Raw genomic sequence first — 144,179 nt, forward strand, 5'->3', positions numbered from 1 at the left:
CTAACACTCACCTATGAGGGACTGATAGGGTTAAGTATTGTGCCCAACTGTCTCCATATGTTTTTTGTTTGTCACTAACCAATTGTCCTCTCCCTGTTAAACATCTGGAGTGATACTACATCCTATTCATCTAATAGGTAAGAAAGTTTGCAATACTCTTACCTTAAATTATTGTATCACCTGGTTGCCTTATTTTGTGAGGAGGATGTTATTTGATAGGGGGCTCCTCTCTTTCTTTGTTTGTTTTGTGGGGCTATGTTTTTTATAAAATATTTATTAAAAGTCAAGTTTTAGATTGTAGTATATACCCCTTCTGTGATTTTTTTGCTATTAGTGAGGTATAATATATATGTCAGCGATCATTTGCAGACGTATTTCTGTGATTTTGTTACTTTCACAAAAACAATGCAAAATGTGACCAGCGGTTGAAGGTTAGAGTGGTCATCTATAGTCATGGCTGAAATATAGAAATGGGGAAAGGAAAAAACTTTTGGGAACTTCTTTACCCAGCAAGACTTTTTTGTGAACCTCAACTATAAAGACCGATATGGCAAACCCCCACATCATTTTGAATCACAATGAAATTATTTGGATGCACCACAGTAGATGGTTGAGATAATGGTGAGTCTCACGTGCTGCAGTCAGACTCCGGCCTAACCACTAGACATCTTCACCATTTACGCCCTTTTATCTTCCAAAAGGGAGAGCCTTCCGACACTAATCTTTAGCAAATGTTATTCTTAGATTTTGAAAATATCACCCCTAGTAGTATTAACATTATGATAATGATAAACGTTGTTATGTTGCATCCATAGGAGAAGACCTTATATTTTTTGCCCAGGAGCCTCCACAGGTCTTAATCTGGTAATCTGGTTTTACTTCCTTGACCACTGTAGGTCAGGTAGACATCACTTTGAGGAGAGTCTGAAATAGCTCACCAGGAATATTAGGAATCACTGTTGGCATAGACTGTTTTCCTAATATAGCCTAGGACATGAATCAACAACAAAGTGTTTATGCTCCACGTTTATAAAAACATTTACATTCATTGTCTCTAATGAAATGGTAAGAAAATAAAATACACTTTTCAAATTTTTGTCAAGTTAAAAAAAAAAATTATGCAGAATCCAGAGTATCATCGGTGGGAATACATGATCATGAATCCCCATCTAAGATAATATTGGTAGAGTCTGTGTTGGAAACTCAAAAAGAAGGGTTCATGATGAGGAACCCTTAGACAACTTTAGTACGGTTCAACCTGGTGGAACACTTATCTAAAATAAATAAATTAATTTGCCATTTGCCACATCTGAAGAGTTCATCTAACAGAATTGACTACACTTCTTTGAGCACTGGGGGACCAAAGCTATGGATGATCATTAATGGTGGAACTACAGTAGTGTGGGCCAGTAGAACCTGTGTCACGCTTGAAGAGTTCCTGTCTCAGAATTGACATTGAACAACATTGATCATATTACTATGGACCAGTAGAACTTCAATAGAACAATTACAACACAAGAATACGTCTGGCCTCATTGTTTAGATATGTTGATGGCAGAGATTAAAGAACTTCTCTAAACTATAAAAGAGTTATCATCTCCTTAGTTATATATCATTCTTTCTGGCCTCGTTGAGATGTACCGTCGCATATTCAACGTCACAGTTATCGTCAAAATGAAAACCTGTCTGTTTGGCATTGTAGTTTAGATCAGCATAGACAATGGAGTCTTCTTCTGGATCAGACGCTTTCTGGGTGGTGGCTTTGAAGCCCATATGGGCATTGTCATATGTGACCTCAGCAGTTACCGAGATCAAATTTGTGTCCATTTGGGTCAGCGTGGCCCCTTGCATGTTGTTCTTTGCGCTTCCTGGTACAGGCACAAATTGAAGCTGATGAAATAAGAACATTTATCAATATTTAGGACTAGATTTAGGGAGCAGTACAACACAATCAAATTAATTCCTACAAACAAGCAGGACCTGGGCAGCAGGGCATGACTTTTTTTTAATTTCTTGCTCTTCCTCCTCAGTCCATGAACGTGGTACAATGTATCACTTTTGCCTAGAATGCTCCTTTATATCAAACGTTCCACTACTATCATTTAACCCAGATAACAATGCAACAGAATCACTGAAGATTTTTTTTTTATCACTGGCCTCCATTACTGAAGCTTCCATTACTATCATAGTTACTTATTTGTCTGACATATTCCTTCCTAAAAGTCATCTGTATTCAATATAACATGAGACAACCCCTATGAGGTCTGTGGTACATTATACTGTATGTACAATGACTGTCACTCACCTCTTCAGTAGGTGCAGGATCCTGAGGGGATGACCTGTGATTTACTATAGGGATAGAGAGAAAGACAGTTTTGTAAGATAGCATTACCTTTAACCTTTAACTTTTTAATGGATTATAGCAACAACATTTCAAAATACTCTATTGTATACACGTTTGCTTTGTTTGTTGCAGTTTTTGGATGTGATTAATAATAAAACATGAAATTATAACACACTGACACTTGGGGTACAGGATAATGATATGCTGACACTTGGGGTACAGGATAATGATATGCTGACACTTGGGGTACAGAATAGTGACACACTGACACTTGTGGTACAGGATAATGACACACTGACACTTGGGGTACAGAATAGTGACACACTGACACTTGGGGTACAGGATAATGACACTTGGGGTACAGGATAATGACACTTGGGGTACAGGCTAGTGACACACTGACACTTGGGGTACAGGATAATGACACTTGGGGTACAGGATAATGACACTTGGGGTACAGGCTAGTGACACACTGACACTTGGGGTACAGGATAATGACACTCTGACACTTGGGGTACAGAATAGTGACACACTGACACTTGGGGTACAGGATAATGACACTCTGACACTTGGGGTACAGAATAGTGATATGCTGACACTTGGGGTACAGAATAGTGACACACTGACACTTGTGGTACAGGATAATGACACACTGACACTTGGGGTACAGGATAATGATATGCTGACACTTGGGGTACAGAATAGTGACACACTGACACTTGGGGTACAGGATAATGACACTGACACTTGGGGTACAGGATAATGACACTGACACTTGGGGTACAGGCTAGTGACACACTGACACTTGGGGTACAGGATAATGACACACTGACACTTGGGGTACAGGATAATGACACTCTGACACTTGGGGTACAGGATAATGATATGCTGACACTTGGGGTACAGAATAGTGACACACTGACACTTGTGGTACAGGATAATGACACACTGACACTTGGGGTACAGGATAATGACACACTGACACTTGGGGTACAGGATAATGACACTGACCCTTGGGTACAGGATAATGACACTGACACTTGGGGTACAGGATAATGACACTGACACTTGGGGTACAGGATAATGACATTTGGGGTACAGGATAATGACACTTGGGGTACAGGATAATGACACTTGGGCTACAGGATAATGACACTTGGGGTACAGGATAATGACACTTGGGGTACAGGATAATGACACTTGGGGTACAGGATAATGACACTTGGGGTACAGGATAATGACACTTGGGGTACAGGCTAGTGACACACTGACACTTGGGCTACAGGATAATGACACGCTGATACTTGGGGTATAGGATAATGACACTTAAAAATCCAAACAACACAAGCATCCTACCCTTTAAATGTCTTTGACAGTAAATAATCAGGGAGATGATGATAATAAGAACACAGACTCCTCCCAGCAATGGTATAATATATAACAGCATTGTAAAAGTCTGAATCTTGTCAGTAGAACCTGTAATGTATAAAAGTATAAAAGGTGTCACCAAATATTAATAAAAACAACGTTAACTACATTATCCCGACACCTGCAGTTAGGATGCCTGGCCCTGCTTCTGGGCAAACTGTGCTCCCGCCTCTGTATCACTAAGCCATCAAATAATGCAAGTCTATGGGACCAACCTTATCCCACCAACAGATAGCAGAAGGTGAAGGGTTCTCTCGGGTTCAACCAACCAGTCAGGGAATACTTGGAACCTGACCAATTAAAATTAACATGTCTCTAGGATATGTCAAAAGTTTCTTAAAATTTCATTAAAAACTTTTGACATGTCAGAGAGTTTTAATTGGTCCAGGTTTAAATGAAAGGACCACACTAAGCTTGATCATCTCCTTGCTCTGTGTCATGTGATCAGCGGGGCTCCGACTGATAGTCAATGTAAGTCTATGGAGCCGTTACCATATTGCATTCTTTTTTACGATTTCACCAATTTATATCTTCATAAATAATATATTTGGGATTCCGTCATACATGTTATGGTAGAATGAAAAACGCCATTACAAAGTACAACTATTCGTGTAAAAAACAAGCCCTTACATGGCCTTGTAGATAGAAAACTGAGAGTGCTAGAGCTCTTAGAAGAGGTGGAGGGAAAAACGAAAACACTAAGATCAAAATTTGCGTGGTCCAGTGGGTCATTTTGGGCCTGCTCCTCAAAGGGTTAAGCATTGATATTGACCCGGACCAGGCAGATAAAAGAGGACTTCCTCATAAAATGAAAACCCAATTAGCCAAAAATGTAAAATAGAAATGCGCGTATGCCACTTAATGTGAATAGGACATAAACATGCGTGGCATAAAAATTACCTGATGAAGGCTCTATGAGATAACACTGAACCGAAACGCGTTGTTTATTAAATTTAATTTTATGCTATGCATGTTTATGTCCTATTCACATTCAGTGGCATACGCACGTTTTTATTTTACATTTTTGGCTGGTTGCGCTTTCTTTTTATGAGGAAGTCCTCTTTTCTCTGACTGGCCTGGGTCAATGTCCCTGCTTGATTTGCACACACTCTGGTGACTGGATTGTTGGTAGTCGTCCTCATAGAGCTGTGCCGCACTTTATCCATGTACTTTGTGCCTATGACATTGCCCAACCACATCAGATGAGTGGGATCGTTCACTACTCTGCATGAGCACATCCATTTGTCTGATATACCACACCAGGAAGCGCCCGTCCACTTTCTATTTTCACAGGAACACACCATTAGGAGTCACAAACTTTCAAGCAGTTTACAATACCAATAATATCTTTACCTATAAGTTGAGAAGTTCCTTATTTTATTTTTATTTTTTACTTAAATATAATATTCCCATGAGGGAATTTCTGAAGACAATAACAAAAATCACCAAACCTTTTCTGTAGACATTTCTCTTAGAAAAACTAATTTACCTGTCTCGGTGATGTTTACAGCGGTGTTATTCTCAACCACATGTTCTCCTGAAAGTGAAGTGAAACACAATTAATCTGTACCAAAAAGGAGAAGTATCACTGACATCCTCATTACTAGGATAAACTTTTTTTTCAATATGTTTATCTTTTTTTGTTTTGAATGTCTATTTAAGGTATAAAAACTATCCGTGGCAAAACAATTGTACAAGATTAAGAGTCATATAAAATATATTTTAATTTTGCATAAAAAATTTTTTTTCACTTTAAAGTTACTTTTAAAAGTTTTTTTCCTTTTAATTTGATAAAATTAATTTAACATATTTTATACTGTAGGTGACATACAGTAGATTTTTTTTACTTTGATATTGTATTAAACAAAAACTAAAATAATTGTTATAATAGTTAAATAATATTTAAAGATAAGCAAACTTTTTGAAAGTTTGGCTCGCCCGGTTCACTAAACTTAAAAAAATTTCTTCGGACTGGTCTAGTTCCCAAATCTAAACTTCACCAATAGTTTTAAAATTTGTGTGTAATACCCTGTATTATACTGTTAAGTCTCTTAGCCTGAGAAAGCATTATGGGCCAACCACCTGAGGTCATGTGTTCCTTCTTCCCCTTTCTGCCATGTGACCAATGGTAATTTAGCAGGTTTTACCAATATAAACCACCCAAGCGTCAAGCTTGTGATTAACAGAACTTTTGCTAAATTTTGTACTGAATGTTGTAAACTAATATATATCTATCAGGGGCGGACACAGAGTGCAAAGAGCCCCTGTGCAAAAAATGTGTTTGGGCCTCCATAACCCATTTGTTTCTTCACTTTTCTGCCTTGAAGGTGCACACATATGTATGCCCTGGTATCCGGTACATGTGTCCAGGTTTCTTGGGGGGGACCTACAGAGCAGTACAGATGCCAGGGCCCACTAAAGAACTGTACTGTCTGTGCAGGACCCAGTGTAGGACTAGGGTACCTGTGGTCCACCAATAGAACTGATCACGGGGGGCACCCAAATAAAGAACCCGACAGAAGCGACATGCTGACCTTGTCCCATCTTGGACTGATGTATCTGTGACCACAACTCCCAGAATAACAATAACTACAACTCTTAGAATGCCTTACACATACAAAGCTATCAGAGAATGCTGGGAGTTGTATTTTCCGAGAAGACAACCACTTGAGTTGTCTGCTCATTTGTACTTCAAATCCCAGTACATCCTGAGGACTGCAGACTGCAGTAAATGCTGGGAGTTGTAGTGTTTGCAGCTGTTGTACTGGGAGGGTCCTAGGTGCATTGTACACTGGAGGCTTTGTGGGAGATTAGAGTATATAACTCAGAGTGTGGAAGTGTCCCCAGAACAGCACTAATAGGGGATAGAAAAAAGGGGCCCTTAATCACTGTTGGGGCACAGGTGGGGTACATATTGGCTAAAAGGCATAAATGTACAATAAAACTTACAGTAGTCCATCCTCTATCTTACAACTTCCAGCAGCCTGACAGACACACAGACAATAATCGCTCACTGTCAGAGCTGCTGCTGATCTATTTTAATGTATTTTTGTCCATTTTAAATATTTTGTCAAATATACAATACATAAAGATTTTGGAAGTGAACAGGGGGTGCACATATTTTTGCCAACAGACAACTTATATATAGTAATAAAAATACATAATAAAAAAGAAATGTTTTAAAGCGAATCTGTACTAAGTACCCTCTTCCCTCAGACCACCAGTACCATTATGTAGCTTTAATAAATCCCTATACTAAAGAGTACACACAGTTAAGTAAAACCACACATCTTTAGAAAAAAAAAGACAAAAATTCACAACAAGAAACTTTTGATCCATATGAAAGCCAATGGGACTCACCAGATACATCAGATACGGCAATTTGTACTGTGCTGCCCACTATCTGTGTCTGGTCCTTAAAGATGGCTTTACATCGATAATATCCAGTATCATTCATCTGCACCGACTCAAACTTCAGAATATAAACAGCACTGTCTTCTCTGTGGTCCTCCACACCAGAAGAGATTCCTTCTCCGGATCTCACAGGATCACATGGATCTCCACTTATTTTACACCAAGTAACATTGGGTAATTCCAGGTGGCAGAGGAGAATCGGACACTTCAGGATGACAGACTGTCCTAATGCTTGACCAAAGTTTTGGTGTCCTGCCATGTTTATTCCTGGTATACACTGTAAACTGGCATCTAGGGGGAAAAAAACAAATATGACATCAGTTACCGCACTAGGGAGAAGAAGCCACTTTCATGGACATTTTATTTACCAAAATTAGAAAGCTTCATCCCTTCGGTAAACCCCTAAAATGAAGAGCAATGCCCCCTAAGTAATCTTATTTTAGAAAGGTTTGAATAAAAAAAAATAACAATGAAAAATCAATATTTAATTATAGGAAAGAAGTAAATAAAAAAAAAAAATTGCATATTTTATTGCTGCCCATTATAGTGTAAAGGTGAACCTCGGATTGTCTGTATATTGTGGGGTCTCTGTATTGAATGGTAGACAGTACCGTAGAATGTGTGTACCTTATGGCTAGTGATGAACGAACAGTAAAATGTTAGAGTTCGAGTTGAACCTTGAACAGTAGTGGTGTTCAGTTTGACTCAAACCCCATTAAAGTCAATGGGAGATGTTCGGGTTAATTTTGAGACCTATACAGGTGAGGAAAACCTGTAATTACAATCCAGAAGAGTAAACTGGATACATGGAAAAACTTAGTGAAGAAAATTTGGCTCTATAAATGACAGATAGAAAAAATTAAGAGGGTAAAACACTTTATTCCTTTCAATGGATAGTAAGGTAGTGATGTAGCAGAGTTGAGGTAGTAAGTTAGTGATGTAGCAGAGTTGAAGTAGCAGAGTTGAGGTGGCAGTGATGTAGCAGAGTTGAGGCGGCAGTGACGTAGCACAGTTGAGGTAGTAAGGTATTGACATAGCAGAGTTGAGGTAATAAAGGTAGTGATGTAGCAGAGATGAGGCGGCAGTGACGTAGCATAGTTGAGGTGGTAGTGGCGTAGCAGAGTTAAGGTGGCAGTGACGCCACTTGTAAGTCACCCAGCTTTCCTAGCATGTTGTATAGTAGTCAGTATAATGGAGGTCACTCAGCTTTCCTGGCATCTGGTATAATAGTCAGTATAATGGAGGTCTCTCAGCTTTCCCAACATCTTCTATAGTAGTCAGTATAATGGAGGTCACTAAGCTTTTCTAGCATCTTTTAAAGTAGTCAGTATAATGGCGGTCTTTCAGCTTTCCTAGCATCTTGCATAATGGCAGTCACCCAGCTTTGCTAGCATCTTGTATAGTAGTCAGTAAAATGGCGGTCTGCCAGCTTTCCTAGCATCTTGTATAATGGCAGTCACCCAGCTTTGCTAGCATCTTGTATAGTAGTCAGTATAATGAAGGTCACCAAGCTTTCAAAGTAGTCAGTATAATGGCGGTCTTTTAGCTTTCCTAGCATCTTGTATAATGGCAGTCACCCAGCTTTGCTAGCAACTTGTATAGTAGTCAATATAATGGCGGTCATCCAGCTTTCCTAGCATCTTGTATAATGGCAGTCACCCAGCTTTGCTAGCATCTTGTATAGTAGTCAGTATATGGAAGTCACCCAGCTTTCCTAGCATCTTGTATAGTAGTCAGTATAATGGTGGTCACCCAGCTTTCCTAGCACCTTGTATAGTTGTCAGTATAATGGCGGTCACCCAGCTTTGCTAGCATCTTGTATAGTAGTCAGTATATGGAGGTCACCCAGCTTTCCCAGCATCTTGTATAGTAGTCAGTATAATGGCGGTCACCAAGCTTTCCTAGCATCTTATATAGTAGTATAATGGAGGTCACCTAGCTTTCCTAGCATCTTGTATAGTAGTCAGTATAATGGCAGTCACCTAGCTTTCCGAGCATCTTGTACAATGGGGGTCACCCAGCTTTCCTAGCATCTTGTATAGTAGTCAGTATAATGGCGGTCACCCATCTTTCCTAGCATCTTGTATAGTAGTAAGTATAATGGCGGTCACCCAGCTTTCCCAGCATCTTGTATATTAGTCAGTATAATGGAGGTCACCCAGCTTTGATATTGGAAAGGTGGAAAGCTATGGGTGGACTATTTATTAATGCAAAAAAATTATTTTGGGGGAGATACCCCTGTGAAAATTACACTTTTCTCCATTGAGAAAGATTTAGCAACAGAGAGACTTCTATTCCTGGATATATATCTGTATGACAATAACACACAGTATATTTTAACAGTATTTCACCCCCAAAACTAACAGAAATTAGTTTTTACAAACTCAGGATAAATGTAACTAAGCATCTCCTATGTATGATTGATTGATGAGTATGACAGATGGGAAGACATTTTTTATACTATTATTCAGCAATGAAAACTGACAAAAGTGGACTTTTGGGCACTGAGTGTGAATAAGAAAATAATGGAGGTCACCCTGCTTTAAAAACCCAAGTATTGCTGTCTATGGAGAGGAAAATGCTATCTAAATAAGTCCACGCTTGTCCCTAAGTCCCTGAGCTTGTCCCCAAGTCCCTGAGCTTGTCCCTAAGTCCCTAAGCTTGTCCCCAAGTCCCTGAGCTTGCTAAACACCCCACTAACTAACTAAGCTAAATAGCAGCATGCAAGCAGACAGACAGACAGACAGAGAGCACTCTGTACAGCACAGTGAGTGAGCAGAAAATGGCGCCCAGAACACATCACAGTAATATATATATGAGATGGTCATGTGATTTTAGCAGCCAATGAGACCCCTACACCTCAGCAATGACATTTCTGACACTTCTATGTGCTCTGCACTGATTGGCTGGCAGAAAGGCGCTCGATCTCGAACACTAACTCGAACGAACAGTAAAATGTTCAGTTCGAGTAAATCAAGATGTTCGACTCAAACGTAACTTTTCTCGAACAGTTCACTCAACACTGCTTATGGCATAGAGGTACATGAACAAAGTTACAGCCCCAATTTCATAGATCAGGGAAAGATTGCGGAGCTTTATACACAACCTTGTCTTGTCTATAGTGTTAATATTTTGCTTTGTCTAGGCCTCAAGTAGTACAATAGAGCTGTAACATAGGTAATAAGGTTGAAAGAAGTCAAAACTCCATCAGGTTCAACCTAGAGAAACTCTGTGTTGATCCAGGGGAAAACCCCTATGAGGCAGATGACAATTGCCCCATTACAGGGAGAAAATTCCTTTCCGACTCCAATGGCAATCAGAATGATCCCTGGATCAATGTATCACCAGAGATCTAATGCCCATAACTTTTAATATTATATTTTTCAAGAAAAGAATCCAGGCCAGTGGCACAGCTACCATAAAGGCAGACCCCGCCACTGCTACAGGCCTGTGCGCTAAGGGGGGCTGGCAGGCCCCTGTCCCTTTAACTGTGAGCATATAGGGTTTATGGAGCCCTGTATTTTTTTTTGCTATGGGGCCCCATGAATCCTAGCTACTCCCCTGATCCAGGCCTCCCTTGAACTTATTAATGAATCAGCCATGACAACATCATGTGGCAGAGAGTTTAACAGTCTCAATGCTCGGACAGTAAAGAACCCGCGTCTGTGCTGATGGTGAAACCTGCTTTCCTCTAGACGTAGAGGATGCCCCCTTGTTACAGACCTAGGAGTAAAAAGATCACTACAAAGATCTCTGTGCTGTCCATTCATATATTTGTACATTGTGATCAGATCGCCCCTAAGACGTCTTTTTACTAAACTAAATAAACCCAAGCTTGATAACCTGTCTTGGTCCTGTAACCCACCCATTCACTTAATGATCTTGGTCGCCCTCCTCTGCACCCGCTCCAGTTCAGCTGTGTCCTTCTTATATACCGGTGCCCAAAACTGTACACAGTATTCCATGTGTGGTCGAATCAGTGATTTATAAAGAGGCAAAACTATGTTCTCATCTTTAGCATCTCGGCCTCTTTTGATGCATCCCATTATTTTATTAGCCTTGGCAGCTGCTGCTTGGCACTGATTACTAAAGTTGAGTTTACTTTTCACCAATACTGTCAGGACAGGGAGGTACGGACAAAACAAGACAAGGGGCCCTGAGTCTGAACCCACCCATTGCCCTACCTACTTGCCTCAGCCGGCCCTAGGCGGCCGTGGACAACCACGAAGGCGTTCCCTATGCTGTATAAGTGGAACACACAACAGGACAGACAAACAAACACAATAGCGGATGGTGAACAAGCCAAGTCAAAACCACACGGACAATGCAGTACAAAATCAGCAATACAATCGGATAGTCAAAGGTCAGGCGGTAGGTCGGATAACAAGTCGAGCTGTCAGAGGGAATAAGGAAGGGAATAACAGGAGTATACACAGGGACGCTGGGATCCAGGTATGAACTGAAATAGCCAGCATAGAAGTGAGCAGCTAGCTGTTATTTATCCAGGATCAGAGGCTAGGTCCAGCAGCTGATTGGACCAGCCCTGACCCCAGCATCAAATTCAGCTGAAGCATAAATCTTGCAGAGCTCAGGTTAACTCCTGCATTGCTGGATGAAAAGCAATCCGGTGTGTCACAACAAACCAGGCACAGTTCACACAAGGCTCCTGCTATTCCTGAAAAATACCCTCAGGTCCTTTTTCGTAAGCTGCTTTACCCAGTGTTTTATTATTTAGCACATAACTATACTTATTATTTCTATAGCCCAAATGCATAACCTTACATTTAACCACATTAAACTTCATTTGCCATTTCTCTGTCCAAGCCTCCAGCTTCTCCAAATCCCTCTTTAATATATCATCCTTTTCTGTGGTGATGACTTTAACCAATTTAGTATCATCTGTAAAAATAGTGATTCTACTCTGTACCCCCTCTACAAGGTCATTAATAAACAAATTAAAAAGAAATGGACCCAATACTGACCCCCACGTTACCCCACTCAACCAGTTATCCATTTACATATATTTTCACCAAGTCCCACCATCCTCATTTTATAGACCAACCTTTCATGTGGCACAGTATCAAATGCCTTTGAAAGTCCAGATACACAACATACACAGCCTCCCCCAGGTCCAGTCTATAACTGACCTCCTCATAGAAGCCGATCAGATTAGTCTGATAGAACCGATCCTTCATAAATCCATGCTGGTGCTGTGTTATAAGGTTATTTTCATTAAAATACTCCAGTATAGCATGTCTTACAAACCCCTCAAATACTTTGCCCACTATAGATGTTAGACTTACAGGCCTATAGTTTCCAGGATCACTCTTTGACCCCTTCTTGAATATTGGAACCACATTAGCTATGCGTCGGTCCTGTGGAACAATCCCTGTCATTATAGAATCTTAAAATATTAGAAATAAGGGTCTCTCTAACACAATACTTAATTCCTGCAAAACCCTTGAATGGATACCTTCTGGGCCTAGCAGTGTCGGACTGGGCCAGCGGAGGGCCCCTCCCCCACTCCCACTGACCGTCCAGCAGCTGGATGGGTAGTAATAAGATGGAGGGGCAGGAGGATGAAGGGGGTAGTAGTATGAGAGGGTAGGAGGATGATGGAGGGGCAGGAGGATGAATGGGTAGTAGTATGATGATAAAGGGAGTAGTATTATGAAGATGGAGGGGCAGAAGGATGAATGGGTAGTAGTATGATGATGAAGGGGTAGTAGTATTATCTTGGAGTTTCAGAAGGATGAATGGGTAGTAGTATGATGATGAATGGGTAATAGTATGATGATGGAGGTGCAGGAGGATGAAGGAGGTAGTAGTATTATGATGGAAGATTTGGTCAGTAACAGTGTGATGGTATGTTGAGAGGTACAGTATGGTGATGATAATATATATATATATATATATATATATATATATATATATATGTGTGTGTGCTGTTCTGGGGTCACTTCCACACACTAAGCCCCCACATAACTATGTATTCTGATCTCCCACAAAGCATTCAGTGTACAATGTACCTAAGACCCTCCAACTACAGCAGCTGCAGGCACTACAACTTCCAGCATTTACTGATAGTCTGAATCCCTCAGGATATGCTGGAAGTTGTAGTACATGTGAGCTGCCGCTGTAGAAAGATATAGTGCTGGACCTTCAGGGCTGATGGTTGTAACAGATTACGGCCACCAGAAGCTTCTTCACAACAATCAATTATTAAAGGTTTGCTCTCTCTGAAACTACAACTCCCAACATACCCTTCATTAAAGTTTCATAAGTGTAGAGTATTCTGAGAGTTATAGTTCGACTGAAAACATGTCATTTAGAACGGAGTTGTCGCAGATCCAGATGAATTCAGGATAGGGCTGGGTCAGTATGTCTTTGGGCCCCAAGGATCATTTCCTCTGGTGGCTCCTAGATACCTCAGTCCGACACTGGGGCCTGGTGATTTATGGATCTTAATGGTTTTAAGGCGTCGCCCCACTTCTTGTTGTGTTAGGCAGGTAAGATTTATGGGAGGATTTACATTATCCCTAGTCATATCCCTCGTAATAACCCTCTGTGATAGGGCAGCATTTCCTGAGGTAGCTCGCTCACAATTTGGCTAAACAGAAATCAGGAGAGTTTGGCAGAAAATATGCATAATCAACAGAGCGATCAGTTAACCTTTACATACTTTTTACATTCAGCCGGGCAAAGACTACAGTGACATCTAGTTGTGGGAGCAGCATTCTACAGACTTCAATCTCAGAATCAATAACACACAGTACCGATCTACGCATGCTGCTACAATAGCAGCAATAAATTACACCCCATGCCCTGTAGGCAAAAAAAAAATAGAAGCGCTATAGGAGTTACAATAGGGCCATTTGCAAAAAAAAAAAAAAGATTTAGGCTGGGTTCACACACAGTATATTTGAGGCTGTATTTGGTCCTCATGTCAGGTCCTCATGGCAACCAAAACCAGGAGTGGATTGAAAGCACAGAAAGGCTCTGTCCACATAATGTTGTAATTAAGTGGATGGCCGTCATTTAATGGCAAATATTTGGTGTTATTTTAAAACAACGGCCGTTGTATTGAAATAATGGCAGTTATTTACCGTTATATGGCGACCATCCACTCAATTTCAACATTGTGTGAACAGATCCTTTCTGTGTTTTCAATCCACTCCTGGTTTTGGTTGCTATGAGGACCTGACATGAGGAACATATCTGGAACTACAAGAAATTATAGTACCCACCAGGAGCCAACCAATACATATAAGAAAGTCACTGGCGGACTTACCGCTTGTGAAGCCAATTCGGCTGCACAGGGACTGAAATATACTGTGTGTGAACCCAGCCTTACTGTTGATAAAAATAGTAAAACATTAGAAAAGCTATGTAAACATGCATATGGCTGTGTTCAGACTGACCTATAGAATAAAGATATCATGTCAGTTTTACAGTAAAGTGCATTATGTAAACACGGACCCCCCAAAACTTTGTGGAATTACTTTTTTTGTCCCATATTCACCCTATAAATGATATTTTGGGGGTTCTGGCATTCATTTTATGGTGGATTGAAGGGCAATATTATAAAGTACACCTGTTCCTGAAAAAACAAGACCTTACATGGCCCTGTAGATGGAAAAATAAAAGAGTTATGGCTCTTAGAATGCGAGGAGGAAAAACGAAAAAGCAAAACTGAAAATTGGCCCAGTCCTTAAAGTGAACCTGTCACCCCCATGTGCCGGGGTGACAGGCTCCCGACCCCCCGTTAGAGCCCCCTATACTCACCTGATTCCGCCGGATCCCGCTTCTGGATCCGGTCGGGTGATGGAGATCTCAGCCGCTGCAGCCCGGCGCGCGCGCTGAGAGATGGGTCCAACGCTCATAGAGAATGACGGAGCGCTGGACTCTCCTGTCATTCTCTATGAGCGTTGGACTCCTCTCTCAGCGCGCGCGCCGGGCTGCAGCGGCTGAGATCTCAGTCACCCGACCGGATCCAGAAGCGGGACCCGGCGGGATCAGGTGAGTATAGGGGGCTCTAACAGGGGGTCGGGAGCCTGTCACCCCCGCACGGGGGGTGACAAGTTCCCTTTAAGGTAATTTTGGGCTCTGTCCTCATGGGGTTAAAGGGGAACTATCAGCAGGTTTGTGCAAATGAACTTGCTAATATCACCCTGCTGCTGTGTACCTGATGGTTGCTGTCAGTTCCACAGTTTATGAGAAAATTTGATTAAAGCGTAACTATAAAATATTTTGACCTTTCAGTTTTAGTTAGCTTAGGTCATGATAAGACTTTTTGCAATATACATTTCTGAGGGTGTTGTGTGTGAGGAGCAGCGCAGGGAAAGAGCTGGATGGAGGGACAAGTGTTTCCAGTGCCACCATCACTCCAATTTGCTGCATGAGGGAGAGTGGGTGAGTCACTGAGGGGAGGACTACAAGTCCCAGCACAACACAGCTGTAGTCCTTCCATAGTACATATAACACTCACTATCAGATGTCTGCAGCAGGTGCCCCCACCTCCATGGCTGACATTATCCTACAGTGTTATGAGAGCAGATGACTGTATCTAATCCCACTGTGTGTGATACCATCTGCTGGGGCTCTGTATCTAATCTTACATTGTGATACTGTATGTTGGGGCTGTATCTAATCCTGCTATGTGTGATACATCTGCTAAGGTGCTGCTGAGTGAATGGAAGGACGCAGCCAGGGAGATGAGGGATAGGCCACACCCACTTTCTCTCAGCCAGGAGAAAAATTCATTTATTCCTCTGAGCCAAACAACTGGTGATATCTCAGCGAGCGTACACACTATCAACACAGTTTAGGGCTCTTTTTAAAAGGTAACACATGGGCTTTTTATTTGAGGAATTTCATTTTTTGGCTACTGAAATTATAGTTGCGCTTTAAGAACAAATATGTTAATAAGCTCACTAGGAGAACTGGGGGCATTCCTCAGCACTACAGACCTCCCCCTCACCCCTGCCCGCAGCCTCTTTCGGCTGTGCCTACTACGTATATTTATAGTGTTCCCTGGCCCTACAGAACATAGTGGGCCTTACCCAAAGTGGCAGTGGGCAGGCCGAAGAGGCGTGCTCTGTAGTGCTGAGGAACGCCCCCAGTGCTCCTTAGAATTAGATTAGTATATTTGATCTTAAGCAAATTGTTCAAAAAGGCGGGACCGACAGAAAAAGAAAACCAGCGCCGCAAACATCAGGCACACACAGCAACTAGGCGATGCAAACAAACCTGCTATGTATTAGAGCTGAGTTACCATAGAGCACATTACATCATTCTTGCTTTTACATAGTCCTGCAGCTATACTTCCTATACATTGTGCAAACAGTAAATAGTGAAATAAAAATTTCAGGTTTTCTACAATTGTGCAGAAACTTTAGTGTGACTCACCTGCCCTTTACTGTTCATTGTCGTCTGTGCAGTATATTGTGTATGGTATCTCAGGAGCTTTACCCACCTTTGCTCCTTTTGCACAGAGTATATTTGACCCACATTTGTTTGCTTTTGTTTTAGGTGGGAAATTTTCCAACCGCAGCATCCTCCTGTTGTGGTCTTACTGTCAGGGCTGCAGAGTACCCTCATATGTATTACCATCAATGCTCAATATCAGCATGAGAAGCAATGGGTACACATCACTTAGACTTCTTTACACAAATAATTTTTCTAAAAATGTTTTAAAAAGTCTTATAAGGCCAGACAGATATGTGCCAGACCTCAAAGAGTTACTGAGCACAATGCAATGACTCTGATGAGCTGAGGGAAGTTAAGATGCCTTCACACGTATAGGATCGCAGGGGATTTCATGCTGCGAATTCGGCAGCTAAACCCGCTGCAATACTCTGTAGTGATATTTACTATGGCGCTACATCTATATCTACATTCAACTGCGAGGATGTAGCCCCTGCCCACTTAACCCACTACTTCTAGGCTAATACATTACCTGCCCGTGCTCCTGCCTACTTTCCCCTGACATCCAGTTTGACCAATCAAGGTGCTGTCCTGTTGTAGCTACTGCGAGATGTCAGGGATCCGGGAGATAGAGAAGCAGGCCGGAGCGCAGACAGGTAAGGTATTAGCCTAGCAGTGGTGGGTTAAGTAAACAGTGACTAACAATACAGAGTATTGCAGTGGATTTTACTGCAGAACTGCTATATTCTACGTGTGAAGGCACCCTAAAGGAAAAAAAACACCCATTAAAAATATGACAATGTTATGTGGCTTTTACTCTGGTTTGACTTTCAGATGAGGTACATCTCATAATACGACATCTCTGGTGCCATTAAATCAAACTTCCCAATTTTTAAAGAATGTATAAGGAAACTAATGCTGGACACAACAAGTTGTTTTTACATTAAAGTATACCTCTCCTGAGGTCAATACCACGCTGCCAGCAGAAGTTTGGGTCACCTTAGCGCCAAACACGCATGAGACCGTAATGCATGTGACCCCCATACTGTTCAAATAGAAATTGCATGCATTTTGGTCTCATGCGTATTTGTCGTCATGGACACCCACCGATTCGACCCACCACCTCATGACATGTACAATTTAAGTCATGTCTTTTTATGAAGTACCTTTGTTTTTAAAAATTCATGAATCATCACACTCATTCCCCTGGAGTAATAAAAAAAACATAAGTGGACATTTAGCCTATCCAGGCTTCCCTCAGCCTCTTCTTGACCCCGTTAACTCTCACTCTGACTCTGTGTGCCCTCTCAACATCAAGGAATTTAGACAGCTTTTCCATCCACATACGACGTCAACAATTTATTCTGAAGCAAATAGATAATTAGGCACTAGATGGAAAGGCTTTCACAAAGTGGGAAACAGACATATGGTGCGTTTACACAGACAGATTTATCTGACAGATCTTTGAAGCCAAAGCCAGGAATGGATTTGAAAAGAGGAGAAATCTCAGTCTTTACTTTATGACCTGTTCCCTGTTTATAGTCTGTTCCTGGCGTTAACTTGTCATGTTTTTTACCTGGCACAATCTATGCCCAATCGGCATGCAATTTTTTCTCTTAGATTCCACATCCAACGGAAAGAAAATGTAGTAATTTTCTGGCATACTGTCTATGTTATGATATTCTCAGCTCTCGGCACTTTTACACTGGCCAATGGGGGCTTCATATTGAGCTCTGACCTCTGTGATCACCACTTATTATCTTACTTAATTACTCTACTGAGCCTTCTCAAGGCTTGACTAATTGTGCGTCTAGGGAGTCTGAGGTGGATGCCAACATTCTGGGACTTGCAGTACCTGGAGATCTAGAAGACACTGTTATGATATATTTTGGTGTGGATATGTGATACATATATCCTGGTCCTTGTTCTTGTTCCAGGTGTTTGGCCTCCTCCCTCCATGGTCATGGTTTTGGCCCTGCATGGATAGATAACTGCCAATCAGCAGCTAGTGGGCGGAGTTTTCTGCTTCTCATGAATATCTGGGACTACTGGGCTCACACACATAATGGAGAGGACTACTTATTGTCCATGTTACTCAGGAGGAGATCTCTGGATCAGCTGCACAGAACAATGTGAGTGATACATCATTCTGTTCAGCTTCTCTGTCACTAGTTTATGCTACCCTGAGATAGGACAGAATAAACATTGCCAAAGTCTCTTTAAATTCTGTTCCAATTCTTAATGCTTAAAGGAGAAGTCCGGCCAAAATTAATTTTTGATATGTTGTTACTTATGAAAAGTTATACAAATTTCTAATGTACATTAATTATGGGAAATGCACATATAGAGCTATTTCCCTTAATTTAGTAGATCAGGAAGTGTTCGAAATATCTCTTAAGAAGTGACGTCACGACCCAGGGTGTAATTCCTATGGAGTGTCCAGCAGGGGGCGCTCTCTATATAGAAGTCTATGGGACTTTGTTTCTATGGGTTTCTATGTAATGTAATGTAATGTAATGTAGTGTACAGTGCTTTATTGAATGAATACATCTATGGAATACTTTGGGGAGCAAGTGTCCTTGCTCCCCAAAGTATTGCATAAATGTATTCATTCAATACATTCAATACACAGTAAGCCCGCCGATCCGCCGCATGTCCGCCGAATTTCCGCCGCATTCCCGCCGATCCGCCACACGCTGATCCGCCGCATTCCCGCCGATCCGGACCATATACATTGAACTACAGCTCCCATCATCTGCTTCTAGTATGAACAGGTGATGGGAGCTGTAGTTGGGTAAGGGATATCACATGCCGCCGGGCGCAGGGGGGAGCCGCTCAGTACACAGGAGCGCTCCCCCTTCCTCCTCCTCCTTCCGTGATAATTTCCGCCTATACCAATGCTGACTCCCTGCCTGGCCGCCGCTCTCCGCTCTCCCCCCCATACATACCGGCTCCCGATGCATCCTGGTGTCCGCGCTGATGCCGGGAGCCGGTATATGTGAGCGGAGAGCGGCGGCCAGGCAGGGAGTCAGCATTGGTATAGGCGGAAGTTATCCCGGAAGGAGAAGGAGGGGGGAGCGCTCCTGTGTACTGAGCGGCTCCCCCCTGTGCCCGGCGGCATGTCATATCCATTACCCAGCTACAGCTCCCATCACCTGTTCATACTAGAAGCAGATGATGGGAGCTGTAGTTCAATGTATATGGTCCGGATCGGCGGGAATGCGGCGGATCAGCGTGTGGCGGATCGGCGGGAATGCGGCGGAAATTCTGCGGAAATGCGGCGGATCGGCGGGCTTACTGTGTATTGAATGTATTGAATGAATACATTTATGCAATACTTTGGGGAGCAAGGACACTTGCTCCCCAAAGTATTCCATAGATGTATTCATTCAATAAAGCACTGTACACTACATTACATTACATTACATTACATAGAAACCCATAGAAACAATAAAGTCCCATAGACTTCTATATAGAGAGCGCCCCCTGCTGGACACTCCATAGGAATTACACCCTGGGTCGTGACGTCACTTCTTCAGAGATATTTCTAACACTTCCTGATACACTAAATTAAGGGAAATAGCAGTATATGTGCATTTCCCATAATTAATGTACATTAGAAATTTGTATAACTTTTCATAAGTAACAACATATCAAAAATTAATTTTGGCCGGACTTCTCCTTTAACAATGGAGGGGGTCGGACGGATTGGTGCTCAGGGGCTATAGCCACACCCCTAGTGCTCCTACCAGCTTACTGGGCAGAGGATTTCTGAATAAATTTGTCTAACTTGCAGATAGCTCCCCTTTAAACTATATATAATTGTGCGGATAGACTTTATGATCACTGGAATGTTCATGCGGCTCGTAAAATGATCATTTCCAGCCACACACCGCAGACGGATGACGTGCAGGTGATAATGATGATGTTCTTGGTCTCAGCAAAGATGTGATCAGCTGATCACTGGCCAACAAATTTTGAAAAGTTGTTTGGTTCCGAAATAAAATTATCCATTTCTTAATGATTTTTATGTGCTGAATTCAAATATCTTAAGGAAAAATGTGAATTGGCTTTAGTTTCTATGATATGGAAGAGTTCTCATGTTACTCTTTTGTGAATTGTATAGAATGTATAGAATACAGTATAATAGCCGACAGATTTATTACTTCTGCAATCATAAGGAAGCTCGGTTACTGTTCATAAACTTTTGAAATATATTCATAGGAAACTCAGTTCTATCTGAAATCAACTACAATTTACAGGCATATCCAAGAATTGTTACAAATTAATTATGTTTATTGAACTCTGGAATGTAGGTCCTTATTCAATGGCTTCTCAGTGCATTTACACATGTCTTTTGTATTCATACATGGGATTGTCTCTGATAACTGTCCAACAGTAATCTGCAAGCATTGATGGGTTCCATTGAGGCTAGGTCCACACTGTGTTTTTGCAATCCATTTTTTTCATCCTTTTTTTGCAAAAAAAACGGTTGAAAAAATGGATGCATTTGTGTGCATCTGTTTTGATCAATTTTTCCATTGACTTCCATTGTAAAAAAAAAAAAAAGGATCCATTTTTTTTAACGGACACAAAAACTTACCTAACACTACTTTTGTGTCAAAAAAACTGATCCGTTTTGATCCGTTTTTTTTTTTTTTTTATAATAGAAGTCAATGGAAGAACGGATGCACACAAATGCATACGTTTTTTTCATCCTTTTTTTTGCAAAAAAACAGATTTCAAAAACGCAGTGTGAACCTAGCCTAACCCTGATACCTTTTTTCCATATTGGTCATTCTAAGATGATGCAATATACCAGTTGATGATGCAATACTGATGATGCTAACTTTTCCCAGTATTGTATCACAGGCTGTGAGAAATATAGAAAGTATGTCCATATCTTGAAAATTAGAGCCAATTTCAACATTTGAACATCATTTTCGATTTCAGCACCCCAAAATTAGTTAAGATCAACGGAACCTTTTTGGCCGTTGACCAGTGAGCTGGTGGCCCCCCACTCCACCATTGTATGTGAATACAGTATTGTACATTGTACATTGTGATTATGCAGATACAATATTAGGACATTGAGCAGGCAGGCAATTCATTTAAATGGATCGATTTTTAGGGGTTGGTCAAGGAATTTAATTAAATGTGGAGATATTTTTGAGGGTCCAACTTAATTTAGGTTAGTACAGGAGTTGGCACCACTCTTAGGTAAAGACAGTCCAATGTAGCAGGTTGATTTTATTACACAGTATTAGGCTATGTTCACACATGCAAAGAACTGACATGTCAGTTTTCTGCGGCCACTATTCCGTGAATAGCGACCGTAAAAAACCATGTCAGTGCACACTGCGGAGCGAGCGGCAGCTGCAAGCTTCATAGTGTGCTGTGGAGAGTTCTGATGCAGGCGCACAGGCACGTGAAAAATCATCCGGCCGGGATGATCTTTTCAGAGACTGGCCGCTCCGTGACCTGGCCGGGCTCTTACACCATGTGAACATGGCCTAAAAGTAAATGCAAATAGTGCAAACACACATGATTAGGGAATCTGTCTGCTGTGTTTCAGCTGTAGACCCCTGGACAGCTGTGTAGGCATAAAAGCAGACTCTACCTTTCCTGGAGATGATGGTGATTACCAGATTTATAAAATTGCCCTATTATTTCTCAGCCAAGTGTCAGAGATCTGGGCGAGTGCCACAACCTGGCACATCCTCTCGCTCTTCTTCACCTCCCAACCCCTCCCTGATTTATCTACATAGTCATGTATGTCAGTCAAGGAGGTGCTGGGAGATGAGGGCAAGTGAGTACAAGTGCCAGGGTCTGGCACTTGAACAGCTCAGTTTCGCCTCTTTGACACTTCACTGAGAAATAAAAAGGCAATTGTATAGGTTTGGCAACCAATATTAACTCCAGCATAGGTACAGCATGCTATAATACCCTAGCAGCTATCCAATGGTGTCTGCAGGAAATACAGCAGACACATTTCCGTTAGACAGGTGCTTACACTACTTGCATTTTTTTTCATACTGCCTAAAAAACTCTGAATCAACCTGCAATGCTAGAATGCCATGGATATAAAGGGGTTGTCTGTGGATTAAAACATGTTTACAGAAATCTTAGGAGGAGTAAAATGAAACACTATGGGGGTATTTACAAAGAATATTGTCTCACATGGTGGGGTTAATTAGTCCCCAACCAGCACGCTATAGTTATTAGTAGCACAAAAGCCAACCAGCTACACCTGTGATGCCAGCTATGCCATTACATTCAGTGAGGATCCAACTGTTGGGGAACCCAAAGAAAAGGCCTTATAGCTGGGTTATCATCCTCCTCCCTGTACAGCAAGCAGGGCCCTGACCACTATCTGTGCAATAAACTGTAGTACTTGACCTGAATGTCACTGCTTCCTACAAAGCAAATAGCAGATGTGAAAGGGCCAGAGCCCCCTAAATTATTATATAAAGGGATATAAACTTTTGGATTTCTGATAGTTGAAAAAATTATTTTTGAATGTCCCCAAATTTCATTATTGAACCCACAGGTCTATATAGAATGATTGCACCAGGGTAAAGCTAAAGTTTCCAGCAGCTGAACCTCTGGGACACTAATCTGGATGAAGGTGTTTATGTAGCCACAGTGCCAGTAGACACATTTAGCATTTAAAAAAAAATTGGATACATGCAGTGTAAAGCATGGTGGTTCAAATGTTCTTTTTTAGGCCTGCTTTGCTACATCATGGCCTGGAATGCGAAACACGTAGTGCATGCAAGAAATCTTTAAAAAAATCGTGGAGCTAAAAAAAAATCTCTATTATTAGAAATGCCTTTTGGAGATTGTTATTGCCAAACCCCAGCCACAAAACCCTAAAAAGATAACGCGCTTGTCCTAGATGTCATTTCTGCAACTTCCACAGTATATGAAGCCGCAGAATGCCAGAAATTACTATTTTGGTGTATTGAGCTCTGGTGTTAATCTAGTGACCACATTGCTGTCCATTATTAACCCTATATTGACTGTGCCTGTGGCTAGGTAAAAAAACAAAAAAAAAATCTAAAGTCACACTTTTTTTTTTTTATCACAGTCAAAAATATCTTGGTTAGTGTTATCTGACCACGATATCAGGGCGTAGTCTGCCGAGAACCTAACCACTAGGAATATGATGCCCTTAGTAAGTGCACAGTGTTACATTAACAATGTACATGCCCACATGTGATACTCGCTACTGATTGGCTTCACTATTGATACATATGAAAAATCAGATCTGCAGACAGAATATAAGTCCGTTCACTGCCTAGTCCTGAGAAAATTTTATTAAAGTATTGTATTGCCCCTTAAAAGTTAAACAAATCACCAATATACACTTATTACAGGAAATGCTTATAAAGTACTTTTTTCCCTGCACTTACTACTGCATTAAGGCTTCACTTCCTGGATAAAATGGTGATGTCATGACCCGACTCCCAGAGCTGTGCGGGCTGTGGCTGCTGGAGAGGATGATGGCAGAGGGATGCTCAGTGTCCCTCCAGTGCCCTGTGTCCCACTGCCATCATCCTCTCCAGCGACCACAGTCTGCACAGCTCTAGGAGTCGGGTCGTGACATTGTGGTGTCCGACCACAGGTGTTACTAGTATGTTTAACCCCTCGCAAAAGCCTGTACTTCAAGTAACTGTGGTAATGAAGTACCTAAGTTTTGCCTCAAGATGTCGCTATTGTATGTAACTACTTGTATTTTGCACAACTGCAGGTAACTAAAGGGTTATTGTTTGTTGTAATCTGTACACCAATGAGGACCTTCTCTTCTTCTCCACCTATCTTTTAGCTCCTTTCTTTTCTATGCTTTCTTCTCCACCACTCACATAGGATAAGTTGACACATGGGGAGAGGAAGTATACAGTATACAGACACCAGTTTTTTTTAAAGCAACACTTCTACACACTATGTAGTGTTAAGCTACTCCAAGGAGAGGGCAAGTCAGGGAAACCCCAACTCATGTCTAGAACAAGTCTAAAAGTGCAGGACAGTATCCTGATAGCAAGAGGAACTGATCCGGATAGAGCAAAGTTGCTAGAAGCCTATGTTCTCTATCTTGCAGTGTTGGTGTAACCAGGAAATCTTGGCCATTCTGCTCAACCCAAGTAACAAAGTCTGGGGCTTGTGTCACCCTCACAGGACGGGTCACCAGACACTGGTGGGCAAAAGGTGGTATAGCGACAAAGGTTGAAACACGGGCACAAGTAAACTTCTATTTTCAAGTCTTCAGTATTCTACAATTTCTTCTTCTTCTAAAGTTCCAGCAGAGCACATTACTACTTGGGTTGGGACTTTCAAGACCTACTCCTACTACTTTAAAGCTGCAGTACCAACTTCTCTTTAAAACTCAAGACTCTCAGCACTCTCAGAACCAACTCCTTTAAACTATTCGGGACTCTCAGCACAAACTCCTCTCAACTACTCTCAGCTCTACTACTCTAAAGGTCCTCTGTACAGCTTCTGTCTTGTCCAGTCCACAGTTATTGTATAAAGTATTCTCTCAGTAAAGAAGATCTATTTTTGATAACTAGACTGGATTATTACTCAGGCACCTACACAGTAGATATGCACTTTATGTGCATTTCTCGTAATAAGTGTATATTGGTGATTTGTATAACATTTGGGGGGCAATAAAATACTTTAATAAAAATTTTCCTCGGACTTCTCATTTATTCAGTTGAAAGATCCCTACGGCAGACGAGTCGATTTCTCCAAATATTTATTTAAAGGTATATTTCATCTAGAAGCAATAGACATAGTGCCACCTCCACGGCCTGCACCCATTGGGAGAACAGAGGCCATGATACCAGGTAGCTGCCAACAAGAGGCAGAGTGTTTACAAAGCACCAACATACTATAATGGAGCTAGCAGCCCAATTTACTTGGTTTTTAACATAAACCAAGGAGCAGTCCCCACTCTCCCCATAGGTGGGGGCCTCAAAAATAAAAATTTTATCCATATCCATAGGATAGGTGGTAGATGGTGGTGCCACCTCCACGACCTGCACCCATTGGGAGAACAGAGGCCATGATGCCTGGTAGAGCAGAGTGTTTACATAACACAAGAAAATAAAGGACATAGCCGCCCACATTTACTTGGTCTCTGAAGTATCCTGGGGGCATCCAGCACTCTTCTGATAGGGGTGTCAAAGTGGATATGGCATAAATTTCTAAGGTGGGAATACCCCTTAAAATATTTTCTCCCCACCCTCTGATGCTATCCAAGCCTATTTAGATGAAGGAACTAGAACGTCTAAATTTGGCATGCACTACAGATGTAGTAGAATTTGTAATTTACTGTAGCTTTATCTTTGAGCATGGTTTGTCCTGAAATGGCCTTTTTACCAATAACTCTCTGTAGATATATCCATTGTCTCATTGAACATTATTAATTAGACATTAATACCCCAGTACATTACAAGCTCAGCCTTGCTACATCTGCTGCTTGTGCCAAGCCCAGTTCCGCATGGCGGCCGTGATGCCCTGGTGGTTTCATAGTAGTTTTCATAGAATATACAATATGTGTACTCACCGATTACCAAGCTCATCACAAGGGTTAAGGTGGTCACTATATACAACAGGACTTGGCTCTTTGGAGAAGTTGGCGCCATTGTTTCCATAGTTAAAAGGTTGCTATGTGGCGATTGTCAGCAGTGTTGTGATAGTTCATCATTTCTCCAATTATACGGTGAGGATGAGGCGTGGATCTGGGTGTAATAAAGTCGTCTTCGCGGATTGTTGGGGCTGATAGCAATGTGGTCTGCAGAGGATGAAGTTCTCACTTTCCCATGAACTGTGTTTCTTGCAGAGAGGTGTCTGCTCTACAGAAGAAGAAGACTCTTCCTCTCATGTCAGCCGCAGATCATGTTATAGGAACACGTCAGCTTATCATCATCTTCATCTCATACTCAGCTTCCTGTTCTTCTTCTGGTGCAGGTCTTGTATATTGTTCAGATATGATGAAGTGTCTCACCTGTAATATCTTACACAACCAATGAGAACAAACTATTTATTTATTACTTTTCTTTAAAAAAAACTTTAATATAGTATATTTTATTCTATTATGTTTTTACATATTTATTTTGTCTGTGTATACTTTTATATACACTTTATACTTTTATATATGTGTGTATATTTTTTACAGTTGTTTTTAAATTTGCCTTTTTTTATATTTTTCATATAGTGTCATATATACTTTTATGTTATATAAACATATTTTGATAAACATCCCTGATCATCTTATTTAAATAGTCCAAATTAAGCAAAGAATCAGTCCATTATTCTTTATTGCAGCCCCCCATAATTACCCAGGCTGATTGTATTCTCACAGCACAGCAGCACTTTTTCCACATTCTAATGATATTCAGGCCCCACTTGCACCCATGTGACCTGTCCTCTGACTGTCTCGAATCTACAGAGGCTGGGGGTCACTGTCACTGGCGGAACTACCGCCGTAGCAGCCGTAGCGGCTGCTACGGGGCCCCGCCGCATCAGGGGCCCGTGACGCGGGCCCCTGGAGCTGACATATCCTGCAGCACCCGGCGGCTGAGCATGCCTCCCGGGTGCTGTAGCCGGGGGCCGGTCCCGTGCTCCTCCCGACCCGGAGACTCCTTTCCCCAACCATAGGGAAAAGGAGTCACTGGGCCAGGAGGAGCACGGGACCGGTCCACAGCGCTCCTGTCACCCCCCGTCTGATGCGCGGCTGCCGTCTGATGCCGCCTCCTAGCCCCGGCAGCGCGCGTATCATAGAGTTCTGTGTGGGCTTGTGCTGCGGTTCGACTTCCGGCACAGAGACGTGTGCCGGAAGTCGCGGCCACAGGCCCACACAGAACTCTATGATAGGCGCGCTGCCGGGGCTAGGACGCGGCATCAGACGGCAGCCACGCATCAGACGGGGTGACAGGAAAAAGGCTCGATGGGGGAGCGTGTTGTTAGGTGAGTTTTCTTTCTTTTTTTTTAAACTTGCTTTCCTCGGACGGGGGGGACGGGGGGGGGACGGCATATATAAGGAAGGGGAGGGAGGAGAGAAGGGGGCATCTATAAGGAAGGGGGGGGGGAAGAGGAGGGGGCATCTATAAGGAAGGGGAGGGAGGAGAGAAGGGGGCATCTATAAGGAAGGGGGGGAAGAGGAGGGGGCATCTATAAGGAAGGGGGGGGGAAGAGAAGGGGGCATATATAAGGAAGGGGGGGAGAGAAGGGGGGGGGGAGAAGGGGGCATCTATAAGGAAGGGGGGGAGAAGAGGAGGGGGCATCTATAAGGAAGGGGGGAGAAGGGAAGGGGGCATCTATAAGGAAGGGGGCATCTATAAGGAAGGGGGGGAAGAAGAGGAGGGGGCATCTATAAGGAAGGGGGGGGAGAGAAGGGGGCATCTATAAGGAAGGGGGGGAGAGAAGGGGGCATCTATAAGGAAGGGGGCATCTATAAGGAAGGGGGGAGAAGAGGAGGGGGCATCTATAAAGAAGGGGGGGAGAGAAGGGGGCATCTATAAGGAAGGGGGGGAGAAGAGAAGGGGGCATCTATAAGGAAGGGGGGGGGGGAAGAGGAGGGGGCATCTATAAGGAAGGGGGGAGAAGAGAAGGGGGCATCTATAAGGAAGGGGGGGGAAGAGAGGGGGCATCTATAAGGAAGGGGGGGGAGAGAAGGGGGCATCTATATGGAAGGGGGGGAAGAGAAGGGGGCATCTATAAGGAAGGGGGGGAGAAGAGAAGGGGGCATCTATAAGGAAACGGGGGGAGAGAAGGGGGCATCTATAAGGAAGGGGGGGCAAGAGAAGGGGGCATCTATAAGGAAGGGGGGGGAAGAGAAGGGGGCATCTATAAGGAAGGGGGGGAGAAGAGAAGGGGGCATCTATAAGGAAGGGGGGAAGAGAAGGGGGCATCTATAAGGAAGGGGGGGAGAAGAGAAGGGGGCATCTATAAGGAAGGGGGGGAGAAGAGAAGGGGGCGTCTATAAGGAATGGGGGGAGAAGAGAAGGGGGCGTCTATAAGGAAGGGGGGGAGGGGGACATCTATAAGGAAGGGGGGAGAGGGGGGCATCTATAAGGGAGGGGGGAGAGGGGGACCGTCTATAAGGAAGGGGGGGAGGGGGACATCTATAAGGGGGGGGGAGAGAGGGCCATCTATAAGGGGGGGACACCATAGGGGGAGAGCAGGCCATCTATAAGGGGAGAACATAGGGGGAGAGGGGGACAACATAGGTGGAGAGGGGGATATAAACGTACAACATTGGGGGAGAGGGGAACATCTATAAGGGGACAATAAAGGGGGAAAGGGGGCCATCTATAAGGGGACAATATAGGGGAAGAGGGGGCCATCTATAGGGGGGGCAACATAGGGGACCATCTATAAGGGGACAACATGGGGGGCATCTATAAGGGGGACAGCGGGGGGGGGGCAACATAAGGAAGCTATCTATAAGGAGGGGCGACAGAGAGGAGGGCCATATACTAAAATGGGATCACATAGAGTCAGCCTGCCCACTAAATGTGGGTGTAAAGGGGCCAATACAGATGTGCAGTTGGTAGAGATGGTGATGGTGAGTGTGGAGCCTAATATGTTTGTCTGGCAGATTCTGTGGATTCGTGGCCCGGAAAGGTTCTCATAACGGCCCAGGACAGATGGAAAAGAAAATGAAAAGGGAAGAACTCCGATCAGAGAAGACGTCTCCTGTAAGTCACCTGATGTAACTGCACTGTAATTTTTATGGTGTACAGAACCTGTGTAGAGCTGAGTGTGTTGATGGCATAGTGGTCGGTCAGAGGAGGGGGGCCCCAATCAAAAGTTTGCTATGGGGCCCAGCCATTTCTAGTTACGCCCCTGGTCACTGTTTTATATGCATCTCTATAAGAGCTCTCCCAGATGGAGACACGTAACAATGAACTATCTAACCTGACAGACTGTACACTCTTTTTGCTTATATAGTGCAGCATCCAATATTATTTGAGTATAATGTAGAGGTTCTTGGTTGGTGTCTGACTGTTTAGACCATAACCAAACAGGAGAACGAGCCTGAAGAAGTCCGTGCTGAGAGCATTCTTTCCCGGCTCTGTGTCATGTGACTGTGACAGACGTTCATTCTCTTGATCAGTAGGGTCTGAACACCCAGACCTGACCTTTCAAACCATTTAAAGGTTTGCTTTATTCATTGCAGCAGCACCTGGAGTATCCACTTTAAGCAGTCTGAAGTTCAAGTGCCAGACTCACTGGCACCTAGACTATTGAGGCTGGAATCACACACAGCATTTTTTTTTAAAACTCCAACTGCAGTTTTTGTGCCAAAGCCAGAAGTGGATTGAAATGGGATGTAAACTATAAAGGGGGGACTTGTACTTCTCTCTCCTGTTGGATCCACTTTTGATTTGGCACAAAAACTGCAGTCAGAGTTTTCCAAAATAAAAAAAAAAACTGATGTGTGTTTTTCCAGCCTTAAAGTGACTCTGTACCCACAATCTGCCCACCTCAAATTGTTTGTACCTTCAGATAGCTGATTTTAATCCAAGATCTGTCCTGGGGTCCGTTCGGCAGGTGATGCAGTTATTGTCCTAAAAAACAACTTTTAAGCTTGCAGCCCTGTGTCAAACTGGCGTGGCCTAGAGTGTCTGTGCCCTAACCTTGCACCACACCGGAAAGCCACTGGCAGGATTTTTCCTATTCCTCTGCATTGAACACTGCACAGGTGCCTTAACGATCCAGCCCATGTGCCGTGTTCACACCGCTGATGAATAGGAGGCAATCTGCCTGGAGCATTCCTAATAGAGATGAGCGAACCTTGAGCATGCTCGAGTCCATCTGAACCTGAACTTTCAGCATTTTATTAGCGGTGGCTGCTGCAGTTGAATAAAGCCCTAAGGCTATGTGGAAAACATGGATACAGTCATTGTATCCATGTTTTCCAGACAACCTTAGAGCTTTATCTAAGTTCAGCAGCCCCAGCTAATCAAATGCCGATCGTTCGTCCTTCCGAACCCAAACCCGGTTCGCTCATCTCTAATTCCTAATGATGAAGAGGGCGGGGAGGAGGGACAGAGAGGTTGTGCCAGCTTAATGCACAGACACTCTAGGCCACGCCTATTTGGCACAGGGCTGCAAGTTTAAAAGTTGTTTTTTAGGACAATAACTGCATCACCTGCCGAACGGACCCCAGGACAGATCTTGGATTAAAAGCAGCTATCGGAAGGTACAAGTGGTTTGGGTGCTAATCTGTGGGTCAGGCTGATGGTCTCATGGCCCAGTTACAGTAATGAAAGGCATGGAAACAGCTGTGCTGGAAATAAACAAATGGAGCTGTGTGACTAGTGATGGTGAATGTGCATGATATAGACAAACACTTAAAAAACTGAAAAAAAAAACAAAAAACAAACTGATCCCAGTCTCACAATAGTTACCAGCCCTGTCTGCACGCAGCAGACCACCTTTCAAACGGCCATTCAACAGCTGATGCACCAGGACAAATATAGAAAACTGCTCTGAGTTCTGCATTAATTCCAAAGAATTCTACTAGACTCCAAAAATGTTTTCACTTTATTAAAGATGTAGGGAAATTCCTTGTAAGAAAGATTCTTCTTTCTTAGTAACTACCTTAAATTATTGAAGGTTTTGATTCTCCTTTTAAAGATACAGCTAGAAAATTGTCTTTAAAGTGGTCTCCTGATAAATAGCATGCTAAATAACTTTCCTCCAGAAGAAAGAGAACTGCCTCTATATCGCCACCTGTAGGTTACTAATCTGTAAGTCAATGGCCTGTACTGTATACTGCACTGAGGCATAACTGGGGAAAAGTAAGAGATCACAGGGGTTCGACCTCTGTACCCCACTGATCTCTGTATCGCGCCCTGCTGGCTCTGTTATAAACGGAGCTGTGAGTCGGGCACTGGACCCGCAGCTCTATTCATTCCTATGTAGCCGACTGAAAAAGCCATGTACAGCGCTCTTCTGGCGTACTCATCTCCTTCCTTCAGCTCAATAGGAATGAATAGAGCTGCGGGTCACGTGCCCTACTCACAGCTCCATTCATAACAGAGCCAGCGAGGCCCAATAAAGAGATTAGTGGGGGTACAGAGGTCCAACTTCCAACGATATGCTTTTTTCCCCCCTATCCTGTGGATAAGGAAAAAGTTCATTTTTTCCTGAATACTTCTTTAAGAAGGAGAGCTATCAGGCATACCCAATGTAACAAGTACCCTGTGCTGTTGTGGTGTAGCACATAATGCAAAGGAGTGGACTCAAAAAGAACCATCCAAACTCGACCGTTCGGTATTTGATTAGCGGGGGCTGCTGAAGTTGGATAAAGCTCTAAGGTTGTCTGGAAAACATGGATACAGCCAATCATCTGGTCTATGGTTGTATTGGTAATGGAACATTATTACCATCTAAACTTGAACAACAGGCTTGATGTAATTAATTCCTATGGGACAGGGAGGTGGAGATGTTGCCAGAAGCTACTGGAACCAGTTATTTCCTTAAGGGTATAAACCCACACAACGTATACGCAGCAGATATGCAACAAATACGCAGCAGATTTGTTGGTACAGATTTGATGCTGTGTTCAGTTATTTAGATCTAATCTGCTGCGAGTTTGCTGCGAGTTTGCTGCGTATCGCAGCAGTAAATACGCTGCATATACGGTGTGTGGGTTTATACCTTATGGGTTTATACCTTAAGAACAACATTCAAACTCCTGACCCTCTAGAGGCCCAGATACTAACTAAGAGGCCTACTGGTAAAACATTAACTCTAAGGGCGTTATTGAATATATTAATATCCTCCAAGAAATTAATCAGTGTGATCCTGAGAAATGAGTCATTTTTAGAACTTTTTTTTTTTTTTAAGTATGACCACCATCCTTATGACTAAAGGGGTTCTACAGAAGAACTGTAACTCCCTAAAGGGGAAATGTAGCTAATTCTGACATCATGAACATGAACAGATTTTTTATTTTCCCCCTTTGCCTTCTGGAAATCATAACTTTATTACTTTTTTTGTTCAATGTAGCTTTATGTGTTTTTGGTAGCACTAGTTGTTCTATTTGCATTCTGTATATATTAGAGTTTCGTACTGTTTATTTTTGTCTAAAAAAAGAAAAAAATTGTTTTTATTTTTGGTGCCAAATCTGGGAAATATCTAACCTGCTGATATCTCCTGGGGCGCAAGGGGCAATGAGAATGGAGGTGGAGTTCTTGCCCTCGTCCTCTGCACTGTTTCTGGGAACTTTGTAGTTTATTATCCCTCCTAATGTATATTAATCCAGCGCTCTGCAGTGGTAAACCACCTCATTTACATATCTAATAAGCTACAAAGTTTCTGGAAACAGCGCCGAGGATCAAGGTAAAAAAATTATGTTCATCCTAAGTGCCTTATGCAATGCTTTTAACCTGCTGATAGTTTCCCTTTGAAGTGTTGAAAGTTTTTTATACTTAAATTTTTTTTATCTAGTGCAATTTATTTATTTTTCCTATTAATGTAATAACATATAGCTATACACCAGTGCACGTTCCTATATTCTCATAGTCCATAGGCAGCTGGTCAGCCATTTTCCTTAACAACTGGGAATATAGCCAGACAGCACTGGGGTCCACAGATGAACGGGAAGAGAATGCTTTGGATGTCAGCACTAATTGTTTGTAAAAATAATAATAAAAGTAAGATTTTAAAGAAAGAAAACTAATAAAAAAACATAATACATGATATTATTATTATTATTATTATTATTATTAATGTACAGTGGTCCATCAGGATGGTTTCAGGATGACCATTGTATGTTGAAACTAAATCTCTATAGAAAACTGGTAATTTGTTCTGTAGTCCCCAAAATGTCATTCCTATATGAGCAAAAGAAGGAAGATTCTAGGATGGAGAGAAAGAAATGATCAAAGTCTATGAGATTCCTGACTCACTAGTCACTGATCTTGACTTTCATGTATGTTCTCAGCATTTCTTGTTTGTTTTGGAACAATAATTCTGTTTTCTTAGCCAGGAAAATAAAGTTTTTTTGTTTGTTTTTTTGCAATTTCAAAGTAAAATTAAATTCCCACTGTAAAGTTTGTCCTCAGATGCACCAGAATTGTGGTATATAGGAATAAGGACACAAAGCAGTACAACAAAAAGGAGAGAAACTGCTTCTCAACTGACAAGGGGGAGTGACTTATCAGGAAGAGGCGTGGCATGAGTGGAGTGGAGTAGACTGGAGCTGAGCTGCAGTCCCCACCATTCTTACAGATATATCCTTCTTCACCTTTTTGCTTGGTTCAACATATCCCATGATGTGTGGTGTAAAATAAAAGAAATATGATTTTGCAATGCTCTGTGTGGAGTTGTTTATGCTATATGGGTCCATTTGTGACCACCCAGTAGTTGTAATGTGAACTGAAATTTTTTCAGTTTTCAGAATAATAGATTCAACTTGCATTTAGCCCACTTCCTGATACAATGCTCTAAATACTCAGCAATAAGGGACACTTACTATTCTGATCTCCTCCCAGACTTCACCTACATGGAGGAGGCAGAGAAACTTCCCATCCTACCAGAAGGAAGAGAATACTGTGGCGATAACAGATAGAGAGAGAAGCATGATATCCTATGGTCTTCTATCCCACCCTGTGTTCCTGATCCTTCAACCCTACCCAATAATTACCTATTTAATTTGGCAATGATAAAAAGAAGCCCCGGGCCTCCTAAACAGAGGTGAATCTACAATGTGCAGCAACCATTGTTTAATCACGGGTGATGGTATCACATTAAAAAAGAATGGTGTAATACTTCATCTCTCCTGAGGAGGCACTGCAGGGAAAGTAAGCACTGGCCATGTGTCTTGCAGAATACTTCAGATTGTTTAGCTCACCACCACCACCAAGTTTTTTTTTTTTAACTATGCTTTGTTCTCAAAATGTCTGATATAATGACGCTGAGGCACGATGATAATCTTGAGATAGATATGAGAGAGAATCAGGTTTTCCGGTTCTTCTTCTGCAACTTTGCATAACACATATCCATAATATACTGTAGATGCACAAAGATGGAGGCCATCTACTTCTACTTCCCCATTCTATCTGTAGATTACACATTTCATTATTTCCTTCTGTGTTTGATACAAATACCATGACATATTTTTTCACCTTAAATAAAGTAACAGATAGGAGCCCTGCACACAGAAACAACTTTCCTAATTCACTATGTATTTCTTTGTAAAATCGAGAGTCGTCCCCCCCCCCCCCCTCCCACCCCAAATGTATAGAAGCAATGAGGCTACTGGTGCCTACTTAACATGGGGGCTGCTCCACCTGGTATTTCATCATTGTTAGTATCATTACTCCTGCAGGGGGCACCATCCCCTTTACTGTGGTTGGGATGGCAACATTTGGTCCTCAATGATTGGTCAGTTAGGGCATGGAAACCATGTTGACTTTTATAAGATCAGAACTAGTGAAATGAAGTGTTTTTTTAATCCAATATAATTTCCTGGACATGATGACAGTTCCTGCAGGGTGGACGGGAGGTGTTGGTAGTCATATTATAAAAGAATAATTCTGCAACCCCTGTGCATTAGTCTCTTCTATCAGAACCAAAGCAAGACGCAACATGCAGTAGATAGACAACAATAAGCCACATGTATGTAGCTTCCTGCCAGCAGGCAGCACATTGAGGATGTGTGTGACCAAAGAGTATATACAACTGCTGAGAAAATAAAATAAAAGCCCTAACTTAAACCATGATCACCTAAAACTTTACTACTCTACTACTACTAATATCGATCATTTTAGATTTCCTAGAAGTTTTGATATGAGGACAAGGAGACAGATGGTACCTATCATATATCAACCTGTGCTTCCAGAACATAGAAAAATGTCAGTTTACAAAGACAACTACAAGTACATAAGTGAAAAACCTGAAAAAAAAAAAAAAAAACTACCGGAAAAAATTTCATTTATTCCCCCCCCCAATGTGTGATTTTACTTTTGTACTTGGTGGAAATACTCTCTGAGGTGACACGTTGTGACATTTGGTCACCTCTCACACCTCTTTACATAAGATTGTGGTGGCCGGATAAATGCTATGTTACCTAATATCGCAAATTTTCTCAAGAGAAAAACCACAATAATACAACATTTTTTTTTCTATGTAAAAGACCCAAGTGGTTCACTAGGCGATATAACGCGTGAGTCACAAAAATAACTTGTAGTCACAAAAATGTCCACAGCCGCAAATAACCAATGTATATAGAGAAATTACAGGAGGTAATCACTATGTATAGAGCTGTTGGGAAATGACATAAGAGTATGCTGGGAATTGTAGTTCCACAATATCTTGAAGCAGGTCTGGATGCTCACCAATGGTATATTCTTCTGTCACTTACGAGAACATGTCAAAAATGTATGATGTAGTTGGATACAGCCCTAAGGCTGCCTGGGAAACATGGATACAGCCATCTATATCATAAAAATGAAAGTCTGTCTGTCTGTCCGTCCACTATAGACTTCCAAACGCCTGAAGCGTTTGACCCCAGATCTGGTGGGCAGATACATTGGGTGCCTGGGAAGGTTAGAGCGAAGGTCCCGTCCCCGCCAGATGTACAGGAGGGGAGCGGAAGGGGGAAGAACACCCCATAGAAAGGTGATATGGCAGTTGGAAGCCTTAGCAACCAATAGGATTACTACTTTCATGTTCAAAGGGAGATGGAATCTGGTTGCTAGGGCAGCTGCCTTACAACATCCACAGAAAGACCCCCTACTCCAACTATACAGTACACTGCAGGTATACAGGACCCCCAAAACTATACACTACAGGTATACAGGACCCTCAAAACTATACACTACAGGTATACAGGACCCCCAAAACGGTATACAGGACCTCCATCAACTTATACTACAGATACACAGGACCCCCAAACTATACGGTACAGGTATACAGGATCCCCCAAACTATATACTACAGGTATACTGGACCCCCAAAACTATACACTACAGGTATACAGGACCTCCACCAACTCTACACTACAGTTATACAGGACCCCCAAAACTATATACTACAGGTATACAGGACCACCAAAACTATACACTACAGGTATACAGGACTTCCAAAACTATACACTACAGGTATACAGGACCCCCAAACAAGTATACAGGACCTCCATCAACTTAAACTACATGTATACAAGACCCCGAAACTATATACTACAGGTATACAGGACCCCCCAAACTATATACTACAGGTATACAGGACCCCCCAAACTATATACTAAAGGTATACAGGACCCCCCAAACTATATACTAAAGGTATTCAGGACCCCCCAAACTATATACTACAGGTGCACAGGACCCCCAAACTATATACTACAGGTATACAGGACCCCTAAAACTATACTCTACAGGTATACAGTACCCCCAAAACTATACACTACAGGTATACAGGACACCCAAAACTATATACTACAGGTATACAAGACCTTCATAAACTTATACTAAAGGTATACAGGACCTCCAAACTATACGCTACAGGTATACAGGACCCCCAAAACTATACACTACAGGTATACAGGACCCCCAATCAGGTATACAGGACCTCCAATAACTATATACTACATGTATACAGGACCCCCCAAACTATATACTACAAGTATACAGGCCCCCCAAACTATATAGTACAGGTATACAGGACCCTCAAACTATATACTACAGGTATACAGGACCCCCAAAACTATACACTACAGGTATACAGGACCCCCAAAACTATACACTACAGGTTTACTGGACCCCCCAAACTATACACTGCATGCATACAGGACCATTACCAACTATATACTACAGGTATACAGGACCCCCAAAACTATACACTACAGGTATACTGGCCCCCCAAACTATACACTGCATGCATACAGGACCATTACCAACTATGTACTAGAGGTATATAGGACCTCCATTAACTATATACTAAAGGTATACAGGACCTCCAAACTATACGCTACAGGTATACAGGACCCCCAAAACTATACACTACAGGTATACAGGACCCCCAATCAGGTATACAGGACCTCCAATAACTATATACTACATGTATACAGGACCCCCAAACAGGTATACAGGACCTCCATTAACTATATACTACATGCATACAGGACCCCCCAAACTATATACTACAAGTATACAGGCCCCCCAAACTATATAGTACAGGTATACAGGACCCTCAAACTATATACTACAGGTATACAGGACCCCCAAAACTATACACTACAGGTTTACAGGACCCCCAAAACTGTACACTACAGGTATACTGGACCCCCCCAAACTATACACTGCCTGCATACAGGACCATTACCAACTATATACTACAGGTATACAGGACCCCCCAAACTATACACTACAGGTATACAGGACCACCAAAACTATACACTACAGGTAAACAGGACCCCAAACAGGTATACAGGACCTCCATCAACTGTATACTACAGGTAAACAGGACCCCCCAAACTATATATTACAGGTATACAGGACCCCCAAAACCCGACACTGCAGGTATACAGGACCCAAAACTGCAAAATTATGCACTACAGGTATACAGGACCCCCAAACAGGTACACAGGACCTCCATCAACTACATAGTACAGGTATACAGGACCCCCAAAACAATACACTACAGATATACAGTACCCCCAAAACTATATACTACAGGTATACAGGACCCCCCCAAACTATACACTCCAGGTAAACAAGACCCCCCAAACTATACACTACTGGTATACAGGACCCCCCAAACAGGTATACAGGACCTCCATCAACTATATACTACAGGTATACCGAACCCCTCCAACTATACACTACAGGTTTACACAAATTCCACTGAATTAACTCATATGAAACAATATCTTACTTCCCTGTTAAGCACCATTTGCAATGACAATAAACAAGGCCCAAGGATGATCATTGCAGGTGACGGCATAAATCTGGATTCTGCATTTTTTCCACATGGACAATTGTATGCAGCTGCTCCAGAGTTGTATCAGGTAAAAATCTTTATGTCAATGCACCTGGCAATAACACTGCCAATGTTGTATAAAATCAGGCTGTATATAACACTGCCAATGCTGTATATAACCAGGCTGTATATAACACTGCCAATGTTGTATATAACCACACTGTATATAGCACTGCCAATGTTGTATATAACCAGGCTGTATATTACACTGCCAATGTTGTAGATAACCAGGCTGTATATAGCACTGCCAATGTTGTATATAACCAGGCTGTATATAACACTGCCAATGTTGTATATAACCAGGCTGTAAATAACACTGCCAATGTTATATATAACCAGGCTCTGTATAACACTGCCAATGTTGCATATAACCAGGCTGTATAGTACACTGCCAATGTTGTAGATAACCAGGCTGTATATAACACTGCCAATGTTGTAGATAACCAGGCTGTATATAACACTGCCAATGTTGTAGATAACCAGGCTGTATATAACATTGTCAATGCTGAATATAACCAGGCTGTATACAACACTGCCAATGTTGTATATAACCAGGCTCTGTATAACACTGCCAGTGTTGTATATAAACAGGCTCTGTATATAACACTGCCAATGTTGTATATAAGCAGGCTTTGTATACAACACTGCCAATGTTGTATATAACCAGGCTCTGTATATAACACTGCCAATGTTGTATATAAACAAGCTCTGTATAGTCTGATCACATGAGATGTTAGTTTGGCTTTTAGGATGTTTAAAGTTTTTAGTTTATTTTTAATATGTATAAGCTTCAATTTACATAAACAGTGCAGAACTGTAGGGTATACAGAGTAAATAGGGGTATATAGGGCTTCTGGTGGTTTCCCCCTAAACAAAAAAAACAAGGGCATAGATTGGCCTCCTGGGCACCCTTGGAATAAATCTAATTAACAGACTGACACTTTACACCCGGGCAGCGCCGGGTACATTTTCTAGTAGGATATATAAATGTTTTCCAGGACTGCCTAGGGCTACATCCAACTTCTTCAGCAACCGGTAATCAAATGTTGAACGATCGGACTTGAGCATACTCCAGTTGCTCATCTCTATTATTTATTAACCAATAATGCTTTAAAGCAGAAGTCTGGCGGAATATTTTTATTAAAGTATTGCCCCCCAAAAGTTATACAAATCACCAATATACACTTATTACAGGAAATGCTAACTGGGTTGCGTGCTGAGAGGTATATAAAAGAATCAGTAGAGCAGAGAGGAGGATGTCATGAGAGTCCCAACCCAAGTAGTACTGTGCTTTGCTGGGATGTTGGAGGTAGAAATAGAAGAATACTTGAGGAGAGAGAGAATACTTGTGCCTGTGTTTTGACTCTTTGGTCTTCATACCACCTATTGCCCTACCAGTGTCGGGGGACTCATCCTAGTGGGTGACACAAGCCCCAGACCTTGTTACCTGGGATGAGCGGAATGCTGAGGGTTCCCTGCTTACACCGCGCTGCGAGATAGAGTTCATAGGCTTCTAGCAACTTTGCTCTATCCAGATCAGTTTCTTTACTTTTCTTTGTGTATACTGTCCTGCACTGTGTCTCTCCTTGTCCATAGCGTGGGTTAAAATGATCTCCGACTTGTCCTCTCTAGTGAAGGGTGTAACACTGCATAGTGTTGAGTGGAGTTACTTGAGAAGAAACTGTAGTTTGCGTCCTGTCTCTACAGAGTCTAGTGACAAAAGACACTACACTTCCTCTACTCATGTGACTTCCTATCTACAGCCCCTATAAGGTGTGCTGTGAATGGGTGAAGAGTGCATATGTGAGAAGTAAAGATAGAAATGATAGGATAGAAGATGGGTGTACTCTCATTGGCCTACAGATCCATGTGACATACAAATAAATAATAACCCTTTCAATACTACAGATGTGCAATAACTAAGTACACATACAACAGCGACAGCTAGTGGCGAAACTTTAACACTACTACATCACCACTTACATCCAAAAAGTACAGGCTTTTGCAAAGGGTGTAACCAATAGCAACACCCATGGTGGGACACCATAGATAGATAGATAGATAGATAGATAGATAGATAGATAGATAGATAGATAGACACTGTTGCTATAGACTGAAACTCTTGGTGAATATTCTCCATTAGCCGATCCTCCGTCTTCTAATCACTCGGGTTCCCGTTCATAGTCACAAGTGTCCAGATCTTCACAGATCATCTCAAAGCACTCTGTAGGTGGGTCCCTGTCCACAGACCGGTCACAGGACATCTTAGGGTGATGCTTTGTGACCGGCACTGCAGTCCTTGAAGGGGGCACATAATTTACCTGTAAGAAATGTCACAGCATTTAATCAATAGGTTGCTGTAAGCTGCTTACACTGTAGGACGTAGGAGTACAAAGCACTCTACCCTTATATACAGGCTTTAGATAACAGAAAGCACAAAGGAAGTAACTGCATGGAGTATTGTCTCCTGAGATTCCCTCTGTGTATTTTTAGCAGCAGATATATAGTATTTCTTTCTAATTTGTTACTATTTTCCTATTGTAAATTTGTTAATATCAATTTTCAGAGGGCCCAGGCCCAGGTAGAACCACTTTGGAGAGCTGGTCTGCGTCCTTCCTCCACAGAATCTCGACTAAGACTCCTCCTTCATCCAAGGGACTAACTTCCTATCCAGCGTGTAAGACGCGCTGTGGTTGGGTGGAAAGAGTGCAACAGAAGAGCAGAAGGAGAAGAGGTGATAGGACAGAAGAAAGTAAAGATCCTACTGGCTCACAGATTCTGGTACACACAAACACAATAACCCTTTGTGACACTTCAGCTGTGTAGCTTTCACACTTCAATATATAACATAGCGACATCTAGTGGTCATCTTTAAATACTACTTTGACTGCAATAAGACCACAAAAACTACAGACTCTTACGAAGGGTGTGAACAACAGTAACACCCCTAGTGGGACACCACATATGTACCTGTGTAACCTTTCACTGTAATCCTGTCTGTGGTGATACAGAAGAGACTGTTGAAATCTTTTCTCTACAGAACATAAGCTTGTTATTAGGCTTAGTGGCTACAGGAAAAACTGCAAGATTTGAGAATTGCTTTATAATAGTAAAATGTAAAAAATTGAAAAAATAGTTTAAAATATATAAATTTAACACAATAAACCTGATTTTACCCTTTCCTGACCCATTGCATACAGTTATAGCATGGGTCAAGTGAGGGAGTATAGCACGAGCTTGTGAGGTAAGCCCACACCATACTCAGCAGGTGTCATCTGCTAACTGCAGCCAAGACCCATAATGACTGACATTGAAGATGACTCTGATGCCGGTCATTTAACTCTTTAGATGCCTCAACCAAAAGAGATCACAGCATCTAAACAGTTTTGATGGCACAGTGTCTCAATTAGCTTCCCAGGTCCTAGTGTCTGCAATGACTAATCTGCTGGTATAGTCAGCATGTGTTATGGCAAGCTGTACTAGCAGAGTGCCGATCTAATAGATCAGTTTGTAATGTGTTACAAGAAGATGTGTGGCAACCTGTCCCACCCTCTGCATTTTATGCTGTTTATGTGTATACAGATAATGATCATATCGTGTACAAGCATACCTAGAAAATCATGATCAGCTATAACACAATGGGTAATATAACCCCTTACCTTTCTACGTCCTGGTTTGCAGTTGGAAATCTTGTTGCCAACTGAATGAGAGAACAAATATATGCATTAGATGGACCTACAACAATATGAATGAGGGGCAAATCTACAGTTTTAGCCTTTACTAGGTCCTGTGGCAGCATATTCCATAAAGAAATGGGATGAAGTGGGACTGGTCCTGTCCAGGGATGATAGGGTAAGGTGGCAGGAACCAGTAAGTAGACCCCATTTTGGTTTTGTTATGGGGTCCCTGTTCTGTGTGCCCACATGCTCATGAACACATCCAGGGGCATGATTTCGGTCACATACGTGCAATATGTGGTTTGAGACCCTGACCAGCTGATAAGGAGGTCCCACTGTTATTACCAAAATCATCACATGAATAATAGAGGATATGTTCTAAAACAATAGATCCAGCTGATAAGGAGATCCCACTGTTATTACCAAAATCATCACATGAATAATAGAGGATATGTTCTAAAATAATAGATCCAGCTGATAAGGAGATCCCACTGTTATTACCAAAATCATCACATGAATAATAGAGGATATGTTCTAAAATAATAGATCCAGCTGATAAGGAGGTCCCACTGTTATTACCAAAATCATCACATGAATAATAGAGGATATGTTCTAAAATAATAGATCCAGCTGATAAGGAGATCCCACTGTTATTACCAAAATCATCACATGAATGATAGAGGATATGTTCTAAAATAATAAATCTTAGCCTGGTAAATCTCCCAGTGATCTATCTCCTCTGTTCCCCACTGGTCCTTGTTACTTGCCTATGGCATAGGTAAGGAAACTGAGGCTGAGCTGCACCTATGTAAAACTGACAATGATGAAATGACAGCTCCTCACAAACAATTCCGATATCATTGTGCTGATCAACAAGATCCCTCATGACTGTGCAGCCATCAGACCACTTAAAGGCGGGCGCTAAGTGGCTGGTCCTCGCATTGACATTCATGGATTATCCACAGGATCCTAAAAAGGGGAACACATCTAAATCTATTTAGTGTAAAACAGTAAAAAAAAAAACTAAGAAAAAAATGTATAAGTTATAGTAAATCCAACTGAAACTAATGGTATAGGTGACATCCCCCAAGCCTATACTAGCAATGTTGAGGTAAATGTGCATTGACGGATTACTTGTGAATTTTACGTGCTGAAATTTACCTGGCAAGATTACAGCACCAGCAAAGTAGATGCGATTTCTGAAATCTCATCTACACACAGTGGACATTTTTATGACTGGAATTGACCTGCAGTGTGGATTTTGTCAATTTATGTTGCGGATTTGGTGCAGATTTTCTTATTGGTTTCAAGGGTAGAAATCTGCACTAAATTTCTGCAGCAAATCCACAATAAAAGATGAACCAGGGGGATTCTTCATGCAAATTTGCTTCCCCCTTTTTGTACAAGAAATTCATCTGGTGTGCATTTACCTTAAAAGGGAATGTGTCATCAGAAAATTATGATGATATGGAGGAGGTGACTGGAAAGGGCTCTGTGCAGTATTACAGTGAAACCAGGAGATAGAGGAGACAATAGATGAAGCTCACAGCTCAGCCTCCTTCTTCTTGTGGAATGACCTGTTCTAAGCTCTAGAAACATTACCCATTCATGTCAATGGGACAGCTCCTGTCTATTGCTGCTTTTATTGTAGCCTATGTCCATGGGGCTTGCTGTAAAGCATATCACTAAGTACTATTAAAAAAAAAAACAGCTCAGGCAAGATGGGACCTGGGGCTCTAGAGCTCAGTTATCAGTGATGACTACCTGTGATTTACCTGTGACTTGACGCAGCTGACAGTATATCCACATGTAAAACACAATGGTTATTGACAGCGGAATTGCTATAGAGAAGTATGCGATCCATGTTTTGCTAGTGTCCCGAATTACACACTCTGAGGGAAAGAGGAGGAAATACAGTTAGACAAATTTGTTATCTGGTTATAGTAAACAAGCAGAGGTTTAGTGTAAAGTATTGAAGAGGAGGGACAGAGCAGCAACCTGAGCCCCTGATGAGACAGGAAGCGGCTGCTCTATCTTAAAGGGGTTGTCTGGCCAAGGCAGTACATCTCAAAATTATATACATAATGGTATGGCTTGTGGAAGATGCTGCTCTGGACAGTTCCTGTCATGGACAGTGATGTCAGAAGAGAGCATTGTGTCCGACTAAAAAAGAAAACAACATTTCCTGCAGGACGCACAGCAGCTAATAGGTATGGGAAGACTTGAGAATTTTAAATAGAAGTAAATTACAAATCTATATAAATTTCTGAAACCAGTTGATTTGAAGGAAAAAGATTTTCGCTGAACAGCCCCTTTAAAGCAGCGAAGTAATTTCTATAATACAATGACCTCTAGTGGTGAAAATAAACCATTCACTTTCTTGCACAGAGTAGTTTGCATTCTGTTGTTTGTACACTCCCTTACTTCTTTCTGTAAAGAAAAGCTGATGCTAAACAGTGACCTTACTCTCTTACAACTCCGTCGGTATGGAGCGGATTTCACAGGATGGACATCGCAATGTTATTGTTTTCCAGGTGTTCTTGTCTCAGATAATTTCGGTGCACACTGCATAACCTGCATAACTTCTAATGCAATTTATACCAAAATTGAAGGGGCTGAGGGCATTTTTGCTACTGCCATACAATTAGTAGTGGTGGCACAAGGTACTATACTTCAGCATTGTCCCATTCATCTATTCATGTGGTCACATGACCCTAAGGACCTTAAATAGGTAATTACCTATAACATTAAGTTTTTATGTTAAACATATTTTTCTAATTTTCCATCATACTGTCTACATTATAAAATAATCCTGAAATTTTACAGTTTTTATTCAGGCCACTGGGATTAAAACTAAGCTGAGATTTCCTGTTCGGTGTGTGATGATAAGGAGGAAGCTACTAGGAAGTCATCTGTACAATACAACATTACAATAAAAGGTGACATCAGTGGATAGAAAAGACAACAGATGAAGCTCACAGCTCAGCCTCCCCCTCCCGGTGGATTAACCTTTGCATGGTCCCAGAGGTAAGAAAACATGCTTACAAATGTGTCCCATACAAAGACAAAATATCTGGATGTTCATTGTGTTTATGTCACCGTTGCTGGTAAAAGCAGCTCAGGCAAGATGACAGCTGCCACAAGTATGTCCAAACAATTTAAAAAAATTGCAATCAGAAAATGAAAACAAATAAAAATTATCTGCATCTAACCAATAGAAGAACATCTAGGCCATTAATCTCCTTTAAAGCACTTTAGGGTAAACCAGCCATCCCTATATACTGTATAGAACATCTTACCATGTGGACAAGTTACATTGACTCTAATGAGATTCCCGGTTATCCGCTGTTCACCAAAGTCTGCTGAGCATCTATAGTATCCGGTGTCGTTTCTATGTGCCGGTACGAACTTTAAGACATACACATCTCTTTCCCACTGAAAAAAAACTCTCGGTCCAGTTGTTAAAGCCTGGCAGACGTCTTCTGTTTGTATCCTGCACCAGGTCATGCTGGGTAATTCTTCAGAACAGGAGCGGGCCGGACATCTTAATATTAACGCTTGGCCTTCTGTGGTGCTGGGCTGCGGGTTTGGTGGAGTATGTAGGGATGGTACACAGGAAGATCTATGTCCTATACAGAAAAAAATAAAAACTCCTAGACTCTTAAAATAAAAACTAATCCCTAATAACTAATCCAGTTATAAATTGTTTAAGTTTAACTCTGTGTAAGATTGTGACGTTTCACAAGGTTTTACCCAACAACGCCTGGCAGTACATGCTGCAAGGGTATCCATCCCCACAGTCCTCTCTATGCTCTGAAAGGGAGAATTGTCTAGACAGAAAAAGGAATTGCTGTGCAAAGACTCTCCTGACAGCACTGGTCTCCCTGTAGACCTCATCCATCCATCCCAGAGACTGTATGACCTCAGTGCCTTTTGTTGTAAGGAGTTTATGTGGTATGGATTTGTACAGAAGATTTTCAGAAGTACTATCCTGTTTGCAAGTTTTCTATGTGTCTAGTTTGACTTTTTTGTACATACAGATCACCATGTAGAATATCCCTTTAAAATAAGTAAGACCAGACAATAATTAACCCTTAGACTTACGATTCCCGCGACTGGTAGTAAAGGTCAGAGGCAATAAAGCAAGAATCCCAAGAGATACCATCCACATTGCTGCAACACAAGTGTCCAGGCTGGTATGTGTTGCATCTTGAGGAGCTGGTGCAGGTTCTTGCAGCTTTCTACCGACCCCAGGTTTTGTTTTTACTGATGTGGGTCTGTAAATGTAGAATGAGCTTCTGCTTTCTCCAGCCCAGATGTGGCCTATGATCTATCTATAGAGATTCTCTGTCATCTTATTCCTGTTTGTGGAAACAACAAAAGGTGCAGTCACACAGAATATTACCAAGCAATTTTTGCAAAATGGAATATATAGGTGGAGTGCAGCAAATTTACTGTGGGTATTTTTGCATTTTTTTACTTGATGTCCAAATGTGAGCCACAGTGCCCAATAAGAGTGCCAATTACAGTGCACTAAGACAATGCTAACCATAGTGCTTTATAGGAGGTTACTATACCCTATCATTTAGAGTCCCAGTACAGGTGATCCACCACCTGGGTAAAGTATCTCTGGCAGGTATCGTACTAAGGGGATGAAGGTGTTTTTTTTTACTTTTCCCCACTAGATGTCACACTTTTCCTTTACACTGTCTGTATGAGCACAGCTTAAAGAGTCACTGTCGTATTTTTTTTTTTTGCAGAAATCAATAGTCCAGGCGATTTTAAGAAACTTTGTAATTGGGTTTATTAGCCAAATCTGCCATTATCTGCATGTAAAAAGCCTTTTCCCAGGTCCCCCCCTCCTTCCTCTTTTTCATCCACTCTGAAAAATCTGAAAATTGTGACTTGTTGCAGGAGACGTCCCCTGTCTGTTCAAGGGAGAGGGGAGGGGGGAGGAGGAAGGAGGGAGTTAGCCGGCAGCAGAAAGCAGATAACAGAGGATTACAGGCACGGAGCTGGGTGACAGCTGTAATCCGAGCTCAGACAGGTCACTGGTCCTTGTCACAAGAGATATCCTGTGAGGGATTTGTAGATTAACTCTTTGTTGTCCTGTTTTGGTCTTTTCTTTAGCTCTCTCCATAGGAGAACAATGAAGACAGGGGGGAGAGCTTCAAACTGATTTTTCATGATAAAAATGCATTTTTCGGATAATAAACCCAATTACAAAGTTTCTTAAAATCCCCTGGACTATTGATTTCTGCAAAAAAAAATTTCACGACAGTGACACTTTAAGGGAATGTGTTAACTGTTGCTGCTGTTTGTTCCCTCTTCTAGCTGTAACATCACAATGTCTCCATAAAAGAGCAATAACAGTACTCCACAGTACTGCCCAATACCAGAGCATCCCATATGTCCCCTAATAGTACAAGTTATTATGTAATATACCAATGTCAACCACAGTGCCCCAAAGTAGTGCCATTTTAAGCTCTCAAATGGCAGGTGATCTCCTATGCCCCATAAAAGTGCCAATTACTATGTAGTATACCAAAGTCAGTGCCCCATATTAGTGCTACTCTAAGTTCCCCAATTGGGGCCTGTGCACACTGAGCAAAAGAGGCAGAATTTATTAACGGTGTCCGTACAGCGGATTCCACTTGTCATTCTGCCAGTCCTATTGCTTAAATGGGATTTCTCTTGCACCTCTGCTCTCCACTTGTAAATTTTGCCTCTTTTGCTCAGTGTCCGGATTAACATTGGCCTCATAACAGTGCCAATTACTGCAAAGTAAACCACACTTTTCCCCTTTGATCTATTCCCAGTTCCCCAAAAAAAGAACATCCCCAATGGCCTATAGGATCCCTAATGCACCATAAGGCTATGTTTGAACAATGATTTTTAACAGAAACATTATTCGATACTCAAAACCACACCCATTATTTTGGGTATCAAATAACGACTGTTGTTTAACATACTATGGCGGCCATCATTACAATGACGGACGCTGGTACATTATTCTAGGTTATGTTTGATATAGTCACTTTTTCACACCCTTTTGGTTGTGGCTATTTTAAAGTTCCATTCAAAATTGTGCAAACTACAGAGAGAGGATGGGGGGGAAAAAACTATATGTAAACAGCATAAAATAACAGTCCTATCCTAGTGCTATTTCCAGTTCCCAGTAACAGAGCAAGGACAAAACTTAAAGCTTTTGGCCCCAAAAATTACCTTTGAATCATAACAAGCCCCTTATAATTCACTGTGCATATTAAGGAAGGTGCCAAGTCTTGGATGGACCTGCACTCTCTGCTCTCCCTCCAAGTAATTGTGGCAGTGAAGTAATACCTAAGTTTTGCCACATAATGTCGTTATTGTATATAACTGTACTTATGTTTTGTACAGCTGCAGGTAACCAAAGGGTTATTGTTTGTTGTGATCTGCACACCAATGAGGACCTTCTCTTCTTCTCTACCTATCTCTAAGCTTCTTTCTTTCTGAGGGGACATAACACCTCCTGTAGGAAGTTGTCACATGGGGAGAGGAAGCATAAACCCACTTTTGGTTAGTCTTAGCCTGGTCAGTACAGAGGGGATGCAAGACAAGTTGGTCCCTGCCGTCGTGCAGCTGGCCCCTGGCTCTGCCAGGTCCCCACTCCGGAGCTAGTCAGTTTTCGTCTTGTCTTGGTCTTAGGTTCCTGTGTAGAGCAGATGCTCATGGGAGACTCAGACAACAGTTTCTTAAACGCAGCACTTCTACACACCATGCAGTGCTAAACTACTCCAGGGAGAGGACAAGTCAGAGAAACCCCAACCTATGCAGAGAACAAGTCTAAAGGTGCAGGACGGTATCCTATAGCAGAGGAACTGATCCAGATAGAGCAAAGTTGCTAGAAGCCTATGTACTCTATCTCGAAGCGCAGGTGTAACCAGGTATATTGGCCACCTTGCTCAACTCAGGTAAGAAGGTCTGGGGCTTGTGTCACTCTCATAGGATGGGTCACCCAACACTGGTGGGAAAGCAGGTGGTACACGACAGTTAAGGTCGAAACACGAGCACAGGTAAACGTCTACTTTCAAGGCTTCAGTATTCTACTACTTCTTCTTCTTGTAAAGTTCTGGCAGAGTACACTTCTACCCTGGGTTGGGACTCTCAGCACACACTCCTCTCCCCTACTCTAAACTTGAAGCACAAACTGTTCTCCACTGTTCTGGACTCTCAGAGTAAACTCCTCTCTACTGTTCACACCTCTTCTACTCTGAAAGTCCTCGGTACAGCTTTTGTCTTATCAAGTCTACAGTCCGCTATCAGCTATTGTACAAATTGTTTCCTCAGTAAAGAAGATCTATTTATGCTAATGGGACTTAGTGGTTATTGTTTGATCACCTACACAACAGACACCACATCCTTGGGTCATCTCCCCTTTCTGTGGGTGACGGTACCGATAGTCTGGTAGGATCATAACTCCACTCTGGACTACCATGATAAGCACCCAAAGGACCCTCTCACAGCCCGGCAGGTCACCAACCACAGCGGAAAGGGTATAGCTAGCCACTTTAAACTAAAAGCAGGTTTGCCTCCATACCTGTATGCCCACCTGGCACTGGCATCACAACACTGTTCCATCTGGCTGAGCTGTATCTCGACCACCTACTATAGCAGTGGCGTCACACGTTACCACCTAACAAGTGACCAGTCATACACACATCAGCATAAGCCAATAGTCCACCACACAGGTATCGTGTGTATCACCTTTGCAAATCATGTCCTATCATGCAATAGTGGATACTATTGTGCAGCTCTGCATTCAAGGTTGTAATCTCGGTGTCTTAGTTATTATCGGGGGTAAAGTCTAGTACATTATGTCCTGTATTATGCTAATGAAAAACATAAACAACTTCTTATGTATATCAAAGTCTCTTCCACTGTATAACCTGAAGTATCAAACTCCCAAGTATAAGTATAATACAAGCCATCACAATGGCCTACAGAGGAGCTGCCCCTTATAGTGGTGTCTCATGTACAGTATTTCCTGTAAAGTAGCAAGTATAGCAACACTTATGTGTCCTGGTAGAAAAATCATACACTGACTGCCACAGGGATTCTGTATCAGGTCATTGGTAGAATTTCAAAAACAACTGAACCACTAGGGAAAATAAAATTCATTAGACCACCAAGTAGTAAGCAGTGGATGTACCACTGACCACCAGGGATCAGGCTCAGTATTACACAAGATTACAGAACAGGCCATCGGATCAGGAATTATATAACTAGAAAATATAATTGGGAGTCAGTCCTTAAAACCAGTCATTAAATTCTTTGGCTCATACGATGATTATAAAGTTCATTGACCCATCAAAGATTATAAAGGCCACTGACCACCAGGAGTAAACAGATGTCATACCACTAACCACGAGAAGTCATTCTAGGTATATTATCCCTAAAGTATACAGCACAGACCATAATGAAAGCATAAAGAATACAGTGACATTTACAATCTGCTGTGTATGCACGGATTCTTTATCATCCTTTGATATGAGGGTATAATACTCCAATTTTAAAGGTCAGGAATTTGTTTTTATCTGCAGAGTCTTTATCATCTGGGGATCAAGTCTTCTATACTATGACAATTATGCATGTAAATATCCAGCATACACGTACAGCACTGTAAAGTGAGTCACAACCATGACGGAGTTTGGCATTCACTTAAATCGGGTTGAGCTGTAATACCAGACACAGCCATGGATAGGAGTGGTGCTGTTTCAAGGAGTGAAAACCTAATTTTCTTATCCTAGACAAGCCCTTTAACTCAATTTCTAACACCCGAGTGTACTGGGATTTCTATACCCTTCCATGACCCTTAGGTCTATTCTCTACCACCATGTTTTTATGGTGCCCGTGAGAGGTATGGGTGGGGTCATCCAGGGCAGTAGAGGGTAGCAGTTCCTCTTAAAGGACTATACTCACCGTTAGGTGCAATAGGATTCTCTAATGCAGGTCATATGGCTAAACCACACAGCATTGACTTCAGACAGACATAAGAGTCCTTGCACAGCTATATGCCCTTCTGTATCAGAGCTGACTTAGGGCCCTATTCCACCGGACGATTATCATTTGCATAGTCGTTAACGATCTCAAACGACCGCTATTGCGAAAGACCTGAAAACGTTCACTCATTTCCATGGAACGATAATCGTTACTTATAATCGTAATTGCAATCGTTTTTTCTTCGCTATTTCTTCGCTATTGCGTTCATATCTACTGCGAACGACCGAACAACGTCTTATTCTAAGCGAACGATTTGTGAACGTTTTGCGAATGAGCAACGATAAAAATAGGTCCAGGTCTTATAAAGCGATCAACGATTTCTCGTTCGGTCATTAATCGTTAACTGCATTTCAACCGAACGATTATCGTTTAGATTCGAACGATTTAACGATAAACTGAACGATAATCGTCCGGTGGAATAGGGCCCTTAGGTTAGGTTAACAACTGGATGTAGAGTTACTGGCCGAGCCTGGGCTTGTACAAAAGTACTTGTATACACTGCAGCAATTGGTTCCAACCCAAGAAAAAGGGTGGGGCCCTGAAGATGTCTTCCTCAGAACACTCTTCCAGTAGAAGCTGGCTTGAGGGGAGGTCATGTGACCAATGTTCCATGCATCCTTTACATGTAATACACAATAAGAAAATAGACTAATGTGCTGATCTCCAGCATAGCTCATGAGTCAAATGCTGAAATGGCAGCATGACAGACAATTTTACAAATCATATGTTAGACATTACCAAGACAATTGTTCTGACAATTGGAGAGATTCCTCAGTTACACAACGACGCTAGATTACAGCAGCTGGGACATGGGTACCAGGGCACTTCATTCCTGTCCTTACCCAAGATAGAAGCCCTATATTGGTAGCAAACATACACCCATATCTCAGCTGCCTGGACCCCTGCTGATAAGCCTAGGGTTACTAGATTTAGGAGAGCCCCGGAAATGTCATTGTGTATAACATAAGTCATTGCTGTTTTTGCTGTATCAGCCGCTCTCATGTTACACAACTGTTCTGGTAGCCCTGGCCATAAAAGTGCACCTGACGCATTAATCTGTGTAACCCTGGGCAGGATGAATTATTAGGAAATAACAACTTAGGGTGTGATAAAAGAACAAGAAAGATCAGCGAGTTTTGCTTTTTCTTATCACGCATGGACACATCTATGGTATGTAAAGAATTTACAAATAACACGTACTGGGCAGAACTAAGACAAGTGCTGAAGCAAGAAACCAGAGTGTCAGTGGTCATTACCCTGTACCCCAAGTGTCAGTACATTCTGTATGCAACCAAGCCTGTGAAGGGGAGGGGGGAGCATGCATACACATATGACCCCTTGAATTTCACAGGTGCTCCACGCAGTGTGTGAACTATGTGTGGACCACACTCACATCCAATCTCATAGCTGTAGGTATGCCCCCACCCCCCATAATAGTTTTAGGTATCGCACTGTAGGTAATCCCCCTGTTCATAAGCTCTCCCCCAGTAAATAGCATATGTTAGGCATCTCCCCTAGTATCCACAATAGATCGTGCCCCCCATGGTAGGCATCTCCCCTGGTATTCCCCCCCCCCTTAGTAGATAGTGTCCCCACTCTGTGGCAGTTCTCCAGGGCTTCCCTCCTTGCTCTTGAAATGTACGACTAACATCATTTGTGTGCCGGAGCACTGTGGGGGGGTGGGAGCAGTGCTACCTGCGGCCTCAATAGTGATCAGCATGGGAGGGAGCCAGTGGCACAGTATTTAACTGCAAACGCTCGTCAGGAGATCTTGCAGTTAAAGGGACATTTGCAGCACTGAGAAGACCTGCTTTGCCACCTGGTGTTGCAAATGATAATGGCTCAGGGGTCCCAGTGAATTGCAGGGCCACCAGGCCTCCTGCTGTGACAGCCACTATGGTTGCTATGACGGTAATTATGCCCCTGCCTGTAAGTGTCAGTGTGCCATTATCCTGTCCCCCAAATGTCAGGGTTTAATAATCCTGTACCCCAAGTATCAGCATGTCATTATCCTGTACCCCAAGTATCAGCGTGTCATTATCCTGTACCCCAAGTGACAGTGTGGTGTCCCACCCCGGGTGTTGCTATTGGTTACACCCCTCACAAAAGTCTGTACTTATTGTAAGTGGTGATGTAGTAGTAATAGCGTTTCGCCACAAGATGCCGCTGTTGTAAGTCTATGCACTTAGTTGCCGCACAGCTGAAGTATGGAAAGGGATATTGTTTGCTATTATGTCACATGGATCTGTGAACTAATGAGAGTATCTTCTTCTTCTATCCTATCATCTTCTTCTTTACTTCTTCTATTTGCACTCTTCGCCCATTCACAGCGCACCTTACAGGGGCTGTAGATAGAAAATCACGTGGGTAGAGGAAGGGTAGTGGTCTTTTGATGGTGGACTTCGTAGAGGAAGGACGCAGGCTAGAACACTCCTTACAGTGGCTCAGTCGGGCCCTGGCCCTCTACAGTGGGGAAGCAAGACAAGACGCAGGTAACAGTTTCTCTTCAAGAAACTTTACACAACACTATGCAGTGTTAAGCCCTTCACAGGAGAGGACAAGTCAGAGATTATCTCAACCCACGCCGTGGACTAGGAGAATCACAGTGCAGGACATTATCCACTACAGCAGAAAGCTAGGAACTGATCCAGATAGAGGAAAGTTGCTAGAAGCCTATGAACTCTATCTCTTAGCAAGGTTGTCAGCAGGGAACCCTCAGCATTCCGCTCATCCCAGGTAACACGGTCTGGGGCTTGTGTCACCCTCTAGCACGGTTCCCCCGACACTGGTAGGGCAATAGGTGGTTCATTCCAACAAGAGTTGATGCACGGGCACAAATATTCTCTTTCAAGTATTCTTCTATTTCTACCTTATCCCCAAACATCCCGGCAGAGCACAGTACTACTTGGGTTGGGACTTTCACAACATACTCCTCTCTGCTCCTCTGATTCTCTGTATCTCTCAACACGCAACTAACTCAGCACAACTGTGCCATTCGCTATATTCTCATCACAGATCTGGATCCTGAACTGTTAAGTGTCCTATCAAGTATAAAGTACTCTGTCAATGCAAAGCTGTATGTTCTGCTGCAGACAAGTACTTTTCAGAGTAAACAAGCTTTTATTTATGGTAAAGAGACTCTGTGATTCTTCGCCCCACACCAGCACAGTACACACCAAAACCTTGGGACTTTTCCCCTTTCTGTGGGTGGCAGTACTAATAGTCCGGGTGGGTCACTACTCCACTCCAGACCACCTTGATTATAACAACACAAGGGACCCTGTAGCAGCCAGCAGGTCATTGACCACAGGGGGGAACAAGGTGTAACTGGTCCTCTAAAATAAAAGCAGATGTCCCACCATACCATCAGATGTGCCACCATAACATCTTAGGGTCCGGCTACATCTCGGTCAAACACCACAGAGGTGGCGTCACACTTCACCACCTAGCAAGTGACCAGCCGTGCCTCCACCTCACCACATCAGCTTGTCATTATCCTGTACCCCAAGTATCAGCATGTCATTATCCTGTACCCCAAGTGTCATAATGTCATTATCCTGTACCCCAAGTGTCATTGTGTCATTATCCTGTACCCCAAGTGTCAGCTTGTTGTTATCCTGTACCCCAAGTGTCAGTGTGTCATTATCTAGTACCCCGAGTGTCAGTGTGTCATTATCCTGTACCCCAAGGGTTAGTGTGTCACTATCCTGTACCCCAAGTGTCATTGTGTCATTATCCTGTACCCCAAGTGTCAGCATGTCATTATTTTGCTATTACTAATTTCCTTCTTATTTATATACTCTCTATAATATTGTCTTTGTATATTATTTGGCTTTCTCTTAGTACAGTGCTTTACCGCACAGCACTGACAGTAAAAGTCCTTCTAATAGACCTGACAGGAGATAAAGTTCCTGGTTATCCACTAATGCAGAGTTAAATAGATCATCTTTTAATTCAACCTTTGCCCAACCAAAGTCCAGCTGATGTGTGCCAACTCCAGGTAAGACTTCATCCTCAGTGAGAGGACAGCAAGCCCACCTCCCCAGCTACATCTGACAGGTAAGGCTCGCCATGTATGTGCATGCACACTATATACATACATCTTATTTACTGCCGGCTGATGAGGTTTATATGGCTCTTTATATTGAAGCACAATCTGCTCAGGGCGAAAAGTGTGAAGGAGAAACTGCCTGTAACATGGAAACTTCTATCTACTAAATACCTGCAGCAGCCTGCTGTTATTTCTTATGGGTATTTGGACTTTGCAGGCACCTTTGTGACTGCACTTTTGTGACTTTTTATTATCTTAAAGGAGAAATGTTAAAAAGAAAAAGAAATCTAAGTTGCCTTTTTAGGAGTCTAAGAAGCTGAGATATACAGTGCTTTTTGTTGCAGTCCTTACAAGACCCACTGCACCTGCCCGTGACAGTCAACAGAGGTTACATTTCACTAAGTGTTCCCAAAATGTTGATAATTTTTGTTTTTAGAATTTGCATAAAACATAGGTCACTGCAAAGATTAAAATAAGTTTCTATATATTTGGCCTTGTTTCTCATGCCCCCAGTCTCTCAATATAAATGCAATATATATTCAATAATTTTGTCCCCTCTTCTACCACAGACATGGCCCTCGACCCCAAGGCCCGTGAGTGCACTTTAACCAAACAGGATGGAAAAGGCTATGGATTTTTCTTGCGCATTGAGAAGGATGAAATCGGTCACCTTGTCCGGTCGGTGGAGAGTGGAAGCATCGCAGATAAAGTTGGGTTAAAAGACGGAGACCGAGTCTTGAAGGTCAATGGGGAATTTGTGGATGACACAGAACATGTTAAGGTAGTGAAGAGTTTTCATTTTTTATTTTTTTTTTTTGTAAAGATTTTATTAAACTTTTGCGATAACAAGGGAGAAAGGGGTACAAAAAGAAGAAGAGAGATGGGCATAGGGTAATAAGGGCATTAAACAACCCTCAAACAATCAGGATTTACAAATACTTTAGGTACAGGATATATAGGAGATATGCATTAAAAAGTTTTCATTTTTGAATCAAATTTTTAAATGGGTACTGTCTTTCATCTAGGAAGTTCTGTAGATCCTGAAGAACAAACGGGAAGGTGGGAAGGGGACATAGGGAAGGAGGTGGGTGAAGGAACCTGGGCACCCGTAAGGAATAAACTCCTGACCACGGGCATATCACTGATTTATGTTGTAGCAATGGTTATTCATGATGGATCTTCTTCAGTCCTATTTTTCTTGACTTCTTATGGGAATTCCATATAACATATTGTGGATAAGCTTAGGTCCAGTCAGGACAGTCTGGTAGCTACGGAGATGTTAGGAGAAAACAGGCTCTTGGGTCAATTGCTACTGTTTTCTTATGTTCCCATGTTTTGGGGAGTGAGTTGAGCTATCAAGTGTCAAAAGTCACAAATACTCATAGATGTTTCTTCAGCTGGTAGATTTCTCTCCTAGTTCCCCACCCCATACACAAGAACGTTCAGCTTGGCCCATCGTTCATGTGTTCTGAATAGTGAGAGGAGGGGTTAGATGCTGACAGACTCCTCTGGTGGTGGCATATCCCACTAACATCACCTGGTAGAGGTAAGCCCGATAAACATTAGACTGTTAACCGGTCACACCAAAATTAGCAGGTTCAGATGATTTCATTAATGTGTGGGGGAAACCCTTTATCCTGGGATATATAATCCTAGTAATAGAGTTTTGGTAATGTTTAGGTCATGTTTCATTATAAGGTCATATATATTTAGTCTTTCCACTCAAATGGGTGGCCAAGGAGCCAAAAACACTTTTGCCATGTCCAGTGGTCATATAAGTGGCTATAATGCATTCCTCTCTGGTGCAAGGCATTGTGGGAGTACTGGAATCAGACTAAATCTTTGGATGTGACTAGTCAGGCACTGTCACTATTCCATGGTGGTGCATCTGGTGACATGAATATGGTTTTGACCATTCACAGGTTGTGGAGATGATTCAAGCCAGTGGAAACTCTGTGACGCTGATGGTTCTGGATGAATTTTCTTATTTAAATTCCAAGAAAAATACAAAGGAATTGCCTGAGACTAAAGCTCCTGCACCTGTCGGGGAAACAGATGCTCCAAAGCCAAGACTCTGCTATCTGGTTAAAGGCAAAAGTTCATTTGGATTCTCCTTGAAGACACAAAAAAGTAAGAAGTTGCAAAGTGGTTGTACGGGACTCGATACTCCCATAAAACGCGCCACACCTGTCCACTGGTTGTGTCTCGTATTGCAGATTGACTCAAGTTATGGCGAGCTGCAAAACTAGACACAAACCATGACATGTGAGAGGGATCTTTTGTATAGCATAGAAACTTTTCTGTGTCCACTTCTATACTTTAAGGGTACATTCTGACATTTTGGTTGCTGCATGTAGACACAACACCAAAATGTGGTGGCCCTTGACTACTGCTTTATGGTTTCTCCCTTATGCAGCAACCTCAGTTGTACAACGGACCCTCAAAGCGGTCCATACTGGAAGTCAGGTAGGTGCTAATAAACCTTCACTAATATTATAGGACCAATAAAATCCTAAGTACAAAGAGACCTGGTTAGTTTAAGGGGTACACCAGATAAATTCATTTTTAAATAAACTGGTGCCAGAAAGTTATATAGATTTGTAAATTATTTTTATTTAAAAAAAAACTTAAATCTTACAGTACTTTTCAGCTGATGTATGTCATGCAAGAAGTGGTTTATTATTTCCAGTCTGACACAGTGCTTCCCACCGCCACCTCTGTCCAGAGCAGGAGTAAATTCCCATAGTAAACCTCTCCTGCTCTGGACAGTTCCTGACATGAACAGAGGTGGCAGCAGAGAGGGCTGTGTCAGACTGGAAATAATACACCACTTCCTGCAGGACATATAGCAGTTGATAAGTATTGGAAGGCTGGAGACTTTTAAATTTTACAATTCTGTGTAACTTTTTGACACCAGTTGATTAAAAAACCTTTCAGATTACCCCTTTAATAATCTTCCAATACCGTGTCTACATGTATAGGTTTTCCGCCACATTTTAATTCACCAACAGCAAGCATAGAGCAGGAATCTTGAAAATACACTGGCTAAGAGTTATCAAACATGGTGTAAAGTAAAACTGGCTCAGTTGCCCCTAGCAACCAATCAGATTCCACCTTCTATTTTCCTAAGCGTCTGTGAGGAATGAAAAGGAGAATCCGATTGGTTGCTAGGGGCAACTGAGCCAGTTTCACTTTACACCATGTTTAATACATCTCCCCCACTGTGTCCAAAATTATTGGGCAAATTAGTATTTTGATCACATCATCCTATTTATATTTTTTGTCCTACTCCAAGCTGTATAGGCTTGAAAGCCAAACACCAATTAAGTAGACCAGGTGATGTGCATCTTTGTAACGGTGTGGTCTAATGACATCATCACCCTATATAAGGTGTGCTTAATTATTAGGCAACTTCCTTTCCTTTGGCAAAATGGATCAAAAGAGAGATTTGACAGACTCTGAAAAGTCAAAAATTGTAAGATGTCTTGCAGAGGGATGCAGCAGTCTTGAAATTGCCAAACTTTTGACGTGTGCTCACCAAACAATCAAGCCTTTCATGGCAAATAGCCAACAGGGTTGCAAGAAGCGTGTTGAGAAAAAAAAGGTGCAAAATAACTGCCTGAGGCTGGATCAGTAAAGGGCAGAGTGCTCCATTCCGACTCAGACGCCAGCAAGGTGGAGATAGGGTACTGGTATGGGCTGGTATCATTAAAGATGAACCTGTGGGACCTTTTCGGCTTGAGGATGGAGTGAAGCTCAACTCCCAGACCTACTGCCAGTTTCTGGAAGACACCTTCTTCAAGCAGTGGTACAGAAACAAGTCGGTATCGTTCAAGAAAAACATGATTTTTATGCAGGACAATTCTCCATCACATGCATCCAAATACTCCACAGCTGGCCAGTAAAAGAAGAAAAGAATAATGATATGGCCCCTATGTTTACCTGATCTGAACCCCGTAGAGAACCTGTGGTGTCTGGGAGGCTGTGGTGGCTGCTGCTCACAATGCCGATCCTAAACAGATCAAGCAACCGACAGAATCTATAGACGGAAAGCTTTGAGTGTCATTGTAAAGAAAGGTGGCTATATTGGTCACCGATTTGTTTTTGGTTTTGTTTTTGAGTGTAAGAAATGTTTTTATTTCTAAATTTTAAAAATTTTTGCCTAATAATTCTGCACAGTAATAGTTATCTGCACAAACAGATAACATCCTAAGATAGCCAAATCTTAAAAAAAAAAAAAAAACATTCCAACTTTCAAAAGTCTTTTGAGTCGATTGGGAACATAGTTGTTGTTCAATAATAAAAAGAATCCTCTCAAATACAACTTTCCTAATAATTCTGCACACACTGTAGTTTGGAATCAAAGTATGATATAATAGTTAAAATTTAGTTATCAGTAATCAGAAAATATATCTTCTTTAGGCACAAAAGGATCCTTCCTGGATGCTGTGGCTTCAGATGGTGTGGCTGCCAAGGCTGGAGTCAAGCAAGGTGACCGCATTATTGAAATTAACGGAAAGAACATTGAAAAAGAGTCCTACGATGAACTTGTCAAACTGGTAAGATGGTATCCATGGGTCTAGCTATTAGGAGTGAAGAGGCGGTGGTCACTGCTAGGAGCCACAGGGAAGAGGAGGAGCTCTATGTGTAAAGACAGTGGTGCCTTAAAGGGACATTACTAAAGGGGGTACTGAGTTAGTGACACCAAGAACCTGCTGCATGAGGGGCTCAATGATGTACAGTCCCAGCAGTCCAGGACTATAAAAGCGTATAGTTGGGGGGCTCGACATAGCTTTTGAATTACACCTCTGTATTTGTCTATGAGTGTACTATGGTGGCTCTCTCATAGCTATTGCCTAGTTGTCAGCCATCATGGGGTTGAACATAGCCAAATACTCTATTAGAAGGGTAACCCAGGACTAGAAAAACATCTTCTAAGAGCAGCAATACAACTTTCTCCAGGCTGTGTGTAGTTTTACAACTTAGCTCTGTGCACTTCAATAGAACTGTGCTGCAATACCTCACACAGGAAAAAAAAAAGGACAAATTTGGTCAGCTCTCCTAGGACACCATTCATACTAGGTGCTAAGGATGAAATTGCAAACACACAAAAACCAAAAAAAATGCAACAGCTCACCGCAATGGCAAGATACAGACCCACTACAGACATGAAAATAGTTAAAAGCAGCCCCCCCCCCCAACTGCCCAAAAAAACTTCCACAAAAATAATGAGGCTCTTGGTTACCATTTGAAAATGGCGTAAACTACCCCACCACGTTACGGTGGCCTCATGCTCAGGACAGTCCTACACTGTACTATGGCCTCTCCATGGCATGAAATACGCCTATGCTGTGGGCATGCAAGATCATGCAAATACCACACACAACCTGAGGACAAGGGCAGCTAGGGTTTTTTAGGGAACTCAAAGAGCCCCTTTAACATGTTTGTTTTGTTGGATACCTGCAGATAAAGGAGTCGGGAGATTCCGTCATGTTCCTGGTCGTCAGTAAAGAAACCGATGACTATTTCCAGCAACAAAAGAAAAAAATCTCAGCGGAGGAAGCGAAACTGCATCTGCTGCCCAGTGCCCCAAGGATTGTGGAGCTCAACAAAGGGGAAGACGGCTACGGCTTTTATCTGAGGCAGGAAAAGAATCGGAAAGGTAGCGGAAAGAAGGTTCATGCTGTATAGGATCTAGGGTATAAGGTGGAAATCCTTAAAACGGTTCTCTGAGACTTTGCATAGGAAAAGTATGGTACCTCCTGAGTCTGGTATGAGAGAATAATACCCAATACATCATGAAGGCAATGGGGTGCAGAATCCCAGACTGGGATCGGGGAGTACTGGGACAAGATCCCAGGCAGGGCTAAGTGGCGCTAATGCCGCGAGGCCACGCCCACTTAATACAATCTGCAGTTGATAAAAGGACACTTTTTACTTGAACAAACACCATGACGTATGATATGAAATAAGGTATGAAAAACGCTAAATTTACCCTTTACACCTGTGTAGAGATGCCAGAATGCACAAAGGGGGTGACAGTGTCACTTTAAATCTCAGCCTCCTGGGACTCTGTATGACATGGGGAAAATATGACGGTTTACTACAGTTTTTAAGCTTTTTAGCGCTGGTCTATTCTCCATCTACTGTACTTAGAGGGATAGTATTCAGATGCGCTGGATTTCTCACAATGTATAAGGCAAATCGATAAACCACTATCTAGTCCATTCACAAGCATAATCCAAGCCAAACTTTTGTTTTATACAGAAAAGGAGTTTCTGCTCTACAGCATTTCTCACTTGTATCATATGTATCAATGCCAGGGGCCTAACTACTGCTATAGCAGCTGCTATGGGGCCCACTACATAAGCGGGCCCATCCCTGCAATACACTGGGCCTCCTGAGCTGTCATCATACTACCGAAGGAGTTGCCTGCCATGGAAGACACTATATACGGGGGGGGGGGGGGGGGGGGGGGGGGGAGATGGGGGCTTATGAGCTGAGATGTCTACCAAGGGGTACACTAAGTAAGATGCCTACCATGGGGACACTAGGGAAGATGCCTGCCATAGGGGACACTAGGGGAACCCGGGGAATATGTCTACCATGTCGGGGGCACTATCTACTGCGGGGATACCAGGGGAGATGCCTAAAATATGCTATCTACTAGGCGGAGAGCTAACAAACAGGGGGATTGCCCACAATGGGATGGGGAGAGGAGGGGGGCTCAATCAAAAGTTTGTTATGGGGCCCAGCCCTAACATATCTTTTTCTGGGGGCAAATAATCCTTTGGCTGACTTTACTAACTGGAGCCTGGGTACACAGCATCTTTTATAGCTCTGTATTGGACATCATATTTTTCACATCAAATTTTTAGCAGGGATTGTGTATTAAAGTTGCAAATTGGCAATTGTTAAGATCTCACTTTGCCAAAAGGGCTTCTAGTGTATAAGATGCCCAAGAGTAACCTCAAGGTACCCTTGACTCCTGGGCCTAGGCCACCAGAAAATTTAAAATTAACTCCATTATTGTCTTAGATTACCAAATATTTTAGATTTTAGATGTGGAAATCATGGATATAGTCATTGGCTGTATCCATGTTTTCCAGACAACCTTAGAGCTTTATCCAAGTTCAGCAGCCCCAGCTAATCAAATACCGAACGTTCGGGTTTGGATCGACACGAACCCGATTCGCTCATCTCTGTTGCTTACCCTTTGTACTTTTTAGACTTGATGTAATTGGTGTGTCCAAACTTTGAACAAGGCAAAATGTCGAATAATGATTAGTCCCATGCCAACTCCTCAAAAATATAACATTGAAATACTACAAAGAGACAATGAATGACCATATAAAAAATGGCTACCTTGTTCTTCGCAGGTCACTTTGTCGTGGAGATTGATCAGAAGAGCCCAGCACACAAGGCTGACCTGAAGGAGTATGACCGCATTGTGGCAGTAAATGGAGAATCCATGGAGAGTGCTGAACACGAACAAGTAGTGGAAGCCATCCGAAAGGGGGGAAATAAGACCAACCTACTGATATCAAACAAAGCGACAGATGAAATCTATGCCAAAGTGAGTGCCCATTGGGGACATTGTGGACAAACTACCATGAGATGTAGAACTTTTATAGGGACTATAAAGTCTATCATAAACCCATGTGCTATAGGTGGTGCCTGGAGCATGTAATAAGAGCATAATGTTCTGAATGTTTGGTTTTAGGCTGGAATTTCTCCATTTCTATATCTGAAAACATCAAAGGCTCCAACACCAGTAAAAACCGAAACTCCAAAACCAGTAGAAAAGCCACTTGTCAAGCCATCCCCTGAACCAGTGGTGCCAACTCAACCTATAGTTACAACACCAACTCCTGACCCAAAACACAAGCCCAGACTATGCCGACTCACAAAGGGCAGTTCAGGATTTGGCTTTAACCTGAATGCTATCAAAGATATCCCAGGACAGTATATTAAACAGGTAAGTCAACTGTAGCCAATGTATCCATATTGTTGACATCATAGACCATTATAGATGGTGGCAACATGAAGCTAAGATTACAGGATGGTTTGAGCTTGAGTTTTTTCTTTGTACCCCTTATGTTCCAGATTCATCATACTTTGGCAAATAATAGCTAGGAGAGTATGTCACCCAGTTTAGGAATGCTCCATTCTTGTGTTACTAAAAGACTCTCTACAGCCATAACTATACAGGCTCAATGCAACATTTTGTTACAAAAACAGCACTGTGTCTACAGCTGTAGCTCCATTCATGTGCCTATATCCAAGTTGGGGCAGCGGGTCTTACATAATATGGTTTTGTAAGATTTGGGTGTTGGATGTTCCTTCTATCTGAAATTTTATGAACCTCTCTCTGTCTTTTTTTAAGGTCACTAAGGGTGGCCCAGCAGATGTGGCTGGAATAAAAGAAGATGACTTCCTAGTGGAGGTCAATGGTGTCAACGTGGAAAAGAACGCTTATGAGGACGTAATCATGAAAATCAAAGATGCAGGAGCTAACGTTACATTACTGGTGGTCTCACCAGAGGCTTATGAGTACTTTAAGGCACAAAAAATCCAAGTTAAATCATCCATGGCAGACCCACTACCTGAAACAAATGGTCCTTCTCTTCCAAGCGCCAACCAGAAAACTCCACCCAGCAAAGCAAGAGCAGTTCCAGAACCAGTCGAAATGGTGAGTGAAAATATTAAGAATTTCTTTCTGACTCCAAATCTGGCATTCAGAATAAACCCTGGATCTATGACTTATCTCTCAGTGTATTAATGGCAATAACTCCCTCAGACAAAGAATTCCGTAATCCCACTGTTCTTACAGTACAGACTCCATAGTGTGACTGCCCTTACAGTAGACAACCCTATAGTGTGACTGCTCTTACAGTATAGCCTTTATAGTGTGACCGGTCTTACAGTAGACTCCATAGTGTGACTGCTCTTACAGTACAGACTCCATAGTGTGACCGCTCTTACAGTAGAGACTCCATAGTGTGACCGCTCTTACAGTACAGACTCCATAGTGTGACTGCTCTTACAGTACAGACTCCATAGTGTGACCGCTCTTACAGTACAGACTCCATAGTGTGACCGCTCTTACAGTACAGACTCCATAGTGTGACCGCTCTTACAGTACAGACTCCATAGTGTGACCGCTCTTACAGTACAGACTCCATAGTGTGACCGCTCTTACAGTACAGACTCCATAGTGTGACCGCTCTTACAGTACAGACTCCTTAGTGTGACCGCTCTTACAGTATAGACTCCATAGTGTGACTGCTCTTACAGTAATGACGCCATAGTGTGACCGCTCTTACAGCACAGACACCATATCATGATTAGTAATGGTGATTCATTTTAAGGTTGTCGGAATTAACTACCCTTAAATCTTTCTCTTCTAAAGTCTTTGCTAACACAGATTCCTATATCATACTTGGATAAAGGATTCTTATGCCCCAAGTGCATTATTTTACATTTGACTGCAGTTTCCATTGTTTTGATCACTTGAAATGTTAAGGATGTGATATTTTGTATATTTAGTGAAGTCATTACAATATGGCACTGACCCTCTAAACACATATAAATGTTTACATTCCTTAAAGCTTACGTAAGTAACTCTTTTCATACCTCAGCCAAATAAGTACTGACACAGGCCTTGCTGCCATCTTTACATAAAGGAGATCCATCTTGACCATCAGTGTGTTAGTGTGGTTACTCATTGCAGTAGTAGTCTGACATGATCCGCCCTCAGTAAAGCCATGCTGGTTTGGATCCATCAAATTGTTGATCTTCAGGTGATCAATTATGCTTACTAAAAGTAGATTGATGCATAACAAGTTAGCAGCGGATTTGACGCTGAGTATACTGCAGCAAATCTTCTGCCATACTTGTTACCATTAGGCTGCATTCATATGTCCCATAAAATTTTAGGGACCATTGAAGTGAATTCACTGCGAAAAAATAGGACATGTCCTATTGTGGCATGGATCATCTCCCCGTCTGCTTCTTTGGGTCCCGACTCACTCAGCCAATCGCTAGCTGTGGCGAGACAGTCAGTTCAGCCAATCACTAGCTGTGGCGGGACAGGACAGAGATTGTGGGCTGTCAGCAAGTTGGGACCCGGGGAAGCAGACGGGAGCATGCTAGAGGAACGGGGGGGAAGCATAGTGTCTTGGTATTATTGGTATTGGTATTATTATTGGCATGGTATTATTTTTACAGGGCCGGCATAGAAGTAGTTAAAGAAAGTTAGCAATCACAAATCCTCCTAGTCGGCGATCAGGGGTCCAATATAACCACTAACACCTGTCCCACAGGCTGTGAGGCCAGGGGAATAGAGCACCTTAGGGACCTGACTAAAACTTTGCTTTTGTTCAATTACCAAAATATTAAAAATACATATTCCAGTGCTCATGCACAGGTGCACCCTTTTTTTTTTATATATGTATCAATTACTGTCATTATGATGATTATGTATATAATATATCTGGAGCACTAGGGGTAGCAATTTAAAAGAAAAAAAAAAGGCATATGTTATTTTCTTTTAAATTGCTACCACTAGTGCTTCAGATATATTATATACATAATCAGTGACAATAACGAATATATATATAAAAAAAAAGTGTTTTTTTTTTTTGGTGCACCGGTGCATTAGAGTGTGTGTTTTTAATATTTTTGGTAAATTTCTCAGCAAACTTACAAGTAATTGAATAAGAGCAAAGTTTTAGTCAGGTCCCTAAGGGGGCTCTATTGCCCAGGCCTCATAGCCTGTCGGACAGGTGTTGGGCCGCAGTGGAGTCCTGTTGAGGAGTCCACTGAACGGCTGAGCTGCCTTGAGATGTCACGTCTCGTGCGGCAGCTCACACCAGGAAGCGTCCGCGGGACGTTGGTATGGGCCCCCGGCGCTGGAACCGGGGAAGTAAGTCACCTGCACCATTTATAACCACCCCCTCCCTGGTCATTGGTACAAATACCCCCTGAGCGGAGTACCCCTTTATATACCCCTTTTCCTAACATGTTTTATGCCTGACTCTGTCTATTTTTGTGGCTGTCTTTGGACCCGTTCTTTTTTATCAATATCCTTTTTAGGGGAGGCCTCCAGAACTGGACACAGTATTCCAGATGTGGCCTCACCAGAGCTCTATACAGCAGGATTACAATCTCTCTCTTCCTATTAGTTATACCTCTAGCTATACAGCCCAGCATACGATTTGCATACTAAATCGCTATCCCTAAATCCTTCTCCTCTGCAGCAACACGGAACTGCCGATATGATACTCGGATAGAGGATTCCTCCTCCCCAAGTGCATTATTTTACATTTGGAAACATTGAACTGCAGTTGCCATTGTTTGGACCACATATCTAGCAAAGCTAAATCATTTTCCATATTACTAAAACATATTAAATTTATATATATATATATATATATATATATATATATATATATATATATATATATATATATATATGTATAATATTCCTTACACTGATTTTTTTTCATTACCTCCAGATACGGCATGCCGTTAAGGCTCAGTTTGGTAGCCTTAGGCTAAATTCACACGTCCACAAATTTGCAGACCTAATGGACAGGGAAAGACTGTAATGGATTCTTTCCCCGCCTGACATGTCTCAATATCATGCCGGCAGCAGGGAAACTCTTTGAAACACCGTGACACCGTAGTAACAGAGGTTACATGACAAGTTAGGTTCAACCTCTTCAGCTATTAGCCCACAGCCACCCTTGACCACAATGTATAATACATATGGTTGTTCTCACCGTAGATCTCCACAGTTATTAGCCCATAGCGACCCTAGCCCATCATGTATATTATGTACGATTATACTCAACCTAGACCTCCAAGTGTATAAGCCATTTAACCAGAACCACCATGGATAATGTATATGCAGATTTGAGCCTATCCCTCCAGAGATATTAGATAATAATCCATACACTAATCTAGACCACCAGGGATATTGTTAATCCACAAACCACCCTAGACCACCAGGGATTTTAGATGTTAACCCGTTGCCATCTGAAACCACCAATGTTACTTGATACTGATCCATAATTAGTATTAATCCACAAATAGATCTCCAGGGATTAGATATTAATCCATAAACCAGCCGAGATCCAGAGACCATCACTAATAGTAGAAATGAATCCATAAATCCCCCTAGAGCCCCATGGAAAATGTATTTGAATATCCCCACCCTAGACCTCCAACGGTATTAGCTGTTAACCACCAAGAATGAGGTAAATGAATATTCTTACCCTAGACCACCAGGTCTATAAACTATTAACCTATAACACCCCTATACCCCCATAGATAATTTATAAATATTCTCATCCTAGCCTTCAGGGGTATCCAGTATTAACCCATAACCACCACTGATATTACGTATGAATATTTTCACCCTAGACCTCATGGGAGTATAAGCAATTAGCCCCTAACCACCCTAGATGACCACACATATATTTATTTTTTTCCCCCACCCTAGATTTTCAGTAATATAAGGTATTAGGTACTAAACCACTCTAGACTACCATCCTACCAGAGTATAATATTACACTATCGTCATGCAAAAACAACCTTATGACTTTGCAAGATCCCCTATAACAGGACTTTGCCTGTCTTTGTTCCAACACTCTTTAGAAATTCTGTATACATCAATTGTATTTCTACATCATTGTTTTGGGTAAAGATTACTTTCCAGAATGTGGCATAAAGACACTCAACAAGCAGGAGCTTAATGAATCTCAAGGTAACTAGATACAAAGAAACAGTGAAACTCAGGCCATGATAAGAAAAGGATAAGGAGAGTTATTCAACTTTATACGTAGGCATTAACTGGAAAACACGACTCAAAGGTGAATGTACAAAGTGCAGAGAGTCCAATAAAAAATGTACTACATCACTTCTTACATTAAAGCAATGCACTTTTACTATACTGTTTTTGCTCTGCAGGACCCCAAAACTCCAGAGGTGGAGTCTCCTGAAGAAGAGGATGACACTGGTCTGTAGACACCAAAAAGAGGTCTATCACCTTGGCCCAACATGAAAAACACTGAAAAAAGTAGCTGTCCTTCAGTTCGAGCTCAGTAAATGATCCTCCCAGTGTAAAGCTATTATACCCGTAATACAAGATCCAAGGTCCTATCCCGGGGGAGAGAACATGGCTAGTCGGTTCTATTATAATTCCTTGGTCTTGGGTTGAATATTTATGGTGGGTTTGTAATAATTAACTTCTGTGGAGCATTGCTGCGGTAAAATATTTAACTTAAACAACTTATTTTGCATCTTCGAGGCTTGGGAGGTAGAGATCACTCGGTCATGCATCAGTTGGTCTTGCCTCGGGGTAATGGAGTCATGTCAGATCCGGCCATAGCTACAGTCGGCCAAACCAAGATGAAACTTTTGTCCACAGTAAAAGTCGTTAATAAAAAAAAAAAAAAAAAAAAACACTATGGCAATTTTATGAATTTGTGTTGTTTTTGAAGTCTTGGAAAACAAAGTTGGACAGAGGAAGTGAGAGAAGAGTTTGCATGGGCACCCGGCCCTAGTATCGGAGGTGGGCCCTAGTGTCACATAAGACGCTAAACTACATGGTACAATAGGTGGGGGGATTTTACAGACCAGGCATGGGGAACCTACGGCACTCCAGCTGTTACCAGGCATGATGGGAACTGGAGGGCAAAAGATTCCCTGATCCTGTTATAGACTTTCCAATGGGGCCCAGAAGTTATACCTCTGCATTCAAAGGGGAACTTGTTATTAATTCATGCTGCCTGAATCACAGGCAGCATGTCACACCTAGACAGGCCTTCTTACCACAGTGATATATGGCACTTTGAATGGCGGCACTGGTTCATTTTGTCTCAGAGCAAGGCTCACAGTCATGAGGGTCACCCTGGCCCTATTTCCATATCACTCCCTATACCTTCAATATCCAGGCCAGCAGACAATAACTTTGGAGCCTCTGCCTTCATCTACATTGATCTTATGTAAAACAACTGATTTTACAATGGAGACATATTTGTAAAAACACAAAAAAATTTAATAGCAAAAATCAAATTATCTTCAAGTAACCCAGGAGGTAACCATGAGATTGCACATTCTGCCTATAGATTTTAATGAGGATGCCCCAGAAAATCAGTCATTTCTTCACTTTAAGGGGTGGCTTCACGAAGAAAACTAGGTCTATACTGATGCATTATGCTAAATTAAACATATTTAGACTACGTTCACACAACGTAGCTTTTCTATTAATCACGGCTGTTGTTGACGATTTGCAGCAACAGCCTTGATTATTAGAAAAGTTATGTTGTACTGCAGTCAAAGGGAATCCCTGCCAAAGTGTATACACATAGTATACACTTCGGCCAGGATCCCTAGTGGCCGCAGGAAAACCTGACATGTCAGTTTTGTGCGCCGGCTATTCCTTGACAACCTGACAAGTCATACAATGGAGAGTGCGGCTCTGGCAGCACTTTCCATTGTGTGCCATGGTGAATTGGGATGCGGGCGCAAACGGATTCAATAGACATTGGCCGTTCTGTGACACGGCCGGGTCACAGAACGGACGGTGTTTTATAGTGTGTGAACCCGGCCTTAAAATGTACAAGCAATTCTTAAAATGTATCATTTGAGAGATATAGACTCACTAATCCCTCCATATGCCGCTTAGTTTCACTACCAGTTGCCCCTGGTAATATTCCGCCAGGCATCCACTTTCTTGGGACAGACATGCTCCGTTCAATCGCAGTCACATGATCTGTCCAATTAGTACTTGCAGTTGGTTTTCATTTTACATGCAGCAAGGGGGATTGTGGGAAAGTGTCTGCACTGTTGCCTGGTAACAGCAGTGACCCAATCAGAGAGGAAACCAGGAAGTGATCAGATGCATAGGGAAGGAAAATGGTACCAGGATGTAAGCTACTTTACTAAAAACAGCAAATTTGTACTTCCCATCTGATTTTACCTTCTTTGCTTCATGACACAACCCCTGTTGCTAAAAAGTTTGCTCAGCGTAATTGGTCTTGCTATGCAGGGATACATGCTTGTCACTAGAGGGCTCACATTCATTTTCCTTTAAATATCAGTCCACACTGCAGCTCTGGGATTCAATTCAGAAAGTCCAATATGGGCAGAGATATAGTTTCCCTTTATGGGGGCGGCTGGAGACAGGCAAAGAAGGTGCTATTATATTGTATGTATTTGCTTACACTGATTATAGTGATCATTTTAGGTAAGTTCTGTTCCATCTGTGGCTGCAATCTATGAACAGCTCCTAGGGAAGGAAACCCAAGGTGGCCATGTTCAGATACTGTGCAATAGATGTATCTTCCAGACCAGGCTGAGATACTGACCGAGATACCACCAAGAAGTATCACAGGTAATACCATCATGATTTACCACCAGGAGACACCATACAAACCACTCTCAGTGGTTTGTACCATGGTTATGGAGCCATGTGTTTCTCTGGGGCCTGCTTGTGTGCCAGGTACAGGAAGAGGATGCTGGACAGGGCGCTGACCAAAAAGATGACATCAAACCAGCGGTGGTAGAAGTTGAACTGCAGTTCTCCTAGGACCTCGGTGATGATGGTGCGGTATTCCAGGGGCATGCTCATCCGGATCAGGAGCACTGATGAGACAAAGTACATTCCCTGGAAGGATAGAGACGGAGAAAATTGGTTATAAATCTGTGCATACTGCTAAGTAGATTCTATCTCACCCCATGTTACAATTTTAAGTAACATCATCTTAGTACCATTTTAATTATGATTCCTTCTTTGAAGATAGAAAGGAGAAAAGGTGCCACTTTATCCATGTGGTTGTGTCAGGGTTGAGCTGCAGTACCGCAAACAGCCACACAGATATAAATGGCGCTGTGTCACTGAATGCAATCACAGAACTGATCACTGCAGTGCGGTACAGAGATATAACGGATATAAACACGTACGTGGGTAATCTTTACATTACAAAAGGGACCTTTCAGGTATCTGGCTGCTCTGCACTTGTGCCGTACAGTGTCAATGTTGTTAGAACTTTCAAAATGTAAATGAACAGTAGATGTGATATAAAGCAAGTTTCATTCATTATTCTTTTTTTTTCGTTCTCATGCTGCAAAACAAAGCTATAATTATCTGAAATCCAGGTCCAGTCTCCTGAAGCTTTTTAGACTTGTACTGGTTGAAAAAAAAGAGACATAACACATGAAGTCCCGTCTCACTGTGTCCATCAATCACATGACTGCCTTTTCTGTGAGCGCAGATGACCTGGACTTCCTGTGTTCAGAAACTTTGAAAAAAATAAAAGACTAAACACAGGAAGTGCTGTGTTTTCCATGAAAATTTAAAAAAAAGAATGTAAAATGCAAACTTGCTTTATTTCACATCTACTGATAGTATTGAATTTAAGTCATTCATTAACATCAACTCTGCTGAACACACAAAAAAGTGCAGAACAGATCAGGAGTATAACACGGCAGCAGTGAAGAGGTAATACAATATTCTGCTTATAAGACTGCATGGTACTAACAGCCTGTTATGCCCTAGATGACCTCTTCAGGACAGAGTGGTTCTGGGCCCAGAAGACAGGGGGAGATTTATCAAACTGGTGTAAAGTAGAATTGTCTCAGTTGCCCCTAGCAACCAATCAGATTCCACCTTTCTTTTTTCAAAGAGCCTGTGAGGAATGAAGGTGGAATCTAAGACAATTTTACTTTACACTAGTTTGATAAATCTCCCCCATAGACTTTTTATGGGCAATTTAAACAGTTTGCAATATTTTACTACTTTTACACAAAATACTTTTACACTTACAAAAATTGTTTTTAAAATTTTGAAAACTGTTTAAAAGGAGAACCTGCTGGATGCTTTCACATGGCCTGGCAGGGGGTTTAAAGACCCTTCACGGCCACAACTTTTGATGTCTGAAACATCTGCTCATTAGTATTTTTTCTTTCAAATACAAATGAGTAGCAAGGGTTCAAGGGTGGGGGCTGATTACCTGAAGCGACCACAGAGAGGGGCCGACCACCTCAAGCTACCACAGGGAGGGGCCGATCACCTCAAGCGACCACAGGGAGGGGCCGATCACCTCAAGCGACCACAGGGAGGGGCCGATCACCTCAAGCGACCACAGGGAGGGGCCGATCACCTCAAGCGACCACAGGGAGGGGCCGATCACCTCAAGCGACCACAGGGAGGGGCCGATCACCTCAAGCGACCACAGGGAGGGGCCGATCACCTCAAGCAACCACAGGGAAGGGACGATCACCTCAAGCAACCACAGGGAGGGGCCGATCATCTCAAGCAACCACAGGGATTGGCCGATCACCTCAAGCAACCACAGGGAGGGGCCGATCACCTCAAGCAACCATGAGGAGGGACCGATCACCTTAGGCGACCACAGGGTATGGATGATAACTGCAAGGGTCCAGCATTTCTATCCCCTCTCACTCCTCATCCTCCTGCATGAAATTGGCAACCTCTGTGCAGGGGATAGAAATGCTGAGCATGTGATGTGATTGCCCCCACCCTGTGGGAACTTGAGGTGGACGACCCCACCTTGAGCATACTTGAGGTGATCAGTCTCACCCTGTGGGCAGTTGACTTTATTGTCCCAATCCTGTGGGCACGAGGTTATTGACGCCTGACTCACAAGTAAAGGTTTGCAAATCTAAAAGGCATGTCTGAAAAGATCCTTTTGCCCTTAAAGGGGTATTCTGCCTAAAGTAAACTTTTAGTGCAAAATATAACAAACAGTCAATTTTTACTTTTCCAAGCTCCCCCTATACCCCCTATGTCGTCTTCAGGTCCGCGGCTGAGAAATCCCACCTCCCTTTCAGAGATTAAAAGTCCGGTGAAAATTTTTATTAAAGTATTGTATTGCCCCCCCAAATGTTATACAAATCCCCAATATACACTTATTACGGGAAATGCACAAAGTGCTTTTTCCCTTCACTTACAACTGCATCAAGGCTTCACTTCCTGGATAAAATGGTGATGTCACGACCCGACTCCCAGAGCTGTGCGGGCTGTGGCTGCTGGAGAGGATGATGGCAGAGGGATGCTCACTGTCCTCCATCATCTTCTCCAGCAGCCACAGCCTGCACAGCTTTGGGAGTCGGGTCGTGACATCACCTTGTTATCCAGGAAGTGAAGCCTTGATGTAGTAGTAAGTGCAGGGAAAAAAGCACTTTATAAGCATTTCCTATAATAAGTGTATATTGGTGATTTGTATAACTTTTGGGGGGAAATACAATACCTTAATAAACATTTTTGACCAACTTCTCCTTTAAGTCGCCGGGGGGAATTAAATCATGCAATTGCCTGATCGCTTATGTAATGATCTGCAATACTTTTGGCGATAGGCTGACTGAGGAGACCCTCTCAATCTTTCTAACCTCTTAGACACTGCAGTTGCTGTTGAGAATAAAAAAGTTTTCAAATGAACTGATGTCACAAAGTTTTACAGATTTGTAAATTACTTCTATTAAAAAAATCTCAATATAAACAACGATCAGCGGAAGGTTTTGGGGCACCTGATCTGCGGACTTATTATATAGCCTCATTAGTTGCAACCTCGAAGAAATGGTGGAAAAATGACACTGCCACCCCAAACTCCACATTGAAAATGTGACTGTTGCCTCTTATGATTTAAATTATATTATGTTACTACCTTTCTGGTTGGGAGAGAATTTTATTTGCATGAATCCACTAATGGCCACATCTAAGGGTGCGTTCACACTACGAAACTTCCCACTGATTCCATCGCTCGCTCCCGCATGCTCCAGCTTGAATCTCCGCCCATCCCATAGATTCCATTCTATGCTCAGGCGGATTCCACCATCCGCCCAAATAATTGACATGAGCATAGAATGGAGTCTATGGGACAGATGGAGATTCAAGCGGGGACGAGCATCGGAATCCGTGGGAAGTTCTCTGTGCTAATTCCATACTGTGAACGTACCCTTGCAGAGCATGGAAGTCATGTCATGAAAGTGCAGATTCTCATAACACAGTTGGGACACGCCCCGTTGCCTAATTCTCTATTGGAGGTCCTGACTCTTTCCACGTGGAAGGAGAGAGGTATTATGACAGTTAAACATTTATATGATGGAAAGGTCCTGTATTTGTTCCAGACTCTGCAGGAACATTATAGTCTCCCTAAATCTGACTTTTATAAATGTCTACAGGTGAGACACCTACTATCTGAATTGTGGCCATACGGGATTCGGGTGGACAGTGGACAATCTCTCAGAGAGAGATTGTGATCCAAGAGAGATTGTGATCCCGCTGTATAGAGCTCTGGTGAGGCCACATCTGGAATACTGTGTCCAGTTCTGGAGACCTCATCTAAAAAAGGACATTGATAAAATAGAACAGGTCCAAAGACAGGCTACAAAAATGGTGGAGGGTGTGAGGCATAAACCATATCAGGAAAGACTTAAGGATTTGAATCTGTCTGGAGGAAAGAAGGGAAAGGGGGGACATGATTGAAACCTTTAAGTATGTTAAAGGACTAAATAGGGTTCAGGAGGGAAGTGTTTTTAGTAAAAAACTGAGCTCAAGAACAAGAGGACACAGTGAGAGGTTAGTTGGGGGAAAGATCAGAAGCAATGTGAGAAAATATTATTTTACTGAAAGAGTAGTAGATACCTGGAACAAACTTCCAGCAGAGGTGGTTGGTAAATCCACAATAACAGAATTTAAACACGCCTGGGACAAACCTATATCTATCCTAAGATAATAAGAAAGAAAATACTAAAAGGGCAGACTAGATGGACCCAGTGGTCTTCTGCTGACAGTCTTCTATGTTTCTATGACAGTTCCATTTTTGTGTTCATGCATGCCAACAATAAAGATCTTAAGAATATTTATAATTGTATGAGCCATCCTAATGATTTTGAGAAATCCTACCCTTTTAGAAGTTGGGAACCGTATCTCCAAATGCACTGATCCCTTAAAGATTGGAAAGATGCCCATATGGTAGTGCACCAGGTGTTCAGATGTAGTTTGCATATAGCAGTGGCATTAAAGACTATTATGTGATGGTACTATTACCCAACTGGATTATTTAGAATTTATGGGGATGCCTCAGATAGATGTGGGCATCAATGCGGTAGTGAGGGAACCCTGTTACATGTATTCTTTCCAGTCTGAGACAGTGCTCTCTACTGCCACCTCTGTCTGTGAAAGGAACTGTCCAGAGCAGGATAAGTTTTCTAAGGGGATTTGCTACTGCTCTGGACAGTTCCTGACATGGACACAGGTGGCAGCAGAGAGCACTGTGTCAGACTGGAAAGAATACATCACTTCCTGCAGGACATACAGCAGATGATAAGTATGGAAGACTGGAGATATTTTTAAATGGAAAACATTCACAAATCTGTATAACATTCTAATAACAGTTGGTTTTATCTGGAGTACCCCTTTAAAAGACTACTCTGCCTGCACTGATGTCATTTCCATCCCCTGCACCTATGGCAGGAGCCTGGATGGCTATCAGAAAATAGAAACAATCCTGTTAGCATTAAGAGCCTGAGAGAAGCCGCCCATAGTCTCTCTCGGGTGTTATCTAGGCCTTAATGCCCAAGTCATTTTATCATTCTTCCATGGTAACTTTATTATTTTTTCACCTACTACCACAGGAGGGCTTATTCTGTGGGGCAAGTTGTAATTTTTAAATGGTGCCATTATGGAATATGTATGACAGCAATCCTAGTAAATACAGTAGAGTATACAGAGTATATGGCCTGTAGGCAGAGTTTACTCACCATGATCTGCGCCAAGAGAAGAACAATTACGTTGGATGATTTGCTGCTGGAGATGGCGTAAAAAAACTAGAAAGGAAGACGTGTCCCATAAATCATCATAGTATCTCCTGTTATACAATGCTACAATATACAAAAATCCTTATTGTTGGAAATGTTTAAATCTAGTGACCCCCTCCCCCTTCCCTCTTATAGCAGAGACATGAGTCACAATGAGGCCTCTGGACACTGAGCAGGCGTCAGTCCCGCAGATAAGATGTTACAGACTATTAATCTGTTAGCCAGAGCGTCTGACATCACAGAAACAGATTGTACATATTAGATTCCCACAGTCCAGCTATACCGATTCCCTATCAATAACAACCATCACTGGCTGCGTCTTATCTTCTACTCCCACTATCAATCCTACGCTGATGATTTGGAATATTTTCCTAATGTCAAAGGAAACAGAGATTCATTTAATTAGTACAGACTAATGCTCCTTTGTTCCCCCAAATACATATGAACGGATACTAAGTATTGACACCACATGGCTGCAATGTGTACTCAACTGTATGTGCATGTATACATAAAAGAGAACAGGAAGACATTGCTTATTATAGGGATTTCCCATAATGACACTTTATTATATATCCATGAGACAGATGATCTAAGCCCTGCAGTGCCCAATCCCCTGCGCTTTTGTAGCACTGCAGCACTCCTGGCAGGTGATGTTTAAGGGGGAGTAGAATCAGGCATGTTAGATTTGTACTGGCTGATCCCATTGTTCTGGGAGAGATAAACTGCTCGCCATAGAGAACACAAGAGCAATGGTTACTGAGTGTATGATCACCTTTATAAGATCAGTATAGCGGCCCTTAAAGGGGTACTTTAAAGACTAAACAAAAAAACAAGTTTTGGGTTTTTTTTTTCATTTGTTTTTTTTTTTACTCTGTAATATAACTTTTTTTTTATGCAGTTTTTTACATTGACTTGCAGCAGTAAGGGGCAACATGCCTCCCTCTGCTGCCACCATCGTTTGTGTCCAGCTTCCACTGATCCCAAAGTTACTGGGGCTGGATATTCCAGATTCTACCATATAATTGTACGCTTATTGTCTCTGAGGAAAATGTAATAGCTGCATATGTTACGCAGGCACTTGTTCTATTAAAACACCAAAACAGTGTATACAGGATCTGGAAATATAAAGTACCCTTCACAACATCTGGGACCTCAGAAAATGTTTAGTGGGCTGCAAATGTATTAGCCACATATGTGACCTGGAGTCTTGTACGTATGTAGCACTGTCCACATAACAGCCCACAGAGGCAGCCTACCTTGGTGAGTGTAATGAGTAATCCTCTGATGGAAGTGACGATGATGATCCCCACCAGAATGAAGGAAATGTGCTGGGACCAGAACTTCACCTATATAGGAAAAGAAAAATGTCAAGTGAAGAAAAATTCAGGCTTCAGGATTCAGTTTCCACAATGGGATCTTATTGCGATTGTTACAGGGATCTTTCTACTTCTCTAAATAAAGTTTATTGAAGTGAAAGCTGGATGTGTTTATAGCGCATATTTTCTAGAAATAGTACACAGCACAACTGAGATCTGCCGAGTTATTGCTGATCCTTACTATGACATTTGACCAGTGTACAGCACAACAAGCTATTTTACATAATTTACACACAGTAACTGCTGCTATAGGGGTTGATGGCAGCTGTGTAAAGGGCGTAGCACTGCAAGATGTTTGGTCTCGGTGTGCTACCCCTAGTGGTGGCAGCAGGATCTGCAATTTAATCATATATTTCATATAGAAGATTTGGAGCTGTGATCCCTATAATGACATAGTATGATGTGAGTCAGGACAGAAGACAAGATACCTACACATGTACAGGATTTCTCTAGAATACAGAGTCCCTCCCATTTATTTAGTGTTATATTCTTACATCAAACTGTATGCCCAGGTAATTCACAGTGATCTCTATCCCTCTGGTGACCGGGTCTGTCTTACCAACGCGATCAAAGACGATGTTAATTGTGGCCTAAAAGAAATGAACAGGGGAAAACATTACAGATAATTTGCAGAAAACTCCATATCAGTGACCAGACCAAGGGGTGTATGAGCTGGGACATCCTAACACTATGTATATAAGTGTGCGGGGTACATACATTCACTCATTGCAATGAATTTACAAAGTTACTGGGAAGCTGGAGGCAAAACCATGAAGCGGTGCATGACAATGGGATGCAGACGTCATTATGTCCCACCCCCCTGCCTGATGCCAAATTTTAATAATCACCGGACTTCTCAGGACCATTATGGAAACTGTAAGGAGAAGAAGACACGAGTCATAGAGAATACTGCAATATATCTTACCATAAAGATTTTCCATACACAGTATATGGAGAAAAAGTAGCCCAAGAAATTGAAGTATTTTCCCTGAAAGGTTTTCGAGTATTCGATGCGCTCCTGCAGTGGAGGGAACAGATGGAGTCAGAAGAGAAGACACAAGACTTCAGCACATTCAGAAAAATTGCTCATGTCTTCTCCAATCACACATAAAGAGGCAAGTAACAGTATGGCTGTTATAACGGCAGATGGATGAGGCCTTTTATACCCCTAATATTCTCATGTGTCAGAACAGATTATACTCTATACAAACTGTACACCAGGGATGAGGAACCTGTCCCCGTCCCAAACTGAGGACAGGAGCCATGTTTTTTCTGGAAGAAAGTGGACATGTTTTTGTAAGCCTGGAGAACCTCTTTAAACAGCCAGGACCTGGAGCAGGAGCCTGTTTGTCATTAAAAAGCTGAACACCATCTCTAGGGCAGCATAGGACACTATTTCACACCATCATAAAACAAAGAGCCAAAGCATAAGACAGCTGGATAAATACACATGTTGTTAGGCAGAAGTCCATGCTGCCCAATGGCTGCCTTTCAGACCTCTAGAATGCAGAAGTAATGACGGGTCTGAGTGGAGGAACTGCACTGTGGATGACCCACCCTTTACAGGATCCTACCTTAGTGGCGTGTAGGTCTGCGGTCTCTAGAAACAGCTGACGACTCAGTTCTTCCAACGCGTCCACCTCTTGCTGGATCTGGGACAGGTCTGATACAAGTAAAGGAGAAAACTGATACCAGATACCACCACATTATATACATTCTCATATGAATCAGCAGTTTAATTAAATGCGTATACCCTATTGAAAAGATAGAGGATAAGTGAGTGATTGCATTGGTTCAACCACTAAGCCTCATTGCAATGCAGGGTCTCTTGTCTTAATGGGATAGTGCTTAGTTATATCTGGCAAATGAACTAACCCCTTCAGGACCAGTTATATCTGGAATCCCCATATCTACATACAAGCTGTGATGTTACTGTACCTTCCCTTTAAATTTCTCAGAAATAATAAAACATACTTTCGCTGCCAGGAGCTGATGAGGTCACGCTCTTGATCATCCCCCAGAATCCGGTTGGTCGGTTGTGCACTTCTCCTCGCTGGAACATATTCCTCCGGACCATGGCTATCCTGCAGGTACAACAATGGCATCCATTGTAAGGTGGTGATGTATACTACTCTATGTGCAAAAAAAAAAAGTGTCAACTTGTGGGTATTCCCAGGGCGGGGCTTAAAGGTAAACGCTGGATTAAAATAAAAAGTAAGTCATATGATACCCTGACGCTGTCATTAGAAAGATGCCTGATCACAACTTCATTGTCTCTGTGCTGTGTTGACACTAGGACATGCATGTTTAGCCTAACACTGAGGCAAGAGACAGCGCCAGATGACCATGTTGTGACCAGATACCATCAGAACATCACTGACAGAGGATCAGAATGGTAAACGTGGATTTTATTCATTTTCTCAGCCCAGTGCGAGCATTTCTAAACATTATATAATGGCTGGACAAGTCCTCTTTGGAGCTTTCCTAGTCACACTTATTTTGTCCCGGGCATGAACAGTGGAAAAAAATTTTGTCTATGGGGATGCTGAAGACTTTGCGTGCGCTAAATGAAAAAGGTACACTGTGCATTAAGAGGACAGTTTTGTCTCTGTACCCCAGGTCAGACCCCTGTCAATCAGCTTGTTATCCCCTTTCTATGAATTAAAGAAGATAGGATGACACAGGTGATTACCCATTACACTGTGAATTCACTAATACATTTAACATCAACATATCACTGCATAATAAGGCACGGTCTGGAAAATAGCTATAATGGTGGCCATATTGGTTGTCACCCAGTTTTTCTATGAACTGATATAACTAAATGATAAATGTAACACAGAATTATTACAGGTCACTCTGTGAGAAACAGGAACTAAGTAAAGGCAGTGCCGCTATAATGACAACAACCCAATAACACAACCCGATACAAACACATCAGTATTGTTATTAATGGGTATTTGTCTGTTATCCAAGATGCTGTTAATATGGCATTGCTGATAAGTCCACTGTGTTAGTGAAGGTTATATGACGGCTGTTGGTATTAATGATGTTAGTCGTAGATTACAGGGGTGATTCATGTCACCGGTTTACAGGGATCAGGATAATAAGCCGCAAAAAGTAAATTAATAATAACTTTGGCCAGAAGCCACATCAATTTACAACTTTCTTTATCCTCTCCTTACCTTCACCCCGTGAGTCCAAGGACAGGAGGATATGATAGTCCACAATAAAATATAAAACCCATATAGTGGGCAGTATTATAGTAGTTATATTCTTGTATATAGGAGGCAGTATTATAGTAGTTATATTCTTGTATATAGGAGCAGTATTATAGTAGTTATACACGAAGGAGAAAAAAAATTCCGCACTCACCGGTCAGTACCGGTCAGTCACCGGCTGTGAGCCAGACGAAGCGCCGAGTAGGCGAGAAACAATTGTAGCTGTAGAGAGCACACCTACGTAACATCTTCCCCCTCCCAGCTGAAGCCTTCGGTGTACGGATCAATAAACCACTTTTCTACTGACCGGTGAGTGCGGAATTCTCTCTCTCCTTCGTGTATTATGAATTACTTATCTGTTCCTTGCACCCCGATCTGACGAGGTTTGCCTACACTGGACATTGCTGCATATCTCCCAGTCCCTGGCCCGTTCTTCGTTCAGCTGGTGCCGGCCGATCTGTTCTCACCCATTTGATTATAGTAGTTATATTCTTGTATATAGGAGCAGTATTATAGTAGTTATAGAGCTGGAGAGTGCAGTCGGCACTGACAGCAACGCTAGCAATGAAGGACGTGTAATGGAGTGGACCAGCCTGAAGTGCTTGTACTAGAGGTGCTCCCAGACAAAAGCAAATAAAGATATGCAATGCAGTGGCGAGAGAAAGTAGAGACTGGGGCACTCACCGATGTATCCAAGCCGTAAACTTTAATGCCGATATCTACAAGTCCATGGTGGAGGGAGGACAGGTGGAATAGCGGGCGCCTATACCCCGGAACGACGTTTCACACCCACTCGGCGCTTCTTCCTGCCGGCAGGAAGAAGCGCCGAGTGGGCGTGAAACGTCGTTCCGGGGTATAGGCGCCCGCTATTCCACCTGTCCTCCCTCCACCATGGACTTGTAGATATCGGCATTAAAGTTTACGGCTTGGATACATCGGTGAGTGCCCCAGTCTCTACTTTCTCTCGCCACTGCATTATAGTAGTTATATTCTTGTATATGGGAGCAGTATTATAGTTGTTATATTCCTGTATATAGGAGCAGTATTACAGTAGTTATGCGGAAACTGGAGAGAAAGGAACGGCTGCACATCCCATCTATGGCTGATACTAATGCCGCTTGGCCTATATTTAAAAATCAACACCTATATACCAACATCCTGGAGTTGGTTTTTAAATGTAGCTGAGAAGCATTAGTATTAGCCATGGTTGTGAGGTGCAGCGCTATTTTCTCTCCTTGTCCGTATTTTACATTTCTCCCTTTTCTCAGTGTTTGCACTCCTCCTGATAAGACCCAGATGACCGCAATTAGCAGGAGACACCTGTGCACACATGACTTGTACCTCCTATCCTTCCCATTCTACCTGGAGTGTGGTGAGTGTTTTAGACCTTGTTCACACTTGTGGTGTTTGGTGACAGCTTTCTCCGCCGCGGGGCCTGCTGGGATTTACGGGGGCCTCTGGGTATTGGTCCTGTGACAGTGGGGTTGCAGGGCCGTTCTATGGCCTCCCTTCCCTGGTTGTGCACGCCTTGCGGGGATGGCGGTTGCTGACTGACATGGTGGTGAGTTAGTGTAGGGACCCATGTGAGCCAGGAGACCTGCACGCTGGTACATGGGGCAATATGGTTTGATCAAATTATATACCAACATCCTGGAGTTGGTTTTTAAATGTAGCTGAGAAGCATTAGTATCAGCCATGGGTGTGAGGTGCAGCGCTATTTTCTCTCCTTGTCCGTATATTACAGTAGTTATATTCTTGTACATAGTGGCAGTATTATAGTAGTTATATTCTTGTATATAGGTGGAAGTATTATAGTAGTTATACGGACTGGAGAGGAAGGAACGGCTGCACATCCCTGACCGACACGGTGTGGAGTTATCGTAGGGACCCGTGTGAACCAGAGGACCTGCACATTGGTACACGGGGCTATTACGGCTTGATCAAATCATATACAGACACTCTGGTGTTGATTCTTAATATAGGACTAGCGGCATTAGTGTCAGCCATAGATTGGATGTGCAGCCGTTCCTCTCTCTCCAGTCCGTGTTTTACAGTTCTCCCTCTCTGAACAGCTCGCACTCCTTTATAAGACCCACATGACCAAAATTAGCAGGATATGCCTGTGCTCACGTCAGTACCTTATGTCATTCTCATTCTGTGAGAGCAGCAGTGTTAAGTGTAATACCTTATCTATACTTGTGTCGTTTGGGGGCAGCCTTCTCTGCCGGTGGTGCTGGCCGGGCTCTGGTGGGGCTTTTTGGGTCTGGTCCGGTGACATGGGGGAGGCAGGGCCGTTCCATGGCCCCCCTTTCCTGCACGTGCACGCTTTGAGGGGGTGGCGGTCACTGACCGACACGGTGTGGAGTTAGCGTAGGGACCCGTGTGAACCAGAGGACCTGCACATTGGTACACGGGGCTATTATGGCTTGATCAAATCATATACAGACACTCTGGTGTTGATTTTTAATATAGGCCTAGCGGCATTAGTGTCAGCCATAGATGGGATATGCTGCCGTTCCTCTCTCTCCAATCCGTGATTATAGTAGTTATATTCTTGTATATACTGCAGGAGCAGTATTATAGTACTTTTATTCCTGTATATAGGAGCAGTATTACAGTAGTTATATTCTTGTACATAGTGGCAGTATTATGTACAAAGTTGTTCACTCATTAGGTGGTAACAAAGAAACTATCAATACAGTAACAAAAGTATGTAATATGTTCAATAAAGTGTTATACACCAGACTTTACATTTCACTACAATGTAAATGATTGATTATTATTGATGTTAATATCAGTAATAATAAAAACCTTGTTGAACATTGGCTGATAATTAGATACATGAACATAAAATATTACCGTAAGTAGAATTTTTTGCAGGTTGATAGAAGAGAATTTATACCTCTAGTAATAAACATAAGAGGATAACAGGATGTTGTCGCCCTCTAGTGGACCCTTTTCAACATTACCTCTTTTTCTTGCTAACTATCATATCCATGGTTTGCAGCAGTCGTCTCTCCAGTGCCTGGATATCAGCTTCTGTCACATTCCTGGAAAACACAAGACATAAATACCTAATTATTATTTGTAAAAAAAAAAAAAAAATCACAAAGGAGACATCACTACAATAAAATATTCACTCACCTTAGGAAATAGGACATATATGTGTATGGACAATTAACAGCACCAAATCCAGACAGCAAAGCCATTAGGGTCACCCCGATGACACCCACTCTGCTGATCAGCTGCTCAATGGAAAGTATCCCTGCATGAAGAAGAAGATGAGTCACATGGTTGTACATAATAAAAAGACAAAGTGATAGTAAACATATTCAATTCAGCCAGATATGTGCTCATAATAGTCACCTCCCTCCCCTGTGGTTCTCAGCAGTTCACAGAACTCACCATGTTTTGGGCTCAGTATAGGGAAGGGATCTCCCAACTTCCAGAAGAAATACATAAAGGTAAGCCAGACCACACAGGCGAAAAGGAGCCTCTGTCGGTGCACTGGGGAGATAGAAGAATTATTATTAAAGTATATGTCTGCAGGCTTTACAATAACACTGCTGTATGTGTTTATGTACCAGTATGCAGCTATAAAGGTTTCTAGTGAAAAAGGATGGTTAGATGCTTCTTCTGTCACTATTAATTTACCCTTTCTTGTCATTTAACAATTTGCTACATCAAAAGTTGTTAACCATAGTGAAGAGTCAGCGCTCCCGGACACATTATGACGATCAGCATTCGGCCACTGACATAAGATGATGTCTCTACAAGCAGAAGGGATCAATCAACCCAATCTCTATACAGTGATAGGGATGGGACTGGGGAAGCTCCCTTACTGTGATGGATGTGATGGGATAATGGTAAATCTAGGGTGGTGAAGGGGCTATTGTCAGTGTAACTGGTAGAAAAGGGAAGAGAGAGAATTGGTATTAGCATCTCTGGTGGGCTAGTGTAGCCAAATGATTAACAGAAAGACCCCTGGTGGAGGGCAGTAGAAAAGGTATTGCTGCCTACTTGGGATCCAATAGTTGGACACACCTTCAAGAATCTGCATTTTCTGGCTATAACAGGAGGATAAGCACCGATAGTTCAGCTTCCTGTTCCCTCCCTGCACTTATCATAGATGTGACAGCAGTAAGGGGATAGAGAGGTCTGTGCAGCTGTATCTGTACAATCAGACATAACCATTCAGAAGCACTTTGCCTGATCATTAAGCAGGAGCTCAGAGAGATTGCCTCAGAGCAGGCCTTCTCTGAGCTGTGCTGCACCACAACTTACATAGATGACTGGTGACCGGAAAACAGAACTGGCCAGAAATGAGAGCTAATATGGCTGAGAACGATCTGTTCCAGAAACTGCAGAAACTCATCTAATACAAGAGTAACAGATTACGTTGGAGGTTGTATTTTTGAAGTTTGGAGACTGGCACAATAGGAAGGAGGCGTCTGTCCTGTACTCACACAGTCGAATGTTGCTCACCACGAAGTATCCAATATAAAACGGGACCACAAAGACGAGGACCAGGAGGATGACGCACAGGTTCAGCTTCCAGTGGAAATACCGAGAGCTGCAACACAACAGTCACCACCATTACTCCTATAACTTTAGATACACCGCTCTTCTAGTTACAAGAAATGACACTTATTATAGAGAGGAACGATTTGATATACTTTGTGTTTCACCAATTACAAGGTCTCTGCTTGCAGTCAGTGAATGGGAACTTTTGTTATTTGGAATCAGTCCTGGACTTGTGATGGACGCCACATTTCAGTACTAAGCAGGCGATCCACATTTCCATCTCTTTCATACTGGCAATACTAGCAACACCAGATGCATTGAGCACAATTTGGAATAGATGTGAAGATATTTCACTCGCCTGCTATTGAGTAGGCCTAGGATCTCAAAGATGATGAGTTCAAACATAGTACAGGAGAAGGCGAAGGTTACTGAGAAGACGACCTGAACGACATACTGCCGCACCTGTGGGAAATAAAAAAAAAAAAGGTGTTATGTCACTTATTACATTGAAAAATTATCGGCCTAACTTGGCTGATAACCAATTGTTCAGGCCAATAATCACGCGGTGTAATAGCAGATGTTCATACATAGGCAATGATCAGCGGACATGCATGGTGTCAGCTGATTGTGGTCTTTGAACATGTTTGAAAAAAAAATCAGTTTTGACTTCAATGGGTCGCCTGAACAATCTAAGGTATGTTTGGGCCGCCCCTCCCTGCTCGCTGTCTGTGCGTATAATAGTACAGTGAGCAGGGAACGAGGGGAAAGTAAACACTGAGCTGATAGGTCAGTGCTTGCTTCCTTTTTTCAACATGCTAATCCAATGTCCTCCTGTTTCCAGGTCCCTTGCTAACCACAGTCATTTCCAAGATAAACTCATGCTGGCAGTGACAGCCCACTTAGCCAATCACTGAGACTGGATTGCTGTGCTTGGCTGAGCAGACTGTCAATACCAGGATGAGTTCTTGGCAAAAGTATCAGCGGTCAGAGAAACCCCTTAAAGAGTAAAGTGACAGGGATGGCATATATGGCATATACACATTATTTCATGAGTATCACTGATCTCCAACCAGAGACATACAAGGATGACGTAGTGTGTGATCTTCTTGGACAATCTATCCCACTTACCTCATAATCCTTAAAGAGCTGCCGCATGAAGAACAGCCATCCAAAGCCGAAGAACAGCAACTGAGGGGAGACACAATGGACAGAGCTGTGAAACACAGTCCCGATGAGCATAATGTATAATAATAGACAGTCTATAGGCAGTTAAGGGTTATGGAGGATCTATGCTTAGGACATTAAGCTGACAGTAAGCTGATGATAAAGAGTCAGGACCCCCAGCCATAAACTGTAATCTGTGGTTAGAGCACGGGTCAGCATGAAACTTTGCAGAATGAGCAGATAGCAAGTGCTCAATATCCCTGCAGCACCACCACAGGGGAAATGAAGTATTACACTGTGTCCATTTATATCAATGTGTTATCAGTATATTACAGGAAATAGAGATGCTCTCTGTAATGACTTTCTTTAGCACTACAGTATTTCTGGAAGAAAAAGGTGTGTGCTGGGTCCATCAAACACAAGGATAGACATCATGGCTAATGTCACTATTTGGCCCTCACCTGAGAGATGACCATGAAGAGGGAGTCAATAAGGAAGCTCATGGCAGCAGATGATGGGATTCCTCACAGCCTATATGATGGTAGGTCCGCTGGGTGGGAGGATGGAGGGTCTTGTGATGGGGTCAGCAATGGTTGGTCCACCACATGTCGGAGACCTTACTTTTACTGCCAAAACCAATAGGAGAAATGATTGTTCTAGTGGTGTATTGAAAGTCTCAGGGTTTTCTAAATCCCCTGCCAGTCAGTACTACAAGTCCCAGCATTCCCTGTCAGTCAGTACTACAAGTCTCAGCATTCCCTGCCAGTCAGTACTACAAGTCCCAGCACATTTCCTGTCAGTACTACAAGTCCCAGCATTCCCTGTCAGTCAGTACTACCAGTCCCAGCATTCCCTGTCAGTCAGTACTACCAGTCCAAGCATTCCCTGTCAGTCAGTACTACAAGTCTCAGCACATTTCCTGTCAGTACTACCAGTCCCAGCATTCCCTGTCAGTCAGTACTACCAGTCCCAGCATTCCCTGTCAGTCAGTACTACAAGTCTCAGCACATTTCCTGTCAGTACTACCAGTCCCAGCATTCCCTGCCAGTCAGTACTACCAGTCCCAGCATTCCCTGCCAGTCAGTACTACCAGTCCCAGCATTCCCTGTCAGTCAGTACTACAAGTCTCAGCACATTTCCTGTCAGTACTACAAGTCCCAGCATTCCCTGCCAGTCAGTACTACCAGTCCCAGCATTCCCTGCCAGTCAGTACTACCAGTCCCAGGATTCCCTGTCAGTCAGTACTACAAGTCTCAGCACATTTCCTGTCAGTACTATAAGTCCCAGCATTCCCTGTCAGTCAGTACTACCAGTCCCAGCATTCCCTGTCCGTCAGTACTACCAGTCCCAGCATTCCCTGTCAGGAAGTGAAAGTCTCAGGCTTTCCAGCTGGTCTCTGCAGTTCTCGATAACACTGATAGAATCACTAACACAACACAACGCACCCACCTCACATCCTGCACACAGCGCCCCAGCCGCACTAAGCGCTGTCACTTCCCTCACCTCCCATTGGGACCAAGGAATATTTTAATGAACAAACCAGAAAAAAAAGATTGACCCCTCCCACAGGAAGTATATAAGAAGGCTATAGCGTGACCTCAGCAGCAGTCTTTATAATTCGTCCTTAGCCCTCCTACAGTGCTATATTTTCTATTCTAATATGTTTTTCTTTTATATTTCAGGTTATTCTGACCTAGGTTCAGAGCTTCTAGGTTATCTGCCTTGCTTTATTATCTAGGACTTTGCAGCATAGCTGTATTCTCTGACCAGGCTGCGGTGCAGTCGTATGTCTCTCTCTGCAGGGCGCCGCCATCTTTGTGGAGCCTGTTCAGACAGGAAATCCTGTGCTGCTGGGGCGGGCGCTCGTCATTTGGCGTGCCTGAGGCCCATTTCTGGGCTGACTGCAGTGTGGTCCACTCTGGTAAGCGTTTTGCTGTCCCTGAAGTGTATTCCGTTTGGTGCTGCAGTGGCCTGTGCTGATTCCTGCAGCTTAGCTGTTTATCCACGCTTGTGCTGGTTCTCGGCACTTTCATCTTCCTGCAATGTAAGTCTCCATGTGTCTGCTGCCACCTGGTGGCTTGTTTTAATATTGCAGCTTGTAAAGTCCATATAGACATATATTCTATGTTTCTGTTGCCATCTAGTGGCTGTTCTTCGGTATTACAGCCTATAATTTTTTCCCTAAGCTTATGGAGTCTGTTAAACTGTACTTGATATGTATTTTAATATGCATGATTCTTGCAGATGTCTTCTATGGAAACAAGTCCTTCCGGCAGGAAAAACGCTACAAAGAGGAGGCATTTGGTTTGTGGCCAATGTGAAAATCTCCTACCTGACGGCTATGAATTTAGTACGACTTGATCTTCACAACCCTCAGGTTTTTTGTGTCCATCTATTTTCTTATACTAATATGTATATTGCAGTTTTGTGCCCATCCTGTCGGCCTAAGGATAATGAGGAACCAAACCTAAGAGATGTTATTATTTGGGTGAAGGACTTTGTGCAGAAGTCCATAGAAAACTCCCAGGACTCCCATTGCTCTAGACACAGTAAGAGAGCCAAGCGTAGCTTCTCTCCTTCTGTTTCCCATCCTGTGAGTATCATCTCTTTAGTGTAATTTTTCATCTCCTGGTTCCTAGTAGTTATACTTTGTCTTTCTGCCCTAGGGGTCAGAATTTAAGATTATTGACGAGGTGGGATCCTCTTCTGCTTCAGATTCTTCTTCTTCCCCTGATGAGAAAGAGACTGTCAAGGGATATTTCCCTATGGATAGAATAAATAAGCTACTCAAGGCTGTACAAGCAGAGATTCATCCTGAGGAATTAGAAGATGGAGCTTCTACCTCTAAAAAGCCTAGGGCTTTTAGTGTGGGCGAAACTTCCAGGGCCATGTTGCAGGCCGAATGGAAGAGACCTGAGAAGGCTCCTGTTCTCAGTAAAAAATTTAAAACCATCTATGTTCTTAAGGAGGACCAGTCTAAGGACTGGATAGCTCCTCCTAAGGTAGACACAGCTGTTGCTAAACTGTCTAAGCGTACGATTCTACCGGCAGAGGATGGTTCCAATCTCAAGGATCCAATGGACCGGAGAATTGAGATCGCCCTAAAGAGAGCCTATTCTGCTGCTTCTGCCCAAGGGGCAGTCAGCATTTCATCCTATGAGGTCTCTAGGAGCCTTAGGAGATGGTTGGCCAAGGTTCAGGAGGACCTGGAGGCAGGTGTTGACAGGGATAAGATCCTTGGGTCATTCAAAAAGATGAATATGGCCATTGATTTTTTATGTGATGCTGCTTCACAAGAGACCAGGCTAGCCTCCAGAACCATGGCCCTTACAACTGCCGGTCGGCGTGCTCTTTGGCTGAGACCTTGGTTTGGTGATAATGCTTCTAAATTTCAGCTGTGTAATCTGGAATATCAGCCTGGCAGATTGTTTGGGCCTGAGCTGGATAAGCTCATGGAAGACCTTTCAGATAAAAAAGGGAAATCTCTTCCGTTGACTTCTAAGTTTTGTCAGCCCTTTCGGAGGGGTAAGTCCCCCCAGAGAGAAAAAGGTCGTTATCAGACACGAGGAAGAGGATCAAACTATAACAGAAGAGGAAATAACAAACAGTCCAAAGACACTTCTAAAAAGCCAGACTTCTAATGCCAGAAGTGTTCCTGTAGGTGGCCGCCTAACTTTTTTCATTCATGCATGGCAAAGATTAATAAAAGATGTTTGGGTTCTGCAAATTATCAGAGATGGTTATGCTCTTTCTTTGAATCCTGTTCCTCCTCAGAGATTTTTTATTTTTTTTTGAAAAATGTATTTTTATTTTGCAAAGTCAGTGTAAATATTCAAAACACATGAATATCATATCTTCATCATACATGAAAATTGGCGTTCAACAATGCCGTACTTATGATGCACGTCTTGTAAGTGTGTAAAAGGGGAAGGAGATGGAGGAAAAATAGAAGAAGGACTATTAGCGCAGTTTTTCAAGCAGAAAAGTAAAGAGCAAGAGAGAAGGCCGTACCGTACCGTACAGTTGTGGTCAGAGATATATTACCAAGGCACGTGTGTGTCTACCGATATCCATGTATATGGAAAGTTGACATGCCCTGTATTTCTGTGACTAAACATAAAATATAGAACATAACAAATAAACAATTAAACACACAAAAAATAAAAATTTTTCTCCTGTTTAGTAGAATCCAAAGGTAGAGATAATGGAGTCTCCCATGACCAATAGTATGCTAAGGGACCATGTTAATAGTAGTGGAATACTACCACAGTCCATCCCATCTATCTAAGTAGCCTATCACTATTAGTTATATACACCGCAATTATTAGTATCATCTGATCCAGGTAATCATGTAATTTTGAGGAGGCCCAGAGTGCCTTTTAGGTCTCCCTCTAGGTACCAAGTTGTTTGGCGGAAGGGAAGTATAATATCCCTCAGGTCAGATACTGGTAAGAATTGGCATAAGAATTTTTTTCCATTTACGGAACAGGAACAGTGATCCAGTTAATTGTTCTTTATTGCGTAATGCTAGTCGCCTCTCAGTATGAAAGAGAGACCGAAGTGAGTTTAGGAAATCAGCGACCTCTGGAGGAGAGTTGGATAACCACTTTTGTAATAATTGTAGTTTGGCTGTCATTAGAACGATATGTATAATTGCTGGGAGGTGATTACATGATTCCTCTGGATCAGCGCCATCCAATGTGACATGAAAGATAACTTCCACTGGAGTCAGCGTTGTCGTAAAGTAGAGTTTTTTTGTATTATGTGAAGAATATCAGCCCAATATCGCGTTAAGCGTGGGCATTGCCAAATTCCATGCAGAAGGTCTGTCTTTGGCGCGTCGCATCAAAATCATTCTCTGATGCTTCTAAAGATATGTTAGCTAGTCTCTTAGAGAAGTATGATACAACCTGTGAGTAAGGTAAAATACCTGTAGGGGTGATTTTATGAAGGTTGACTAGCTCAGTCAGGGTCTACCACCTTTTTTCTACCGGGTGCAGGAGGTCACCCAATACAGATATCCCTGCTGTTTTCAATGTTCTAAACATAGAATTTTCACACCCAGGAGAGAAGTCTGGTACATTCCAAAGGGGGAAATGTTTGGAGCACTTCACAGACCATATTTCAAGCGTGCAGTTTTCCAAGCAAGAATGGTGTCTCTCAGGGTTAGGGAGTGTTTGATGACTGGCGGTAGAGATGATAGTGAGCCATGAACAATGGCCATAAGATCCCATGGGGCGGCTAACTGTTTATCCAGGGGAGTGTTAGAGTGGACACAAGAATTATGTTTCCAATCTAATATATGTCTGAAAAGGCACGCTACATTGTAGCCTTTAATGTCCGGGAAATTGATGCCCCCTTTTTCTTTAGGTAAGGATAATTTGGACAGAGCTATTCTCGCCTTTCCTCAGAGATTTCTTATTTCCCGCACTCTAGGTCCAGCAAAACAGCCAATTCTAGAGAGATAGATCCTTCATCTTATCTCCATCGCCGCACTGGAAGAAGTTCCCTTTGCGGAACAGGCAGAAGGAGTCTATTCGCCAGTCTTTCTCGTTCCCAAGCCATCGGGAAAGTGGAGGCTTATTATAGATCTCAGGTATCTAAACAGGTTTATGGCAAAGAAAAAGTTCCGTATGGAGACGGTAAGATCAGTAAAATCTATTCTCCAGAGGGGAGATTTCATGGTATCGCTAGATCTCCAGCACGCCTACCTCCACATTCCTATTCTTCCAGCGCACAGGAAATTCCTAAGAATTGCGATACTGATAAAGGGCGTGATAAGACACCTACAGTTCAAGGTCTTGCCCTTCGGAATAAGTTCAGCCCCCTTTGTCCATCATGGTAATCCTACGTCTCCAGGGCATAAAGGTTGTGCCCTACCTGGACGACTGGTTGATTATGGCTCCGACTCAGATTCTTCTCAAATCCCAGTTGGATTTTGTTCTGGATATTCTTCACTAGCTAGGATTGATAATCAACGAGGACAAGTCGGAGCCATCTCCATCCAGGGTAATGACTTTGTTAGGGTTTGTAATAGACTCCAACCTAATGAAGTTGTACTTGACTCCCCAGAGACTCATGCGTATCCAAAGGGGAGCTCAGTTTCTCATTCCTCCACGTCAGGTGACGTTGAGAGTATTGATGAGGTTTTTAGGGCTCCTGTCCTCGTCAGCGGAGGCTGTCCCTTGGGCCCTTTGGCACATGCGGTACCTCCAAAACGAGATCCTTACAGGCTAGAATCGCAGGTTAGAGAACCTGGATGCTGTTCACATTCTTTCTACAGAAACCAGAAGGACCTTAACATGGTACAGACAGGTCATTCACGGAGCAGACATAGAGGAGCCGCATTGGATTGCAATTACAACAGATGTGTCAGGAATGGGTTGGGGAGCCCATCTAGAAGACAGAACTGTCTCCAACATTTGGAACGACACAAAAGCAGCCCTTCCCTCCAATGTAAGGGAACTCGGAGCCATTTACCTGTCCTTGCTCCACTTTGCTCCATTCCTTCTCCAGAGAGCTGTAAGGATCAGAACGGACAATATGGCTTGTGTGGCATACTGTACATCAACAAGCAGAGAGGTACCAGATCACAGATGCTTCTCGAAGAAGTAGAGAAGATTTTCCTTTGGGCAGAGTCAAGGATAACCAGGTTATCTGCTCTTCACAACACTCTGGCAGACCGGCTGAGCAGAGGTATGACAGTTCCAGGGGAATTGTGTCTGTCCAGCAACATATTCAATCAATTGACATCCAGATGGGGAGTCCCGGAGATTGATCTTATGGCATCGAAAGGGAATGCCAAACTGAGGACTTTTTGTTCCCGCGATGTCAATTCCATGGACTTTTCAACTGGCTTATGTATTTCCGCCAATAGCCATGATTCCGAAGGTCTTGGTAAAGATCAGGCAGGACCAAGCTTCAGTCATAATGGTAACTCCTTTTTGGCCGAAGAGGTCATGGTTTACTCTGCTGATGACGATGAGCAGGGGGTAATTTTGGATGTTACCCCTAATCAAGAATCTACTGACCCAGGGCTCTCATCTGTGCCAAGATTTGAAGAGCCTCAACCTGACTGCCTGGAGACTGAGGGGACCCTTTTGGACACTGGAGTCTTTTCTGACCGGTATTGCAAACATTATCTCATGCCAGAAGCGAGGCAACTAACAAGTCATACCTGCGCATCTGGAAGATTTTTCAAAAATGCTATTCGGAGAAGCAGTTCGACGCCTCAGCTCCCTCGGTCTCTCAACTTCTCAAATTCTTCCAAGATGGGTTTGATAGAGGTCTAACTCCTAAATCCAGTTAAGGTCCAGGTTGCTGCTATCTCTGCTTTCCTAAATAGAAGACTTTTTAAAATTCTGGAAATCAAGAATTTTATAAGAGCTATTAACAGATTAAGACCTTGTGTAATCAAACCAGTTGGGAATTGGGACCTGTCTGTAGTCCTCAGGCAACTCTGTGAACCTCTAGAAGAAGTTGGTTTGAAATTTCTTACACTTAAGACTATTTTTCTTTTAGCCATTACATCTGCCAAAAGGGTAGGGGAGTTACAGGCTCTTGCGTCTGAACCTCCTTATACAGTTTTTTTTCTGAAGAGCGAGTGATCTTAAGATTTCTTCCGGTATTTCTTCCGAAATGTGCTACGTTTGAAGACATCAATCAGGCTATTGTGTTACCTGTTTTTTCTCCTGAAGATCCCAATCAGGATGACTTAGATCTTTCATCGCTAGATGTCTCCAGAGCCCTTCAGATTTATCTGCGCAGGGTCAAGGACTTTAGGAGGAGAATCTCTTTGTTCTCTTCCATGGAAAGAACAAGGGAAAGAAGGCTTCTAAACGCTCCATATCGCGTTGCATTTGTGAGTGCATCAAGCTATCCTATTCTGCTGCGGGTCTGCCGTGCCCAGACTTTACTAAAGCACGTTCCACCAGGGCTGTTGCTACCAGTTGGTCGGAACGCAGTCTGGTTCCCCTAGATCTGATTTGTCAGTCAGCTACATGGTCTTCCCATTCTACTTTTGTAAAACATTACAGGCTTAGTTCCAGTCATTCTGCCTGTACGACCTTTGCTAGGTCAGTGCTAAATGCTTCTGTGCAGGAAAGCCCTCCCATGGGGGATACTACTTGCCAATTCCCCATACATTGTGATGCCAATGGGACGTAAGGGAAGCGTACATTATAATGTTAATGTGTTTTTCCTGAGACCCATTGGCATCACAAGGCTCCCTCCCTTGTTATTTACTTTATAATTTGACTGCTGAGGTCCCGCTATAGCTTCCTTATATACTTCCTGTGGGAGGAGTCATTTTTTTTTTTTTTTTTTTTTTGTTCATTAAAATATTCCTTTGTCCCAGGGGCTCGCAGGGGCGATAATGCCCCATACATTGTGATGCCAATGGGTCTCAGGGAAAACACATTAACATTATAATGTACGCTTCTTTCACATACTCAGCAGTCGCATATTATCGTTGTCCACATTACCCGCTCCACTGTCACAAGGCAAAAACACCTGTCAAATAAACTACAACAATATCCGCATTTTGGGAGGCGAGTAGCCATGTTTACGGAGACTAATTAACATTGAGGTTAAGCCAAAATGAATTCACATGGTGCATATAATGGAGTAGTGTTACCTATTTGGGCGCTCTAGTGTTCATTTCGCTGTGACTGGATTGGATAGATATAGGTATATGTCACCTTCTGCTTGCAGGCAGCCAATGAGCAGAGGCAAGCTGCTAAGTGATTATTGATTGGGTAAAAAAAAATCGAGGCTGTAAATCGAGGCTTTGAGCGCAACCGCGTGTAGCGGAGGTCTCATGATCGTTTGGAATAACTTTATTACTTAATGGAAGCAATAGCAATATGACCTGATACTGTAGATTTGGGACACGCTTCGAAGAGGCAAGAAAACCTGTGAGTCACATCTACGGGTTTATATGAGGAAGAGCAAGGCGTTATAAAGCGGCAAATAAGTTACATGATTTTTACCTTGGAGATGTAGGGGAATGTCAGCCTCTGTATGGACCACATGGTGCACTGTTACCATGGAGATGGCACTGCATTTAGGGTTCTAAGTCACATGGCATACTTATAAACCAATGAAAATACAGCTTTCATTTCCCATGACAACCAATCAATGGCGAGCTTTGTAAAATAAAAGCACTAATGTGATTGGTTGTTATGGACTACTGCTTGTCTCCCTTTAATTATTGCATTGTTCCTTTAATCTGCCATCTATTCATTATGTCTGATAATCCATTACTGATTTTCCTGTAGGAAAGTCCATTATGATGAATAGAAGACTGAGCCAAGAGTAACTTAAAGGGACTTTGTGTTATTATTTCAGCCTTTCATGCTATTGGTTGTGTATCCTTACATATACATTGTATATTCTTTTACATAACCGTCCAGGATATGTCATACTGCACCTTTTAGTTGGTCCTACAAATGTCAGAGAGGACAAAAAGGACCGAGCAGTTGAAATCCAACATGGCCGATCCTTGGGGAAGAGTCAAGAGTCACTATAGACATAATATGGACAATAGATAGACAGTCCAGCTGAAATCTCATCTGATTATAATATCTGTGTTCAATTTAAAGGGGATAGCCTCAGTTTAAAGTTATATTCCCAACCAATGTTATCCCAAGTCCTCACAATAATGATTAACGAATGATTGGTAAGAGTCTGACCAATATTTTCCCAGTCAGTGCCAAGAATGGAGAAAAATTCACCCTCGAATAAATGGAACTATGTTTACAAACCTCATAAAGAATGAATGGAGCACTGGCCATACATGTGCACTGCGCCCCATTCACTCATAAGACAATTTCCTCCATTATTGGGGTCACTAGGGGTCCCAGCAGTTGGACCCCCACAGATCAGCTTGTTACCCACTATCCTGTGATGACTTTTGATTTTGGGATTACCCTTTTAAAATATATCCCCTATATACAGGATAAGGAATAAGTATATGATTCATGGGGATCTTACTCTTGGGACAGACAACAGTCACTAAAACAGGGGTCCCATCATGACCCCCAAGTGCAGGTTCATTCACTCTCTATGTGAGATAGTACAATACTAGACTGTCTGCAGAAAGCTTTCCTCTCCACCATTAGAAATCAATACAGTTGTCATGACTAATAAGAGTTTAGTAAGACATGAAATGGAGACTCCTTCCCTGAATCAGTTTTCTTTTATTTCAGACTACATCCTGATGAGATGAGGACCATAGTTGGCACCAGTCATCTACTTCGCACATGTCTTCCAGTATGGTGGCTACACAGGAACGCCGCAAGTTTAGCTTCTATCCAGGAAGTGATGAAGCTGCAGGAGAAGAAACGTAATAGTATCATCTTTCCCGTGAAGGAACTGGAGAAGTTACTTAGCCCTGACATTGACAAGACTGACTTTAGACTCTTTGATCCCACCGTAGAGAAAATAGCTGAGGCTGAAAGATGGTTTAGACCGTCCGGAAAACATGTGATTGATTACTATACATCAGCTGTGAGGACGGATCACACACCGGACCTGCAGCAACCTGAGGTCAGACACTGCTAAAGAGGATTCCTCACATCACTTGCAGTCAATGTGGGAAGTCTTCTATAAGTACAATAGCTATTCCTCTAGACTCATCCCGTCTTATGGAGCTGCAGGCGTTGGTCTTCCAGTCTCTCAGATTGCAAGCCTGCTTTATTACAGCAGCGTAATCCCTGGTATATAATCTCTTCCTCACCTACTGCTTCCAACTATTCCATGCAAGCAGACCCCTTTATGCAGAACTGAGAATACAAAGAATTAAAGGGGCATCCCGGCATCAAATAGATTAAAAATGCTGGAGAGGCACTTCGCATTGTTACCTACCTGTTTGGGGGTCTAAGTTCTGTATTTGTTCCTTGTTCTATTCCTTGGTTGCTCAGTAATACAATTCCCATAGTTTTCTTTAGCAACGTTGTTTTTCTCCTTGCACTGTGATCCCAGGTCACCTAACTTTGCAGTGTGGCCTTATTCAGGTTAAAAAGGGTACTCCGGCCATTTAAACTTTTTGATAAAGTGCTGAGGCCGCATAGAAAATAGTAGACATCCTATTCTTGCATAACCCTGCTCCCCGGGGTCATCCTGCCCTGCCGCAACTTTGGGTCCCCCCATTGCTACCTCCACGATGGATTTATCTCAGCAGTGACAGCCCTCTCAGCCAATCAATGACTTTTGTGTCATATCAACTACATGTGTTTTTACAGGTCTGTTTCATAGGGAGGAGTAATGTCGGGAAATCCTCGCTGATCAAAGCCCTGTTTGCTCTGGTTCCAGGAATTGAAGTCAGAGTGTCCAAGACCCCGGTGAGTCTGTGCGATGCCCTGACCCGTGAGGGTCACATCGCAGTGCAGGTGTTGAGAGCGGGCAGGAACCGTGGCAGCCGCAGGGTATAGGCTTGTCACAGTACAGGGCCTGAGGGTGGCACAGCTGAGGGATCGGTCTGCGGATACTGCGGTAGAATTGCTACTGGGCATGCGATTCTTCGCTGTACCTAGTCAGGGCACCAGTAAACGGACACCAATGCCAGGGTTCAGTAACAGCGGTGGTTACACTTTTATTGTAACTGAGGTAACTGGTAGCAACAGTCTCTTACGGATGCAACCGGGTATATAGCAGACTTATATAGACAGAGCTAAGGTGGTGCTGCATAGGCGGAGGAGAAACGTGCTGGATGATGGGAGTAGTAATGAGAGAAGAATAGAGATGATGGGTGGATTTAGAGTACTTGCGGCATGAATCTTGACTTGATGAGGAGATGAATAACAGGAACGACACCCAGATGAGAGGATACTCCAGGCACTTGAGCAGACGGACAGCCAGGATCTGTTACAGCAGAGCACCAGGTCCACTCTTCTGAAGGTGAAGAGAGACACAAACACACAACTTGTCTCCTGAAGGTGGAAGTCACATGGTACTCCTGGCCAAAGCTCGACGGCCATTGGAGGAACCATGGTTACAGGGCATGGTCACGTGATCCTCAGCCTTTGCATACCACTGCACAGAGTTAAACACACGTACAATATACATGAAGCTGAGAGTAATAGGGACTACATAGTCACAGTTGCAGTGCAAATAGTTTCCAGAACAGGCATGGCTGTAATAGCAAAAATAAACTGACAGTGAGAAACAGACAGCGTGTTCTGCACTGCACTGCATCTGTGTATCCAAAAAGATTGTGTGTGTGTGTTATACTGTGTTAGAGTATATGTGGATTGATAGATGGAGTTTCATATATATAATCCAAAGAGGAGAGCATCAACCAAGCGCAGTTTGTTCTCTGAAGGCCCCGGCGTAACTGTGCATTACACTAACAGACCATTGATTTTAATAGGAACTGTGTAATACTTCATTTCACTGTTGGGAAAGTGAACTGCTAGATTCCATTACAGATTACGGCTGATTACTGAACGTCCCTTATAACAAAGTCAGTAACTGTTCATAGAGATCAGACTGACTTAGTGTCAGTGTCCACTGTTTTTTAGTATTAAAATTACATATTGCATTCTTTCTTGTCTAAGCTTCTCTAATTTTATTTTAAGGGCCACACTAAAAAAATGAACTTTTTTAAAGTGGGAAAAGCCTTCACCCTGGTGGACATGCCGGGCTATGGGTTTAAAGCCCCCGAGGACTTTGGGGAGATGGTGGAATCTTACATACAGGAGAGACGCAAGTATGCTGTGCGCGGCCCTAGATGACAAGTCCATTGTTCTCATCTGGAATCTGTGGAGGCCGGCAATATGTAAATGTATTGTTTTTGCATTTTACAGCCTGAAAAGAACATTTTTGCTGGTGGACGGGTCAATCGGGATACAGAAAGCAGATCTGATAGCAGTGGAGATGTGTGAGGAATTAGGGATTCCTTATGCTGTAAGTCTGCTTTGGAAAAAAAACAAAAAAAACGCACCACCTCTGTACCATTCACATTACTTAAACTGAGCTGCACATACCATTTTTAAAGGGTTTATCCAGTATAAGAAAAACTTGGCCACTTTCTTCCAGAGACAGCATGACAGTCTCCAGGGTAGGTGTGGTTTGCTGTTAAGCTCCATTCACTTCAATGAAACGGAGTTGCAAAATGCCATCTAGACTAGAGACAAGAGTGGTGCTGTCTCTAGAAGAAAATTGCCCTGTTTTTTTAACACTGGTTAACTCCTTTTAAAAGCATGGCCTACCAATGAGAAACCAAAATGTTGGAAAGAAGGTGGTGGTGAGGAGAGAGGGTTGGAGTTTGACTCTGTTCTGCCTAGGCTGTACCTTTTAATAGAATACATTTGGATTCTGCAGATGGTGATGACAAAGATTGACAGATCCCGGCTCGCTGTCTTGGTCACACAGTTTATGCAGATTCAGGACTTCATCAGGTCTCAGACGCTGGGCTGCTTCCCCCAGCCCTTTTTAGTCAGGTAAAGTGGACTACAATATTATAATAGGGCTCTATGTTACATTCATATAGAGTAAGGTATGGTACTTAAAGGGGTTGTCCAAGATTAGCACAGCTACTTTCTTGCAGAAACAGCGCCACCCGTCTTAAGATTGTGTGTGGTATTAAAACTGAGCTCCATTCATGTCAGTGGAACTGCAAAACCACACCCAAACTGAGGACAAGAGTAGTGTTTTTCTAGAAGAAAGCAGCCATGTTTTCTAAGCCTGTACAACCCTTAAATTTTTCATGCAGTCTTGTATGTGAGGTCTAGGTGTGGGCATAGTCCAAGGGTGAATTGTCATATAGCATATTTGTTTCTTTAACTGGTTTTCAGACACAGAAATTTGTGTAATAAATTTACTGCATGTGAATTTACAGTTTCACCATTTTTAAGGTTAAAGCCAGATTTTTGCTGCAGCTTCCACTATGGATTCTTGTGAACATTTACCTATATTTTATCCTTCTCTCTTGCAGCTCTCTGAATTTCTCAGGGATTCACCTGCTCCGATGTTTCATTGCTCACGTTACAGGAAATCTTCCGGAAGTCAGTTGATTGCTGATTAGCATCCCATTTGGTTCTTCTCCAAGACAAGATGTTCACAGATCAGGCCTAAGCCATGAAGTCCTGTGATCTAATGGGTCCAGCATCACATCTGTCAGAATACTCACATATTGCTTTGGTTCCTTCCGGCATGGCAGTTTATGCTGTTGAGCAACCAAACTGGATCTCGGTGAAGAGACTGTATTAAAACTTTATACTGAAAGAGTCATAACCCAATAGACTTTGACAACGTCAAAGAATGGTCCTGGACACAGTATAACAGGGAGGACTGATGCTACTCACTCTGACACAATGACTGAATTTTAAGACCATTGGTTAGTGGAAACAGATGATATACTAATTGTATATACAAGTACAAAAATATAAACCAAAACTCTTCTTAAGCAGCTGGAGATTTGTATTAGATGAAAAGTAGAGATGAGCAAACCTCGAGCATGCTCGAGTCCATCCGAACTCGAACTTTCGGCATTTGATTAGCGGTGGCTGCTGAACTTGGATAAAGCCCTAAGGCTATGTGGAAATCATGGATATAGTCATTGGCTGTATCCATGTTTTCCAGACAACCTTAGAGCTTTATCCAAGTTCAGCAGCCCCAGCTAATCAAATACCGAACGCTCATCTCTAATGAAAAGTGTCTAACCGGCTGATTGTTGAACTTTTCCATCTTTTTATTAACCGCTTAAAGGCAACCAATCAGCATGATTGTGCCGATATGGTTCCCAGCTGCACAGTATAGATCTACTGTGCAGCTCCCCGAGGCTACCAGCCACAGCTGCAGTGGTAGCTTTACATGAGGGAAAAGGAAGTCTTATTCTGGCGCGCAAGGCCGGGAGATGGGCGGCAACTAGTTATTTTGGCCGGGAGCCACCAGTGACTAGTCGCAGCTCTCTGTCTGTCAGCACACTCTGCAAGGATGATTGACAGGCTGGTAGCCTCAGGGAGCTTCACAGTAGATCTATACATACTGTGCAGCTGGGAACCATATTGGCACAATTGTGCTGATTGGTTCCCTTTTAAGGTGTACCTGTCACAAAGTCTGGACCCAGCCTTTGCTGTTGGAAGTTTGGGAGACAACCACGCTAGGTCTGTTATACGCACAACCTTAATTGGACACCATGAATACCTGAACTCCCTGCAGCAAATAGATTGAATGCTACACTGGGTCCAGACTTGGTGACAGGTTTGCTTTACAGAGGTATTCTTAGAACTGAAACATTTAGTTGATCGAGAATGCAAAAGTTTTGCTTTTTGGCCCCTTTCTCTTTCCCTATCATTGACAGCTCGTTGCCCAGGTTTCCAGTCTTTGTCCTCTTTAGGCTATTTGGGACCTAATGAGCAATAAGTATACAGTTTTCCCAGTTTGTGTCTCCCTCTGAAATCTCACATCTCTAGGGTTTGCAGTTTGTCCCTGGAGGCATATGTAATGCAAGTGAGTACACAGAGATGCAGAGCCTATGCAGCTCAGCATCCTGTCCTTGCCCTCCCCCACCAAACCAGAAAGTGAGGGGAATTGCCCCAAACTGAGCAAACACTATGCGCACAAAGTTAGGGATATTTGGCTTGTGTGTGAAATTTATGCAAAACCTAAAAAGTTCTCACTCCAGTGTTATATTATGGGGAGTTAAAGTAGAAGCAGCTATGGTGATTTCCTTTTATCAAACCATTTATTAAAACAAAAATCATCCGCAGTGGTGGGTATACCCCAACAATGTGTCACTGTCCAGAGCCAATGCCAGCACAGGGTTTACCTGGGGCCCCATCGCCTCAGAGAGGGGCCGGTGTTCTAATGTTCAGCCCACTCACTGGGAGAAGATGGATCTGTTAGTGCTGTGTGTCAGTTATGTGTATGGCATTAAGTGTCTGTGTCAGTATTGTGTGTTTGTGTATGTTAGTGGTTTCTCAAGTGTTTATGCATAATGGATGCATCAATGAGGGGCCTGCCGAGGCTCAGTCGCCCAAGGGCCCACAAAAACCTGGAGCTAGCCCTGTCACTGTCTCTATAACTTGTCACGTGTCCTTGAGCATGAATTACAGCTTGACAACCACAAGTCGCCTTATTGTATGCTGAGACATGGCATCCCTTTTTTTTTTTTGTATGGCGGCCCTCAGGTGTTTTGGGGTAAAGAGTTACAAACCTCTACACGGCCACTAAGCTGATCCCATAGGTTTTCTATAGAATTCAGATTATACCGAAAGTGCAGATCGCTCCACGTGAGGTCCCCCAGTCTCTAGCAATGATGTGACCTAGATGAGCTGGAGCATCGTCTTCCATGGAGATATTAGGCCTGTGTTGTTTATCCAGAAGCACAATGACTGGATTTCTGATGATATTCAAAGAGTCACTGTCGTATTTATTTTTTTTTTTGCAGAAATCAATAGTCCAGGCGGTTTTAAGAAACTTTGTAATTGGGTTTATTAGCCAAATCTGCCATTATCTGCATGTAAAAAGCCTTTTCCCAGGTCCCCCCCTCCTTCCTCTTTTTCATCCACTCTGAAAAATCTGAAAATTGTGACTTGTTGCAGGAGTCGTCCCCTGTCTGTTCTAGGGAGAGGGGAGGGGGGAGGAGGAGGAAGGAGGGAGTTAGCCGGCAGCAGAAAGCAGATAACAGAGGATTACAGGCACGGAGCTGGGTGACAGCTGTAATCCGAGCTCAGACAGGTCACTGGTGACTGTCACAGGAGATATCCCGTGAGGGATTTGTAGATTAACTCTTTGTTGTCCTGTTTTGGTCTTTTCTTTAGCTCTCTCCATAGGAGAACAATGAAGACAGGGGGGAGAGCTTCAAACTGCTTTTTCATGATAAAAATGCATTTTTCGGATAATAAACCCAATTACAAAGTTTCTTAAAATCGCCTGGACTATTGATTTCTGCAAAAAAAAAATTCACAACAGTGACACTTTAACCTCTTAAGGACCCATGTCGTACCGGTACGTCATGGATCACTGTCACTTAAGGACCCATGACGTACCGGTACGCGGGTCCTTTAAGAAGGCGCCGCGGCCGGGTCCCGATCGGGGGGAGATACCCTGCTATAATACATAGCAGGCCATCTCTCCCTGTCGGCATGGAGGGTTGTTAACCCCCCCCCCATGCCGACGATCGCCGCTATTGGCTGATAAGCCCATATCGGCGATCGGAACCTTTCCGGGCCATCGGTGGCCCGATGACCCGGAAAAAAATGGCGGTCGGTGCTGTCCGAGGACGGCACCAACCGCCATTACTGTAAAAAGCAATGGTGGTCACGGTACCACCGTCCCGATCGCCGAGAACGGCCGGCTGGCCGTTCACGGCGATCTAAGTCCCCACAAGTAATAAATACCTGCTCCGGACCCCTCAGCTAGGTAGCTGAGGGGTCCAGAGCAGGTATTTGTACATTACTCACCTGTCCCGGGGTCCTGATCGGCGTCCTCTTCATCTTGTTGGGTCTTCGGCTTCTTCTGTGAGTCCCGATCGGCTTTTTTCGGCTCCAGCGTCGTCTTTTTTCGTATTTTTCCGGCTCCAGCGTCGTCTTTTTTCGGATCTTGCGCTCTGCTGCCCCCTAGCGGCTGATAAGTGTAATACACGTATCAGCCACTACAGGGATGTTCAGAATGTAGTAAAAAAAAAAATTTTTTTCCCAAATTTTTTTTTTTCTATTTTCCGCACCCTATCGCCGCTGAGTGTTGATCAGCATCGCACGAAAGTGCGCTGCTAATCAGCAACTCCTCCTTTTTGGCGTAGGGTGGTTTTTTTTTATATCCTACTGCCACGGTCTGCTGATAAGTGCCGAACATAAGTGCGGCATTTATCAGCAACACCATTTTTGGCGTAGGTTTTTTTTGTATACTTACTGTAAAAAACACGTAAAAAAACACTACATTACACCACACTACACTACATTGAATAAAGTTTTACACTACACCACTACATACCCCATATACCAATCCCTATATAAAAGTGTCCCCCGGCGTGTTTTCGGTATCGGACGCATACGTTATTATTGCCTCCGACACTGAAACAGCCAGTGAGGATGAATGGGGGGATCCTTCTTTCCTCCATTCATCCTCATCATCCTCATCATCCTGTGTCTGGGGTTAGCGTAGCGTACGCTGCCCCCCAGACACGTCTTTTCTGCCAGTACCGTCCCAATAAGAGATGACGGTATGGTGTGAAATTCTACACACTCTGTGAGCATACCTCAGGATACTCTTACAGATTTAGGGTACGTGCACACTGCGGAATGGCGAAGGATAACCCTTTGTGCATTCCGCAGCTGGCACCCGCCGGCGGACTGATGCAGGCGCGCGTCTCCGCCCGTCTCATAGACTCCATGTTTTGCACGGGCGGATTCCATCATCCGTCATTCCATCAACACGTTGGACGGAGAGCGGAATCCGCCCGTGCATAGAATGGAGTCTACGACACGGACGGAGACGTGCGCCTGCATCAGTCCGCCGGCGGGTGCCAGCTGCGGAATGCACAAAGGGTTATCCTTCGCGATTCCGCAGTGTGCACGTACCCTTAAGAGTGTATGAAGGAAGGAAGGGACACCCGAATCCAGCCCCCAGATGCCCCCTCCCCCCCCCCCCATCCTCGGAGTTAGTGGGAAGATCGTCCGGGAACTGATCTTCCCACTGCTGGATAAAGGTTACCACCTGTACGGGGATAACTTTTATACCAGCACCCCCTCTTCTGGTCCCTCGCTGCCCGAGCTACTGTAGCTTGCGGCACGATCTGTAAATATCAGAAGCAGTAATAAAGCCCTAATATTTAGCAGCCATGGAGCGGACCCAGCACTTCTGGATATGAGGGACCCCGTATCGCACCAGGACAACATTTTCCAGGTGACGTCCCCCACACTGGAGAAAGGGAGACCCCAGAAGAAGCGCAGAGTGTGGCGTAACAGGGGGATCAGGAAGGATGCCATTTTCCAGTGTGCCACCTGTCCTGTCCCCCCGGCCTCTGCATACTGGATCGCTTCAAGGCATACCACACGTCACTGGGGTTCTACATTATCTAAATTCTGTCCCTTATTCCTATTTCAGGGGTCACGTTGATCCAGGGATTATTCTGATCGCCATTATGGAGTAGGGAAGGAATTTTTCCCCTGTGATGAGGCTACTGTCGTCTGCCTCACAAGGGTTTTTTGCCTTCCTCTGGATCAACACAGGTTGAGTTTGATGGACACCTGTCATTTCCAACCTTATAAACTAATAATTGGCCTAATACCCCCAAATAAATTAGAATTGTCCCTTTTCCCCAGCTAAATAGGTATGGCTGCCATTCCCATTAGAGGATGCCATGATGCAATTACAAAGCCTCTGTGCGGCCAGGACAGTAGAAACCCCCCACAAGTGACCCCATTCTGGAAACTACACCCCATAAGGAATCTAACAAGTGGGGCAGCGGGTATATGGCCCCCAAGTGACGGCCACATTTGGGACGTGAAAATGAAAAAAATAGTATTTTTTATTTTCACGGCACATGTTCTACACATGTGCCCATCACTAGTGGGGTCCATATGCTCACTGCACCCCTTGTTAGATTCCTTATGGGGTGTAGTTTCTAGAATGGGGTCACTTGTGGGGGGTTTCTACTGTCCTGGCAGCACAGGAGCTTTGTAATTGCAACATGGCCTCCATCCTCCATTCCAGCCTCTAAATGGCGCTCTGTCCTTTTGGTGACTTGCCCTGTGCCCATATGGCACATTATGTCCACATGTGGGGTATTTTCGTGTAGGGGTATTTACCCTACACGTTTTTCTTTTATTTTCTTTTTTAACCCCTTGTGGAAATGGAAAAAAAATCAAGGCTAGACCAACATTTAGTGTAATTTTTTTTTAATTTTTACTCTAAATCATTGATCTTGTCTTGATTTTTTCATTTTCACAAGGGGCTAAAAGATAAAAAAAAAAAAAAAACAATAAATGTGTAGAGCAATTTCCCCTGAGTACGGAAATACCCCACATGTGGACATAAAGCGCCATGCGGGTGCAGGGTAAGCCTCCAAAGGGAAGGTGCGCCATTTGGTTTTTGAAGGCTGGATTTGGATGGAATGGATTTCGAGGGGCCATGTTGCATTCAAAAGGCCCCTGTGTTGCCAAGACAGTTAAACCCCCCCCCAAGTGACCCTATTATGGAAACTACACCCCTCAAGGAATGTAACAAGGGGTGTAGTGAGCATATGGACCCCACTGGTGACGGGCACAAATGTGGAACAATGTGGCGTGAAAATGAAATATAAAATTTTTTACACTATAATGTTGGTCTAGCCTTGAATTTATCATTTTCACAAGGGGTTAAAAGAGAAAAAAAACAACAAAATGTGTAGAGCAATTTCCCCCGAGTCCGTAAATACCCCACATGTGGACATAAAGCGCCATGTGGGTGCAGGGCAAGCCTCCGAAGGGAAGGAGCGCCATTTGGATTTTAGAGGTTGGATTTGGCTAGAATGGATGATGAACGCCATGTCGCATTTACAGAGCCCTTGTGCTGCCAAAACACTGTAAACCCCCCACAAGTGACCCCATTCTGGAAACTACACCCCTCAAGGAATCTAACAAGGGGTGCAATGAGGATATGGACCCCTGGATGACGGGCACATTTGTGCCATGAAAGTGAAAAAATGAAAATTTTCACTTTCACGTCACATTTTTCCACATTTGTGCCCGTCACCAGTGGGGTCCATATGCTCACTGCACCCCTTGTTAGATTCCTTGAGGGGTGTAGTTTCCAGAATGGGGTCACTTGTGGGGGGTTTCCAGTGTCTTGGCAGGACGAGGGCTCTGTAAATGCGACATGGCCCTTGAAATCCATTCCAGTGAAATCCAGCTTCCAAAAGCCAATTGGCGCTCCTTCCCTTTGGAGGCTCGTCCTGCGCCCGCTTGGCACTTTATGTCCACATGTGGGGTATTTCTGTACTCGGGAGAAACTGCGCTACATGTTTTGTGTTTTTTTTTTCCTTTTATCCCTTTGTGAAAATGAAAAATTGAAGGCTAGAACAACATTTTAGTGTAAAAAATACTTTAGTCTTTTTTCAAGCCATATTGTTCGGAAAATCTGTGAAGCACCTGTGGGGTCCAAATGCTCACCGCACCCCTTGTTACATTCCTTGAGGGGTGTAGTTTCCTAAATGGTGTCCCTTTAGGGGTGTTTTTTAGGTTTTGGCACCCCAGAGCCTCTGCCAACCTGAAGTGGTACAGTCAAAAATGACCAAAAATAACGGAGCCTTTGAAATTCACTAGGCGCTCCCTTATATCTGAGGCTTGTGGTTGCGTCAAATAGCGCAATAGGGCCACATATGGGGTATTTCTATAAACTGCAGAAACGGGGCAATCAATATTGGGGTGCATTTCTCTGGTAATAAGCTTATAATTATGAAAAATATTGGATTACAATAAAACCTCTGCACAGAAAATTAAAATTTTCAAATTTCTTACACACTTAGCTTTTATTTCTGTGACTCCCCTATTTCTGTGACTCCCCTAAAGGGTTAAAAAACTTTCTGGATGTGCTTTTGCAGAGTTTAGGGGGTGCAGTTTCTGAAATGGGGTGCTTCGTGGGGCTTTTTAACACACAGTCCCCTCAAATACACTTAAAGGCTGGGTTCACACTATGTATATTTCAGGCAGTATTTGGTCCTCATGTCAGGTCCTCATAGCAACCAAAACCAGGAGTGGATTGAAAACACAGAAAGGATCTGTTCACACAATGTTGAAATTGAGTGGATGGCCGCCATATAACAGTAAATAACGGCCATTATTTCAATACCACAGCCGTTGTTTTAAAATAACAGCAAATATTTGCCATTAAATGATGGCCATCCACTCAATTACAACATTATGTGAACAGAGCCTTTCTGTGTTTTCAATCCACTCCTGGTTTTGGTTGCTATACAGCCTCACAAATACAGCCTCAAATATACATAGTGTGAACCCAGCCTAAACCTGAACAGTTCCCTAAAAATATCTGATTTTGAAATTTTACTGAAAATTTTGAAATTTGCTGCTAATGTTTTAAGCTTTCTATTGTCTATAAAAAATGAAATATAGTTTAATAAAAGCCGCCAACATAAAGTAGATATGTTGCTAATGCTATTTAATATATAATTTATGGGGTATAACCATTTTCTGTATAAGCAGAAAAGTTTTAAAGTTGGAAAAATGCATTTTTTCACAATTTTTCACGCTATTTTGGGTTTTTTCATAAAGATTCGTTATAAGTATCGACTCCAATTTACAAGAAATGTGAAGTACAATATGTCACGAGAAAACACAATCTCAGAATCAGCCGGATAGGTTAAAGCATCCCGAAGTTATTAATAAATAAAGTGACACTGGTCAAATTCATAAAATTTGCTCCGGTCCTTAAGGCCATTTCAGGCCCGGTCCTTAAGGGGTTAAGTAGTGTGAGCCCTGTATACTGTAATACAACTACCACTAGACACACCTGCCCACACTAACACCACCAGCTAAGGGTGCATTTACAAAGATTTATTTGACAGATTTCTAAAGCCAGGAATGGATTTGAAAAGAGGATAGATCCCTCTTTCCTTTATGACCTGTTCTCTGTTTATAGTCTGTCCCTGGCTTTGGCTTCAAAGATTTGTCAGATAAATCTCTGTAAATGCACCATATGCAAGCTACTTGTTAGAGAACAGCAAGTTCTAAAGCCCTTAACAGTTGCTCACGTGCATTCAAAAGTTTAGAGGAGGTCAGATTAACTTCACCTGTAAAAGGTTAGAGGGCATTTTAGGTTCTTCCTAAAAATTTCACCTGCAAGCCAAAATATCCTGAACTTTTATGAGTGGTGTATGTCTCTCCCTCATATTGAAGGAGCTACAGCTGCACCCCCCTCCTTGTCTTTTTTTCTGTTCTGTATCCCAGAAGGATTTTTTGGTGACTGAGAAGGTTTCTTTACAGCGATATTCCAGGTAGGGAAGATAGGCTACTAAAAAGGAAAAGGGCTGTGCTTACAGTGTATAGATACATGAACAGTAGGTGCCCTTTATAGTGGTAGATCAGCTCTGCACTGGCTTACCCCTCCTCTACATTCCGTATACATAAACACAAGCGTTTATTTGGATGGATCCACAGGGATAGCTGAATGATCTAATGGTTGGCAGCTATTGAGGGTGTGTGGTCGGCTTTAGACTTATCTACACTGATGTCCTGTGCTAGTGTTATAAAGCCACTTCCAGAAAACTGGATCAAATCAATTTCATGTTAACTTTATTGGAAAATGACAAAATATGCTGTATATATTAAAAATAGAAACTGACATACAGTTCATGAATACAAATCTTAATTGAAATTTTAAAAATGCCATGTGTAAAAAAAAAAATTTAAATGCTGAAAAACAAACAAATGACCATTTCAATGCAACAGTTCCCAGCATTCCTGAAAGGTAAATGAGAACGCTACAGATGATATACAACCTATGCTGTGGAGTGAACCAACTCGTATTCAGGGGGGTAATGCTCCTCTTCATCTTGTTCCTCCTTCTGGCTAGGTGAATGATGGATCCCAATGAATACCTCATAAATAGTTGTCCCAATAACCCCTCCAATCATGGGGCCCAGCACTGGCACCCACCACCAGTTTCCACCAGCCCTAGAAGATAAGTCATTCATCAAAACAGACTATAAGGCAATGTTATCATATGCCTACACAGAGTCTGGTGTAAAAAAGGACACTTCCCCAAATGCAGGTTACCAGAATAAACTCTGCAGACACCAATCAAGCAGAGATACTGGATAAATTTTAGCTCTCAAGCTTTAGAATTATGATTAGTTATTAGAGGTATTCCAACATACAGTATTGTAGAAAAAAAAAATGTGGGCGCAAAAAGAAGCAAAAATAAAAACACTCACCTTTCCGTGATATCATCTCTTCTTCTCACTTCCAGGATGAGCGTTTGGTGCACGACCTGCCTGTTCAGTTAATGATTGTCTCATCCCAGCCAGCAATTAGGTGATCAGGCAGGTCCTGCACCAAGTGCTCGTCCCCCTCCAAAGCAGCATCTTTTTTTTTTCTCCCCAATAGCAGTTATACCTCTTCAATAGTATAATAAATAACATACACATCATTTCAGCCATTGTATAGAAATAGATAGAGAGACCTACTCACACATACACACTCTTAGCACTAGTAAGAACAGCCAATGTAGAAATGAGTTCAGGACGTTACCTGAAGACTTCTAGGCCCCAGCCAGCTAAGGCAGTGAACAGTCGAGGCGCCAGGTCCCGTGCTGGATTAATGGGGTATCCGCAGTTGAATCCCATAGAAAGACCAACTAATAAAACTACAAGTCCAATAACAAACGGCTGAAGACCTCGGGGGGCTGCGTTATTGTCTTCATCGATAATGGCCAGAATGCAGATCATCAAGGCAGCAGTGGCGATCACCTTAGGCACAACAGGAAAAACAATGCAGACAAATACAGGTTACAGGGCATTTCCTGTTCCCTTGGCACTTATTCTGCTGACCTTATGGCAATAGGCATGCACATTCTACTGATCCAGTAGTCATCTTTTGGACATTGGGGGCATGTCAGAAAATTGATAATTATGAAAGGTAACACCTCTATAATATAACGTTTGGGAGAGGGCATAGTCTCTATAATTGACAACAAGGCAAAGGGGACACATCTTATCACTACTCCTGCAGTGTCATCTATTTCTAGCACAGCCGCATCCATGTTCTTACTGTTAACTGGGTTATGTGACCACCAGTCTGACAACAGCAAGTGGTCTTCCCTGGGTCAGCTGACTTCCTGTCAGGCAGGGCCGTATTAACAGCTGCTGCTGCCCTAGGCACTAAACCTGAAGACGCACCATCTTGGGGAGCGTGGGGGAGAATGGTTTTGGAAGGACATTTTCATGGTTTTTAACTGCTTAAAACAAACAATTTTCCACATTGAATCAATGATTAGAGCAGTCTACATATTGTCTGAAAGAATTCTCACCACAGGATTGGTAGGTAGTAGCTCCAGGCATCACATTTAACACCACCATACTGTAACTTATAAAGACACCAGATTTACTGGCAAGTCTGACTGGAAGGTGGGAGACTAAAAAATAAATAAAAAGTTGTTTCCTTCCCTTGAAGGTGCTGCCCTAGGCACCGGACCACGGGTGCCTTGTGGTAAATACGGCCCTGCTGTCAGGTACAGGATGATATCACTCCCCAATCAGATGACTCCAGGCAGCTCACAGACCCCTCCCATCTATATGTGTATGCTGCTCTTCCTATGGAATCATTATATATTGAAGCCGTGAATTTTCTTGAAGCTTTGTTCACATTTTGCATTTTTTCAGGTTTTTATGTGATTTTTACCACAATTGATGCAAAATGGTACTATTCATGGACAGGGGTAGGTACTGGAAAATAATTTTAATGGAAAAATAGGAATAACCATAGCTGGAAACCCGTGCCTGCCACATTCACAATCTTCTCCAATATTCTCTGTAATAGTCTATACTGCACCATAGAAGCAAAAAAAAAAAAGTGTAAAGTTTTTAGCAAATTATTGTAAAATCTAGGTACACAGCATCCTCAGACCTTACCTGATCTGTGAATCCATTAATTGCACTCAGATGTTCTGACGGATAGGAGGCAAATATACCAGCAGTCGCCTGTGGTCCATATACTGTCCAGTTGCCTCCACTGTATACATGAAGGGCGTCTAGAAGACAAGGTAAAAGTTCAGAAATGATTTACTCATCAATAGTGATCTACAGGTAGGTGCAAATAACCTGGCAGTAGATGTGGAGTAAGACTACAGCACCTCCGCAGGGAAACTGGAACATTACACTAAAAATGTTTTATAACCACTCTCCACTCTGGCCACATAATGAGGACCATCCTCTTGATAGGGTTCAATTGATTCTAATGGAGTCACGTCATGGAGGGGCTGGGGTTTCTTCCCACTTAGGCTGCATACCCACGTTCCGTGATCCTGACGGATCACGGACGTGGAATGCATGTACTGGAGCCCCCCTGCGCCCGGACAGCATCTGTAATTAGATGCTGGGAGCGGGGGAGACTGTATTAATAAGTGCCGCGCTGATTCATTACAGTGCGGCGCTTATGAATACAGTCTCCCCCGCTCCCCGCATCTAATTACAGATGCTGTCCGGGCGGGGGGACTCCGGTACATGCATTCCACGTCCGTGATCCGTCAGGATCACGGAACGTGGGAATGCAGCCTAAGGGTGGGTCGGCCCCCCTCCAGTGCTTCAGCCTGGGCCTGGTGATACAGTCACTTTAAACAAGAAGTGTCCACAAACTTTATATTTCAATATATTAAAACAAATAATTGCTTGAGTACTCACCAAAATACAGGGCAAACACCAGGCAAGCACCGATAAAGGAGCCAAGGAATTGTGCCAAACAGTAGACTAGCAAAAGCCTCCCATTCATCTTCTGGAGGAGGAACATGGAGAGAGACACAGCCGGATTGAGGTGGGCACCTGGTGCATGAAAGAACAAAGAGGCAATAACCATAGTTCTAGTTAATAGAATAGTGAGTACAGCTCTGAAGAAAAATACAGGATGTAACTCAGGATCAGTACAGCATAAGTAATGTAATGTATATACACAGAGACTCCACCAACAGAATAGTGAGTGCAGCTCTGGAGTATAATACAGGATGTAACTCAGGATCAGTATAGGATAAGTAATGTAATGTATGTACACAGTGAATCCACCAACAGAATAGTGAGTGCAGCTCTGGAGTATAATACAGGATGTAACTCAGGATCAGTACAGGATAAGTAATGTAAAATGGGTAACATAAAAGATCATCATAATTCTATATTGAATTGCTCACCTGAGACCCCAGCGCACACATAGGCCCCGGCAGTGACCGCAAAGCCAAACGCCATATTAACGCTTAGGAACTGGGCTTTGGCAAAACCACTTAATTCCATCTGAGCTACAGACCCACAGCCAAATAACTGAGAGGGGGAAGAAAATTTAATGTTATGATGTATGGCATCCATTAAGTTGGAGGTTGTGGACAGAGGACGTAAGAAGTTGCATTTTACTATTAACAAACACAGATGGATCAAAATATTTTACAGAAATATTAGCAGTTATCTCGGAGGTAAGGGTAGCTTCACACACACACACTGTATCGCAGCGTATTTTATAGATCTAAATAACTGAACACGGCATCATATCTGCTGCGTATACGGGGTGTGTGTTTGTACCCTTATGGTGCGCTCACACCTACAGGATCTGCAGCTGATTTTCTGCAGCAGATTTCATTTAAATTACTGAACACAGCATCAAATCTGCTGCAGATCCTGTAGGTGTGAACGCACCCTTACAGAGGAAAGGTAGGGGAATATATATATTGCACAGAACTCTACTTACAATTAATATGAGAGTCCCCAAAAACTCCGCCATCCCGCAGCGCACATAGCGATTGCTCGTCCTACACTTTAGCTTGGACTTTTTGAGCAATTGAGAATAAGCCTCCATGTTTACTATGACACCACCGCTGCCTGTTTGTCTGATACTCAGCTCTGTCCGCTCAGCTGCCTTTCATATCCTTCTTTATTCTGCTGATTAGGATGAATAAATGGATGGGACTTGATCCATTGACCTCAGTGCTGAACCTGAGCTAAATGCAGCTGATTTTTTTTTCTTTTGCTCCATTAACCCCTTATATTAACCCCTTTCTAAAGTTGCATCAAAGTCAATGCAGAATCTATGATATGACAACAACATGTGAATAAAGCTTTAGGGCAAGAGGCAATACATATCCTCACTGTTTGATTCTATACGATTGCAATACATAGACTCCCATGTAAAAAAAAAAAAATTATACCACAAAGTATACTTCTTTTCTTACTGGATCCTTCTCTTTGGAAGTCTACGCTGTTCCATCCAGCAGAAGAAAGGAGACCCCTCCGGAAACCCCCAGAACAGAGGCTGAAATGTCACCTTTCTGGCCATCATTGGGTGATTGGGGTCAACGTCTACAGGAGATTTTGAGCAAATGGACATGACAGGGAATTTGCACGATAACGATGGCATTTGAGCAATAATCGTTCCGTGTAAACACAGCGAATGATCAAGCAAGGAGTGAGAAATCGTTCATTTTGATCTTTCAACATGTTCTCAAATCATCGTTGGTCGTTCGCAAAAAAATTGCAGATCGTTCCGTGTAAACAGTCTTTCACCGATTTAACCTATGTGTGAGATAGGCTTAAGTGATCGCAAAACGATTTTTCTGTACAATATATCGTTCCGTCTAAACGCTGATCATTATGAAAAACACATTGTTCATTCGAAATCGTTAGTCGTGCGATCGGGCGAATTATCACTCCGTGTAAAAGTACCACTAGAGTACTAGTAAACCAGATAATTATCGGCTGTACTTGGCAGATTACCAGCGTCTCATTTTTCCCTCTTGTTGCAGTGTTTTTGAGCAAAAAGAAAAAGACATATAGGGGCCGTTGTATGTTTTTTTTTGTTTTTCTTCCGCACATGCAGTTTTTTTCCTGTTCTGTGCAAAACACTCCTATCCTATCCATGGTCTGCCTGTATGTTAAGGGGTTTTTGCCTTCCTCTGGATCAACACAGTAGGGTTTCTGTAGGTTGATGTAATCCTGTCTTTTTTTTAGTTGTGCCTGGACCATATATAAAGAGCGTTTGAATTTGGCTTTAAAGTACCAAAACTGGTTTCATTTTCTTTCCCTGTCAGTATATGGATCGTTGTAAAATCTCTTCTCAATGATCACTTTGATCTTTTCAGTCAACAGTGGCCTCATTTGGAGTATTAGTATTCATATAGGAAGCTAGGATCTATCTTTTTGATGTGCAGTGTTGGGAGGCTGCACTGGTCTTACATCTGCGGTATTAGGCTCCGTTCCCACTGAGCAAAGGTAGCGGAATTCCGCGACGGAATTGTCCGCCGCGGAATGCCGTTAGCCTCCCGCTCATAATGGGACTCTATGGGAGGCGCGCGCTCCTGCCCTGTCCGCGCTGAAGAATGAACATGTTCATTCTTCAGCGCGTACAGAGCAGCAGCGCGCGCCTCCCATAGACTCCCATTATGAGCGGGAGGCTAACGGCATTCCGCGGCGGACAATTCCGTTGCGGAATTCCGCTAGCTTTGCTCAGTGGGAACGGGGCCTTACAATGCAGCTATCACCACGGCCCTTAATAGTCAGATGGGAAATGTAATAAAACTTCTGCAAATGAACAGAGGAGGAAGCAGTGGAGCAGTTGCCCATAGCAACCAATCAGATTTCACCTTTCAGAGGCCTTTTTAAAAAATTACATCTGGGATTTGATTGGTTGCTATGGGCAACTACCCCTCTGCACAAGGTTGGATAAATCTCACCCATAATGGAACATGTGCTTAGGTTTAGAGATGAGCAAACTGTTCGGACTTTTTGTCCGAAAGCAGTTCGCTCTCTCCTCATGCCTGTGATCCCGTGCGCATAGTTGCGCTCCTGGGAATATGCGGCCAGGATATTCCAGGGAATCGATGTTGAAATCCATGGAATATCCTAGCCGCATATTCGCGGGATCGCAACTATGCGGTCGGGATCACAAGCATGATTAGAGAGCACCAATGCCTTTGGACCAAAAGTCTGCTCATCTCTACTTACAGAGAGACAAATTTGGGCAGTTTTCAATGGTAGTTACTGCCCTCAAGTTTTTTTCGGATTTCAGCTGCACCCCAGTTGGACTGGGGCCATTGATTTGTCTTTATCCTTATGCAAAACTTTCTCTCTGGTCAAGGTGGTAACTAGGACGCAATCACATTGTGCCTACTGTTAGGGCTGGGCCGCCACCGCACCGATTCTCCCTGCCTCTCCTTGTCTGCGGACGCCAGAGCTCATGTGCCGGTCCTGGCGCCGCTTCATCTTTGGCCTACTTTTCCTCTAATTTCCAGCTGGCTGTCCTCCCAGCCGTCCTCCCCACCTCCTAGGGTGCGCATGCCGGCTGTCACAGATTTAAAGGGGAAGTACTCCATTAATTGGTTATATGCACCTAACACTCTCCTATAAATCCCTACACCTCCCTGACCCCTCTGTTGAAGCATCTGCATGCTTCCCATAGCATGTGGTCCCAGCTGCCCGTGATTCCTGCCCGTGGTTCCGACTGCCCTTTGTTCCTTCCGCCTATGGTTCCTGCTGTGTGTCCTGCTGTGTTCCAGCTTGCCTGATTACGTGTCTCTGGCTGCACCTCACCTGCTGCCGCTAGCAAGCCAAGCCAGGGGTAGCAACCTGGGGGTTGTCTGCTGCAGCAAGTCCATCCCACCTTGCAGTGGGCGCTGTTGGATACCAGCGACCTTTTAGAATCCGCTCCCTAGTGGATTCACGACTCCAGTTGTAATACTTACATGGCTGGCTATGTGGTCTAGGGTCTGAAGGCCAACGTGACAACGTTTCCACTGGATCAATCAGCCGTCATTGTACAGGGTGATTTGATGTATCCGTAACATTTATTTAGACACATGGTCACAGGGGCTTGGTTGTCTTGGTTGACCTCCTCATGGTATGATATTTTCAACTGTGTCCTCCCTGACATCTTCACATGGATAAACAGGCCACTGATTTCAGTGGATGAAACACACTCCTCCTCTGCTGCCATCATTATTCCCATTCCTGTGGCCAAAATCTTAGGGCATCTAAGCCAGGCCATATAGCCAGCAAGGGTTTGGCCAATAGTTTGTAGAGGTGAGCGAAGCGGTATTCGCATGGAGCTAAATGATCGGCTTTTGAATTCTAATGTTGTCCCGCTCTGTAGAAGAGCTAAAGACAGTCCAAGAACAACATAGAAAACATGGACACAGCCCTATGGCCTATGGCTGTATCCCTGTTTTCCAGGAAGTCCTCGGGCTGTCTCCTCCACGGAACGGACAGACAGCTGGATTCAAATGTGATTGTTTAGCTTTATACAAAGCTAAACGAATCCTGCTTCGCTCATCTCTAGTTGTTTCTCCTCACTCTTCTATAAAGCTACATGCTGGTCTCTAACTGTGGGCTGAACTATCATTCGGCAAACAGTTGTGTTTCCAGTGCTCCGCAAATGTATTATCGTACAGCCTGGCTGAGACTTCCTGTGTTCTCTATAGAGAGGGAGCCAACTTAAGCATGGGGACCTTTAGTGTGTATGTGTGGTATCCTACCACGGATGTAACTGCCATATACACCCTTCAGAAAAGCCTGTACTTATTGTACTTGTGTGGTGATGAAAGTAGTGATAAAGATTCGCCACTAGATGTCGCTGTATTAGTTATGTATGTCCAGAAGCTGCAGAGCTGAAGTGTGTAAAGGCTTATTGTTTCTTTATATGTCACATGGATCTGCGGACCAACAGGAATCAGTACTTCTTCTGTCCTATGACCTCTCTCTTTACTTCTTCTGTTTGCACTCTTCACCCACTCACAGCGCACCTTAGATGCTGGGAGATAGGAAGTCACATGGGTGAAGGAGGTGCAGTGTGTCTTTCGTGTTGGACATTGTAGAGGAAGGACACAAGCCAGATAGCTCTCTACAGTGGTCCTCTCTGGGCCCTGGCCCTCTGCCAGGTCCCCGTACCCTCAAGTTCAGTCTTAGCTAGAACCCCTTATAGATAGGAAGCAAGACAGTACACAGCTAGCAGTTTCTTCTTTAGTGATGCTACACAACACTATGCAGTGTTAAGCCCCTTCCAGGAGAGGACAAGTCGGAGACAACCTCAACCCACGCCATGGACAAGAAGAAGTAACAGAGCAGGACAGTATCCACAAAAGCCACAGAAGCTAGGAACTGATCCAGATAGAGCAAATTGCAGTAAGCCTAGGAACTCTATCTCACATTGCGGGTGTTAGCAGGGAACCCTCAGCATTCCGATCATCCCAGGTGACAAGGTCTGAGGCCTGTGTCACCCTCTAGGAAGGTTCAGCCAAGTCTAGTGGGCATAAGGTGGTGTGAAGACTAATCAAAGGTCAATACATGGGCACAGGTGTTCTTCTTCTTCTTCTTCTTCTAAGTATTCTACCTCATCCTCCAACATCCCCGCAGAGCACAGTACTACTTGGGTTGAGACTCTCACGACATCCTCCTCTCTGCTACTCTGCTTCTCTGCATCACTCTACAAGCTACTCAGTCAGTACAGCTATATTCAACCTTCTATTCCTGTCGCAGACTCAGTTGCTGTATTACCAAGTATCAAGTGTATTACCTAGTGCTTTATCAAGAGAAATGTGATATTCTTGTAACCTACTGCAAACAAGCACTTTCCAGTTAAGAATAGCTTTATTTATGATAAGGAGACTCTGTGATCTTTCGCCTTACACCAACACAGTACACAACTCAACCTTGGGACACTTCACCTTTCTGTGGGTGGCAGATCCAATAGTCCGGGAGGGTCATTATACCACTCAGGCCATCCGTGATTCCACTATCCCAAGGGACCCCGTAGCAGCCCAGCAGGACACTGACCACAGGGGACAAAGGTACAACCGGCCTTGTAAAATAAAAGCAGGCGTGCCCTCACACCTGTGTGCCAAACCGGCGTCATAAGTTAACACCTCAAGGTCTGGCTGTATATCGGCCAACCACCACCAGAGTACTGGCACACAGCACCCTACTGTTCAGACATTGAGAGCCTATAATTTAGATAGGCCATCAATGTTACAAACCCCGAACTTCTGGATAACCAGAGGAACTAAACGCTAATGCAGTGGTTGGCCGTCATGACAGGGACACTTTAAGACAATCATACATGTAACATGGTTGGCAGATTCTGCCAAAATCTGGGATTTGTCCAACATTTATTTAATGTGTATGAGCACCTTTAAAAGAGGATGAATGCTGAGTAGGGTTTAGGGCCCAGACCTTAGTAGGACCTCAGGGGCATTTCTCTGAACTATACAGGTATAGTATTTGCTGTACAGATGATGGGAGTTGGGGTGCAGGTAAATCAGTCTTCAACAAGGCCGGCATACTCAGTAACAATGAATTCTTTATTAATAAACATATACAAACAGAGGTTATCATTTGGTGTGTGTTCAAGTACACAAGCCTGGTCCTGAATAATCCCACAACCCCTCACAATTTCACATTCTGATACACTCCGACATTGTGTGTTATCATCAGAGCATTCACAGGGGTTACAGTATAACTGTTCACTTGGTGTACCCTAAATTTGAATAACCTTGCTTCCATATCCCAGTCTAAGGCTGATGGCTTTAAACAATGTGGTAGATGAACTATGTGGTAGTATTTCACAAACAGCGCCACCCTAACCTGTAGGCTGTGACCAGTATTGCAACTTCAATTGAAAGGGTGCAACTGCAATACATGAAACAGCCTATAGGCAGGGGTGGCACTGTTTCTAATATAAAATCCCTTAATGTATTCCATAAAATGTAATATTAGCAGTGTCTGAAAACCCAGTTAAAAAGACTTATGATCTGTCCCAAAGGAGTTTCGGTACAGAGCACCAGATGCCCTTCTTTATGGCACTACGTTTTAATTTTCCGTCTCATGAACTCTCTTCCTATCAATCTTTAACCAGTGTAACTCCTGCATATTATTCATCTTTAAACATGTAATAGTGTCCTTATTAGTTTTGTATTACACCCGCATCATGTCTTGTGTACACAGCTCTCATTGGAACCTCTTCGTTTATATGTTTACAGTCTGAATGCCAACCCTGTGTAGCCCGATGGACGAGAGTAAGGCTAGGTTAACACTGCGTTTTTGCAATCCGTTTTTTTCATCCGGATGAAAAACTGATGAAAAAAACTGATGCATTTGTGTGCATCTGTTTTGATCCGTTTTTCCATTGACTTCTATTGTAAAAAAAAAATGGATCAAAACGGATCAGTTTTTTTAACGGACACAAGAATAGTGTCAGCTATGTTTTTGTATCCGTCCAAAAAACCCGGATCCGTTTTGATCCAGTTTTTTTACAATGGAAGTCAATCGAAAAACGGATGCACACAAATGCATCAGTTTTTTTCATCCGTTTTTTGCAAAAAAACGATTGCAAAAACGCAGTGTGAACCCAGCCTAACACATGTCTGCAGGATCCGACTACAAATTGTATTTGTTTGTAGTCTGTAACCAAGGAGACGTATAAGGCCGTCGCAGGAGCTGTATACTATACTTTACACACTTTGCAAATTGCCATTTTTGTTACAATTAAGATATATTTTGAAACTATTCTTTGGTCACTGGCAGTTCAAAAAGAGATGTGCCTCCTTAAATATCTTTTGTTTAAATCACTTCAACTGTTTTCTTTACATAGTCTGGTCTAAGATGCACCAGTTTTAGTACATGTGATGTTAAAGTGACTGTACCACCAGGCCCAGGCAGAAGCACTGGAGGCGGGCCGACCTACCCCCAGTGGGAAGAAACTCCAGCCCCTCCATGACGTGACTCCATTAGAATCAATGGAACCATATCATAGAGGGGCTGGAGGGTGGGTCGGCCCGCCTCCAGTGCTTCTGCCTGGGCCTGGTGGTACAGTCACTTTAAGTCTCCTTAAAGACCGGGCCTACTTTCTACTTTTCAAAATGAGAGAACATTGAGAACATTCATATTTTTTTCAGTGCAACATCCTCAAGTTGAACCGTTGATTTTTGACCAAATAATATAAAAAGTTGCTGTTCTTTGGATGAATTTAGGTAGGAACACCCCCTATTGGCTGTGTGACATCATCACAGAAAATGGAAGGATATTACTCCATCCAAGACAGTGCAAACCAGAGACTAGATACTGAAATGTAAAAAATGGTGACACTGCCCCTAAAAATGATATGATGGGATATGAGAACAAGGTTTCACAATAGGTGTTGTGCTTAGAGCACAAGGTTTTCTATCATCCTTTTCACGGTAGATACTCAGATTTCACGGGCACCAGTCCATTTCAGATAGGATCTGGTTATCAAGTAAACAAGCCTTGCCCCTGAGGTTTTGGTGACGGTCCTAGAGAAGGACATGCACTCGAGTACCCCTGAGCAGGTTTCTCTGGGATGAAGGGCTGATGGTGGCGGCTGGGCTACAAGCAGATGTTCACTTGAGACACCTGTTCAAGAAAAGGGAAAACAATTCAATAATAAGTCAGTAAACTGTGTCATTACATTTTTATAGGTTACTAACATTAAAACTTTTTTTATATTTTTTTTATTTTTAATATATTTTTACTTTGTTATAGGGAATGTGTCATCAAAAAATGACCTATTGTTTAATGTTTTAAAGTTTTATGTTAACATATTTTTAAGAGCTTTTGAATAACCTCTTCAAAGGTTACAGGGTTCACCCAGGAATGTTTCTTATTCATATCAATTGGACAGCTCCTGTCTATTGTTTCTATATCTATGAGGCTTGTCATAAAGCTTACCACTATGTGCTGTTAAAAACAGCTCAGGAAAGATGGCTGCCCGAATAATAAAATACAAAAAAAATTATTTAAAAAATTACAGTCAGTAAGTTAAAAAAGATTATGAAAAAGGAAAATGTGTATCAGGTAATCAGTAAAATAAATCTAGGCAACGCAATGGTTTCTAGAGGTCTTGGAGGAGTTGAGGGCTGAGTTTCATAAAAGACCTGAAACCAAGGCAAATATGTGGCTTCCTTGGTCTGCTTTCCTGGACACACCTACATATAGTACCTACACTTCTCCGTAAACATCCTAAAGTGATAGGAGGTGCGCTTACGTTTAGCGCTGATCTTTCTTTCATCAGGGCCGTGCTGGCAAACCCCCTTTCTTTCTCCTTCCCACTACCCTTTTTTTACTTTTTTGTAGGTTTATCGTTAAGTGCCTTGTTGATCAAATGTATGTAAGTCTGGTTTTATATATGCTGTTCAATTTTATGAAGTTTTCATACCGTATTTTCTGACGTATAAGACGACTTTTTAACCCTGAAAAATCTTCTCTGAAGTCAGGGGTTGTCCTATACGCCGGGTATGGTCGCCACATATGGTGGGGGATCTCAAAAATGGCCATAATGCAGATGCAGAGTCTCTGCCTGTGCTGGAGGTCCCCGAAGCTCTTCCAGCAGCTGAGTGTCTCATCGGAGAAGCTCAGAGATGTTTGGCTGCCGGGAGAGCTTCGGGAGAAAGACAGTGGTGCCGGATGAGGCAGGGATTAACATTTTCCAGAGTATAAGACAAACCCCTGAAAATCTTCTTAAAAGTCATGGGTCGTTTTATACACCCAGTCGCTGGAAAATACGGTACTTGATTTTAGTATGATTATTATGAAAAAGATTGCACTGAAAAAGTTTGGCATATTGACTATCCTTTCTTCCTGTATGTCCTCTTTTATTGTTTTTTCAGTAAAAGCTTTGAACAAGAAGAATAAATCTAGGCCACACATTCCCTTTAAGACGGGCACTTGGCAGAGGTGGAACTTAAAGCCTTTGGTCCTCGAAATGGTACGGCCCCTTAGCTATAATGCTTCATTTATAGTACTGCATTCATTTGAGGATGACAGACTTTGTGGACCTACTCAGACTCCTGGCCCAAGGGGCAAAGCATACAATCATGGTATTCAAAAGAGAAGTCTGGCACAAACAAAAAATACAGTGCAGGCAGGGGGATGGGAGGAGCATTATAAAGTAAGTATACTTACCTGTCCCTGTGCCCCCTCAGCACTGTATCACTTCTCCTGGACCCCTTCCTGCATTCTCCAGCTCTCCCTTCTGCAGAGTCATAACCTGGCTGATGGATTGCCCGCTCAGCCAGTCAGCCACTGAAGCAGGACACCTCTGCAGTCACTGACTGACTGAGCAGGCAATCCATCAGTTGGGCCGAGTACTTTCCCCCAAGATGTGAAGTACCAGGATGTCTAGGGTTGGGGCAAGAAAACCCCTAATGCCTACATATATCCTCTGCAGGCTAAAATGTAACTTTTACTTCAATACCAATAAAATTTATACATATAACAATGTGCTCAAAAAACGTACAGTGAAGTGCTCGTGATTAAAATAGAGTGGGGAGTATGCTTGGTTACCTCTTTGATGAGTGGGTAGTGGTAATCAGGGATAGCGGAGGTCAGTAGAAGCACCCCGGCTGCGGGTGCTAAGCTAGTGAACTTATTGTTCTATCGACTTGACAATACGAGGTAAAGGGTGATAAACACAAAACACAAAGTACCAGGATGCGGGGAGAAAATGATTTCCATAGCTAGTCATGGTTGAAACAGCATTGTGGGGACACGTGGACTGGAAAGTATAAATTTTTTGTTGTTTTCCCCCCACCTGCCCTGCCTGCACTGTATTTTTTTGTTTTAATGAAAAATTCTGTGGCGGTGCAGGTGTTGGCAGGTTCACAGTTCTTCTAAAGGCCTCTGTGCCAGCCATGGGAAAATTTGCTAGTTCATCTTGCCTAATTTCCTAGAGAGACCTAAAAATTGTATGCATAACAAGTAAAAAAAAATATGCTTTCCATTTTTTAAATATAAAAATAAGTAAATAAACTTTAGGATTAGAAAAACATAAGTTATTTCTTCCATAAACAGCACCACCCTTGTATTATGTGTACTCAGATCCATTGAAGTGAATAGCACAAAAAGAGTTTTTGGAAGAAAGCAGCCATGTTTTCTTGGATAACCCCTTTTAAAGGGATACATTTACTCCATTATGCTGGCGAGTTTTAAAAAAAGTAATATAGTTTTAAAAAAAAAAACACTCTACAGTTTTTTTTCTATTTAAAGAGTTTAAAGGGAATTCTCAGCATTTGAGGGTGTAAGCTGGTTAGGGGCCATGTATAACTCTCGGTGTACATCAGATTTCATTGTTGTGAGCTCCAGCTGCTTTTAGGAATTTAATACACATTCCCTGGAGCAGTTTAGCTGAGATTAAAACATTTGCTGCGTTCAGAAAATCAGAAAAGGTCGAACAGCAATGTTTTTACAGAGGAGTTAATGGACGTGATGCCTAGAAAAGAGAGATTTAATGGCTGGTCCTAAGTAGAGAATCGATTACCAGGTTATAGTGCATGCAAACATATCTTAAACAGTTAAATAAGACAATAAAAAATAAATAAATAAATATATATATATATATATATATATATCTGTTATTTTAGACTAAGCTGCCATATGGGTGTGCAGTACCACTATTTTTGGCCGTAATATAATTTGTATCATTTTTCATCAGCTTTCCCTTTCATCTCTAATTTTCAATTCACTCTGTGCTAGTAGGTGGAGTCTAACATCTATGACTTCATACAAGTCACACACACAGATTCTGCTTCTTTAAATCTCAACAGCATACCCTTGGAAGCAGTAACAGCATGGAGGTCAGTATAGAGCATTATGGAACAATCTAAATCAAGCACTGGGGTAGATCTAATACAGTGAAGTGTCTTAGCAGTCTCTTTTCTGACTTTCTTAAATTATTTCTCCTCCTATATCCCTACTGGCAGCTCTCCATAGAATTTTTTTGGCAGCATATAAACTTGGGCCTCTTGCTTCCTAAATATTTGTGCCACTGTACTGTAAAGTAGTGTGAATATATAAACAGTTTTGGAGCTGCTGGCATAATCATTAATGATGCCAGGAGCTTGGAAACTGTTTAAGGCTACAAAACGAGTGAAAAACATTAAAGCAGCCATACTTACACCTCCTGATGCCTTCCTGCTCTGGTCCTGCTCAGATACTGGCTGTGGTTGGACAAGGCAGTGATTGCCTGAATGGGCTATCAGTGAGCATGGGACTGGAGACGGCACCAGAGGACATCGGGAGGAGTGCAGACAGGTAAATATGGCTACTTATTGCATTTTTCCATCCTTAGGCTGCGTTCACACTACGTATATTTCAGTCAGTATATTTCAGTCAGTATTGCAACCAAAACCAGGAGTGGATTGAAAACACAGAAAGGATCTGTTCACACAATGTTGAAATTGAGTGGATGGCCGCCATATAACAGTAAATAACTGCCATTATTTCAATATAACAGCCGTTGTTTTAAAATAACAGCAAATATTTGCCATTATATGGCGGCCATCCACTCAATTTCAACATTGTGTGAACAGATCCTTTCTGTGTTTTAATCCACTCCTGGTTTTGGTTGCAATACTGACTGAAATATACATATACTGACTGAAATATACGTAGTGTAAACGCAGCCTGTCTGCTCGCCTACAGATGAATATATGATGAAATATACAAAAATTTTAACAAAAAAGTAATTTGTTAACCAGACACCCTCTGCTCTCAGGGGGGCACCTGGTTAAATGCTTGAGTCTCCTAATGTTTTTAATAGGGCTCTTTACACAAGTTAGGCACTCGAGCATTGAAAATCTTTGCTACTCTGTATTTAAATTTTGAAAATACTTTAATAAAAACCATTGAACCAGGAAAATGCTCAGATTGAGTAACGAGCACTCGAGCATTTAAGCACTCGCTCATCACCAAATACAACATTTCAAACATAGGTTCCTGGACTGGATATTTCACAACACTGACATTACAATGTTTATCTCTGCCTTCTGTTTATGCCCTGACACACAGGAAAGGCCTTTTTAGCAATCTGTAGATGCAGCCATGACTCCCCACTTGCCAAGCAGGTATTTCCAAGCACCACTTGTGTCTCAAGATGTGACCTGGAGGTGGGGATCAGTTGTGGATTTTCTGCTTACAACAGCAGTTCACTGGTTGGGAGAGAGTGGGGGAGGGGCATGGCCTGCACAAGGTGGTCCAAAGCACTGTACTCTGACCCAGGAAGTCTCCATCGCCTTTACATTCATAGCAGATCCACTTTACGCTGGGGCTTACATCAGGGGACAGGACTGTGGAGGTAATCTCTCCATAACTGTAACCCCTCTCTCCCTGGATAGAGTGCTGCTATACTGTACCCACATTTGCCCTGCTCATTCCTTCATGCAATGTCCGCCAGCCCTTGTGTTTCCCATCCTCTCCATCCCTGCTATAATGTGCCTGCAATCACACTCAGCCATTCACACTGCTATATAGAAAGGTTTCTGACCCTGTCCTCCTGTACAGCTCTGTAATTCTCACTTCCTGATTGGTCCATGCTGAACACACACCCCTTCCCCATTGCTGTCATGTGACCACACAGACCTCTGACAGCAGCCCTGCTTCTCTATTCTAGACTTTTGTCTGTATCTACAAACTGCTGCTGTGTTATCAGGTTTATGCAGTTACTATACATTATACACCACATGCTGATTGCTGTACTGTACAGTAACCTATATTTGTTTCATTTGTTTTACCTGTTATTCAGAATAAAAAATCATTATTTTTGGGGTGTGGAACCAATTGTCTGCACTTCCATAATTTCTTATGGGAAAATTTGCTTTGGTTCAAAAGTGGATTTGGAGTACAAGCACGGTCCCGGAACGAATTATGCTCGTATGAATCAGGGTCTGTGGCATAACCTGACATGAACAGAGCCGAAAATACAAATCCTATTTATAATATAATAAAAATTTTAAAATTTAGATTTTAAGAATTAAATCGAGATCGAATACATCCTACATCACAGTTAAAAAATGATTTATTTATGCATTTTGGTCAATCAATTTCTAATACTTATGATAATACTTTGGAAAATATAACACACAATAACATAATAAAATATTTGCATAGTTCTTTATATTATAAATTAAAGGCTAAATTTACACAATGTCAAAATGAGGGCCGTTTTCATTGGAAGGCCGTCAGTTAACAACAAACAGCAGCCGTTATTTCATAATGGCTGTTATTATCTGAATACCAGACGTTATAAATTAACAACCATTGTTTGTCGTTAAATGGCAGCTATCCGGTAAAAACGTCTGTCAGTGACAGTGTGTGAACATAGCCATAAAATGAGAAGTGGTACTCACCTAAGGAAAAAGCTCACAGCCATCCACAGGGAAGGACGAGATAATTCGCCAGGAGTAGCATTGAGACAATGGAAAACAGAGAAGTTTTCAAAGATTAGACATCAGTTATAAATTGTAACACATACAATGATCTCTACTGTAGAGCTAATGTACCAAGAAATCTTTTACATCCCAAACTACAGCTTAATATTTGAACAATACAGGGCTCTAAAAACATTTATACTGGTTCGGGCCTACCAGCCGGTAGGTTTCTACCCTCTTCACGATCCTTGCAAAAATAGTACTGTGGCTTATTCAGTCAGTACTCCCATTACTCGTTCCAGTTTTCCCCATTTGCCAAGCTAAGATTGGGAACAGACCTCGGTATCCTAACAAGACCTCTAATATAGAGCTAGAGTCCCATTTTCAAACGTATTGTAAGAAAAATCGTTCATGCTTGCAAGATGGTTGTTTTTGGAATTGAAACTATGATAATACAGATAATTTTTAAAGGCTTTTTTGTTATTCAATTGTTTTTTTATACTATCCACAAGGAACAATATGAAAATAGAGTAAGCAAATGATTGACAAAATAAATTATACTATACTCAAAAATTAGCCTTAATTTTTTGAATGCCTTATTTATCTTGCTTTATAAGAATGGATTATTGCACATCTACCTGTATATTATGACAATAGGAATGGAAAAAAAAATGTTCTGGTCTTATAATTTTAGATGAAAAATACCTTTCCTTCCACAATTCAGCTTATACTGAATTGTGAAGTCAGAGTTAACCCTATCATGAAAAACCACACCCCGTCCAAAAATATTTAAAGGAAAATAAAAAACATATGAAACCCTACACCCCAAAAAATATATATATTAAAAAAGTAAACAGTATTTTTTATTTTTATCTTTTTTTTTTTTTAGCTGTACCCAACGTTTGCTTGGATATCTATGACTTTTCTGTGCAAAAAAGAAAAGTAGAAGGCTTGTATCCTGTTGAAATTCTTTGAACGTGTACAATATCAGATGTGTCTGCCTCTACCTTTTCTATGTTTTTCTTCCTTTAGTGCTGCATAACACTGACATTGAACACAACTGGAAGTTACATCGGGAGATCCGTAGGAAAATTACAGCCACTGAGAAGAAAAAAATTGTTTGGTGACTATAACATTAGGGAAAAATAACACAGTGATCTGGACATGCAGAAGAAGTCCCCGAATGGGCTTATGACATAGAGACTTACAAAGAATATCAGGAAAGGTATGGATTTTTTTTTATGTGAGCAGCACACCAGTTTCTACAGGCATATTTTTTTTCTAAAATATTGGAAAAAAATTATACATTTATTTAACATTTTTAATGACCGTTTTTAGCAGTTAAAATTTTTGTTAAAAAAGTTGAATTTAAAATTTATTTTATATTTTTTAATGAGTAACTTTCTTTAATTGTTATTACTGGCAGTTACATTAGGTGTGGAACCTATTTTTGAATACGTATATTGGTGAGTGTGTAATCTTTTTAGTGTATTGTATGTTTGTATGTATGTATGAATATATGGTATTTTTCTATGTTTGTGAGTATTCCTTTTTTTCATTGTATATTTGTTTTTATATATTCATTTTATATTTCTACATGTATTTTATATACTTTGGTATATTGTGTATTTAATATCTGTATGTGTGTACTCTTATGTGTTGTGCATTTGTATGTCTATTGCTTTTTGTGTCCTGTATATTTTGTGTGTTTGTAGATCTCGTATATATGTACTATATTTTTGTATATTTGTAAGTATGTATTCTATTTTGTGTATTGTATATTTTTATGTTTTTATGTACATTTGTATGTCTGTTTTCTTTTTGGTCTTATATATGTGCATGTGTGTATTATATTTTTGTGCACTAGTTTGTGCTCCAGGTATCGGTTTATGACTGAGGTAATTGCTATAGATCTGGCTAGTAGTTATGGATGTCAATGGTCTAGCCTAAAGTGAATTTTGTTTTTATATAACTTAATCCAACACAAAGGTAAACTACTTGGCATTCATTGACTGAAGTTAAGAATAATATGTATATTTTTGAAAAATTAAGTGAAAAACATGCCATACAATATATCCCTTGTTGCACTTTTCTTTCAATAATCCATTCTGTCTTCTAAAATAATCTGTGGCACCTCAGGTCTAAATTGAGTTAACTGTTTTGCTTACTTTGTACTATTTTGCATTACTAATTTTACTGCTCTCCATTCATATTGTTAAATCATCTGAGCGAGCCCGGCTGCTTGCTTTACTTAATCTACTGAGGGATCTGGAATCAGGAATTAACTCAAAACTTAGTAAAGGCAGCTCAGGGACTGGAGGTTCTGCTTCATACACATCTGTTTTTTCAGACAACGGTTCAGGAAACCCTTGGTCTGAAGGGATATGTTCAGATCCAGCATGGTCTGAAAAAGCCCTTGATGGTGAACGTTCATCTGGGGCTTGGTCAAAATTTGTTGGACTTTTTCCATCTAATACTGGCTCTAAAGCTATAGGAGGTGAAATAGTTTCTAGAGGGGGTTCAAAGGCCACATTGTCTAATTGAACATTAATAGAGGTTGCTCGAGATGGTGTATGCTCAGAGGTGGCATGCTCAGAAGGAGCATACTCCGAGGCAGCTCGGGAGGGAGCTCGATCTGAGGGTGCACGCTCAAAAGGGGCATGATCAGAAGCTGCTCGGGATGGAGCCCTTTCTGAGGGGTTATGCTCAAATGGGGCATGTTCAGATGTTGCCCTAGATGGCCCTCGCTCTGAGTTTGCACGCTCAGAAGGAGCATGTTCAGAAGCTGCTCGGGAAGGAGCACGCTCTGAGGGTGCATGCTCAGAAGGGGCATGCTCAGAGGCAGCACGAGAAATGGCTCGTTCTGAGATTGCTTGCTCAGAAGGTGCTCTTTCAGAAATTGCATTGTTATAAGGTAATTTTGCAGGAAACGCATGCAAAGAAGGAGCACGTTCGGAAGCTGCACGCTCAGACACTGCACGGGATGGTGCTCTTTCAGAAATTGCACGCTCAGAGGGGGCACGATCAGAGGGGGCACGCACCGAGGGGGCCCTCACTGAAGGGGCACGCTCAGGTGTTTGTTCTAAGGTCTCAGCAACTTGCACTTTCACCACCTCTTGCTCTTCAGCTTGACGATATGATGGCAGAGTTTCATCATAGGCCTTCGAGATGTCTTCTAGGAGGCCTGTACTGCTTTTCTCATAATTATTATAGTGAGTCGGAAGTGGGCTAGCTTCTAATCCAACCTCTGTCATTGGGTAGAAATGGGAGACAACCTTTTCTTCTTCCAGTAGCTTGTATCCTTTAGATTTTGGAATGGAAGAGATGGCAATGGAGTGCAGTGGCTTCTGAGAACCTTCTCCATGAAGTTGATTTGTTTGATGATCTGGGCCTCTCCGGAATGCCAGACGAATCTTTTTCCAGCCCAGGTGAGTAATTTCCACCACATTTAGAAAGAGTGATACAGCAGCTACTGCTAACATGAACATGATGAATACAGTTTTCTCAGTAGGTCTGGAGACAAAACAGTCTACGGTGTTTGGACAAGGCCAACGACTGCAGCGATACAGGGGTAGGATGCTAAAACCATAAAGGAAATATTGGCCCACCACAAAGCCCACCTCAAAAAGTGTTTTGAAGACAATGTGGCAGATGTAGGTTCTTAGGAGCGTTCCTTCCAAACGAAACTTCTTAGTACCTTTGGTACTGGTTTCCTTAGTGGTTCGGATGCTCCCCTGATCAGGAGCAAGGGGCAACCTTTCTTCATTCATTTCCTGTTGCCGATTCATTTCTGCTTCCTCTCGTTCTCGTTCCTTTCTTTTCTCCTCCATTCGCACATGGTGCACGGCATGCCCCACGTACACCAGGGACGGTGTGGAGACAAAGATGATTTGCAGGACCCACAATCTGATGTGGGACAGTGGAAAAGCCTCATCATAGCAGACATTTTCACAACCAGGCTGCTGAGTGTTACATAGAAAATCAGATTGTTCATCCCCCCATACGAACTCCGCAGCAGTTCCCAAAATGAGGATCCGGAAAATGAACAGGACCGTGAGCCAGACCCTACCGATAACGGTTGAGTGCTCATTCACCTCTTCTAAAATATTCCCCAAGAAACTCCAGTCTCCCATTGTCTAAAGGCTGTAAAATAAAAAAATAAAAAACACAACAAAAAGATGGAGAAATGTTATTGGTTTCCCAAATTATTTAAATGTTAAATGAAGTATTAGCCAATAATAATATTAATAGTATAATTATATACATACAGATAACATTTGTAAAGTATGGAAAAAACAAAAAGTTACCTACAATAACTTACACACTCTAAAAGTTACATACTCTAATCTGCGTAACTTAACTTTCTACACTAAATGGGTCTATGATGCAGTTTTGCAGAATGTCAGGTGGATCCAGATATTACCAAGTATATGGTTTATTTATTCTGAGTACAACATTACTGTTTTAATAAGGCTTTCAAGTAGTAGATAACTTCAACCATTACTACTCTTGCCTCTATTATGGTAACTACTAGACCTTCTAATAATATATCTTCCAATTATTTTTAGAAATACAAAGTATGCAAAAAATAAAAATCTTTATTGAAATCTATTAGAATATCTATGTATTAGATTATAATACAGATACAAAAAATAGAAAGATAGATATTCCAATAGATATAAATAAATAAAAAAAATCTGTACTGGTCGATATATATAAGACTCAATGGCATACTTATAATTATAAAAAAATATATATATAAAAGTAGTAAGAATAGAAAATGTAAAAAGTAAGAAAACAAAATGACACAGGGAAATAAGCAGTAAACAAAAATTACTTTACAAAGCACAAAAATAGGACTAAAACCTACAAGACTCAATTTAAGGAAAAATGAAAGCAAAACATAAAATTATGTTAAAATATCTTCAGTTTTAGTTAAACCAATTATCCATGTAATGTTACACGCAGCATTTTCTATATCCACACCACAAATGCGTACTAAACGAGAAATATGTTAACTTTGGATGCCTAAGTTTAAGAAAACGATAACAGAGGGCGAAAAGCAACATAAAAGGTAAAGACAGGTCTGAAGACATAAGATATTAGGACACATAAATGGTACAAAGTGGGCAACTTGCCACAGTGAAAGTTCCACTGGAGAAGACGTCCCCACTCTTGGCACACTGCTGTCAAAAGTGAACCTTTGTCTCTGGCCTTTCCTACCTAAAGTCCCAAAGTGATCGCACGACTGAGCAGATGTGACTCAATTGACCCTGATGGGTGGGTTTTACTGTTCTGCAATATTTAAGCCCCCAGCTAGACAGCCTTTATGAGCGATTGACAATTGGTGACGTGTTGGACAATAGGCAAGACCGGGGCAGACACAGCGGTGGGAAGTAGGAATGTATGGAATATGAAAGGTGTGGATTTATCGCCTATCGCAATGCATTCACTTTTTATAGGGTGAAGCTGTTAACTCCTTGTATGCCAAATAAAGAATATCTAGCTTAAAAAAAAATACATAAAAAAATAAAAGTATATCTAGCTATAGCTTTTTGTCTATAAAAGAATTAGTACTCAAGACAGGATGATGAGTGTCCACTATTCAATGTATACAAAAAAAAACACTGCTGCACTCCAAAGGTAAAAAAAAATAAAATAAACACACTGAGTGCTGCAGTGTTTTTGTAAACTCTGGATATCTATCTAGCTACAGCTTTTCCGCAAGAATAACTCAGCACTTTATTAATCTATTTATCTATCCATCTCACATCTATTTGCCTATCTCACATCTATATCTCCTATCTATCTATCTATCTATCTATCTATCTATCTATCTATCTATCTATCTATCTTCTATCTATCTATCTATCTATCTATCTATCTATCTTATATCTATTTCCTATCTATCTATCTATCTATCTATCTATCTCATATCTATCTATCTATCTATCTATCTATCTATCTATCTTATATCTATTTCCTATCTATCTATCTATCTATCTATCTATCTATCTATCTATCTATCTATCTCCTACCTATCTCCTATCTATCTATCTATCTATCTATCTATCTATCTATCTATCTATCTATCTATCTATCTATCTATCTCATATATCTATAATATATATGCATCACAATGATTTTGAAAATGTATTAATTTAGTACATTTACATTTGGATAACTTTAGATGAAAAGTGCAATCCTGTGGACCGGTGCTATATACTGTTTCATTGTGTATATAGCTCAGATGGACGGCAGGAGCTTATTATTGCACCTACACAGGGGCGTAACTACCACTATAGCAGCCATAGCAGCTGCTATGGGGCCCGCCGCATCAGGGGGCCCCATGGCCTGCTCCTGCAATACACTGGGCCCCCTGAGCCGTCATCATTTGCAGCACCGGGTGGCCCTGCTGGTCTCCTGGGTTTTGCAAATGTCCCTTTAACTGCAAGCACTCCTGACCAGAGCTAGCAGTTATGTAGTTATGACTTCACTTGACCGTTTAGTGGTCAGTCGGGGGGGGGGGGCAATCAAAAGTTTGCTATGGGGCCCAGCCATTTCTAGTTACGCCCCTGCACCTACATGAATTACTCTTGGAGGTGATGTGATATCCCGACATTGCTATATTCATCACTCCTACTAAGCACATGTATACAATATAATAGTTTTGTAATAGTATATAATAATATGCAGTGCCCTGTACTGTCTCTCACATATGTTGTACATCCCTACAGTCTCTGTGGTAACATTTCATCATACTTACACTCAGCCCTTATTCCTTGTAGCCTCGCAGAGCGGCCTTTGTTTTCTCCTTTTTCAGCTGATACTCATAGTAAAGCTTCTGCTGAGCCAGCTCGCACAGAGCTTTAGCCACGGGCCACTGCTGGACGCTTACATGTTTTATCGGAATGTTAGACCGAACATGAATGGAAAATCAGAAAATTCCGGAGTCAAAACTGTAGCGTGATGATTGACAATATTCAATTAAAATATATTGTAAAAGATCCCCCACCCCCAAAAAGATTAACTGCATGAGTGAAGAACCTAGATCTAGAGCAGATTTATCTGTGATGGATCTCCAGTATTCATATATGCTAGTTTCTTGACCATTGCACAGTGGTACAGTAGGTGTTCATCTGTATCTGAATTAAAGCGGAGAAAAAATAATTGTATTCAGATTAATTGGTGTCTTAAAGTTGTACAGATTTGTAATTTACTTCTATTTAAAAATCTCAAGTCTTTAAGTACTTATCAGTTTCTGTATGTCCTGCAGGAAGCGGTGTATTCTTTCCAGGCTGACACGGTACTCTCTGCTGCCACCTCTGAGAGGTTTTCTGTGGGAATGTGGTACTTGTCTGGACAGTTCCTGACATGGACAGAGGTGGCAGCAGAGAGCACTGTTTCAGACTGGAAAGAATACACCACTTCCTGCATGACATACAGCAGTTGACAAGTACTGGAAAGCTTAATTTTTTTTTATTATAAAAGAAGTCATTTACAAATCTATATAACTTTCTTACACTAGTTGATTTAAAAATGATAATTTTTTTTTCTGGCGTTCCTCTTTTATGTGCAAAAAAACTGATTATGTTCTAGGTATATTGGGCTCTTCTTCAAGAAGACCACCCTTCCAGGTGACCATTCCTGTTTTTAGGTGGTTCTCTGTCTATGAATTTATACAGTGAGACCCCTACAAAAAACTTTTTTTTTTTTTTTAACTCATCATGGGCAGCAATGTTGTGGCTTGTTTCCTAACTAACTAATGGACTAAATCCAGCTCAATGGTGGCCCTAGGGAGCCAAAACATATGGGAAGTATTGCTGGAAGCCTTGTATAAAAAGCAATCAAAGCTTTATTTTCTTTGTGTAGTGCAGTATACACGGAACCATCTAGAGTTCATTTCACTTTTAGGGATTTAGTGACTTGAAATGCGTATTTTTGGTAAATATAACAGAAACTATATAAATTGGGTATGGCAGTAATCGGGATTTGTGGCTAATTTGAACAACTGTAGGAGCCAATATGGACCAAAATGTATAGGACTGTATCTGCGAAAGCATCATACACCAAATGATTGTTTTCTCCATCAGTTGTTCAACCTAATGCTGCGTTTACACGAAACGATAATTGGCCCGATCGTACGATTAACGATGTCGGAGTAACAGTTTGTTTTTTCATAATGAGCACGTTTAGACGGTACGATATATCGTACGGAAAATTCGTTTTGCGATCGCTTAAGCCTATCTCACACATTGGTTAAATCGTCGAACGACTGTTCACACGGAACGATCTGCGATTTTTTTTGCGAACGATCAACGACGATTTGAGAACATGTTCAAAGATTAAAATAAACAATTTCTCGCTCGTTGTTTGATCGTTCGCTGCGTTTACACGTACGATTATCGTTCGAAATCGATTGTTATCGCTCAAATTCGCACAATAATCGTTACGTTGAAACACAGCATAATTTTAGCTAATGTGTATGGCCACCTTAACAGCAGCTGGCGCTTAGATGCTTTAATAAGGACAGAGCCAGTTTTCATTTTTAAGCTTTCATTTTTTCCTCCTCGTGTTTAAAAGGCCCTAGTGCTTACATTTTTTCACCTACAGACCCACATGAGCCATTATTTCAAAAAACAAAAAAATATGCTGCAAAACCAGAAAAAGATTATTCATGCATTGAAATAAAAAAAAGGCGCAATTCTTTTTATTTTGAGGGGTTTTGTGTTTACGCCGTCCTATGGTAAAACTGACATGTTAACTTTGTTTTTCAAGTCAGTATGATTCCAACAATATGTAACTTGTATAACTTTTATTTATTTGATGGCTTTTAAAAAATTAAAACCTTTTAAAAAAAAAACTAAATGTGTTTAAATTGCTCTGTTCCCATTCTTATAGCGCTTTTATTCTTTGCTCTATGGAGCTGTGTGAGGTGTCATTTTTTGCACCACAATCTGTTCTTTCTTTCGGTACCTTTTTTGCATTTATACAACTTTTGTATTAGCCTTATCGGCTAATACACCAGGTCGCCAGCTGCGCATAGCAAACAGCTTGAATTCCGTGTGCAATCTGCTCAAATTCCTCTCAAATTCTACTCAGATTCTGCTATTATTCTGCCAGAGCCGAATAGGTGAGGAATTTCAAGCCGAAAACTTTCCTCTTTGATTCCTCGCCTATTCCTCAGTGTGAACATACCCTTGAGTGGGTTTACACTGAGGAATCCGTGCAGAGAAGTTCCCACGGATTCCGTTGCTTGCCCCCGTTTGCAGGCGTGCGCATCTTCGCCTGTGCCATAGACTCCATTCTATGCACAGGCGGATTCCACCGTCCACCAAAAGAATTGACATGTCAATGCTTTCAGCTAGAGATGAGCGAACCAGCTGGATTTCTGGTTCGTATGAATCAGCGGGTGCAGCTGGTGCATACATTGTAAGGAACGCCTGGAAAACTGGGATACAGCCATTGGCATTGACTGTATCCCAGTTTTCCAGGCGTTCCTTACGATGTATCCACCCGCTGCACGGAGCCGGCAGACAGCTGGAGTCAGCCGCCGAGATTTCTGATTCTTAAGAACCAGAAATCCGGCTGGTTCGATCATCTCTACTTTCAGCGGATGGCGGAATTTACCCGGCCATAGAATGGAGTCTATGGGACAGGCGGAAATACGCACGAGCATGAGCAGCGGAATCCGCAGGAATTTCTCAGCACTGATTTCTCAGAGTTAACCCACCTTTACCTTGAAGTCCCCATGCTAAACCTGTAAACGCCCTTGCACACTACGGAAATCGCAGAGCGCAAGGGGGGTGAGCGCATGGAATCAATCAGACCATAGAATGGAATCTATGGAACGGCCAGACGTTCAAGCGTAATCCTCCGGAGCTTATCCGCACGATTTCCATAGTATGCAATGGCCCTAATGGAGCAATGCTAATAGAACTTCTCTCTGCCTTTCACAAGAATGTCTTCTTACTGTTACCCAAACCTTTTTATCATTTTGAAAAACTTCTTCTGTGGATTATATCTGCTGAAGTCTGTGATTGGGACCATATCCGCTGGCACCTGTGATACAAGCTAAGCAGTGCTGCTTTATCTTCTTTGAACTAGGTAAATAGATATGGGTAAAAGAGGCCACAGCATCTCCGCTGTTCACTCAGTTTCTTATAGACCTACAAAGGCAAGTAGCAAGAGTTTTAGAGCATAACTATAAGAGTAGCAAAGCAATGATGTATAGTAGAAGAGCTTATTTTAAGTGTCAGATAGACAAATAGATATCTAGTTCCATTGAGCCACTTACATAACAGATGCATGGAACCCATTAGTAATACCAGGATACTGTTATAATGCTGTGAATAATGCCTTACTATAGCCAAATAGGAACATATAAAACAAATCTTGAGAATATTTAGTTTTTAGTTGTGTGTTATTTTTGCACATAGCAGTGTCATGCGGCGGCGCGGGTCAGGGTCACGCGCCCATTGTCTTCATTGCAATATCCTTTCTGTCAAGGTCCGTGCACTCTTTCAGAACTACATGAATGAATCCCATAGGCTTATTTGTGAAGAGGGCGCATGGACCTAGGTGGGGCAAGCTTTGGTGTGCGTCAGTGTCATAGGGCATGTTATTATAGTAGAAGGCTTCAAGGTCCTGCTGAAATGTGGAACTATGAATACAAAGAGGATTTCCAGCATAGACATGATGTCAGGCCAAGGCCCCATGTTCCCATTGATCGGAGGTGTTCATGCATAACGAAAACTTTCTGCCAATTATGTAGAAGCCATCCCATATAATTGAGTTTTTGCCTTCAACAAAGTTATCGTCTGTCATCTGCTTATCCAGTAAGATGCGTCCACTTCCTGTCCTTGATGGCTTTGCTGAGCTGGGCAGAATACAGAAACCTTTTTTTTTTTTTTTTTTTTTTTTTTTTAATAATTTGCAGTTGTTGGGATTTGAAGTAATTCGTGGCTCTGTATTGCTGCTGTATGCATTTACCTACCATGTTATAGGGTCATGTCTCTCGTGTATAATAGCTGGTATAATGTTTAACAATGTTTTCTTGCTTGTATCCTCTCTTGATATAACTAGGATGGAAATGCAGGACAATCGTACCAAAGAACTTGCAATGGAAAAAGTCAGTAATTGATACAGGATGAATAAATCCTTAGGGGCAACTTACCAGGTAGGTTAGCCATGGTGGCTAAATGTCCCTTTGACCTTTACAAGAGATGTGGAACCCTACTAGGTATGATCAGGATCTGCCCAATTCTACAGGCCTTCTTAAAATGTCACTGTCACTTCAGAAAACTTTTGACATGTCATACAGACATGTCAAAAGTTTTGATCAGTCCAGGTCTGAGTGTTCAGACCCGTACCGATCGGGAGATAGAGCAAGGAGAAGACGCACTGCAGCGTGTCCTCTCCCGGCTCTGAGTCAGTCGGACTTACAATGGAGCTCTATGGAGCCTGACTGATCAGTCCGACTGATCACGTAACTCGGTGCGGGGAGATGACGCGCCACAGCGCTTCTCCCTGTGCTATCTCCTGATCGGTACGAGTCTGAACACTGCAATAAATTAAAGCGACTCTGTATCCACAATCTGACCCCCCCTAAACCACTTGTACCTTTGGATAGCTGCTTTTAATCCAAGATCTGTCCTGCGGTCCATTCGGCAGGTGAAGCAGTTATTGTCCTAACAAAATACTTTTAAACTTGAAACCTGTGCCAAACGGGAGTATCTGTGCCCTAACTTTGCACAACCTCTCTGTTCCTCCTCCCCACCCTCTTCATCATTAGGAATACTCCAGGCAGATTGCCTCCTATTTCCCACCTGTGTCAGCCCGCCCGCCACATGGGCTGGATCGTTAAGGACCTATGCAATGTTCAGCATGGAGAAAATGTTCCAGTGGTATTCCTAATGATGAAGAGGGTGGGGAGGAGGGACAGAGGGGTGGTGCAAAGTTAGTGCACAAATACTCCCGTAGGGCACGGGCTTCAAGTTTAAAAGTATTTTTTTAGGACAATAACTGCATCACCTACCGAACGGACCCCAGGACAGATATTGGATTAAAAGCAGCTATTCGAAGGTACAAGTGGTTTGAGGGAACAGACTTTGGGCACAAAGTTGCTTTAAATCAGCAAGATCGAATGTTCATGTGTTCTCTGTGGGGTGGGGATAAGCGGTAGCCAGACAGCTCTGAGAGTTCAGCCAACTTTAGTGGACACCTTAAAGGAGACCCGCGCCGGGGTGACAGGCTCCCGACCCCCAGATAGATCCCCTTATACTTACCTCATGTCGCTGAGTCCCGCTGCCGGAGCCGGTCCCGGGATGAAGATATCCCGGTGAGAAGCCGGCGCGCGCGCTGTGGAGATGGGTCCGGCGTCCATAGAGAATGAATGGAGCCGTGCGCGCGCAGCAGAGATGAGTCTGGCTCCATTCATTCTCTATGGACGCTGGACTCATCTCCACAGCGCGCGCGCCGGCTTCTCACCGGGATATCTCCGTCCCGGGACCGGCTCCGGCAGCGGGACTCGGTGACATGAGGTAAGTATAAGGGGATCTATCTGGGGGTGGGGAGCCTGTCACCCCGGCGCGGGGGGTGACAGGTCCTCTTTAAAGAGGATGTACCACCAGGTACATCCTCTTTAACCTGAACCCACTGATCGAACAGCGCCGGCCCGGTTCCCGTGCACAGCGCCGTTCTAAGCACCGGAATCGGCCAGTGCTCACGCACTGGAGGCCGGCCGGGCCGCCCCCAGTGGGAGGGAATTCCCTCCCCTTTATGACGCGGCTCCATTAGAATGAATGGAGCCGCGTCATACAGGGGAGGGAATTCCCTCCCACTTGGGGCGGCCTCCAGTGCTTGAGCACCGGCCGGTTCTGGTGCTTAGAACGAAAAACGGACCGCGGCACCAGCTTCCCCGTGGCGGCGCCGTTCGATCAGTGGGTTCAGGATAAAGAGGATGTACCTGGTGGTACATCCTCTTTATGTCTACGGTAAAAGAGATGATCGTGGAGCTCCCCTTTAATATTTTGTTAAAGAGATTTTCCAAGTTTTAAAAATTCATAGCTGTTTTGTTTTTCTAACAACAGCACCACCCCTATCGTCAGGTGGTGTGGGGTATTACAACTTGGCTCTATTCGATGGAACTAAGCTGCAGACCCCCATAATGAGGACAAGAGTGGCGCTGTTTTTTGAAGGAATCTACTATAAATATTATTAAAAATAATGGATACGGAGGGGGACTCTGCCAGAATCTACATTATAAGTAAAATGTTCAAGTTTTATTTGGGAAATACTTTTATAAGCAGCCGGGGTGAAGATCGCCCGACCCCCTGGTGGAGCCCCATATACTTACTGTACCCTTTCCTCGAAATCCTGACATCCAGAGAAAATGAGTGCATCAAGCAGCAGATTCTGTGGTCCCTGAGGGGGCGGCACAATACTACCCAGTCATTTTAGCTAAGTCTGACTTAGATAAAATGACAGGAGCTGTAACAGCAGGGAGCCCAGCATGCACCAGGAACCCAGAGGAAGTCAGGATATGTGGGCCCCAGCTGCTTGATCTGTCAAGCTAGGCAAACAGTGGAGGATGCACACTAACCCTAGTCTGAATGTGTGTGGTGTGTCCTCCACTGTGTGCTGTCTTAGTGTCGGGTCATGGAGGAGGGGGAAGGGACTTAATATGTCTCATTTGGATCCTAGTGTCCAGTTTTTCTGATATGCACTGACACTAGGTGATCATGTGTTTGTGATGCTCTACCTTGTTTGGGGAGTTTTCCACTAGTCACTTGTATGTCTATAAAAATGTAACACAATGAATTTGAAATTGCCATGACTAAGGAATTTGAAATTGCCATGACTAATTGCTAGACCCTGAAACACTTCGGCTTGCCTTTCTTCTGCATGTGAACTTTTAAAGATGTTTTTGAATAAAGCTTATCATGGAGCTGTGGATTTTCTACACATTTTGACTTGGAATACAAAGAGAATTTTCCAGAGACTACAAGTCCTCTCTGCTCCTAACCTGAGACAGTATTATTACAAAATTTCTGTTTGACTTTTCCAGAATACAGAGGTATTCATTTCTTCCTTGGAGCTTGGTGCTTGGTCCACTTCATATTAGGTCGTGGAGGAGGGCTTGTGCTGCAGCTCGCAGCCTTACAGACAGGGATTAAAGATTTTATGGAGATTTATCAAACTGGTGTAAAGTAGAATTGGCTCAGTTGCCCCTAGCAACCAATCAGATTCCACTTTTCTTTCCTCACAGACTCTTTAGAAAATCAATCATGGAATCTGGTTGCTAGGGGCAACTGAGCCAATTCCACCTTACACTAGTTTGATAAATCTCCCCCTATATCTTTACAGCATAGGATCAAAAGAAATGAGACTAAGGGAAGACATTTTGGAATATTTTGTGTAGAGATGAGAAAGCACTAAAAGGCGCTAATGCTCCTTACTTGAGTCCAAAGCCTGACAAATACCATTAACCCTTTGAGTACCAAGCCCATAATGACCCAGTGGACCGCGCAAATTTTCATATTTGTGCTTTTGTTTTTTCCTCCCCTTCTAAGAGCTCCAGCACTTTCAGTTTTCTATCTACAAGGCCATGTAAGTGCTTGTTTTTTACAGAAGTAGTTTTATTTTGTAATGGCGTCTTTCATTCTACCATAACATGTATGATGGAACCCCAAAAATATTATTTATGTAGATATAAATGGGTGAAATCGTAAAAAAAAAGAATGCAAAATGGTAACTTTTGGGGGGTAATGCGCTGTTTACGTAAAAGCGGCATGATACCATTATTCTATTGGTCAGCCTGAACACAACCATATGCAGGTTTACACAGATTCTCTAATGTTATATATTTTTTTTTTTTATTAAATCCTTTTTTTTTGCAATTAATTATTAATAAAATGGACCTATTGTGACGCTTATAATGGTTTTAGTTTTTCATTCACCTACAGGGCTGTATGGGGTGTCATTTTTTGCACCATGATCTCTAGTTTTTATTAATACCATATTTGTGTAGCCCGGATGTTTTGATAACTTTTTAATACTTTTTTTGATATATATGTAACAAAAAATCGGTAATCCTAGCGCTTTTTTCACTCTTTTCGTTTACGCCATTCGCCGATCGCAGTGAGGATTGTTATATTTTAATAGATCAGAGAATTATGCATGCTGTGGTGTATAACATGTTTATTTATTTATTTTTATATGTTTTATTTATATAATATGAAAGGGAGTGATTTTGACATCTATTGTGGGAGGGGCTTTGGGGTATTTATAAAAACATTAAAATTTTTTTTTTTTTACACATTTTAAAGGACAACTCCAGCGCCCCCCCCCCCAAAAAAAAAAAAAATAAATAAAAAAATTAACGTCGGGGGTCGGAAAGTGGGGAAAGGGGGCCAGACCGGGTATTTAACCACATTACAAAGTTATATAACTTTGTAATGTGTGTTAAATAAGCAAAAAATTTTTTTGTGGGAGTTGTCCTTTAAGTCTCCCCGGGGACTTTTACATGCAATTAATAGATTGCATACACTGATCACTGCTATGTTATAGGCATAGCATTGATCAGTGTAATAGGCATTCTTGCCTGCCTGTGGCAGACTGAAATAGCAGAAAGCCGATCGGACCGGACAGAGGAAGGTAAGAGACCTCCGGCGGTCCAATACAGCGAGGGGTCCCGATTAGTAAGTAATAGGGGATTGCCCCTGTCACTTACAATTAAAGGGGTTAATGACACGCTGCAGCACGATCGCTGCACCCTGTCATTAACGGTGAGGGCCCTGCTCACTGGAGCCGGCCCCCACCTCCTATAAAGCGGAGCGCGTTTCATAGCACAGGACGTACCGATACGCCCAGGGTCGTCTGGGGACAATCACCCATGGCGTACCGGTACGTCCTAGGTTGCCTAGAGGTTGAAATCAATGGGAGGTTCAAGCATTTTTTCAGGGGCCTCCTATTCGGCAGAGAGAGAGTCTGTAACACCTAACCTCAGAAAGTGATGAAAACACCATGAAAATAGAACTGGCACAGCAGGGGGAGCATGCATGGATACATTAAAGAGTCCCAGCTCCTTTTAGAGACTGGCAGTATTGCGCACTCAACCAAAGATAAAGTCCAATTTAAAGTGGTGAAAAAAGTTAGAAAACGCTCTTTCCTGTACATTTACTTGTAGAGAACCTAAAAAGGAAAAGAAAAAAAAAAAAAAACACTAGTCAGAAAAAAAAATGTATGTTAGTTTTGGACAGTAGTGAGTATAGTAGCACAAGTGTAGCACAATAATAAACAGTGGTGTTTACTTAGCCACCACCCCAAGACTGTTGCTCCATGCCACTGGTTAGACTGTATAACACTGGTACTATACTGTATGGCAGGTGATTTTTTTTTTTCTTTTATAGTTGTTGAGTGTGGAAATAACTGACAACTATTACCATCTATATACCACTACACTTTTCCTTCCAATATTGGTATATTGTATGGAATTAGCTCACTCAGTCACACTCAATAATTACTACTACTAATCCTTTAAAGGACTGTTGGGTATATTTGGAAGCTAATTGCTTAATTTGCAAAAAAAATAAAAAATTAAACTCTAAATCAAGAGCTAAAAACTTTGGGATTTCTACAAAGTATCTACACAATCCTGAGATCCTCATGGAAACCAACGCATGTCCAGGGGGTGCCTCATAAAATACACAACATCCTCTGCACAGAACTGATCACATGTTTTAACACAAACATAATATGTAAAGATTTACATCAAACAGTTTTTGTACGAACAGGAAGCAAGACTTCATAGCGTAGTTATAT

At 42.4% G+C, this 144,179-nt stretch overlaps 7 protein-coding genes across 15 annotated transcripts; 2 read left to right on the forward strand and 5 right to left on the reverse strand.

Moving 5' to 3' along the window:
* Nucleotides 1-396: 396 nt before the first annotated feature.
* On the reverse strand, nucleotides 397-26,564 carry LOC138767582 (B- and T-lymphocyte attenuator-like). The gene is made up of 6 exons (XM_069945179.1): nucleotides 26,184-26,564; nucleotides 7,133-7,477; nucleotides 5,262-5,309; nucleotides 3,701-3,820; nucleotides 2,306-2,349; nucleotides 397-1,890 (listed from the first exon to the last, which is right to left on the reverse strand). Exons 1-6 carry the CDS (start codon nucleotides 26,269-26,271, stop codon nucleotides 1,606-1,608), a joined length of 930 nt encoding a protein of 309 aa, XP_069801280.1. The 5' UTR covers nucleotides 26,272-26,564; the 3' UTR covers nucleotides 397-1,605.
* A 14,212-nt stretch (nucleotides 26,565-40,776) lies between these two features.
* LOC138767407 (B- and T-lymphocyte attenuator-like) lies at nucleotides 40,777-49,958 on the reverse strand. Its single transcript, XM_069944908.1, has 6 exons — nucleotides 49,871-49,958; nucleotides 46,396-46,652; nucleotides 45,591-45,920; nucleotides 44,067-44,183; nucleotides 42,274-42,314; nucleotides 40,777-40,935 (listed from the first exon to the last, which is right to left on the reverse strand). Exons 2-6 carry the CDS (start codon nucleotides 46,460-46,462, stop codon nucleotides 40,777-40,779), a joined length of 714 nt encoding a protein of 237 aa, XP_069801009.1. The 5' UTR covers nucleotides 46,463-46,652; nucleotides 49,871-49,958.
* Nucleotides 49,959-55,286: 5,328 nt separating this feature from the next.
* PDZK1 (PDZ domain containing 1) lies at nucleotides 55,287-68,854 on the forward strand. The gene is made up of 9 exons (XM_069945654.1): nucleotides 55,287-55,392; nucleotides 55,954-56,165; nucleotides 57,307-57,514; nucleotides 59,807-59,943; nucleotides 60,851-61,046; nucleotides 62,764-62,960; nucleotides 63,108-63,362; nucleotides 63,771-64,076; nucleotides 68,360-68,854. Exons 2-9 carry the CDS (start codon nucleotides 55,956-55,958, stop codon nucleotides 68,414-68,416), a joined length of 1,566 nt encoding a protein of 521 aa, XP_069801755.1. The 5' UTR covers nucleotides 55,287-55,392; nucleotides 55,954-55,955; the 3' UTR covers nucleotides 68,417-68,854.
* A 573-nt stretch (nucleotides 68,855-69,427) lies between these two features.
* LOC138767836 (Golgi pH regulator) lies at nucleotides 69,428-88,345 on the reverse strand. Of its 3 annotated transcripts, none has more exons than XM_069945657.1 (15): nucleotides 88,213-88,345; nucleotides 86,981-87,145; nucleotides 86,484-86,543; nucleotides 85,714-85,817; nucleotides 85,298-85,404; nucleotides 84,237-84,338; nucleotides 83,976-84,096; nucleotides 83,801-83,881; nucleotides 79,585-79,694; nucleotides 79,185-79,273; nucleotides 78,536-78,628; nucleotides 78,105-78,200; nucleotides 77,491-77,580; nucleotides 76,178-76,243; nucleotides 69,428-71,060 (listed from the first exon to the last, which is right to left on the reverse strand). In XM_069945657.1, the coding sequence occupies exons 2-15, from the start codon at nucleotides 87,020-87,022 to the stop codon at nucleotides 70,854-70,856; spliced, it is 1,368 nt and encodes a 455-aa protein (XP_069801758.1). In that variant the 5' UTR covers nucleotides 87,023-87,145; nucleotides 88,213-88,345; the 3' UTR covers nucleotides 69,428-70,853. The 3 variants fall into 3 exon arrangements, with proteins under 3 accessions (XP_069801758.1, XP_069801756.1, XP_069801757.1); XM_069945655.1 differs by lacking the exon at nucleotides 88,213-88,345 and adding an exon at nucleotides 87,969-88,073; XM_069945656.1 differs by lacking the exon at nucleotides 88,213-88,345 and adding an exon at nucleotides 87,965-88,061.
* Nucleotides 88,346-88,384: 39 nt separating this feature from the next.
* Nucleotides 88,385-101,016, forward strand: GTPBP8 (GTP binding protein 8). Of its 7 annotated transcripts, none has more exons than XM_069945660.1 (8): nucleotides 88,385-88,563; nucleotides 88,764-88,896; nucleotides 96,728-97,067; nucleotides 97,763-97,861; nucleotides 99,098-99,228; nucleotides 99,326-99,425; nucleotides 99,843-99,961; nucleotides 100,456-101,016. In XM_069945660.1, the coding sequence occupies exons 3-8, from the start codon at nucleotides 96,744-96,746 to the stop codon at nucleotides 100,532-100,534; spliced, it is 852 nt and encodes a 283-aa protein (XP_069801761.1). In that variant the 5' UTR covers nucleotides 88,385-88,563; nucleotides 88,764-88,896; nucleotides 96,728-96,743; the 3' UTR covers nucleotides 100,535-101,016. The 7 variants fall into 7 exon arrangements, with proteins under 7 accessions (XP_069801761.1, XP_069801764.1, XP_069801763.1 ...); XM_069945663.1 differs by having other exon boundaries at nucleotides 88,764-88,869; XM_069945662.1 differs by lacking the exon at nucleotides 88,764-88,896.
* An 8,835-nt stretch (nucleotides 101,017-109,851) lies between these two features.
* Nucleotides 109,852-115,373, reverse strand: LOC138767592 (aquaporin-3-like). The gene is made up of 6 exons (XM_069945195.1): nucleotides 114,384-115,373; nucleotides 113,355-113,481; nucleotides 112,858-112,995; nucleotides 112,090-112,208; nucleotides 110,711-110,928; nucleotides 109,852-110,134 (listed from the first exon to the last, which is right to left on the reverse strand). The coding sequence occupies exons 2-6, from the start codon at nucleotides 113,452-113,454 to the stop codon at nucleotides 109,960-109,962; spliced, it is 750 nt and encodes a 249-aa protein (XP_069801296.1). The 5' UTR covers nucleotides 113,455-113,481; nucleotides 114,384-115,373; the 3' UTR covers nucleotides 109,852-109,959.
* Nucleotides 115,374-129,562: 14,189 nt separating this feature from the next.
* On the reverse strand, nucleotides 129,563-131,488 carry GJA8 (gap junction protein alpha 8). Its single transcript, XM_069944909.1, has 2 exons — nucleotides 130,336-131,488; nucleotides 129,563-130,212 (listed from the first exon to the last, which is right to left on the reverse strand). Exons 1-2 carry the CDS (start codon nucleotides 131,486-131,488, stop codon nucleotides 129,563-129,565), a joined length of 1,803 nt encoding a protein of 600 aa, XP_069801010.1.
* Between the last annotated feature and the right edge of the window lie 12,691 nt (nucleotides 131,489-144,179).

Source organism: Dendropsophus ebraccatus, chromosome 11, assembly GCF_027789765.1.
Source record: "Dendropsophus ebraccatus isolate aDenEbr1 chromosome 11, aDenEbr1.pat, whole genome shotgun sequence".
Lineage (NCBI taxonomy): Eukaryota > Metazoa > Chordata > Amphibia > Anura > Hylidae > Dendropsophus > Dendropsophus ebraccatus.

Coding starts and splice junctions, on each gene's coding strand:
- PDZK1 (XM_069945654.1), top strand. CDS start 55,956: ATGGCCCTCGACCCCAAGGCCCGTGAGTGCACTTTAACCAAACAGGAT. Junction 56,166..57,306: donor ATGACACAGAACATGTTAAG/GTAGTGAAGAGT, acceptor GACCATTCACAG/GTTGTGGAGATGATTCAAGC. Junction 61,047..62,763: donor GCAGGAAAAGAATCGGAAAG/GTAGCGGAAAGA, acceptor TGTTCTTCGCAG/GTCACTTTGTCGTGGAGATT.
- LOC138767582 (XM_069945179.1), bottom strand. CDS start 26,271: ATGGAAACAATGGCGCCAACTTCTCCAAAGAGCCAAGTCCTGTTGTAT. Junction 5,310..7,132: donor TGCCGTATCTGATGTATCTG/GTGAGTCCCATT, acceptor CTTCACTTTCAG/GAGAACATGTGGTTGAGAAT. Junction 3,821..5,261: donor TGTAAACATCACCGAGACAG/GTAAATTAGTTT, acceptor TATACATTACAG/GTTCTACTGACAAGATTCAG.
- LOC138767836 (XM_069945657.1), bottom strand. CDS start 87,022: ATGAGCTTCCTTATTGACTCCCTCTTCATGGTCATCTCTCAG. Junction 86,544..86,980: donor TCTTCATGGTCATCTCTCAG/GTGAGGGCCAAA, acceptor GTCTCCCCTCAG/TTGCTGTTCTTCGGCTTTGG. Junction 76,244..77,490: donor TACTCATTACACTCACCAAG/GTAGGCTGCCTC, acceptor CTTCCTTTCTAG/TTTTTTTACGCCATCTCCAG.
- LOC138767407 (XM_069944908.1), bottom strand. CDS start 46,462: ATGTGGATGGTATCTCTTGGGATTCTTGCTTTATTGCCTCTGACCTTT. Junction 42,315..44,066: donor TCAGCTGCGTCAAGTCACAG/GTAAATCACAGG, acceptor TCTCTCATTCAG/TTGGCAACAAGATTTCCAAC. Junction 40,936..42,273: donor GCAAACCAGGACGTAGAAAG/GTAAGGGGTTAT, acceptor CATTTCTTACAG/GTAAATTATGTGCCCCCTTC.
- GTPBP8 (XM_069945659.1), top strand. CDS start 88,930: ATGTATATTGCAGTTTTGTGCCCATCCTGTCGGCCTAAGGATAATGAG. Junction 89,113..89,185: donor CTCCTTCTGTTTCCCATCCT/GTGAGTATCATC, acceptor TTTCTGCCCTAG/GGGTCAGAATTTAAGATTAT.
- GJA8 (XM_069944909.1), bottom strand. CDS start 131,488: ATGGGAGACTGGAGTTTCTTGGGGAATATTTTAGAAGAGGTGAATGAG. Junction 130,213..130,335: donor TTCTGAAAGAGCACCATCCC/GTGCAGTGTCTG, acceptor TCTCAGAACGAG/CCATTTCTCGTGCTGCCTCT.
- LOC138767592 (XM_069945195.1), bottom strand. CDS start 113,454: ATGGAATTAAGTGGTTTTGCCAAAGCCCAGTTCCTAAGCGTTAATATG. Junction 110,929..112,089: donor TTAATGGATTCACAGATCAG/GTAAGGTCTGAG, acceptor GTTGTGCCTAAG/GTGATCGCCACTGCTGCCTT. Junction 110,135..110,710: donor TGGGGCCTAGAAGTCTTCAG/GTAACGTCCTGA, acceptor CTTATCTTCTAG/GGCTGGTGGAAACTGGTGGT.